The sequence below is a fragment of the Ruditapes philippinarum genome, unplaced genomic scaffold, assembly GCF_026571515.1.
Source record: "Ruditapes philippinarum isolate M1 unplaced genomic scaffold, ASM2657151v2 ctg2381_1_1_1_1, whole genome shotgun sequence".
Lineage (NCBI taxonomy): Eukaryota > Metazoa > Mollusca > Bivalvia > Venerida > Veneridae > Ruditapes > Ruditapes philippinarum.
In genome coordinates, this window is record NW_026858840.1 from 1 (window position 1) to 115372 (window position 115372).

The 115372-nt window shown below is 33.2% G+C and overlaps 4 protein-coding genes across 4 annotated transcripts; 1 reads left to right on the forward strand and 3 right to left on the reverse strand.

Annotated features, from left to right (window-relative positions):
• Positions 1-1214: 1214 nt before the first annotated feature.
• LOC132754461 (uncharacterized) lies at positions 1215-7713 on the reverse strand. Its single transcript, XM_060745089.1, has 6 exons — positions 7470-7713; positions 4934-5027; positions 4079-4168; positions 2405-2513; positions 1731-1865; positions 1215-1309 (listed from the first exon to the last, which is right to left on the reverse strand). Exons 2-5 carry the CDS (start codon positions 4955-4957, stop codon positions 1780-1782), a joined length of 309 nt encoding a protein of 102 aa, XP_060601072.1. The 5' UTR covers positions 4958-5027; positions 7470-7713; the 3' UTR covers positions 1215-1309; positions 1731-1779.
• Positions 7714-14663: 6950 nt separating this feature from the next.
• On the reverse strand, positions 14664-44878 carry LOC132754458 (uncharacterized). Its single transcript, XM_060745086.1, has 21 exons — positions 44634-44878; positions 41548-41835; positions 38323-38450; positions 37879-37987; positions 34497-34613; positions 33932-33993; positions 33080-33229; positions 32345-32458; positions 31162-31345; positions 28675-28751; positions 27398-27462; positions 26545-26696; positions 25692-25723; positions 25106-25205; positions 23480-23613; positions 21519-21696; positions 20951-21084; positions 20457-20551; positions 16911-16989; positions 15803-15911; positions 14664-15076 (listed from the first exon to the last, which is right to left on the reverse strand). The coding sequence occupies exons 2-21, from the start codon at positions 41684-41686 to the stop codon at positions 14997-14999; spliced, it is 2238 nt and encodes a 745-aa protein (XP_060601069.1). The 5' UTR covers positions 41687-41835; positions 44634-44878; the 3' UTR covers positions 14664-14996.
• Positions 44879-51664: 6786 nt separating this feature from the next.
• On the reverse strand, positions 51665-60054 carry LOC132754459 (steroid receptor RNA activator 1-like). The gene is made up of 6 exons (XM_060745087.1): positions 59982-60054; positions 58152-58298; positions 57331-57719; positions 53843-53951; positions 52626-52696; positions 51665-52228 (listed from the first exon to the last, which is right to left on the reverse strand). Exons 1-6 carry the CDS (start codon positions 60004-60006, stop codon positions 52025-52027), a joined length of 945 nt encoding a protein of 314 aa, XP_060601070.1. The 5' UTR covers positions 60007-60054; the 3' UTR covers positions 51665-52024.
• A 3589-nt stretch (positions 60055-63643) lies between these two features.
• LOC132754460 (stromal interaction molecule 1-like) lies at positions 63644-100243 on the forward strand (the record flags this gene model as incomplete). Its single annotated transcript, XM_060745088.1, has 4 exons — positions 63644-64014; positions 93326-93447; positions 99186-99300; positions 100132-100243. Coding segments are annotated over exons 1-4 (509 nt in total), but the record flags the coding sequence as incomplete, so codon positions are not given.
• Positions 100244-115372: the final 15129 nt, after the last annotated feature.

Below are 115372 nucleotides of genomic sequence, written 5' to 3' on the forward strand. Positions count from 1 at the left end.
AAAACCCCAACAGGTGTTCCTTAATCCTGGCTGGATAGCTCCCTCAGAGGGAAGAAGCCCATCCTGGCCTTCAGGAGTCAAAAATACAATGTTTGTAAGGCCAAAGTAGTTTTGAAGTTTTGGGATCCTGACCCACATGGAGAGGGAAGCGCCCGAATGGAGAGGGAAGCGCCCAGTGTGATTTTATATAATTGTTTTTCTAACTTCTTTCAATGGCTGTACTTTATTAAATATTTTACTTTATTTATTTCAGGAATTGTATCCTGGAGCATTTTCCACATGTACCCTGTGGATGGTGAGGGAAAAACTAAGGGACATTTAAAAATCATGAAGACGTGAACAGGAATTTCAAAAGATAGATATTTGAATACATTAAAAATTTAACCGGATACCAAAAAATTATAACTGAACATTGAGTGTAATATTTACCATTAAAGACTTCTAACTTAACTTTTCATTTGTAGTGCATTACTATTTACTTCACACTGACATTAAAATGTTTAAGTGAGTCATGTGATCATTTTTTGCTCTGTATTATTACAAAGAAGTTTCTTAATTCCTTAAAAAGGACAATATAATTGCTCTCTTTTCAGAATATTTTCATTGGATGTTATATTTTTTTCTGATTTTTCCATGGATATTCTTTGAAATTTCCAAGGTTTTTGCTCAAATAAACCTTGGAAAATTCCTCTGATGCCCTTAAGTAAGAATCCTTGAAAATATAACAGTATTCCCAGTTGGTGAGAAACTTTCTGAGGTTTTCATTTAAAAAAACCTTGGAAAACAAACCACGGAAATACTTTAAAAATCCTTGAAACGTTCCAATACTCCGAGGTCACTCATTTTCCAAGGTTTTTCTAAACAAAATCCTCGGAAAATTATTTTACGAGGTTTTTATTCTGAAATCCTTGGAAATCGTTCCAATACTCCGAAGGTCACTCATTTTACAAGGTTTTCTAAAAAAATCCTCGGAAATTATTTTACGAGGTTTTTATTCTGAAATCCTTGGAAATCGTTCCAATACTCCGAGGTCTTACTTTTTACGAGGTTTTTTTTTTAAAAAACTCGGAAATTTTTTTACAAGGTTTTTCACTCTCTCCCTATTTTTCCAAGGTTTTTTTAATAGCAAAGTTTTGCATTTTCTTGTTCCAATACTCCGAGGTTTTTTTCCAAGGATTTTGAGCCAAAAACCTTGGAAAATCTACACCCGGGTGTTACAATACTGGGTAAACCCAAAAGCCCCCATCGTCACTCCGTACAATTTAGTCTTTCCTTTGCTCTTGCACAGCAAAGGTGTGCCACCGTCATACTAAAAATAGAACATACAAATATTAAGTGTTGACTTTAGGCGTATTTTTGCATCATACCAACACTCCAGAATGACAAATTAGGCTGTGCAAAGTAAGCCAAAACTATTATTTCATTCAATGCCTGTGACGTTATTCAGTGCCTTAGCTTTGATACTCTTGTTTGCTCTATATATTATGTTCTGTTAATATATTGGCATTTGTCTGATACTAACCGCTGTTACCTGTTACTGAGTTTCGTCACCGGTTTTGAACTATTAACTGACCCTACCTGTTTAAACGGATAAACATGACAACCCTACTTTTCAGATGAAATGAGATTCTAAATTTCTTTAAAAAAAAGTTACTATCCAAATTTAACACATTTGAAAATACATGTATACCATTGTTACTTTTTAAAGGATTGTTGGAGCTACTATTTACCTTGCATGTGTTTGTCAAGTCTTGGTTAAAAGCACATAAAAACAGTTTCTTAAAGTATTTCACCACCAGTGCAAATCGATGGTTTTAGCATGGCTGGACTGTACTTCCTCATAGTTGTGGGTAGTAGAGTCTGAACTAAAATAGATAATGAAAACAACCGGATATTAGCGATTTACAACCCAAATATAGCGATGTTTTTTTAACTTCTAGACGTGCAAAGCTTTTATTAAATCTCCGTTCTATGAAGGACAGTAGGGGTCACTCTTAGTTAAGTTCTTTACAGCACCATCAGGTATATTTAAATCATTTAAAAGACCATTTTGTATATTTGAATTCACAAATTAAGTCGACACCAGCAAAATATATAGATTGCAAGAAGATTTTACTAGATATAAAATTGGGAGAACAGTGAAAGACCAGGGTTTTTATTGTTGCAATCTTAAACATGAAAGAAAGTATAAATTTGTTTACATTAATGAATATCCCTAGCACTGGAAGAGAATATTTAGCGCATGCGCAATCTTGTTGGGCAGTAAGTGAGATCTATGCAACAATGAAGAAATATATATCAAACATGTCTGAAAAATAATGTGTAATTTAAGTTGATAAAGATAGTGAGGTATCAACCCAGCATCTAATCTATTGCATAAATTATTTAAGAATTGACAAATTACATTTATCCCATTTAATGAAGCCATATCCCGGAACTATGCACGCGCCTTTTTTCTTATGAATGTTCTTGTCTTCCTTTGAAGATTTAGCTAAATTTTGTAGACCGAACGTCTGAAATGAAAGACAAGAATGATGATCAGAATAATATTAACAGGTAATCATACATTGTATTTAACTCATTTATTCTCGGTCATTTCTTTTTAGCTCGACTATACGAAGTATATGGAGAGCTGTCCTACTCGCCCCGGCGTCGGCGTCTGCGTCCGCGTCCAGATTTTAGATTAAAGTTTTGGTGCAGTAAAATATTTTTCACTATAACTTTGTCATTTCTTAAGGTATCAACTTCAAACTTCAAATATATCTTCCTTATCATCAACCACATCATATGTGACAAGGTTCATAACTCTAGCACCAATATTTTCAGATTGATCTCCCCTTGAACTTAGAATTTTCCTTAAAAAATACTATTTTTTACTGTTACTTCCTTATTTCTTAATGGATCAACCTCATACTTCAAATATATGTACCTTATCATCATCCCCATCTTATGTGACAAGGTTCATAACTCTAGCACCAATAGTTTCAGATTTATCTCCCCTTGAACTTAGAATTTTCCTCAAAAAGTACTATTTCTTACTGTTTCTTCTTTATTTCTTAAGGGATCAACCTCATACTTCAAATGTATTTACGTTATCATCATCCCCATCTTATGTGACAAGGTTCATAACTCTAGCACCAATATTTTCAGATTTATCTCCCTTTGAACTTAGAATTTTCCATAAAAAATATTTTTTTTACTGTTATTTATTTATTTCTAAAGGGATCAACTTCATACTTCAAATATGTTTACGTTATCATCATCCACATCTTATGTGACAAGGTTCATAACTCTAGCACCAATATTACAAGAATTATCTCCCCATAAACTTAGATTTTTTTACTAGAAAAATGTTATTTTTTATTATAACTTTTTTATTTTTAAAGGTATCTACCTCAAATTCCAAATTCCAAATACTTATTCCTTATCAACAATTACATTTTATGTGACATTGTTCATAACTCTTGATGCAACATTTACAGATTTATCTCTCTTTGAACTTAGGATTTTCTTTAAGAAATATAATAGCTTCTTTTCTTTTTAAGGTATCTGCTTCAAACTTCAAATATATGTTTCTTATCATTACACAAATGTTGTGTGACAAGGTCCATAACTCTAGCATGACTATTTCTAGCATTATTCCCCTTGATCTTGGAATTTATGTTAACAAATATTATTTTTTTACTATAACTTAATACATAATTATACATAATTTTTTCATAGTTTTGTCCTCCTTACTGCGTCCAGTATTTCATTAGTCGAGCTTCGCTGTCTCCTGTGACAGCTCTTGTTTGTTATATTCTAAGTTTTTTTGGAAAAAAAAAAGGTTTAGAACAAGGTGTGCAATTTAACGTTCAAGTACAAAAAAAATGTAATAATAAATGTTTCTCATTTTCTTGAAATAAAAACACAAATTTCAGTTCGGTGTAGCTTTTAAGCATTCCGACCTTCCATTTACACAACTCTCTCTTCACTTATTTTGACTTTTTTTATTTCAAGTCCCGCGCACTACCATCTCCACCGACCTACAATTATAATTCAAATAAGAACATAATATAAGAACAGCTCTGTTAATTACCTTGACCCTTTCTCCTAGTTCCGGCTCATTTTCAAGCTGTAATAAAGCAACATCCCCTTCAATTCCATTGGTAGGATCTAGTTTTGGGTGCTGCAAAAAAAGTTTCATTGCTTGAACACGTTTGTAGCAGAAACTATCAAAGAAAACATAGACTGAGATTCCCTAAAGATACACTTTTCACAATTTAAGATAATTTGAAATACAGTCAAACAATTTAATCACATGTTTTCAACATTTTTTGAGTTAGTGATTTAGTCTTAAGTTTTAATGCTGTGACTATTTCATGAATCGATACTGAAAAACTTAAATATTAACTAAAAATTTACAACATATATTAAACCAAAACCAGTTATTTAATCACTTATTTGGCTAATTATGTCCAATAAAAGAAGAAATTCAGTCTGTATTTAGTACATTCTACAGAAAACATGAGTAATGAAAGCAAACAAAAGAAATGAAACTGCAGACCCAGTTTGGTGGAGTCTGTTCACTTGAGATGATGCAAGGTGCAACATTACACCCGCTAGCATTGGCTTAAAGCAGCATGTCTCCAGATTCACACTAATTTTCATGAATTTTTTTTCAAAATGTATTCAAGAACTGTATATTTTTAGCTCCATGTTGAGAGTAAAATATCAAAAAGAGGTCAAAATATGCAAAAATAGCACTTACTATGTTAATCGTGCAGTAGAAATATGGTGATCACTACTGTCAAATAAGTCATTAATCACACATAAAATGTAAATTACTATTTCAATCTTGAATCTTTTTACTTTGCATAAAATCTTAGTTTTTTTATTTTTTTGAAATATTTTGGCTCATCTTAAGGGAGGAAGCTAAAAGTATGAAACTTACAAGTAGAACTTTCGACACTTCCATGGCTTGTTTAGATTCTTCAGTTTCATTAGCTCTGTCGTATTCACCGAGAATCACTTCAAGGAAGAATGCTCTGTAAGATATGATTTACCAGTATTTAATGTTTTAGTACCAGACGTTTTGAATGATTTTAAATTTCTAGCACTACTATAATATGAATGATTTTAAATTTCTAGCACTGTAAATTATGAATGATCTGATATTTTAGCACTGTAAAATATGAATGATTTGATATTTCTGGCACTGTAAAATATGAATGATTTGATATTTCTGGCACTGTAAAATATGAATGATTTGATATTTCTGGCACTGTAAAATATGAATTATTTGATATTTCTAGCATTAAAAATATGAAGGATCTGATATTTCTAGCACTTTAAAATATGAATTATTTGATATTTCTGGCACTGTAAAATATGAATGATTTGATATTTCTAGCACTATAAAATATAAATGATTTGATATTTCTAGGACTGTAAAATATGAAGGATTTGATGTTACTGGCACTGTAAAACATGAATGATTAATTTAATATTACTTGCACTGTAAAATATGAATAATTTGCATATTTCTAGAGCTGTAAAATATTAATGAATTGATATTACTTGCACTGTAAAATATGAATAATTTGCATATTTCTAGCACTGTAAAAAATGAAGGATCTGATATTTCTTGCACTGTAAAATATGAATGATTTTACATTTATGGCACCATAAGCTATTTTTCTATGAATTATTACAAACATGTATTTCTAGCATTGTAAAATTTGAATAATTTTATATATTTAGCTCTGTAAACTTTGACAAATGTTATATTTCTAGTACTGTAAAACTGCAAATGTAACTAGAACTATCACTAAATGTGATTAATACCCCCACAAGACTGCTTCGGAAATGAGGATGTTACTAGTAACAGAATACCTTGTAAAAGAATTGAAATATAGAGTTATGGTTGTGGGCAATTAAAGATAGTTGTGGTTCTTATATGTTGCATTTCCTTTCAATGTGGTTGGCCATTGATGAAGTTTAATTGAATTACTCTGTAATTAGTCCAGAAAGACAAAGGAAAGGATCAAAGGGCAATAACTCTATAAAAACTGAAGATAGAGTTATAGTTCTTGTGCACTGCACTTCCTCTTATTGTGCTTGACCATTGTATGAAGTTGTTTTGAATTCCAACCTGTATGTTTTAAGTTATGCTCCTGACAAGGAAAAGTATCAAAGGGCAGTAACTCTGTATTTTGTCAAAATGGAGTTATGGCTCATGTGCACTGCACTTCCTTTTAATGTCCTTGACAACTGTATGAAGTTGTATTGAATTCCAAACAGTAGTTTTCAAGTTATGCTCTGGACAAGGAAAAGTAACAAAGGGCAATAACTCTGTAATTAGTCAAGATGGAGTTATGGTTCTTGTGCACTGCACTTTCTCTCAATGTGCTTGACCATTGTATGAAGTTATATTGAATTCCAACCATTAGTCTTCAAGTTATGGTCCGGACAAAAAAGGCAATGGAAAAGTAACAAAAGGCAATAGCTCTGTAATTACTTTAGATAGAGTTATGGTTCTTGTGCACTGCACTTCCCCTTATTGTGTTTGACAATTGTATGAAGTTGTTTTGAATTCCAACCAGTAGTTTTCAAGTTATGCCCGGGACAAAGGAAAAGTAACAAAGGGCAATAACTCTGTAATTAGTCAAGATAGAGTTATGGTTCTTATGCACTGCACTTCCTCTCAATGTGCTTGACCATTGTATGTAGTTATATTGAATTCCAATCATTAGTCTTCAAGTTATGGTCCGGACAAAAAAATCAATGGAAAAGTAACAAAGGGCAATAACTCTGTAATTACTTTAGATAGAGTTATGGTTCTTGTGCACTGCACTTCCCCTTATTGTGTTTAACAATTGTATGAAGTTGTTTTGAATTCCAACCAGTAGTTTTCAAGTTATGCCCCGGACAAGGAAAAGTAACAAAGGGCAATAACTCTGTAACTCTATAACTCCGACCGAACGACCACCGGGTGACTCCTATATACCCCCCCAAACTTTGTTTTTGGGGGTATAAAAAGCATAAACTGTTTTATATTCCTTTTTTGGGCCCCCCAAAATAAGAATGATCCCTTTTTATTCTTCCTGTCCAAATATTTGGAATTTATAAACCTTACAAAACCACTTTTGCATAATTAAACATTTACACATTGACAAATCATTATACGTGTAGAGTGATATCTTAGAGTGAATGTTGATCTTTAAGCATGAAAACGTAAATGTTAGTCTTTGAGGAAGAACACAGTAACATTGAGCATGAAGACACGATTGTTAGTTTTTGAGCATTAAAATGTAAATATTTGATTTTGAGCATGAAAACGCTGTTAGATATATGTATTCATCATAAATATTACATTAGCAAAAAAATAGTTGAAGTACTTTGTTTGAATGTTTGAGACAAAACATGATTGTACAAACATTATATTTAGTGTGAGCATTGTGAAAAAAAAATGTTAAAATTTCATCAACCTTTTATCAATGTAATGGTAACCACATGTAAGAACGACCCGGGATTGTAGAAGTATACCGGATCCAATCAGCTCTTTCGACCACTTGTCAACGATATTCACAAAATATGGAAATTCCCCGGGCTCTGTTTCAAGAGTTCCAGGACCCTTTATTCGATCAGCGACCCGTCCGCTACTTACAACACCTATGAAACCTGTAAAATGAAAGTTAAGTTTTGACGAATAAAATTAAGGACTTTGTACTTTTTAATCCAGAAATGTAGGCCTGTTTAAAAAATATTCACCCTGCCTCCTCAGCAAAGAAAGTCTAAATAGGCATTAGCTCTAAACAGATGTAATAAAATTTACATGCAATTTCTTAGAATTACCAATCCTCTATATTTCTTGGGCTGCAAATAATAAAATAATAAGAACCACTAACATTACACATTACTTTTCAAAACATTATTTCAAAAGATATGTTGTAGTTGGCATACTTTGAATTTGGGACAGTCCATTCAGAGTTGAAGGGTTTTCAATAATAAGATATTAGAATATAGCTATGAACATAATAGAACAGGGATAAGCAGCCTGGCCTGACTGTATACTGATGGCAAAGGCTAATCACTTCCGGTTCCAGCAGGTTAAGGCTTAATTATTAGTATACATGTACATGTATAATGAGATAAAAGATTAAATTAAAATAATTGAAATTTTCAAAAGATTGTGATATAAAAGCTTACAGGCAGTTATTTTCTATATATCAAATAAGTGTAATAAGTTTTGACAAAGTTTATGCAGAGCTAAAGTTGTCTACTTCTTAACTTAGAGATCAAACCCAATAGTGGTCACAGCCATTTTTCTTCACTTAATAGTTCTGGTAAAAAGATTCAAGAGGGCTTGAAATGAGCTTCATGTTTTCATCATAATCAGCCTTGAACTTAAAACAAGTGTAAAACAAACCTGAGAGAAGCAAAATCGGGAAAATGTAATCCATATTTGTAAAAAAGTACACTTCAAAAGTAAAAGTACACTTCAAAAGTAAAAGTACACTTCAAAGGTAAGCTACATGTGTATATGACCCGCATACAATTACATGTCTATATACATTTGATATTATTTAAATAAAATAATAGAAAGTACAAAACTTACATTAAAACATTAAATTGCCCAAGGAGATATACGATAGTGTTTTTCTATATAATTATAATTACATATATAACCATTTCAAAACAAGATTACATCAGAATCAGTTTTATGCTTTATATTAAGTACCGATTTTATTAGCATCATTGTTATTTTTTTAATGCTTTTTTTCCCTTTCTTGTTATTCATTATTATAATCAATTATCATCCCCATAAAATGGACGCCTACAATTATTATCAATTGGTGTATTAACAACTAATTATCATCATGACCTATAAATGACCATGACAAATTGTTATGGTTAAAAAAATACTTTACATTTAAAACCTGGCCTCGTCTGTATTTTCATTGGTTGATGCACGTTCTGTGCCGGTTTCTGACCAATTAAATACCTTACATCTGAGTAAATGTCCTTAAAACCTTGGACCCTGAACTCACAAAGTCAAGGTTATAATTGAGCCGTGTCACGACAAAACCAACATAATGGCTTTGCGACCAGCATGGATCCAGACCAGCCTGCGCATCCGTGCAGTCTGATCAGGATCCATGCTGTTCGCTATCAGTTTCTCTACTTGTTATAGAGTTTGTAAGGGAACAGCATGGATCCTGATCAGACTGCGCGGATGCGCAGGCTGGTCTGGATCCATGCTGGTCGCAAAGCCATTATGTTGGTTTTGTCGTGACACGGCTCATATAATGTATTTCAGAACTATAATATTATTTCAAGCATGTATACAATATATGATATCATAAACAAAACAGAACACAATTCCTCTCACTTTTTTTATTCAAGAAATAATCACAGTCACTTCTCATAAAACAATCACAGTTATAAATATAATCTGTAAGTTATGCTTTCTTCATACATCATGCATACATGTATATATATACCAAGTGATCAACTAAAAATATGAAGAGGTATAAGAAAATATATCACATAAGATAAATGGAGTCCATTTCTTAAACGTCAGTTTAACTCTATAAATTTAACTCTTTAAACGCTAAAGATGACAACAATAGCTATTGACGGTAACAATAGCTTTAGATTATAACAATAGCTAAAGATGGTAACAATAGCTAAAGATGATAACAATAGCTAAAGATGATAACAATAGCTAAAGATGATAACAATAGCTAAAGATGATAACAATAGCTAAAGATGGTAACAATAGCTAAAGATGATAACAATAGCTAAAGATGATAACAATAGGTAAAGATGATAACAATAGGTAAAGATGGTAACAATAGCTAAAGGAGATAACAATAGCTAAAGGAGATAACAATAGCTAAATATGATAACAATAGCTTTAGATGGCAAAATAGCTAAAGATGGTAACAATAGCTAAAGACGATAACAATAGACCTTGGCCACCAGTATAAAGCTAGATCAGTAGCATTTCCCAGACTTACTAGCCAGGCTCTTCTATTAGGACATACATTTTATTTTAATACCAAAATTCCTCATATTAACAATGAACTTATCCAAATTCAAAGCTGGACAATTCCATTCTACAAATATAATTGGACATGGGCTAAAAAACGAATGTAAATTACAACAATGTTTCATTATACCCTTGACAATAATCGAGGTACTTTTGATGATAAATTGGGAAGACAATTTACATGTGTAACAAAACAACAAACCTGGTACATATATATAGAAACACCTATATGATACTTAATGTATTTTCAGAGAAAATAATGATTTATTCAAATTTTGCTTAACAGTAAGTAACAAGAAGTTTCCAGGGACAGTACAATCAATTTTTACCATAGCATGATGATGTATGAACTTTTCAAAAAGGGGAATTACTAAGTAAAAATCTATGTTAGAGCTATGAGTCTTGATAAGTGACTTGGTATCCCTTGGCTGTAGACATTTTAAAAGTTTCAAATGGATATCTTCATCTTTTATGAAAATACAATTTGTGTGCATAACTTAAATTGCCTTAAATATAAAATTATTCACTCCTTTTTTCATGCAGGCTTGAGTTATGGGAATTGTTTTAAGGTTTGATCATTGGAAAGCATATATGAAATTTGAATGACCATGAGAGATATAGCCTTGACAGAACTTTGCATGCTAAATTTTAACTAAATATTAATATGGAAGCCAAGTGAAAACTAGAAATGTGTCCATAGGACACGGATGCCCCAACACGCCACTGTTCTGTCAATCTTTTTTGGACTACATGTGCCACAAGTTGAAAACTAAAAATCAACAAAGGGCCATAATTCTGTTAAATTTGGTCGCAGCAAAAATTCCTTCCTTTACTACCATCTACACATTAAGGTTGTTCATCCCTGGAAGTTTAAGCAAAAGCTGCCATCCGGTTTAAGAGGAGTTGCGTTCACAAAATTTCTACATAGTATATAGTGAAAAAATCAACAAAGGGCCATAATTCTGTTAAATTTGGTCGCAGCAAAAATTCCTTCCTTTACTACCATTTACACATTAAGGTTGTTCATCCCTGGAAGTTTAAGCAAAATCTGCCATCCGGTTTAAGAGGAGTTGCGTTCACAAAATTTCTACATAGTATATAGTGAAAAAATCAACAAAGGGCCATAATTCTCTTAAATTTGGTCGCAGCAAAAATTCCTTCCTTTACTACCATCTACACATTAAGGTTGTTCATCCCTGGAAGTTTAAGCAAAATCTGCCATCCATTTTAAGAGGAGTTGCGTTCACAAAATTTCTACATAGTATATAGTGAAAAAATCAACAAAGGGCCATAATTCTCTTAAATTTGGTCGCAGCAAAAATTCCTTCCTTTACTACCATCTACACATTAAGGTTGTTCATCCCTGGAAGTTTAAGCAAAATCTGCCATCCGGTTTAAGAGGAGTTGCGTTCACAAAATTTCTACATAGTATATAGTGAAAAAATCAACAAAGGGCCATAATTCTCTTAAATTTGGTCGCAGCAAAAATTCCTTCCTTTACTACCATCTACACATTAAGGTTGTTCATCCCTGGAAGTTTAAGCAAAATCTGCCATCCGGTTTAAGAGGAGTTGCGTTCACAAAATTTCTACGTAGTATATAGTGAAAAAATCAACAAAGGGCCATAATTCTCTTAAATTTGGTCGCAGCAAAAATTCCTTCCTTTACTACCATCTACACATTAAGGTTGTTCATCCCTGGAAGTTTAAGCAAAATCTGCCATCCGGTTTAAGAGGAGTTGCGTTCACAAAATTTCTACATAGTATATAGTGAAAAAATCAACAAAGGGCCATAATTCTCTTAAATTTGGTCGCAGCAAAAATTCCTTCCTTTACTACCATCTACACATTAAGGTTGTTCATCCCTGGAAGTTTAAGCAAAATCTGCCATCCGGTTTAAGAGAAGTTGCGTTCACAAAATTTCTACATAGTATATAGTGAAAAAATCAACAAAGGGCCATAATTCTGTTAAATTTGGTCGCAGCAAAAATTCCTTCCTTTACTACCATCTACACATTAAGGTTGTTCATCCCTGGAAGTTTAAGCAAAATCTGCCATCCGGTTTAAGAGGAGTTGCGTTCACAAAATTTCTACATAGTATATAGTGAAAAAATCAACAAAGGGCCATAATTTCTCTTAAATTTGGTCGCAGCAAAAATTCCTTCCTTTACTACCATCTACACATTAAGGTTGTTCATCCCTGGAAGTTTAAGCAAAATCTGCCATCCTGTTTAAGAGGAGTTGAGTTCACAAAATTTCTACATAGTATATAGTGAAAAAATCAACAAAGGGCCATAATTCTCTTAAATTTGGTCGCAGCAAAAATTCCTTTTATTACTACCATCTACACATTAAGGTTGTTCATCCCTGGAAGTTTAAGCAAAATCTGCCATCCGGTTTAAGAGGAGGTGCGTTCACAAAATTTCTACAAAGTATATAGTGAAAAAATCAACAAAGGGCCATAATTCTGTTAAATTTGGTCGCAGCAAAAATTCCTTCCTTTACTACTATCTACACATTAAGGTTGTTCATCCCTGGAAGTTTAAGCAAAAGCTGCCATCCGGTTTAAGAGGAGTTGCGTTCACAAAATTTCTACATAGTATATAGTGAAAAAATCAACAAAGGGCCATAATTCTCTTAAATTTGGTCGCAGCAAAAATTCCTTTCTTTACTACCATCTACACATTAAGGTTGTTCATCCCTGGAAGTTTAAGCAAAATCTGCCATCCGGTTTAAGAGGAGTTGCGTTCACAAAATTTCTACATAGTACAGTCGACATTGTATTAAGAGACCACTCAAGGGACTGCCAAAAAGTGGTCTCTTAATAAAGTGGTCTCTCAATAGAATTCTGGAAAATTCGATACTTTTTTATTTTACAAGTCATAGATATAATAGCATCTTTTTATAAAAACAAAAACTATACAATATTATATATGTATTACAGTTTCATAATTACATTTATGCCTTTCATTTAAAAAAGTCATCAATATGTGTTTGTTTTTTTAGTAGAAATTTGTGTACAAATGTGATCTACGCTCATAATACTATCAACAGGTCATTTTGACCTTGAAACAAAGCATGTTGTCATATATTGTTAATATGTTCATACACATCTGCTGAACATACTTTCAAATCATCAGCCAGAGCTCAAGATAATTTTTCATGGAATGAGTTTTAAACTTCTTGATTTTTTCAGCAATTTATCAAAACATTTAGGTTTTAGAGATCTTAGTTTTTTTTTGTCGAAGGGTCATATTTAATGGGGTACTACATGTATTTTATAAAGCATCAGATCGATGAGCACCTACACCTTCAGCAATCTCGGTTCTGTAATGTTTAGTCCACTATACGTTTCACGATTTTATTTCGACTACAAACGATGACATTTGCTATTTACTCAGATTCAATTCGATTCACGATTTCCTCATTCAATTTATCCTGTATTATTAGTTGTCTGTCATTTTTTCGCTCGTTCCGACGTCATTCTCGATTTGATTTTCTGGAAGGGAGGTCACTCTGAGCACATGACAAAACTGTACCAATGCCGTGTTGTGATACGTTATTGCTCTGACAAAATATGTCACCATAAATATTACGATCGGAAAACTGTTTTTGAAACGATTGCAATTGTTATTCAATTCGTTTTTAAACGGCAATTACTTGTGACGGTCTAATTGACGGCCGTTTAATAGATACTTTAAGACCAATGACCATGAAAAATATTTGTTTGTTTGCTTGTACACATCAAACCTTCACGCTAATTACACCGGTGAGAATGCCCGTAGGGACGATTGTTTGTCACGGCCGTTTAATAGGTTCTTTAACACTGAATTTTGTACATTTGGACCGACATTTACTGGCCGCTGGCCGCGATATAAAATCGTCGTTTAATGGAACTAACTTATATAGTAAAAATCATCGGGAGGGATTTTATGCGGCCGCTTAATAAAAAAGTCGCTAAATAAAGGTGGACGCAAGTACGATGCCGACTGTATATAGTGAAAAAATCAACAAAGGGCCATAATTCTCTTAAATTTGGTCGCAGCAAAAATTCCTTCCTTTACTACCATCTACACATTAAGGTTGTTCATCCCTGGAAGTTTAAGCAAAATCTGCCATCCGGTTTAAGAGGAGTTGCGTTCACAAATTTCTACATAGTATATAGTGAAAAAACCAACAAAGGGCCATAATTCTGTTAAATTTAGTCGCAGCAAAAATTCCTTCCTTTACTACCATCTACACATTAAGGTTGTTCATTCCTGGAAGTTTAAGCAAAATCTGCCATCTGGTTTAAGAGGAGTTGCGTTCACAAGATTTCGGGACGTACGGACAGACGGTCGGACAGACGTACGGACACTCGGACGGACAAGTGCAACGCTATATGCTCCCACTCTGTGGGGGCATAAAAAAATGTATCATATTGTATGTTAGTCAACAAAACAAAAATATAAGATCAACAGATGTTTAAAACAATGTGTTATAATAACAATGAGTTAAACAATGTATTCACAACTGCACAGCAGCATGAATATGATTTTAAATGTTAAACATAATTTCAAAATCTATATGAGATATTTATAATGCCATGAAATCTGAATCTATGCATCCATCCAACTGTTTTTTGTTGTTGTTTTTTAAATAATGTAATTCAAGCCATTTAGAGTTTCTTATTTGTAGATTGTAATACGAAAAGTTTCAAGTAACTGATCTGTACTTGAATCATTTTGATGTTTGGCTGACAAAAAACAACACACATATAAACTATATGTTGTTTATCAGAGGCAGCATCGTTTTTTTTCTTCTTTGATTAATGAAGAACAACGGTGGACTCCTTTTAAATCATTGGCTGATAAAGAAGGCCGGAATTGTACAAACTGCATGGGTTTTTTTTCCTGTAGAATTCTATAGTTGATTGTTGCCCAGATGCAGAATTTTTTTAAGAAGTTTTCCACTCAAACCTGTCAACATTTGGCACTTTCTGGAGTTGGCACAAAGAAATACATACATAACAGGATCACATATATTGACACCAATGCTGAACCTGAAATATATAAGACAAAAATAACTATAGTGTCTGCTCATTTAAATGTTTCTAACGCAAACACACATAATATATATTAAAGTGATTTGCTTGTTTTTTATTTTGAATGAAAACCTCTCATCATAAGAGAAATTTTCAAAATATGGACTGAATGAATAGTTAATCTGGGGAACAAATGTCTGATCTTGGTCTGTACTGGTCACATGGGTTAATTCAATTGCCACCTTTGTTCAGTTAGTAAGGGCTTTAATGTCTACCTAGATCTAATAAAATGTTAATCTCAAACCAGATACAAGAAAATTAATTTCAGTATTGTATTTGAATCACGTGATTATTCATTTTTGCCAATTTTTTTCATCAACAAATTTTTGTGTTGTGTTTTTTGCCAAAAGACAATAAAATAAAAAGCATTAATACTTGACAAGTATTGTTGTTTATTTCTGAAACCTTTCCTTTTTTTAAGTCTTATCTATTGAAGTACTTCAGTTATACCTCAGATTAAGTTTCTTCTTATTTCGTTGGGTTTTAAATCATGTAACATGACATTTTGTCACATGCTAGCATGGCATTTTGTCAAACTTCAAAAGCAAGAGGAAGTCCTTGGATGCCCCTTTCTGCATAATTTACTAAATGGGCTACTAAGCAGACCCATATCCCTTCAGTAAGCTTGCTAAAATGAGGATTTGGTATTAAATATCAACCTGAGTTATAGTTTAAAGATCATACCTTGGAAGTAATCACTTTTCCCATCTTGGAAGATATAGTTGATAACAATCACAGAGAAAATCACAGCCCATAGATGAACATCATTAAATACGAGGACGAAATTCATTGGCTGAAATATACAACATATACATTTACATTAAATCAATATTTATTGTAAATTTATATCATTGTAACCTTACCATAGCAACCATTATACATATTAAACATATTTACCATAGCAACCATTATTTATATTTAAGGTATGAACCATAGCCATCATTATTCATATTAAACATATATACCATAGCAACCATTATACATATTAAACATATTTACCATAGCAACCATTATTTATATTAAACATATATACCATAGCAACCATTATTTATATTAAACGTATATACCATAGCGACCATAATTCATATTAAATGTATTTACCATAGCAACCATTATTTATATTAAACGTATATACCATAGCGACCATTATTCATATTAAATGTATTTTTCATAGCAACCATTATTCATATTAAAAGTATTTACCATAGCAACCATTATTCATATTAAAGGCATTTACCATAGCAACCATTATTCATATTAAAGGTATTTACCATAGCAACCATTATCCATATTAAAGGTATTTACCATAGCAACCATTATTCATATTAAAGGTATTTACCATAGCAAGCATTATTTACATTAAAGGTATTTTACTTTAGCAACCATTATTCTTATTAAAGATAATCTTTTTTTAAACACTTTGACTAAGAAACTATTTCAAGTCAGCATGGATCTAAGTAATAAAAGGACTGACATAGTACACACAGCACAATTAATTACCTTGTCCTCACCTTCTAATCGTTGTATTTTGAGTAATTTGAAAAAAACATGTCTAAGTTAAAAGAACATAAATTACATAAGGGAGCAGAAATACATATTGTCTAACAAAGTACTTGTCTAACAAATTACTTTACTGCTAAATTAGTAGATTTGGAGATAATTTTGCATAAACATAATCAATTTCATCTGAAACTGACAAACATTATTCTTTCAATTTAACTCCCTTTGGCATTGCTGATTAGATACATCCCAATATAGTTTTATACACTTAAAGAAAAATCAGAAAACTTACATATATTAGGTTGATGAGAATCAAAGCTGGAACTTGAATCAAGCACACCTGAATTGCTGTATTTGTTCCTATTTCAATTCTGAAAAATCCATTTATATTATTAACATTTCTTTTTTAAAAACTACTAAAGATGATAATAACATTACATAAATGTTATACTTTCATATTGTAAATTAGAAAAAAAAAAAAAAAAAAAAAAAAAAAACAAGAGCACCGCTAGGCGGAGCATTATATGCCCGAAAGTGTTTTTTTATATATTAAGGATGAAGCATTTGTAAGACATTACATAAATTAAATAAAGTATTACCTCCTTCCAATAGCAATCCTCCTATAAAGTTTGAATATTGTGGGCCAAATAGAAATTAAGTTATGCTCCGGAAACTGTTTTCAGTTTTAAAGTAATAATGACCTTGACCTTTGACCTTGTGACCCCAAAATCAATAGGGGAATTCTACCCAATATGGACAATCATCCTATGAAGTTTGAATCTTGTGGGCCAAATAGATATTAAATTATGCTCCAGAAACTGTTTTCAGTTTTAAAGTAATAATGACCTTGACCTTTGACCTTGTGACCCAAAAGTCAATAGGGGTCTCCTACCCAATATGGACATTCATCCTGTGAAGTTTGAACACTGTGGGTCACATGGTACTTAAATTATGCTCCGGAAACTGTTTTCAGTTTGGAGGTTATAGTGACCTTGACCTTTGACCTTGTGACCCCAAAATCAATAGGGGTCTTCTACCCAATATGGACAATCATCCTATGAAGTTTGAACACTGTGGGCCAAATGGAACTTAAATTATGCTCCGGAAACTGTTTTCAGTTTTAAGGTGATAGTGACCTTGACCTTTGACCTTGTGACCCCAAAATCAATAGGGGTCTTCTACCCAATATGGACAATCATCCTATGAAGTTTTAATGTTGTGGGCCAAATGAAACTTAAGTTATGCTCCGGAAACTGTTTTCAGTTTTAAGGTGATAGTGACCTTGACCTTTGACCTTGTGACCCCAAAATCAATAGGGGTCTTCTACCCAATATGGGCAATCATCCTATGAAGTTTGAATGTTGTGGGCCAAATGGAACTTAAGTTATGCTCCGGAAACCAAATTGCTAACGGACGGACGGACAGACGGACGGATAGACAGACGGACGGACGGACGGACGCCAGGGGGTATAACATAATATGCCCGAAATTCTTTCGGGCATATAAAAAAAACGGAATACCCCACAGTCAGGCTAAGCGTTACAGGAGAATTATATCCGACGACGACGTGTTCTCTACTTCACTGAGCAAACTACGAGAATTCTTCATAAGTAGAAATTTCCCTGAGACGGTTATAGATTCAGCGTTTCTTCACGTGTCACAGATGTCACAAGAGGATGCCTTACGGCCACAAGATAAAGAAAAGAAAAACGTTCTTCCATTTATTGTGACATATAATCCGTCCTTACCTAATATTGGAAATACTATTCATAAATATTGGGACCTACTAAATCTGTCAAAAAACGAAGGTGTTAAAAATATTCACAATAACTACACACCCATAATTGCCTATAAACGTCCAAGAAACTTACAAGACTTTTTATTTAGATCTAGATTTGATACTGATAGTGACTTTACATCACATTCTGGAGGTTGTTGTAGAAAACGCTGTTCTCATTGTGTTCGTATTAATAGTGGTACGTCATTTTACAGTTCAAATACAGGAGAGATATTTGACTTACGTCAACATACTAACTGTCAAACCAAGAATTGTATATATTTGATAACATGTAATAAATGTAGCATGCAGTATGTTGGTCAAACCAAACAACCTGTGTCTAAACGAATGAATAGCCATAAATTTGATATATGCAATTTTGTAGATCCTGCATTCTCCACTAATGTTGCAAATCATTTTAATAAGGACGATCATAATTTTACCGACTTTTCATTTATGCCCATAGATGTTGTTTACAATACTTTAGATCGTTTGTGCAAAGAAACATTTTGGATTCATAAGCTAAAAACTCATTTTCCAGAAGGAATGAACACAAAGTTGTTATACTCAATTAAATAATTCATAAAATATCAATCCACGCTACAAATGCTAGAATTACGCCACATAGATATTCGTTTTTTCCTATTATCATTTTTTATAATTAAACCCTATAGGAAATATTCGTATTTATTAATCTGATATCTATTGTGTCGTTTTTATATTTTTATATTTTGATGCTTTGTTTGGTGCACTTATCTCTTTTATCATGAATTGGAATTGTTCGTATTTGTTCGTTTTTCCGCTAAAGTGGGCGTGACGTTAATTGTAAAATTACGACGTCACGTCCGTTGATATTATTATTATTTATTTACCTTGAAAAAGGCATACATTTGCCGAAACGTTGGAAAAATAAAAAATGATATTATACGTGTTATTGCTGTGACTTTATTATTTTAATATTGTAAATTAGAACATATTCACTCATCCTGAATTCATTTGATCAGAAAAAAAGTGATATAGTTCCTTCCTATCAGTAAGTGAAACTGCTTGTTTTTTTTGTTTGGTTTTTTGGTGCACCAACACAATTTAGGTCATATGGCGCCAAAACAGGAAAGACAAAATGGCTAACATGGGGTGTTACAAACTTCAAGCAACACTAGAGGGTCAAAACCACCTCACCTGCTTGAGCTAAGAGATGCAAAGGCTCCAGTAAGTCGAACCAATTTAGACGCCTCTTACGATGAGGCAGGGATAAACAGTAGCTGCAATTCTGATGCCTCAACCCTTAAAGGCAACCCCTCAGCCACAAAAGGGGTGAAAACTGTGCATTTCAACATTGCTTATATTTTATGATATACATGTACTAATTATTTTTTTAGTTGGGTTTAATATCGCACCAACACAGTAAAGTTCATATGGAGATTTTCGATCTTTAATGATTGAGGAAAACCTCAGGTGCCCCCGTGTGCATTATTTCAGGCACAAATGGGCACCTGAGTAGAACCACTGCCTGTAAGCTAGCTGGATAGCTATTTTGAAATGAAAGCTGTTAACTTACTCTAAATTAACATATTTATTTTGTAAGGAAAACTGTAAACTCACCCTAAATTTACATTATTTAGTAACGAAAATTGTCAACTTACCCTAAATTTTCATTTAATTTTGTTAACAAAAACTGTCAAATCACCCTTACTTTACAAATTAATTTTGTTAACAGAAACTGTCAACTTACCCAATATTTACATTATTTTGAAATGAAAACTGTCAAGTTGTCAACTCACCCTAAATTTACATTATTTTGTAACGAAAACTGTCAACTCACCCTAAATTTACATTATTTTGTAATGAAAACTGTCACCTTACCCTAAATTTAAATTATTTTGTAAGGAAAACTGTCAACTCACCCTAAATTAACATTATTTTGTAACGAAAACTGTCAACTCACCCTAAATTTACATTATTTTGTAATGAAAACTGTCACCTTACCCTAAATTTACATTATTTTGTAATGAAAACTGTCACCTTACCCTAAATTTACATTATTTTGTAATGTCACCTTACCCTAAATTTACATTATTTTGTAATGAAAACTGTATTCCGTTGATAATTTCTGGTAATTCAGGAATCATTGCAATCATTGTCACACCAATAAAATACTGAAAGAATATAATTAAAAACATTAATATTTGACAGTAAATATCTGAAAAAAATATTTCTATATAGTTATTTTATAATGATAAAAAGCAACAATAACTAACCACATCTCTTTGCAATAGTTTGTGTTTAAAAGTCTGAATGGAAGCTAAAAAATTTACAAGCTCAGGATTCTGATACAACAAAAATAACCACAATGGAAATAAGAGTATCTTTTTTTTCATGCTATCCCTGGTGCTGGTGTGATGTCATGGCTTATTTATTCCCATGTATGTTAAATATTTGTACAGTACATAATGTTTTAAATGTCCATGTATATGAATTCTATACTGAAATAAATCTATCTATCTTTACATTTATATTATGATAAAAACAAAGCAAATATTAATAAAGAAATATACCTCTGACACACCGGAAGTTTCAAGAAGATCTTGTATATTTTCTGCTATAAGATCAGCACAGAGAGCTATCAATGTGGCACAACACAACAATATAAAACAACTCTTTATCCTTGACCACTGGGCAGCACCTTCATCTAATAACATACAAACAGGATAATATAACACTAGTTTATCCTTGACCACTTGGCAACCCCTTTGTCTGATAACATAAAACAAAATTTCTTACATATCTTAACATTTATAATATATTCTGATTAAAAAAATCAGTTAAAAGAGGGTCAAATCAGTGAAGTAACAGCTTAAGAAAGCAGTTAAACTTGTGGATAATGGAGGACAACAGAAACCACCTGAGGATGAATGTCATGCAATCACAAATGCAAACCTTTGTGTTAAAAAGGTACCCTTTAATTATGTTTTTGTACATCTAAATTTTAAAACCAACGGTTGAATTATGGATCAGGTTTGCAATCTAAGTTTCATATTCTGCTTTCAAATCATACATAATACATATCACAGCAAAATAAGTAATATAAATGTGTAAGACATGATTATTAATAATAATACTCACGCCCATGGCCGCCATCTTTGGCTACCTCATCATAAAATTCGTCATAAACATACGATGTATGAGTTCTCAATGTAAACACTACACCAATGATGTATGATATAGGTAGAAGTATGGCTATAGCATAAACCAGTGGTTGAATATGCTTGTCATATAGTGATTTGTCACCATCCAACCCAATCTGTTAACAAATACAAAATAAAAATTGTTTCAAGGTAAAGTTTGTTTGTGTGTTTGACTATTACATTGAATTTAATACATTTTTGGCATTCTCTCGGAAATTTGTTCAAGTAATCGTCTTTCCATGGTAATACTTCATGAATACTAAATGTATATATATCATAGAAGTACAATTACAATGATACTAACTTTTTGCTCTCCTATATGGTAATTTTGCTGGTGGCGCGGGTAAACAGACCCAAACAAACACACCAAACTTAACAGTAATGTTCTAAATCTCTTAATGGACTTGCTCTGCTTTGAATTTGAAACTGTCCATTATAATATAAAGGGGTTTCAATATTGAAAATCACAAAAATATGCAGTGAGAAGCAAACCAGCAGTATATATACTGTCTGGTCACGACTACATGGCTGTGCAGGAGCACCATGCACACACTATACTGATGGTATATACATGTCTTTATACATGTATCCACTAGCTATTCAAACAGTTAATTTTCATGCGATCATTAATAATTAATGTTGAAGTTGAATGAAAGTCCAGATTTTTCCCCTATATCTTCCTTATAAAAACCTATGTATGAGTCGAAATTTTATGTGTCGAATTTTTCGATGTGTCAAAGTGTACTTCATATTACATTTATATTACTGTTATGTCACACCCTATTCGATAACATAGAAATTATACATTCCATGAAAAACTAGAAATGTGTCCATAGGACACGGATGCCCCCACACGCAACTGTTCTGTCAATCTTATGACTCTAGGTCAAATATTTTTTGGACTACATGTGCCACAAGTTGAAAACTAAAAATCAACAAAGGGCCATAATTCTGTTAAATTTGGTCGCAGCAAAAATTCCTTCCTTTCCAACCATCTACACATTAAGGTTGTTAATCCCTGGAAGTTAAAGCAAAATCTGCCATCGGGTTTAAGTGTAGTTGCGTTCACAAAATTTCTACATAGTATATAATGAAAAAATCAAAAAAGGGCCATAATTCTGTTAAATTTGGTTGCAGCAAAAATTCCTTTCTTTACTACCATCTACACATTAAGGTTGTTCATCCCTGGAAGTTTAAGCAAAATCTGCCATACGTTTTAAGAGGAGCTGCATTCACAAAATTTCTACATAGTATATAGTGAAAAAAATCAACAAAGGGCCATAATTCGGTAAAATTTGGTCGAAGGGAAAATTCCTTCCTTTACTACCATCTACACCTGAAGGTTGTTCATCCCTGTTAGTTTAAGCAAAATCTGCCATCCAGTTTAAGAGGAGTTGCGTTCACAAAATTTCTACATAGTATATAGTGAAAAAATCAACAAAGGGCCATAATTCTGTTAAAATTGATCGCAGCAAAAATTCCTTCCTTTACTACCTTCTACACCTGAAGGTTGTTCATCCCTGTAAGTTTAAGCAAAATCTGCCATCCGGTTTAAGAGGAGTTGCGTTCACAAAATTTCTACATAGTATCTCGTGAAAAATCAACAAAGGGCCATAATTCTGTTAAATTTGGTCGCAGCGAAAATTCCTTCCTTTACTACCATCTACACATTAAGGTTGTTCATCCCTGTAAGTTTAAGCAAAATCTGCCATCCGGTTTAAGAGGAGTTGCGTTCACAAGATTTCGGGACGTACGGACGGACGGACGGACAAGTGCAACGCTATATGCTCCCACATTGTGGGGGCATAAAAATTCAAATTTCAAAAGCAATGAAAAATGCCTAAAACTTGATTTCTAATTTTTTAGTTTTTTTCAGCCATTAAAGAAGATATAATTTACCACAGACTGTGTACATCCAGTACACTGCAAGCCTGATGTATGGTTCTGTACTGCCACCACTGTACTGTTGATCTCACATCTCTGACACTGTAAATCCCCAAATATCTTTGAAAACAATGTTGGAGCAAAAACACCTGCAAGAAATGTGCATTACAATTTATCAAATGCAAACAAAATGCTACAAATTGCTGTTATATATTAACTTAATTTAGAAAGTTATTGTTATTTTTGATATTTTGACACTGATATGAAATATTACCTAATTGATGTGTAAAGAAAGCAAGCATTTTTTACCAAAAGTCCCATTTTGAGAATTAAGTAAAGGACACCTAACAACCAAATAACTATACACTAAATATAAATTTTGTAACCAAACTAGAAATGTGTCCATAGGACACGGATGCCCCCACACGCCACTGTTCTGTCAATCTTATGACTCTAGGTCAAATATTTTTTGGACTACATGTGCCACAAGTTGTGCCACAAGTTGAAAACTAAAAATCAACAAAGGGCCATAATTCTGTTAAATTTGGTCGCAGCAAAAATTCCTTCCTTTACTACCATCTACACATTAAGGTTGTAATCCCTGGAACTTTAAGCAAAATCTGCCATCCGGTTTAAGAGGAGTTGCGTTCACAAAATTTCTACATAGTATATAGTGAAAAATCAACAAAGGGCCATAATTCTGTAAAATTTGCTCGCAGCAAAAATTCCTTCCTTTACTACCATCTACACCTTAAGGTTGTTCATCCCTGTAAGTTTAAGCAAAATCTGCCATCCAGTTTAAGAGGAGTTGCGTTCACAATATGTCTACATAGTATATAGTGAAAAAATCAACAAAGGGCCATAATTCTGTTAAATTTGGTCGCAGCAAAAATTCCTTCCTTTACTACCATCTACACATTAAGGTTGTTCATCCCTGTAAGTTTAAGCAAAATCTGCCATCCGGTTTAAGAGGAGTTGCGTTCACAAGATTTCGGGACGTACGGACGGACTGACGGACGGACGCGTTCACAAGATTTAGGGACGGACGGACGGACAAGTGCAACGCTATATGCTCCCACATTGTGGGGGCATAAAAAGAAAGTAAAGGAATTAATTAAAACTGTTAAAAATGTTAACTAAAGATGAAGACCTACTTTCACAACAAAGACTTTTACAAAACATTACGAATCTTGGCAATGATTGGTGTAAGATCTTAGTACATGTATACAGCCAGGCCATTTTGCACATCAATGCAGTCTAGCTGGACTCTATACTGTTACCTGCTCTAATTAACTTAGTAAAAACTCAAAATAATTTCTTTTTATGTCTATTTTGATACATTTTTGATGGTCAGTGTACCTAACTGATTTTCCTGGATAACTAACCTGTAATTACAATTTCTCTGCAAGCGACCCACTACTTATCCTTTACGATTTTTAAATAAGGTGTGAGAGACAAATTAGCATTAGTCTGAATATTCAAGATCCATTTTCACGGAAAAATTTGGCCTCACCAGGGGATCAAGCCAGCAACCCTTGGATTACAAATCTAATGCTCTCCCTGCTGAACGGGCATGACAATTACATTGATAAAAATTTGTATGGGGAAAAATTAAAGACAATATAAATCAAGATTATTTACCTCCAATAGATACAAACAATAACAGTGCGGTAATTGAGGCTGATTTGGGGTTGAATTTCTGTGACCTGTACTTGATACCACCTACTATCATACATATACCCTGTCAAAATACAATTATTATATTAGTTATAAAGATTATGGACTCGGCTTGGGTACTATTGCAAGCAATCGTTTACATAGGGCCATATAACCTTTCAGAAATAATAAGTACAAATTTAATATACAGCAAACTTCATTTTTAGAGAAAAAAAAGTGTGACTTCTTCATAAATTGACAGTAATCGTGTGTATAAAACTCCATAAACGTCATGATTATCCAATGAAAAGCGACGTAACAAATTCGCAGTATTATAAAAGATGCTTTAATAAAATATATACTGTAGCAATCAAATAAAGCAATGAGCATAACCACATGTATACTTACATTTGCGTAATTTACGAAAATACTATTTCCCTTGTACTATTAGTGAAGAAATATGGCAAATTTATTAATCATATTTACTTAATTTCATTGGTATTAAATTGTTCAACCAATCAGGTCTTTGGAAATGCAATGTAAATTAGATAATAAAATTCATATAACTTACGGGAATAAATAATACACATCCAATTAATGTTCCTGAAAGAAGAAGAAAAAAAATTCCAATCAAAATTTCTTCTTTTATCCCCTCAATATTATTCATATGTCATAAACTAAAGTACACTCTGTATTCATAAAATCATAAATAATTATATCAACACATTCCTTTTCAAAGGTTAATATATAAGTTTTATGCCAAAAATAGAAAAACTTAAAATTGTCATATGAAACCAATGCTTCCTATGTTTTTGTTGGATTCTACTATGAATTAATTTAATTTGTGGGCATGAAATTTTAAGATTATGTCAAAAAAGAAAGTTTGTGGTTTTGTCACAAAGAACATTTTCCTGGATTCTTAAATTTGTAGACAGTTTTTTTTTTCAAAAGGTAAAATGTATATAATGTGATGCAAAATAACCTTGAAATGATATTTTGTTTTGATTGACCTATCCATGAAAACCACGAGTACTAGTTCCCCACGAATAATAATTTTGCAGTAAGTTACCTCAAGCCCTCAAGCATTAAGGTCACATGGTGACTTTCCAAGTTTTACTGGTGCAGGAAGACATAAGGGGGCACCTAAGTAGAACTACTGACCTTCTGTAAGCCAGCTGAATAGTTTCCTCTCATTAAAGTGAGTGATATAAGGCCCCAGTCCAGTGCTTTTAGTTTAGTAGGTAAACTCATACAGTTGCCCTTCTTTGTGTTATTACAGGTTTAAGCTATTTCCGTTTTCATAAAAATCAAGCTAATATAATTACATTATAAAAAAATTATACAATATAGTTACGTCACGTTCAAGCTCAAACAGATATTTTTTATCTTAAAATAAATGTAGACTTTTCCTAATATAAACCTACCAGCTAGGGCTGCCCGTACAAGCTCAGCGTAACATGTAGACTGGGTATCTACACCTTTTAACAGGGATACAATATATAATATCAACTCCACTACTGAACCAAACGTAGCATTCATAACTGCCCCAATAGCAAAACTACTCTGTGCTGATATGCTGAAAATTTAGAAAAATAAAATTATACATGTATTATCTAAGGTTATATGTATCAAGAATTTATCAGTTAAATTATCTGCAGCAAAAACATCATTGGGGAAGAATACATTAAACTTACAGCAATTTAATCCTTAACTTGCTGAAACAGAAACTAATTAGCCTTTGCCACCAGTATTGAGCCTGTTCACATTTTCAGTTTCTATTCTGTTGGAACCCTATTTTTTGTATATTTCATTTTTGGCAATTTTTATATTGAAAATCCTTTTAACATTGAATAGTCTGTTCCAGATACTAAACAGGGCAAATTCATTACAAAAATTTAGCAAATAAAGGATTAAATGGGCTGTTATCTTACCATAGGGTTACAGACAAAGGATTAATTCCATATGGATTATTCTGTTCACACATACATTAAAACTTAATAAATGCTATGGCCATGACATTCCTAGATAATTCTCAAAGATTTTAATTTACAAGGTTGGTTCTTTGTATATAAGTGTATAAGAATAAAGATAGTGACCCAAATATGTATTTTGTTTATAAACCTGCATTCTACAACAAACATAGTGTTCTACGCTGCTTAATCTAAGGTCCTGTAAAACTTTCAAAATATACAAATAAAATTGTGGGTCTGGATGGGAAAATGTTCTATTTTTAAAGCTTTTTTTCCCTCTGTATTATAAGTCTCTGTTAATACTAACCTAATAATGGCCATTCCAATATAGTATGTTAATGGAACAATGGCTAAAACAGCTAAAATACATTTCTGAAAAACAAGAAATAAAATGTTTCTACTGTCATATTTACCACTTTCAACAATAATATGTGGAATTTTTGCTCTGAACATTTTTTTTCATAATAACGGCATGCAGTAAATTGACAAAGAGACAAATTATACTTATAAATATTTAACGTGAGAATTTTCACTTAACATCTACAGTCGACTCTCGTTATCTTGAAGTCATCGGGACCGTCCAAAAAATATCGAGATAACGAAATGTCGAGATAAACGTATAAGGTTTGAACAAGGCAGTAGCTGAGTTTTACAAAGGCATGTGCATACCTTAAGTCAAAAAAAATTAAAGTATGATATCTCTATGTCTTGTTTTCTTTAGCCTAATATCCCAAAGTCAATATTTAACAAAGTTAAATTAGCAGATGTTTACCAGCGGAAATACGGGAGTCTGTGATAAAAACACATAGTGAGGTTAACTCAGTAATACACCACTATACTGAAAACATTTTCAGCGTGGTCGCTCCCGGGTTTGTTATCAGACCATTCTCGAGATAGTTCTACGGCTGTTTGATATTTTTTTCGATGGCATAAAACAATATTGCAACGATAATGTTTCTATACTGAACACTTTTTCATTTACATCTAAAGTCACAATGAATTTAATACAGCGTTCGAATATTTTATAATTAGTGGACGATTCACTCATTTTGGACAAAAGTCAATCAATACGTTAATTAGGTAAACTTTTATAAACAAAGCTCGACTTGTTACAAACATAGTCATCATAATGACACGTGCTATTAAGCGATTCTCATCTGGTTTGTGTTTTTCACACCTTTTCACACGAGAGACGAAAAATTATTAGTCGAGATAAAGAAAGGATAATAGTGTGAAAATTACTGTCGGGCTGAAATGTTACCTCGAGATACGGAAAATATCGAAATAAAAATATCGAGATAAACAGATATTTCCAATATAGATAAAGAAGGAAGAAAGTCGGGACTTTCAAAATTTCATCGAAATAACGAAATATTGAGAAAAGCGATGTCGAGATAACAATAGTTGACTGTAGTTACATTCAAAAGCTTTTTCAAAACTTAATAAATTATTTTAAAAAGTTGTAAGCTGAATGTGCAACCTCTTGTGTTAACCATTTTTAATAATATAAACATGCCACACATAACAGACAGGGCTATGTCTAATTTAGAGCATTAAGCTACTAACATAACAGTCAATACTTACAGTTACACCATCTGTTATCTTATTGTCTGGGTCAGAATACCCTAACACCAGTGATAAAAGTACAAACACAAGCAAATCTGAATATATGTTAAAGTTCAATACTAAAGTTTTATATTAAAGTCCAACAGTATGATTTTTATGTTCAAGTTCAATAATATCATGTTTATAATGTTAAAATCCTATGATAGGTTTATCATAGTCCAGTTAATAATTTGATTTTTGAGAAAAAATGGCCGAAAAAAATACTTTATTTACTTATAATCATAAATTTATAAAAAGAGATAAATAAATCAAAGTTCAATAATCATCTCGGGAAAAAAACAGGTATTTTACATACATATATATTTTTGTAACGGGAGAGCTTTTGTCTGCTGTGTTATTTTCATGGGAGGGCTTTTGTCCGCCCTGTCAGTTTTGGACGGGAGGGCTTTTGTCACTTTCCAATGCCATTACAAGATTCAATACAAGAGCGATCAGTGATCACATGTGTTGCCTCATGATGGCCAATTTCATGTTGGGACAAGTTTTGTGACAGACGGAGAAGTGATCGGAGTAGTGGCGACATAAATTCCTGTAAAGTTAGGATGAAATTGCCCCAGTAGTTTATGAGTAGTTGGGACAAGTTTTGTGACAGCTGGACAGACAGACAGACAGACAGTGCACAACTAGACTTGGTACTGATCATTCCTGTAAAGTTTGGATAAAATTGCACCAGTAGTTTATGAGGAGTAGTCTGGACAAGCTTTTGTGTATCTGGCAACACACAGAAACAAGAGCTGTCCGTAAGACAGCGCGCTCGACTTTTTTAGTGCTTGCCTATAATACAAAACATTGACAGTTAAGGGCCATAATTCAAATAAAATCTTTGACAGAATTACCTTCTCCTGGACATGTTTGGGAATCATGATTGTAAACAAGTATTCCAACTTTCAAATTAATATCTCAAACAGTTCAGTCAAAAAGTGGACTGGTACTAAAAACTTAACCAAGATTCTAAGTCGATAAAAGGCCTTAATTTTTAAAACAAATCCTTGACAGAGTTACCTTCTCTTGCGTACAGATGGGGGTAATGATGTGAAATAGCATTAAAAGTTTCAAAGCAATATCTCAAAGGGTTAAGGCAATAAGTGGATTTTACCCATATTCAATGTATTTTCTAAGTCAAAAAGGGGCATAATTCTGTCAAAAACCTTGACAGAGTTATGTCTCTTGTCTGTTGATGAAGGTCGTGATGGTAAACAAGTATGGTCAGTTTCAAAAGCAATACCTCCAATGGTTTTGAAATAAAGTGAGGTGGTACAAAAAACTTAACCAAGATTCTAAGTCGATAAAAGGCCTTAATTTTTAAAAACAAATCCTTGACAGAGTTACCTTCTCTTGCGTACAGATGGGGGTAATGATGTGAAATAGCATTAAAAGTTTCAAAGGCAATATCTCAAAGGGTTAAGGCAATAAGTGGATTTTACCCATATTCAATGTATTTTCTAAGTCAAAAAGGGGCATAATTCTGTCAAAAACCTTGACAGAGTTATGTCCTCTTGTCTGTTGATGAAGGTCGTGATGGTAAACAAGTATGGTCAGTTTCAAAGCAATACCTCCAATGGTTTTGAAATAAAGTGAGGTGGTACAAAAAACTTAACCAAGCTCAATACACTTTCTAAGTCAAAAAAGGGCCATAATTCTGTCAAAAACCTTGACAGAGTTATGTACTCTTGTCTGTAGATGGAGGTTATGATGGTGAACAAGTATGGTAAGTTTCAAAGCCATACTTGTAATACTTCTGAAATAAAGTGGGGTGGTACGAAAAACTTAACCAAGGTGTGACGCCAACGCTAACGCTAACGCCAACGCCGACGCCGACGCCGACGCCGGGGCGAGTAGGATAGCTCCCCTTTTCATAGAAAAGTCGAGCTAAAAAACACCTTTTTATCAAAGGGCCATAACTCGGCCAAAAATCATTCAACCGGAAAACCCGTGCAATATGCGCAAGGACTTGAGCTACAGATCAATCCTGTAAAGTTTCATTGAAATTGCATTAGTGGTATAAGAGAAGTAGTCCGGACAAACTTTAAAAATAAAAATTATTAAAGGGCCATAAATCTTACAAAAATCATTGAACCGGAAAATGCTGACAATATGCACAACTAGACTTGGTGCTGATCATTCCTGTAAAGTTTGGATGAAATTGCACCAGTAGTTTATGAGGAGTAGTCCGGACAAGTTTTGTGACGGGCGGACAGACGGACGGACGTTCCAACATTTTGGGGTTAGGGGCTATTTTCTTTGTTTTCTTAAGGGCTACTAGCCCATAAACCCTTTGATCGCGGAATGAACCTATTGTTCTCTTTTGTTCTCTTTACTGTTACATAGCCCCTGAACCCAAAATGTTTGCTCGGACAGACGAACGGACGGACAAACGGACGGACAGACGGCCAAAATCAATATAAAAGTGAGAGTATGTTTTCACATTTTTATACAAAAGGATACTGACTAAAATAATGTTCATCCCATCAACAGTGTATTTGTAGTAATAAATATTGACAGACTGATGTGTATACATGATGATTTCACTACGAATTTTCTTCGGATCCAGGGACATAGTTCCCGAGTCGCCCACACTGACTCTGTCCGGGGGAAGCCACAATACATATGTTATAGCTTTACTGTTCACCTAAAAAACATAGACAACATTTACAAAATATATTGTTTTGGTTTTGTTATACATTGTTCTGATAGAATAAAAATAATTTATGATTTACCAATGTTTTCTCTACAGAATTAATCATGAATTAATGGAAAAATAAAACACCTACCGGTATGCTATAAGAATATAGCCAGGCCAGCCTAAAAGTGTGTGAAATCTGATTAGACTGTTGGCTGCTCAACTTAAATATTCTAATATTCAAATCCCTAAATTCACTAAAGCAATGATCAAGATTCAAAGGACATGTACACTACTTCAGGCAGATGAATTTTGTAAATGAATTTGTCTAGCTTCCATTTTGGAAATGTTCATTATCAATTTCATGGATATTAAGATGAAAATTTAAAGATACATGTTATCATTCAACAGGATCAGGCCAGTTCAGACTGTACAGTTGTGCAGACTGGTCTGGTTCTATACTGCTTTAAACAGGCTGACAAAATTTGCAGGGTAAAATTAATTAAGCAGGGCAAGGAAAAATTCAGCAGGGTAGGCATGGGATTATTCAGCAGGGTAAGGGTTATTTAATTAGGGTCATGGGCAATACAGCAGGGTAAGTGTATATTCAACATGGAAAGGGTGATTCAAGCATGGTAAGGGTCAATATATCAGGTTTAAGGTCAATGCTGCAGGTTAAAGGTCAATATAGCAGAGTATGTGCTAATTCAGCAAGGTAAGGGTTATTTCAGAAGGGTAAGGGTCAGTTCAGCAGGGCAGGCCAAGGGGAAATTCATCAGGGTATGGGTTATTCCAGCAGGGTCAAGGTCAATAAAACAGGGTACAGGTCAATTTGTTAGGGTAAGGGTCAATTCAGCATGGTAAGAGTTAATTAAGCAAGGCAAGGGATAAGTCAGCAGGGTTATGGTAAAATCCTGTTATGTCATTGCTCTTCACAATAAAGATTTTTTTCTTTAGATTTTAGATACTGTATAACATGTAGTAATTCAATCAAAATTGCTATGTTACCTTGGCAATGGGAATAGTGACAACAAAGAACCATGACAAAAATGCTACTATTCCATGAACAATCAGCAAAAATGGTGCTCCAAGTATCAACCATGGGTATGTTCTTACTGACATCTGTAAACAAAACATTTCCTAGTTCAAAATAACAATTTCAAAATGCTTCAAAAATTAAGATGGGAAGATTAACTTCTAAATTACATCTTTACACCATACATGTATTTTATATTGACACACTGCAAAGCTCAGTCCAAATAAAATAGGAAAATAGTGTGAAACTATAGGATTTTCATTGGTAGACACAGATATTGTTTAATACCTTCCAAGTGGCATTGAGGCCGAGTGGCTTAATGATTCAGACAAGTAATCTTTGGATTGCTGAGCTGTTTGCCTGAGTTTAAAATCTGTCATGGGCAAGCCTTTGTTTCCTTGAGCAAGAAACATTATACTAATAGCTTTATACTTCAGATGTATCTAGGAATAGGTTCAAGAGTGTGTCTATAGACCTATAGCTTTCTTCATAATCAAATTGAAATAAATTATGTGCCAGTTCAAACTCTGTCAGGGGCAAGATTTTGTTTCCTTGAACAAGAAACTTAGCACTTGCTTTGTACTGGTTGGTTCCAGGAACTGGTTGGAGATTGTGTCTATAGACCTATATAGCTTCTTACACAATGGAATTGAAATAACCTAAATCACTGTTCAGACTGGTTCACAAAAATTTGACAAATATTTTACCCAGAATGACCTCTTGCAGACTGGTGTATGGTAATTCCTCTCATCAAATGTTTCAGATCTAAGTAAACTGGTCTCTTCTTCCAATCCTCCGTCCGTCTGTCTCTGATGATAGTGAGATTCTAAATCGGTTATATTTGGTGACACATGTGTCTGCAACAATAGATAAATCCCATTATATATTAACATTTAATAAGTCTATGTAATTATTGTACAGTGACTTCAGGCAAACATTATTATTACTTCTGGTACAAGTTCAAAGTGTATAAAGCTATATCACATGGATTCAAATGAAATACTATAATGCAATTTGTAAATGGTAAAATTATTATTATTTCCATGATTTTATGGTCAATTCACAAAGACTTGTAACATAGAATGTCTCTGTTATTTAACAAACATAAATATTGTACATAAACAAAATAAAATGTGTCAGAACACATTATTATGCTGCTATTTTACGTAGATTTTAACTGTTCAGCAAAATTTTGTGCATTTGCCATGATTTACTTAAACACATATTATTATCACTTCAAAATATATTTTGCAGATTTATAAATATAAGGCCCCATATTCTTGGCATTGACGCAAGACATTATCACTGCTGAAATTCTGAACTTGACAGGTCTTATTCATTAACAGCTCATTTCATTTAGTGCATTTGCTAAGCTTCAAATTCTGAAGGGATGATTCAGAAATACCAAAATACAAAAATGGGGCTGCCAACAGTATAGAGCCTGGTCAGACTACAAATATATGCAGGCTAACCTGGCTCTATACTGGTGGCAAAGGCTAATTTTGATTTCAACAGATCAATGGTCAAATGAATGCATACATACATACATATACACTTACCAAGTATACAAACTTCCCAAATGGCCATAAGAAATATCTTGCCATCCGCAAACAAAAAGGTGCTGAAATATAGAAACACTCTTAACAAACCATTTCTGAAAACCTGAATAAAGCATTATTCAATTTATAACAATAGCTGTCCTATCGAAATGACAGTGCACTCCATTATTCTCACGTCTGACCAATGACTCTCTGGTGGACTGCCAATGAAGGCTATGAAGATACATAGTACAGTGGTCAGTTGTCAATAAATACAAATGTACTTCAAATATGCTTGAGTAGAGCTGACATAAGAACAATATTTAAAAATTGCTGAAAACGAAAATACACATGTAGTCAGTTTTTGCCAGCAGAAAAGAGCAAGGCCAGGGTGCACAACTATGAAGTCTGACCAGGCTCTATACTGTTGGCTGTCTAACTCTTTCATATCTGTAAAGTGATAAAAGACAGCTCCAAAGACAAACACTGGACAAGATCATCTAACAAATTTGGCAGGTATAAAAAGATAAATACTGGTACTCAGGACTATCAAAGACCCTGGTACCCTGCATGTGATTCTACCTACCATAAGATCTCCCAATGATGGTGATTGCCATAAGAAAAGCAACAATAACATAAACAACAGCCAGCCACCATCCAACCAACAGGAAATACAGAATATTTGTCGGTCGTATAGTTGATACTGAAAATACATCAAAACATAACATACAAAGTTACTACTGAAAATACATCAAAATATGACATATATAGTTAATACTGTTATAAATTGATTCACAACATAAAAAGTTGATACTGAAAAAAGCATCAAAACATATATAGTTGATCTAAATCGATACACACCATAACTAGAAATGTGTCCATAGGACACGGCTGCCCCCGCATGCCACTGTTCTGTCAATCTTATGACTCTAGGTCAAATATTTTTTGGACTACATGTGCCACAAGTTGAAAAACTAAAAATCATTAAAGGGCCATAATTCTGTTAAATTTGGTCGCAGCAAAAATTCCTTCCTTCACTACCATCTACACATTAAGGTTGTTCATCCCTGGAGGTTTAAGCAAAATCTGCCATCCGGTTTAAGAGGAGTTGCGTTCACAAAATTTCTACATAGTATATAGTGAAAAAATCAACAAAGGGCCATAATTCTGTTAAATTTGGTCGCAGCAAAAATTCCTTCCTTTACTACCATCTACACATTAAGGTTGTTCATCCCTGGAAGTTTAAGCAAAATCTGCCATCCGGTTTAAGAGGAGTTGCGTTCACAAGATTTCGGGACGTACGGACGGACGGACGGAAGTTCTCACAGGACAGTAATTATGTTGCTACTCTATTGTTCTCTCTATTGTTCTTTTTAGCCACACAAAAGAAAATAGCCACATAAAAGCATTACGGAATGAATGGCATCAAAGAGAAAGAACAGTTACCTATTGTCCCTCTAGCCACATAATTACTCTCCTGTGAGTGCGGACGGACGTACGGACGGACACTCGGACGGACAAGTGCAACGCTATATGCTCCCACTCTGTGGGGGCATAAAAATGTAGTACTGAAAGTAAATCGAATCACAACATATATAGCTGATACTGTTAATAGCATTAAAACAAATAGATGATTCTGAAAATAAGTTGAAACATGATATAAAACAGGATTCAGAAGAATCACTTTCTTGCATACATATCAAGAAAACCCCCTTTTAGTTTTCTTTGACAAACTAGAAATGTGTCCATAGGACACGGATGCCCCCACAGCCACTGTTCTGTCAATCTTATGACTCTAGGTCAAATATTTTTTGGACTACATGTGCCACAAGTTGAAAACTAAAAATCAACAAAGGGCCATAATTCTGTTAAATTTGGTCGCAGCAAAAATTCCTTCCTTTACTACCATCTACACATTAAGGTTGTTAATCCCTGGAAGTTTAAGCAAAATCTGCCATCCGGTTTAAGAGGAGTTGCGTTCACAAAATTTCTACATAGTATCTAGTGAAAAAATCAACAAAGGGCCATAATTCTGTTAAATTTGGTCGCAGCGAAAATTCCTTCCTTTACTACCATCTACACATTAAGGTTGTTCATCCCTGTAAGTTTAAGCAAAATCTGCCATCCGGTTTAAGAGGAGTTGCGTTCACAAGATTTCGGGACGTACGGACTGACGGACAGACGGACGGACAAGTGCAACGCTATATGCTCCCACATTGTGGGGGCATAAAAAGCATATCAATGTGGTTTTCTTCATAAAATGAGTCACTCGGCTACTTTTGGTTATGTTCTGTTTTATTCATTTCTGGCGGGTACATGTATATTATTAACTTTTGTATATTAGTAACTTTTAGGAACTGGCCCAGCTTCATTCAAATAATAATAATGAAACCACTGACATAAACTTCCAACCCCATTCTCTTCCATTTTCTTTTGATCATAGAAATCTTCACTTCATTAAATCTTAACTTATCAGTTGCTGAAAACCTTTCAAATAAATCTACATTTTTGTCAAAATAAAACTAATTTTTAGGGTAAATTGTGCAAGGGTATTTAAACACGGAATACACTCTTACATGGAGTGTGCTTCTTCCTTCTCTATAAAACATGGGATAAGGATAAATATATAAAAAAGGAATGTTTATAAAATTCATAAGTATTCATGTGCATTATTTGATATAAAAAGACAAAAATGCCACAAAAGTACTCAGTTCAGAGTACAGGCTGTTCAAATGAAGTATTTTACAAACTGATTGTACCATTTAATTTAACCCATAACCTATGGAACTTCTGTATTGGATTTAAGTTACCAGTACTACGGTAATAGTATAAAATCAAGGTCAGACTGCACAAATGTGCATGCTGGCCTGGCTCTTTATTGGTGCCAAAGGTTAATTTCTTTCAGTTCTAGGGGGTGAGGGTTAACATTGTACAAGGAATGTATGCTCAACATTGATTTGCTTTATCATTTACTTCTGATATGGGTATGAAATCGATAAAGGAAAAGGATAATTGAAGTATACTCACAAAAAAAGATTCGAGAGAAAGGTTTTCCTTTAAACTCTGTTGAGGATATAAACATTATAAAACTTGACATAAGAAAAGAAAATACTATCCTGATGGCCCTTTTTTATCACTCACCTGAGTTACTGCTGTTACAAGCTACATATTTTTCTTAAACTAATATTTCATGTCAAATTTATTTAGCAACATTTGCTTTTCCATTTGTTTATACTAAGTCATACTTCTGCAGTCCTTCAAAACTGGCAATTATTTAACACAGAATATTCTACTACAATATTACATGTTTCAGTAAGCCTGAGCCCACCTTCTTATATTTTTTCTTAAGTGGGACACAAAACATAACTTGTGTGTTGCCTATTATAATCTAAATCACAAAGCTAAGATATCAATTTCAGACTTCAATTCAGATCAGCTTAAAACATATCTTTACTTTGTATCGCCTGTTTTTGATACTGTAACTATCCAGTATTGTATTATGGTAGTTTTCATGCTGAAGTTGTATACTGTACTTGTCACACTATTTAATATGAGACTGTCCATATATAGGCATACTGGTGTTCATATAGAAATTCTTAATTAAAAGCAGCAAAATTTTCAACAATGGTAAAACTGTAAGAAGTTTCTGGCAAGCCTGTCTTAACAATAGCAAGGCATATAATATAGTACCTCTAGCATTTACCCATTGAAACTAGGGATTACCCTATTCTTGCTGAATTTTTGTTATGGATTTTTCCCCAGCTTTTCACTTGCAACAGTCCATTAGAAAATTCAGATATTTCAGTATTAAAGAAACCAAAGCTGAACCATCAACAGTATAGAGCCTGGCTAGACTACACAAACGAGCAGGCTGGCCTGGCTCTATACTGATGACAAATGGTTATCAATTTCCGTTCAACCATGTTAAGGGTTGATAATACATGTCAGAATTTAATACATTACCGTACCAACAACTGGTTTGGCCTCAGAGATATCTGCATATAGGTCCTGTACAATGTCTGACCTCTCAGACAGAGGTCGTGCGGTCACATGACTTTTCCACTTCTTGAAACCAAACTGGAACAAAACAATCTCTGATGAACTACTTTTAACAACCATAAACCTTATTTTTACAAGCACGGTCATGATGAAATCAGACAAATGTTATGACATTAGCCAAGAAAATATAGAATTATGTATATACAGAATTTATCAATGGTTTGGTGTGAAACAGCTGTAACTCATAATACATAATGAAGGAGTAATGTCCATTTTGCACCGGTCCATCGATGTATCCAAAATTGTTCTTATTAGTGGAAATACTGTTTCGTCTGTACCATCATGAAATCATTAAACACATCTTTTTCAAATTTAAGCATTATTTGAATAAATAAGATGTAAGTTAAGATTACTTTAAAGTTATTGTCCATTCTGTGGGCCTCAATAGCATTTTCTGGATGTATGACAACACAGTTATGTTCAAACCCTGTTTCGTCTTCCAATGACTCCCCTCTAAGACTGTGTGCCCCAGATCTCTCCACTGTAACAGAAAATGATAGGAAAATCATGCCTAATGAAAAATTATAAGCATTTGAAAAATAGTAAGTTAATCCACACACAGCAATTTGCAAAATGTGTATAATATATCTGCCCTCCTTGAAATAAGGAACTATTATCTATTTTTTATACAAGGCATTATGATAGTGAATCATTAGAATAATTGAAAGCTTAGCCATTGGACATATTGCCCTAATGGTTTATCATTGGAAATCCTTATTAAAGATTAATCATTGGTATATTGCACTAAAGCACACTGCAATAATGGTTAATCATTGGAAATACTGCAATAAAATTAAGCCATTGGACATATTGCAATAATGGTTGATCACTAAAGGAAATCATTGGAAAATCTGTATCAAACTAAGCCATTGGATATATTGTCCCAGTGTTTAATTATTGGAAATTCTCATTAAAAGTTAATCATTGGAAATCCTGCTTTAAATGTTAATCATTGGCCATTGGAAATATGATACTAAGGGTTAATCATTGGAAATAATGCACTAAGGATTAATCATTGGAAATCCTGCATTGAGGATTAATCATTGGAAATCCTGCATTAAGGATTAATCATTGGAAATCCTACACTAAGGATTAATCATTGGAAATGCTACACTATGTATTAATTATTTGGAAATCCTACACTAAGGGTTAATTATTGGAAATCCTGCACTAAGGATTAATCATTGGAAATCCTGTATCATAGGTTTGTCACTAGAAATACTACAAGGGTTTTTTGCTGATAGAACTGCACTCAGTACTGAGTTTATCTTTTGTAATACTGCATTATAGGAAGGAAAGTTATTTAAAATACTTCATTAAGGGTATAACACATAATGCACAACAGGTTAAACACTGGAAATACTGAACTAATGAGTAATCATTGGAAATAGTACACTTAAGGTCAATCTTTAGAGAAAATTCATTAAAGAGCAATCACTAAACATTTTTGCAATAAACTTAACTCGTCGAAATACCGCAGTGAGCCTTTAATCATTTGAAATGTTTCAACTAGGGTAAATTATTGTTCATAATACATTCTGTGCTGCACTAGGAGCTCATTAGAGTATTAAATGGTTATTATATTGCACTTTAAAGGGTAAATTATTGGTTGCGCTAAGTGTTAATACTGCACTTAGGGTTTATCACAGGAAACACTGCAATTTGGATTAATCAGCTGAAATATATATTGTCTTAATTATCACATGAAGATGACATAAACAGACACAATAAGAAATGAAAGTTCAGTAAAAAAATATTTCATTTCACTCTTAAATGTTTATTCAGCATCATTAACATAAATTATATAGAACAGTCAGCTGATGGCAACAATGACATCATCAACAAATGAATTAGATTATTTCATAAGTGTTTTAATTATGCAATAGTTGCTTATTACTCTCTTGCACAGTGGTCGAATGTTTCACTGTCATTCATTTTCTTGCATTGGAAGTAACAGTTACATATCCTATTAGGTGCTAAAGGAGTATGGATGCAAATAAGAAAAGATTAAATGACACCCAAAAGAGGGTAGAGGCACCATCGACTGTACATGTTTAAAACATTTATATTTTTCTTAATAGCATTACTAACTTAGTTGTGAGTCTACTTTTCAATGAGTGCATGTTGTTTTTTGCAAACAGACACAATGTTTAAATGAATAAGTAAATAGTTAAATAAATACTGTTGAAGACAAAACATGTGAAATAAACAGACAGAAATTTTCAAATTGAGGTATTCTTATTGAACAAACAAAGATTGCCAATTTGTACCAAAAATTTGCCCGTCATAAATGATACCTCACTCAATGGTACCTGAATTCAAAAGAATAAAAACAAGATTTTTTGAAGTTAAAATATTGTTCTAAAAATAGTTTACCTTACAATTTTTTTAAATATATCAATATCTCATTCTTATTTTAGGAACCTTCACATACATTTATGTATACATATATTATATGATATGCACAGATCTAGCAGAGTATGCAAGTTTGGTCAATGAGGAATCATAAGTTACTGTACTTATTCATAATTTGATATTGCTGATCATAATGTTATAGGTACTAGATACATGCTTATGAATATATCATGGTGATACATATATAATTTATAAGTCTGTTGTAGATTCTAGAACATTGTTAAAGTAACCGTCCCATAATTTGACCTTATTTTGATCTTGAACTTAAAACCAAACCTTGTCTCAGAACATAACCCTTTGGTGATTTTTTTGGTATTGCATATAGAGACAGTATAATGGAAAGTTCCCAATTTAAACTTGAAAATTCCCAAAATTATGCCAAAAATAAAATATTATTTGTCTTCCCCACCCAACACCAAGCTACCATTACCAAACAAAAATTTTATTTTTAATAAAAATAAAAGCAGGGTCTGACAATGCAATACATATTTTTATATCAGTTTCAATCTTTAATTTTGAAAAATACTTAAACTGAAACTATGATTCTATATAATTTAGACTAAGCAGATGTTAAGCATTCATAATTTCTGAAATTCCTATAAATCATAAATAAGTTTTCAGTAAAAAAAATATTTTGGATAAAAAATATTTTTTTAAACCTGCAGTACATATTACCTACCCCATGCTAACAGGCATGAGTTCCAACTGGGAACACATAAAACGGGTCACAGGGAGGAAAACAAAGATAATTTTAAGGCCTTCCTTGTGAAGATTCTAAGATTTAATCTTAAATTTAGTTCTTTTAAACATTTTCTAGAAATTGAACTTGATATTTTAATAATAATAATATTCATTCATCCATGTTCTTGATGATCTTTTATTATGCCCCTGTTCATTTTATTTACTAAAGATCTTCATTTGCAGGGCTCACACTGGCTTTGTTAAAATAATAGCCAATATTTTAACCTTGAAAAAGATAATAGCCAAAACTTCAGCAGATATTTTTCTTATCACATGTACGTTAATAATGATAAATAATGAATAATTGTTCTTATAAGAAGTTATGTAAGACCGACAGCAATGTAAAACCTTAACTGTCTACCAATCAAATATATGTACAATGTAACAAAAATAAAAACATTTACACAATATAAATATCTTACATTTATGTTCACTGACCAATCGCTTCCTTAAATGACCTTGAGCAAGAAGATCTGGTCCTTGTGAGGTCATAGTTCCCTCGTCTTGTCTTTGATACGAGTCCGGAGTCCTGGTTGTTTCTGTTTGGATACCTTCATCCATATTTAGCACTTTGGCGATATAATTTTATATAAATATAATCTAAGATAGGTAATTCTACAGCATCCAAATTTATTTTCGTCAATCTTGTAATTTTAAAGAATTACTACATTCCATTCACTCACTGCATACATTGTAACTTTAAAACCACTCTGAAAATGGAAAAAAAGAATTACCACTAAAAATATCTACATTTGATGATACAATACTGAAAAACACTGATAAAATTCTTACTTTTTTTAATCCTTTATATAATTTTATATGTACAACTTTAAGTTTACTTGATAATTTTTTTTTCAAATAATTATTTCAACCAACTTCACATATAATATATAGCGTACACCTTTAATTACAATATTTTTAAACCTTTCATGAACATAATTTCAACACATGATTAATGATAACAATATTGAAAGTTTATCAAATTTAAAGTTTATCATATATATCTTATCACGTGAGTAAATGGTGATAAAACTTTTGTCAAATATGTGTGCATCATTTGTTCACTTACATAACAGAAGTGACTGTTTCATTCTTTACCATGTTTTTATACTCTCAAATTACATAATGTTTAACCTTCACACGGTAAAGTGTGTTACATTCATACTGATGAATCCTATCGATTTCTACAAATGTTATCTCCCTTGATCATCAAGCCATGCACTTTAAATAAGTTGCCGCGCTTTACAACATATGGTATAATTATCAGTCAATAATGTAAATCAATTATCTGCTTAACACACATTAGGATCAATGTTGATCAGCACTTTCCTATGATCATGCAGGACAGTTAAGAGCATTAAGTTCAGAACTACAAAATGTCTTATATCTGGGACAAAAATAACTTTTTCTTTGTACCAGTCTATTTTGAAAGTCACATTTTAATGCATTAGGGAAACCATGGTTCAGATTAAGCTGGAGAAATTTATAAATTATGCAGTCTGTTACTGTTGGTGACAGTCATACTATGTCTTTTAAATCTTCATCTTCTTTTGTCATAAATGTAAAGGAAACTTCGAGTATTTTAATCTTGATTATCTTATTAACTATTAAAACAAGTGTTATTATGATGCATGAAAAGGAAATATTGTTCCCATGAATTTTTTTTGTATATATCACAATTTTTAGTACTTAGTTAAATTACCATTTTTTTTTATGTCAGATTACCTTAATGACAGTTATATCTTGGAATAGTGCTTGGTTGGTATGTCCCAGTATCCTGCCTTAAATTATTTTACAGAGAATGTAAATGCCTTATTTTGGCTTTATTTCAGACATAATGTTGTTTTTATTAATTCTTTCCTTTACAAATGTGATAAAGCATGGTAATTTTAAGACAGAGCATATTATAATAATAATTAAAATTAAAATTAGGTATAAGCTTAATAGCTTTCTGCCCAATCCAAAATGTATTCATGTTAAATGTTATGTTGAATAAAATATATGTTTCAACTTAAATTAAGCATTATCAATAGTTTATATTTACATCTAGTCTATTCTCGCCTTTACCAGGTGTTCCCTCACACCCTCTTTGCCCCCCCCCCCCCTCCAACCATATCTCTCCAAAACTCAAAACAGTTTCCTCCCCTGACAATTCTCCCCAAAATTTGTAATATTCAGAATTTCATGTTATTATATTTTTATTATTTTAATAGTAATTATTGAAAATATTGTTGGTATCGATTTCAAATCAACTTACCCATTTATTAAACAAATGCATATTAAAAATAGGTAGAGAACCTAATGCCGCATCTGATGAAAAACAAAAATGTTAAAAAGCGGCTTATAAAGTTTTGGAAGCCAGAACTAAGCTCTACTGTAACGCTGAATATAAAAGATTGTATTCTTCACAAGAAAATTTAACAAGTTTAATAGCCTATAATAAAGTGTGAACGGTTTATGAACTTGATCTATGACTCCTTGCTAACAGTTTAAACCATTTAATACATGTTTTTTTCCTACTATCAAACCGTTCAAAACATCTCTGTCTTATTTAAGTTATTAGTTGAACCATTGCAATTTTAACACTGTTAAAATGCTCTATCTGGTAGATATGCATTATGTATTCGCACATCTTGTGACGTTTTAATTTAATTAATTCAATTTTCAATTCAACCAACCTAACTTTTATTCTTTCTGTACTTACCACAACTGGAGGTCAAAAGCTAGATCATCTCACAACATACATGTACAAATAATTGAACATTATAACTTGGTTTGACATTTTTAAATTGTGCAGAGCTCTACTGGTCGGAGACCATCAACCGAACACTTTTGGAACATTTTTCCGTACAGATTTCATAATTTTTAACCTAGAGACCAAAAAATTTGACACAGTTCAGCTAGGTTCTTCTCCTAACTAATAAACTAGTTTGTTTATTTCTGATTGTATTTACACTTATATCTGAGGCTCGACAAGGAGGGTATCAAAATTACCTAAATTGTCTACACTACAGTACCATGTGTCCGGACAGATATGTACATGATGTGATTTAATTCAGATAAAAGCCTGGGTGTTTTGATTTTTGATTTGTAACATGATATACAATATGTCAGCAACAAATGCTGAAGTTTTGGATTTTCTATTATTCATTATGCAAATGATTATAGCTGGTATATGAGGTCAGGCATTGCTTTCTTGACCCCCGAATTTCAACGTTAACATTCTTGAAATAGACATTAAAATATTACCTTTACGGAGGTTGAAATAAATTCATTTACTTAATTTTAAAAGAAACATGCACTTATTGTTGATAAAAAAGTGACTGACAACCACTGAACAAAGAAAATACTAAATTAAGCATTTTTGGGGCCGTCCGGGTTTGGTGGTTGTCCGGTTTTGGTGGTCCCCAACCAGTACCCAGAATTTAAAAACAACTTAAACATGTCATTTATAAGTTGTTTAATCATGTTTCAGTTTTGAAATGTATTTAAAAGTCGCATAACATACCTGTCACAGGTGCTGTCAGTGCTTGTGAAAATATCGTGAATCCAGTGCTAAGCCGATAGGCGATACTTATTTTACTGTAATTTTATTCCGGCAATTCTTACTTTTAAATAAAGTTAACACAGCAGTTACTTATAAAGGAAAATAACTTGATCTATGACTCCTCGTCATATTTCCTAAGTGAAGAACCTACTCGTCAACCTGAATTATCGTTCAATCTGGTCTTGTGACATGCAGTCGCGAATATGAATGATAATACAGAAGTAAACAAACACGTTGGGCAGTCGATCACGTCGCGCAATTTTTTTTTTTTTTAATTTTTTTATTTAATCGAATCGATTTTTGTCGGCTGCACAGAACATGTTCGATAGACATTATTGATGAACTTAACCCTTTTTACACCAGCATCATTTAGTGCTTGCTCCTTGAATACAGGCTAGCACACAGATGATACTGGTAAATTTAGGGTCATATATACAGTCATATTCCATGTCCATTTTCCTTTCATAGATGGGGTTCCTTAGGTCTTCCAGTTCAAAACATGATGTGCAAGACCGTCATTACTTCCCAGCATGCACTAGTGCTTGTGTTAGAATATGAAACATGCACATAGCAGATACCAGGCAGCAACAACAACCTTTCAAATAATCCATTCTGAAGTTCACAAATCTTATAGAATCCCACAGGTGCATTTAATGTATCATGACTTTATTGTATTAATCATTTTTCTGTAACAAAATTTAAATTTTAATTATGATTCAACTTTTTTCGAAGATCTAAAAATTTAACCTTTTAGTTATGTTACTTAAAGATGAATTAATACATTTCACAAGAATCATAATTTTTAATACTATCCAACTAATGTCCAGAGCACATGTGATGACCTTTGACATACTGTTGTTGGTTTTTATACAGGTTGTGACATTTTGACACCACAGACTTACCAAAATGCCCCAAGCTGTCACAGGAAATGACAAAGATCTGCAATGAACCATTTATAACAATTAAAACATATTTTCTTTTCAATTATGGTTCAATGTGGCAATAGGCATGATATTTTATCTTTTATTCAATGATAAGAATCAAGTGTGGACAATTGAGATGTCAATCAAGCACATTAATTAAGGGATAAAAACTGTCAGACAGGATGTCTCTTGCATTCTGGGCTGTGAAAAATGTCATTCTTTTATCTGATCAATTTTTTATTAATTTATCAAAAAGAGCTTTAAGATCTAGGTGATTATTTGAAAAGATATTGCATTATTAAAAATTAAAATGAAAATTCTAGGAATTTTAAAAATGTTTATACAGCAACTATTTCATAACTTTTATTGATCTTTGGTAATATTTATTTTTAATAGTACCTACATATTGAAAAACTATTTATTTATTTAAAATATCTCCAAAAAAAAAGAAAATATATTATTAGGTGTTTCTATAGTAATGCTGCAAAAAAAAACAACACCAATATATTTAATCGATAAAATACATTTTGTAAGTTTGGAAATTTAATGCTTATTCTTTGTTTTATTGAAGTCAAACATATAGGCCTAACTGTCTTTTATTGTTTTAACCATATTTTGCAAGTATCAACCTGTTTAAATCATTTTATTTTTCAAAAATTATAGTAACCAGTCTCAACTAGTTATCTTACAGAAAATTTGATAGACTTTCATTAGTATTTTTGTGATCTTTACAAAACAACAACAACAAAAAAATCAAACCAAATTGGTTTTTTATTTTCTTGGAAATGTTCACTTATGATACAATTTTTTTTCGCAGCATTGTTTGCCTTGCAAAGAACTGATCAACAGTTCTAGTAGAAAATAGCCATTAAATGGGGGTAATAATAATACTTTTGGAGCTAGTGTCACATGGTCCTGGGAGTTATTACGAGTATAGAAATTTTGTTCTTACAAAAGGTTAAGTTTCTTCTAAAACCTGCAAGTTTCCCTAAATGTTATAGAGTGTTCATGCCTCGAAATATTGCAATTTTCATTTTACATTAATTGGAATAAAACAATACAAAGAGGTAAATTTATTCTTGAGCCTTAAGTTCAAGAACACCTGTTATCCTAAGAATTTCTTTCTGACGATTTTTACTATTGCTAGCGATATTATTCTAGTGCATGTATGTTTAACAGTGTATTACTGGTATGTGTGTGTTTAAGCCTAAATAAACATTAATTCCAGAAATGCCTTGGAAACTGGCTCTTTCTACACAAACTTCAATCATATTAATTTATATACCATGGCAATGTTCAATTTCTTCAATAATTCGTATACAGGCCTTTAAACCATTGTTTAAAATAATATACAATTACAATATAAATTTTATATATTTCTTTATTAAGTAACATAAAATCAGTCGATAACATGTACATGGCAACCAATCTGTGCTATTACAGATATAGAAAAAATAACATAACTAAGTTACAAATATCATGAACAAATTAAGCTACCATTCTTGTTAATACCTATAATGACAGTAAACATTTAGTACTTGACATTTGTTAACGAAGAACTTCGAAAAAAAAAATACAGAAGCAATTTTGTGAAACACTGAGCATTATCAAGCATAAAAAGCATAAAGCATTGCTGCGATCAACACTAAATTTCTAAACTAAATGCCATCCATTTTACATCTGAACTTTGCTTTTTTAATCAACATCTGCTATAAATATAAAATAATCTAGCACGCCTAAAAGCATTTCTGTTAATATCAGATATTGACAGTCCATTACAGCACTGTAAAGATTTCAATGTCAGATTTGTATGGATGTTCATGCTAGCCTGGCTCTAGGTGGTATAGACAAATGTAGGACAAAACACCACATGTCAAAACCCCACACAAAATCACTTTTACAATATACATTTTGATATTGATAATTTAAATGCATTTTTTTTATTCTACACATATTGTTATAATATGTTACAACAAGAGCTGTCCGTAAGACAGCGCGCTCGACTTTTTTATTGCTTGCCAATAAAAAAAGTTTTTGCAGTAAAAGGCAATACAAGAATCTCTGTATTTTTAAAGTGAACAATGGCCATGAGCATTAAGATATTTAGTGAAGAATTATTTTACTGAATTGTGTGATACCCTTGAACACTGCAGCAAAGTTTGAAATGTTTAAGGGCCATAATTCAAATAAAATCTTTGACAGAATTACCTTCTCCTGGACATGTTTGGGAATCATGATTGTAAACAAGTATTCCAACTTTCAAATTAATATCTCAAACAGTTCAGTCAAAAAGTGGACTGGTACTAAAAACTTAACCAAGATTCTAAGTCGATAAAAGGCCTTAATTTTTAAAACAAATCCTTGACAGAGTTACCTTCTCTTGCGTACAGATGGGGGTAATGATGTGAAATAGCATTAAAAGTTTCAAAGCAATATCTCAAAGGGTTAAGGCAATAAGTGGATTTTACCCATATTCAATGTATTTTCTAAGTCAAAAAGGGGCATAATTCTGTCAAAAACCTTGACAGAGTTATGTCCTCTTGTCTGTTGATGAAGGTCGTGATGGTAAACAAGTATGGTCAGTTTCAAAGCAATACCTCCAATGGTTTTGAAATAAAGTGAGGTGGTACAAAAAACTTAACCAAGCTCAATACACTTTCTAAGTCAAAAAAGGGCCATAATTCTGTCAAAAACCTTGACAGAGTTATGTACTCTTGTCTGTAGATGGAGGTTATGATGGTGAACAAGTATGGTAAGTTTCAAAGCCATACTTGTAATACTTCTGAAATAAAGTGGGGTGGTACGAAAAACTTAACCAAGGTGTGACGCCAACGCCGACGCCAACGCCGACGCCGGGGCGAGTAGGATAGCTCCCCTTTTCATAGAAAAGTCGAGCTAAAAATGCACAACATATAACAAAGAAAGCTAGACACTGTGCAGCTTATTATAACAAATATTCTGTTCTGTTCTAAATTCTGTACAATCATGTACATGTATATACATGTTTATACAGTACACATGTACACGTAAATACATGTAATATCTCAACATAAATTTTGTGTCACTGGACACAAATATGATATAACTCCGTATAATCAATCATATTAAAATGCCCTCTAGCAATAACTTATATATTTTGCATCAATAATTGCAACTATCCCATATATACATAGCTTACCAAAGTAGAAAATATATTTATAATAACAAATCATTTTAGTGCAAAATATAACAACAAACTTTGTTAATAGTATCCACTATTCAATCTTAAACAAATTAAAATACTATAATTCAAACAATATTACATTAAAATCAGAGAGAAGTAACTTTTCCCCAAAAAAGATATTTTCTATGCGCACCTTTTTTTGTATATATATAATGGAAATAAATTTGATCTGAAAATATTGAATATGTAAAAAAATCTTGTTTAGTGATAAAATAGGTATATCCACACTTAGTCTTGAATTTTTTTTATAGCTACATGTATATGTACATGACTGTATCTATTGTTAAATCAACTCTGACTTTACTGAGTGTGTTAAAGAATTTCTTTAAATGAGGAAATGTCCCATTAGTATTTCAGGGATTCCATTATAAAGGTACATAACGGCAGACGCTGCACTGCAATAAAATGGTATATCTTTACACTACTATTTTCAAAGAGACTTTACTGAGTTTTTTTTTACATGACAGGACTAGAAATATTTTTTGTTGAGATTTTTAATTAATTTGATGCAGGTCTATGCCAATAACTTGTGATCTTCAGATGATTCTTCTCTCCTCGTTTTTCCAGAATAACATTTCTTTGTACAATGACCCAAAAGAAAAGCGTTAACTAAGCTATTAACTCAAATCGAGCTATTAAGAACCACACTAAATATTGATTTTCAATTTATTTTCTTAGTTTATTTCTTTATCATCTTTTCTTTCATATTTTTTTCATTTTAATTGCCTTAATTGATATATGTAAGATTTTCACATTTTACACTTTTAGGCTTTTTGACCTCTATGAAGCCCCTTGCCCCTTTAAATTGTCTAGCTTGAAAATATAATGGTTTCAAAGTCCTTCAGTAAAGGCCTCTACCACACTAAAATATAGATATATTTATTTCCTTTTTGTATCAGTCTGTATAAAATTAAACATATTTTACTTAGACCTTTATGACTGGTAATGAACACTATAAATAATATATATACATTAGTGACATGTGTGGTCCTGGAAACAGCTTGAGGCATATAAAATCATCCCTTACCACAAATATTCAATGAACAAGTTTCAGTTACATGATATGTCAATGAAAAACATATCAATACATATCTGAGAAAAAAATTAACTTTTATTGTAATAAGAACAGAATACAGAATAATGATATCCGGTCTTCTGACAATTCATGTTTTTATGTGCAGGTAATAGTTAAACTAAGGCAACTTACTTGAAATTCTCTATACAAGTAAATATCTTCTTGACTCAAAGAGTTAGAGATCATCTCTGCATCATACTAACACAAAACACCACTAAATTTACATAATGGACTTGTCTGGCTTTGAATTTGGAATGATTCATTGCTATATAATGGGGGAATCACTATCAAAAAGCTTAAATTTAGCAGCAGGCAGGAATTATGTGTTCTGAGCGAAGCTCTAAACTAGAAGCATAGATCTTACGCCATCAAAGTAATAATGCTTTTAAGTTTATCAACTATATCTTCTTTAATCTCAATGGGAATGCACCAGTTATTTAAGGACAGTTTATAAACAATTGAGTACCATTCAATAGTCATTCACTATTCATAAGACAATTATAGTGCCCTCCTTACAGTGACCTCACAAGCAGGGGTCATGACTTATTACTTATGATCACATGGCAAAAACACTTGTATCTACTTAGGATCTTTTAACAATTATCAAGTGGTATACAGTTGTATTATCATACGAGTTGTGTCCCGACAAAACCAACATAATGCATTTGCGACCAGTATGAATCCAGACCAACCTGCACATCCGTGCAGTCTGATCAGGATCCATGCTGTTCGCTTACAAACTCTATAACAAGTAGAGAAAGTAATAGCGAACAGCATAGATCCTGATCAGAATGCGCGGATGTGCAGGCTGGTCTGGATCCATGCTGGTCGCAAACCCATTATGTTGGTTTTGTCGTGACGCGGCTCATAGAATCTAATTGAATCATGAGTAAATTAGTCTACATCTTACCAATGTCAAGGTTGCAGAATCAGTATGGTATTTAAATATGCCAAACTCTTAATCATTAAAAATGTGAAACTTATTCATTGAAGATCATTTGTTTACTATTTCCTGCTAATATATCAAAGTTTTCTATTGAGGAACTGAACGGTTTAGATTCCTTTTGCTCATTTTATAACTACATGTAATTGATTGTAATGGTTTGTACGAGCATTGTCTTAATTGTTTCAAGATTTTTTAAGTCTCATAGGCCAGGTAATGTGACAGTTCGTGACAGAAATAATCTCACATGTCTCTCTGCATTTCTACTGAAATTCAGAAATACTAATATATAAAGTATTGTTTTATTCTGCATTATTACTTTTCAACGATTTCAATGTTGTTGTTTAGGAGTTGGTTAAGTAACATTTTCAGTAATCAGTTTTCAATTTCTTTGCCTTCAGTATATTACTAATTATTACTAATAGAGTTATGGCCCTTTAAATGCACTTTTCTTGTAAAATTATTGTTGGCATTAGTTACTGCAGGATTACAGGCTATAAAAGCACCATTTTTCATGAGACCACCATTGCAAAAGTCACACACATTTTCAAATTACCATTTCAATGCATACACTAATCACAGTCATTGAATTTAAAATTTTGAATTGACTGGCCCAAATTCCAGTTCTGAATTTATTTACTATATGTTTAACTAAAATTTCTTAAAATTTACACTGGCCCAAACTTATTTTCACTGGCCATGGGCCACCGGGCCAGTGCTAAATTTGATAACTGAAATCATACTTTCATATAAAACCATACTCAATATTTGTCATGTCCTTTCTCAATCTTAAAATAAAAGAAAGAAATTTATTTACTATGCTACAAATGTTTTGGATTTCAACCTATGTCATGTAAAAGCAAAATGTATAACTAAATTAACAAACCATTAAACTATAACAAATAAATGGATATCTTAAGACTAGCTTATCATAGAACAACAAATGAATTTGTACACATAATATAACATATACACACCATCAATAAATTTAAATTCACAAAAACTTGCACCAAAATTTTTTATCACTTTTTTTTCATACCAAAATCCGTCAAGCCAACAATGCAGTATTCTCTCTAGGCAATATTTGCTGCCTTCTAAATCTCTAAATTTATCACAAAAAGCTGACAAGAGGTACCTCCCATCACATCATTTACAGTAATCTCGCCTTCTAGATGGCAACAATTTTTTTTAAGAATCTTTATTCTGATCAGATTCAGTAGAAAGGACACTTTCTGACTGATCATCAGCTAAATTGTTTTCATCTGAGTTTTTATCACTTGAAGACAATTGCGTATTGCTCATTTCTTTATTTTCCGAAATAATTTCTTTCTCCTTGTTGGCAAGTTGTTGCTGCTGGAGGAGACGTTTCACACCCATCATCCACTGGTTAACCTGTAATATGTCATGACATTGTTATATCAGCTTTAAAGTGAATTGGTCTATAATGCAAGGTCTTTAATACCATAAATAATTACATATGTAGTTTGATAGTATTTTATATCATAGATGAAAGCAAACCACAATCAAATTAAAAATAGACGTTGTTGGTGTTACTTACTCTTTTTACCAACTCTTTTTATAAATTGAACAATACAGGTAAATTCCTATGGATATTTACAGAAATTTTCTTGGGCCACATGAGTTATTTATCGTTCATGTGGAGTAAGATATAAAATTGAAAGGAATTATGGCAAAATGTAAACTTATTTTAACCTTCACCTGTTCACTCACTATATACCCTTGGAAGGGCATAATGTCACTTTAATATAATAAGATTACATAAACCTACCTCTGTTATATGATCAACCATTAGTGCCAGATGAAGATGATTTGCTTTATCTGTCTCACCATTCAACAGTGCTACAGAAAAATAAACAAGACATTAATGTAGGAAAGGAAATATAGTTATTTTTATTTTTTTAAGAATATGTTCAGCTTGAAGAAAGAGAGTTGTTTTTTAATTTCTTGCTTGTTTACTGATCAAGATTGCAAATTTAAACATCATTGTGCCCTTAAAATGAACAAATAAATCCTCTTTTCAGAGATTCCAGATAGCATTATGGCAGCAGGGACAAATTTCTCAGAACATTAAACCTTATTTGACTTCTTATGAATATGTTTCTGTTACAGAACTTAAATGCCTTAATCAGGCAATGTCAATAAGCAAAAATTTACTGCTAATTTTAATAATTACAGAAAAAACACTAAAACCTTTGTAGGTTAATGCTTACTCTTTGACTTGGAGAAATATTCCTTGGCAATTAAAAGTTGTGTCATTCTAAGTTTTACAGAGCCTCACCCATTAAAAGTTGTGTCATTCTAAGTTTTACAGAGCCTCACCCATTAAAAGTTGTGTCATTCTAAGTTTTACAGAGCCTCACCCATTAAAAGTTGTGTCATTCTAAGTTTTACAGAGCCTCACCCATTAAAAGTTGTGTCATTCTAAGTTTTACAAAACCCCACCCATTGAAAGTTGTGTCATTCTAAGTTTTACAGAACCCCACCCATTGAAAGTTGGGTAGTTCTAAGTTTTACAGAACCCCACCTTTTGAATATTGGTAAATTCTTACTTTTACAAAGCCTGTCTTTTGAAAGTTAGGTAATTCTAACTTTTAAAGTACCTCACCTTTTGAAAGTTGGGTAATTCTAACTTTTACAGAGCTCCACCTATTGAAAGTTGAGTATTGAAAGTTGGGTAATTATAAGTTTTACAGAGCCTCACCTATTGAAAGTTGGGTAATTCTAAGTTTTACATAACCTCACCTATTGGAAGTTGGATAATCTAAGTTTTACATAACCTCACCTATTGGAAGTTGGGTAAACTAATTCTAAGTTTTACAGAATTTCACCCATTGAAAGTTGGGTAATGCTAACTTTTAAAGAACCTCACCTATTGAAAGTTGGGTAATTCTAAGTTTTACAGAACCTCACATATTGGAAGTTGATTAATTCTAAGTTTTACAGAATTTCACCTATTGGGTAATTCTAAATTTTAAAAAACCTCACCTATTGAAAGTTGGGTCAATCTAACTTTAACAGTATCACTAAGACAGCCTTTCCTCCATTTCTCCTCCAAAACTTCTAGTTTCTTCTTTATTTCATCACAGACTTTAATCTGTAACAGAAAGCATGTTTTCATTATAATCAAGAGTTAAAAGAATATTCGGACTTTGTAAGTTTTTTTTGCTAAATAACACATAATGCCATATACTGAACATTTTCCTCTTTGTTTCTTTCTTTTGGCACCTTTCAACTCATTTTTGGTCATATCTCACCAGTCAGTCCAGTAAACCTGCTTTCATGGTAACTTACCAGTCACCGTAATTGACCCATTACTAATCCAACATGATATCTAAATCAGCAGTGAGAGACAAATTACCATTAGACTCAATGTCCAACATCAACTGTCACAGAGAAAGTTTGCCTCACCACAGGATCAAACCTTTCCTGCTAATAAACCTAAATAATCAGTTTATCTACAACCGCCTATACTCAGTGATTTAAACAAAAAATGCCTTTTTCAAAGTTCATCAAGGGAAATAATTCAGTGAAAAAGTGATTGTCAGCGATACGAGATACAGGTTCAGGACAATTACAGTAAATACAAACACTGTATGATCCCAAACACATGTTTCATATGAATAATATCCAGTTGGGCTAAATCTTTTTCGCATAACATTAACCTTGACACTGAATTTCGGTTAATCCAAATAATATTTGGCAAATATTATTGAACAAGAGGGCAATGATGGCCCTGAGGTCGCTCACCTGTATATAGGCCCCCCCCACCCCTGGGCCAATTTTTACCCAAGGGCTTTTCTTTGTTTATTTGAACAGACTTGGTAGACACCCATAAGAAGATGTTTCATGCTAAACTCTAATTTCTAGCTCATTGGGTTTTTTAAAAGAAGATTTTGAAAGTTTTTACTATACACATATAGTTAAAAACAATGACACCCCTGTGGCAGGGCCAGTTTTGACCCCCGGGCTTTTATTTGAACAAACTTTGTAGATATTTACTTAAAGAGGTTTCATGCTTAATATCTAAACTCTAGCTATTTGGGTTTTTTCAAAGAAGATTTTTTAAGTTTTTGCTATACACATATAAGGAAAATCAATGACCCATCCCCCCACCCGGGCGGGGCCAGTTTTGACCCCAGGGCTTTTATTTGAACATACTTGGTAGACACCAATTAGAACATGTCTCATGCTAAATATCTTAGCTCTAGCTCTTTGAGTTCTTTAAAAGAAGATTTTTTAAGTTTTTACTATATGCATATAGGGAAAATCAATGACCCCCTGGGACGGGGCCAATTTTGACCCCAGGGCTTTTATTTGAACAAACTTGGTAGACACTTATTAGAAGATGTTTCATGCTAAATATCTTAGCTCTAGCTCTTTGGGTTCTTTAAAAGAAGATTTTTTAAGTTTTTACTATATGCATATAGGGAAAATCTATGACCCCCTGGGGCGGGGTCAATTTTGACCCCAGGGCTTTTATTTGGACAAACTTGGTAGACATTCTCTAGAAGATGTTTCATGCCAAATATCTAAGCTCTAGCTCTTATGGTTCTTTAAAAGAAGATTTTTTAAGTTTTTACTATATGCATATAGGGAAAATCAATGACCCCCCGGGGTGGGGCCAATTTTGACCACAGGGCTTTAATTTGAACAAACTTGGTAGACACTCACTAGAAGATGTTTCATGCTTAATATCTTAGCTCTAGCTCTTTGGGTTCTTTAAAAGAAGATTTTTTAAGTTTTTACTATATGCATATAAGGAAAATCAATGACCCCCTTGGGTGGGGCCAATTTTGACCCCAGGGCTTTTATTTGAACAAACTTGGTAGACACTTATTAGAAGATGTTTCATGCTAAATATCTTAGCTCTAGCTCTTTGGGTTCTTTAAAAGAAGATTTTTTAAGTTTTTACTATATGCATATAGGGAAAATCTATGACCCCCTGGGGCGGGGTCAATTTTGACCCAAGGGCTTTTATTTGAACAAACTTGGTAGACATTCACTAGAAGATGTTTCATGCCAAATATCTAAGCTCTAGCTCTTTGGGTTCTTTAAAAGAAGATTTTTTAAGTTTTTACTATATGCATATAGGGAAAATCAATGACCCCCCGGGGTGGGGCCAATTTTCACCACAGGGCTTTAATTTGAACAAACTTGGTAGACACTCACTAGAAGATGTTTATGCTTAATATCTTAGCTCTAGCTCTTTGGGTTCTTTAAAAGAAGATTTTTTAAGTTTTTACTATATGCATATAGGGAATATCAATGACCCCCTGGGGCGGGGCCAATTTTGACCCCAGGGCTTTTATTTTAACAAACTTGGTAGACGCTTACTAGAAGATGTTTCATGCCAAATATCTAAGCTCTAGCTCTTGGGGTTGTTTAAAAGAAGATATTTAAAGATTTTTCTTTCGGTTGCCATGGCAACCAGAGTTTTGCATGGAATTAAATTCTTTGAACAATTTTTAAAGGTGACCACCAAAGGAACATTCCTGTGAAGTTTGGATGAAATTGGCTCAGTGGTTTATGAGGAGATGTCATTTAAAGCAAAAGTTTACGGACGGACGACGGACGGACGCCGGACGAAAAGCGATCACAAAAGCTCACCCTGTCTAAAAAGAGCTAAAAAGTCAAGTTAATAACATTTTTTTTTTTGGTTGGGTTTAACGTCACACCAACACAGTATAGGTCATCTGGCGATTTTCCAGCTTTACTGGTGGATAAAGACCTTCTCAGATGCCCTTCCATGCATTATTTCAGGCACTAACGGGCACCAGAGTAGAACCATCGATGTTCTGTAAGCTAGCTGGATAGCATCCTAAATGAAAGAATCCAAAGTCCCTGTTGGGATCCAAACCCACAGCAGTGATGGGCAAGTGATTCGAAGTCAACAACCTTAACCACTCACGGACTCCCCTTAATAACAAAATTACAGATAAAACACAAATAATCTTTTAAAATTATAAACGCATTTCTATATAGTTAAATTTTGCCAGTAATACACAATATACTAATATGAATGAAAGAAACATACATTTGTAAGTATTTTCAATACCATTTTTTATATCATATACATGTGTGCTTGGTTTTGGAAACTTACAAATAGTTTTTTAATAATGACAGTTTACAAGCAAGATGTATGTTTTGCTGGGTTTCAAGTCACATAAACATTGCAATAGTCACATGTTGACATCAAAATTATAGTGGAGTAAGACCTTGTCATTTCGGGCACAAGCTGGCGCCCTGAGTAGTTCCAACAATATTTCATAAGCAAGTTGAATGTACAAATGTAAAACTATATATATTAATATATATGGACTAATAATATATGATTATAATATAGTGCTGTTTCACTGAAATATTCAACACTTGAAATGTTATTCCATACAAGTACTGTGCTCAAAAGATAGAATCTATACCACTTCTTTTTTTTCTTTTTTGGTATGACCCTGCCTAGAAATAATAATTCTTACCGTTAAAATATTCCTGTACAGGTCAAGAACACTGTCAAAATTATTTAGATTCAGCTGCAACAGTTCAGAATCATCATTAAATGAAAGCCGCGACATAAGTTCTTCCAGTCTTTCATTCTCTAACTGAATAGCTTCTGGTACCTGCTCTTCTGTTTTTGGAGGTGAGGAAGGTATCAGCAAGGGAACGAGGATTGGAACCGTCTGAGGTGTAGATGTATCAGCAGTTGGTGGTAGCAGCTGTATTGGACTCTGAGGTGCTGCCTGGTTACCAAGGGGCGTGTCTCTGAGTCCAATAGGTATTGGTGGCTGTGTTGGAAGAAGAGGCGGTCCTTGAAGATCGGCTGGTAAGACTGCATTCAAAATGGGAGGACCTTGGCTCGGATTCAAAACTGAAACATTTAAAAGAATGCCTAATTTATAACAAACATTTACAGTGTAGTAAACAAAGATGATATAAAATATTTGAAGTGCACAACATTAACTATAACTACTCTTAAAATATTTTTTAATAAATTACTTATTGTCAAGCCAAAAAAATCCAAAAGGTAAAAAGTATATATGTTGAACTAACAAAATATATTTATAACAAATAACATTTAACAGCTAAAAGCATAATAAAGACAGGCAACTATCACTAGTTAGTGCATGTACATACATATAAGCAATTCTTTCCCTATAATTATATGTAGTACTTCTTTACAACTTAAATTATTAATTATTCCATATACTATAGTTAATTCAAGTATAGTTTTATTTTTAGTCAAAACTAAAATCATACCATCTTATATCCTACATCGTTTTTTTATAAAAAAAATTTATACCTGCATGACCTGGAGTTGGGCTATCAGTGTTCCCCGACACAGGAAAGGCTACCCTCTTGTTTAATGTTCTCTTTGGGGGTGCTGCTCCCTCCTGTTCAGTATTATAGTTAAACATGGGTGGGTCATTCCAGCCTCTCTCAGGATTACCTGTTAATACAAATGAAATGCAGAATAGATTTTTAAGATCACTCATTAAATGAAATAACCTAATCATCACCAATTATTTTGAGTAACCATTCCATAATAAAGATTACAGTTCTTTACCCTCAGCCTGCTGATTTATGCAATGGTTTGCCCAAACAGCCCATTCAAAATAGCCCTAATTCAAAGTTTAATAGATTTCGGTTTTGTTTGTTTGTTTCATTTTACGCCTTTTCCCAACAGTATTTCAGTCATAGAGGCGGGTAGTTTCCTAACCATCGTTTCTGGAGAGTTACACCAATACTAGACTACCTTCCTCTGTGCTAAACTACCAAAGCATCTCCCGAGGATCGAACCCATGCCAGAGAGGTAACAGGATTAGAAGTCATCAACTCTAACCCCTCGACCACGGACGTGGTACATGGATTTCGGTATCTAACAGTATAGAGCCTGGTCAGACTACAAGAATGTGCAGAGTGGCCTGGCTCTATACTGACTGCAAAGGGGTTATCACTTTTGGTTTCAGCAAGTTTAAGATTAATGTGATTTCATCTTTCTGTTTACAAATACAGGTGTATTAAATGATCATGTACCAAATGCCACTACTTGGAACTTAGGATAATATAATGGATATAAATTTCATTTGTAAAATAAAAAGTGAAGTAAAAAAAAATCCCTGTGATGGTGAAAATATTCAATTAGAATAAAAACAGCACCAAAGTGCAGACTTGCCTTGCTCTATACTAGTGGCAATGGCTATTCCCTTGGTTTCAGCAGGGCAAGGGTAAGAGTGAGACTCAACGCTATTACATTGAAGTTACTTGTTGTCATTAATGCAATCATTAGTAATTCAAAGCTAACTAATCTGGAACTTGTTTAATAAATTTGTTATTAAATCTACATAAATATTATATTTTATTAATCACATATCCAAAATTAGAATGATTCACAGTTAAAAAAAGTCTTTTTTCATTGAAGGCCTGTAGTGAAACGCTAACATAAGCGCGCTTCAATGTTATGTATATAAATAACGCATATGATGTCACATCAAAGTGTTATTACACTAGTGTAATATCGTTTTAATTAAATGGCTTTATTACAATGTACACTTCTACGGCATGGTTTATATACCGTAGTAATATACTACAATTAACATTATTAGCTATAAGTAATCAAGCCTTCTGGATAATATTCTCCTGGTTTTGAGTCTGGGTATATTAAACCCAGGATATTGCCATAAATGGGGTTATTATCAAGTATGGATCACGATATGTCATCAGTCATGCCCTGAAAGATTTGATGTGCATAAAAACCAAGGACAGTCTCCTAACAAATTAATCTGGAATTGTCCAGTTTGTGCATTGTGTAGGTTTTATAAACAGATAAACTGTATTGAGATGTGCAAATTAGAAGATAAGAATTGCTTCCTTAAAAAGTATTCGATTAATTTGACAATGGCGAGATTTTATAAATAAAACATTTCAAATTGACAGATGTCATGAATGTTGATATTTTGAGTAATTTGACAGTCGAGTTATCTCCCTTCTGCAAATGTTTTGTATCAAGTCATCTGGTGTTTGAGATGGAAATGGTTGTCTTGATAAACAGAAACGCTAAATATTTATTTGAAGCATATCATATGCTTTCTGATAAAATGATATCTGAAAAATATTTCTTTCCTTAATTTACCTGGCCTAGTTTTGGAAGCTGCCATTATAAACAAAAACACGTGTCAAGTATTTAACCAATCAAATCAAGTTATGAGCACGTTTGATTTATAGCCATGAAAATATAGTAATCAAATGTAATCGAGTATTATTTCAATTCAATATATTTTATCGCATAAAGATTGCACATAACAAACATGTATCAATATGGTAACATTTAATTTTATAACATTTTATATTTGTTATTAAACATTTACATTTTCTGATGTTTGTAAGTTACTACAGCCACAGTGTCAAAACTTAGCATCACTTTGTTTCCAGATTTTTATACTTCACAACAGCAGGTGTCAAGTGCTGTGTGGCAGCTGTAAAAAGTTGCCACGTACTCTTCACTTCAGTGTTGTTATATTTTTCTGGTCCTTCGAGATCATTGATGCCAGCACTATTGAGTGTTGAGAATTAAGAACCGCTCAAGCCGGTGTTAGGGGGTGTGAGGGATGTTGCACATATTCATTATCCCCAATGTACAGACTCAATCAAACCGAGACTGCAATTCTCTTGTAATTTTGTTGTGATTAATGCTTCCAAGGGATCACTTTGTTTCCAGATTTTCATGGCTGCAGCCCCTAGTTCAGTCCCAAACCAAAATAAGTTTGTTTTTGTGTTTTGTTTTTTTTTTTTTTTTTTTTTTTTTTTTTTTTTTTTTTTTTGGGGGGGGGGGGGCTTATCTTGAATATTTTTGTGTAATTTACTGCCTGTAGTGTTCTCCCTCCCTAATCAAAACATTTTATTGCAGTTATCCAGTTGTTGATATCCTGCTTAGATACTTACAAGAATGACTTGAACATTGAAATGGCGTATTGATTAGTTTATTACTTTCCAATCTTCTAGAATAAAAAGAACAGTCACAAAAAAGTAAATGTTTGAAATTTTCATAATTTTCCGATAGTATTATCTATTCAGGACAAGAATACATGCATCCCTTGCTTTACTTAGAAATACTCAAACATATCAGAGTATGTAAATATGTATATTATAAATTTCTGAATAAACATATGTATGTACCGGGAAAATGGATAAATCCTCTAATATATATAAACATTTAAACATTACAATTTTACAAAATGAAAATAATACATATTGGACTTGTTTCTTGAAAAATTGTAAAATAGAATATAAAAAAAAAATGTTGTTTTTTTTTCTTATGTTTATCATGTCTTGCTTTTCACTAACCACTTAGGCTATCACAAAGTTTTCATATATATGTAATTTTAATATGTAAGTTAAGATGATTTAAAAAAAGAACATTCTTGCAACTTTTAGGCTTTCAGTTTGATCGGCTATCAGTTTAGTGCAGGGATTCAATGATGAATGGACCTGTCACATAGTGTCATAACGTAATGTGTACGTTGATTGGACATATTCATTTGAGTAATGGTTGAGATCAATCAAGATAATCCAATCAGTGACCAATCAAGTTATAACAACAATATTTGTCATGTAAATACAATTCAATACATTATCTTTATTTCTCTCAAGACATGCACAATTTATATAAAAAAGATATGTGTAATTCGAATATGTAGGTTAAGATAATTTTAAAAAAGAACATTCTTGCAACTTTTAGGCTTTCGGTTTGATCAGCTATCAGTTTAGTGCAGGGATTCAATGATGCATGGACCTGTCACATAGTGTCATAACGTAATGTGTACGTTGATTGGACATATGCATTTTTACTCAAATGGTTGAGATCAATCAAGATAATCCAATCAGTGACCAATCAAGTTATAACAACAATATTTGTCATGTAAATACAATTCAATACATTATCTTTATTTCTCTCAAGACATGCACAATTTATATAAAAAAGATATGTGTATCAGGATATTTCTCACCAATTATAACAACGTGAGAATAACCAAAATTGTTTTACCCAATATGTTCAGATATTAAATAAACAAATTATTTCTTTGACAAATTCAAAAAAATTCCTATATTCCACTTTTTTTAAAACATTTGTTTTCCATTAATTTTTTATAACTAATGATATTCAGTCTGTTGCAATATTTTGCTTTTAACAAGCTGTTACGAGTGCCTAACAAAAAAGAACATTAGAACAGATATTCATCGCCAATACCATTTTTGCATTTCGTACAAATTCTAAGATTTAATGGGATTCTATGCCAACATCCAGTTTCTACATGTCATGTCAAACCTTGAGGTCAAAGAAACCTTTTATCCCACCACAGAAACATATTTAGGTGGTATTCTGGAACATCAAATAGATGAAAAGACAAGAGCCAAAACACACAGTAAGTGTTCCGGAAAATTTCCGAGAAAATGTCTTAAATTGTTCTAAGTGTAAGTGGATGTTCACTGTTTCTTTAGACAATTAACTAAATTACAGTGGTAAAAACTTGATTTGGTGGGAACTATACATGTAGAAGTTTATGACAGAGAGCATGTTTTAAACAAATATTTGATATTATATTATAATTATGATATAAAGGAGAGAAATTGGGACCTTATTGAAATGTTCCTTATAACGAAGTGTACGCTAAATCAGAGATAAATGAAGACCATTGAAACATTATTTGCATACTAAATGAATTATTATAGTGAATGACTTTAAATATTTCTGGTTCTATTTATTTTATTATCTTCAATTTCGTCAAAACACTGCTGGTGACCTAGACATTGCGCGTCACTAGTAAGAAGAATAAAAAATGAAAAATGGCCCATGGGAAAAGTGAGTATTTATAATAGTTGGTAGTTGTTTGAATTTGTTTGAAAGATGTGGAATGGGAATTTAGAGTTGCTCTAGTTGCTGGTTTTAGGTAACCTGGGAGGAAATGGCAACCTTATTTTGCTTGATAGCTTTAGTACCGGTATATCTCTATACATGTATCTGTCATATCATTGACTTTTATATTAGCCTATGATTTCATAGAAGGAGAAGACTTTGATGTGAAGACTGATTTGAAGTTGTTGGTTAGAATTTTTGCTATGTCTTGCCCTCTGTGTGTGATTTGTATCGGTGCTTTAGTGTTTATAAGACAGTAGTGTCTTCTTGTATGTTTTATTTCTTGTTATTTGACAGGTTTATGTTGAGATTGTTCTGTTGTGGAGATATTTTTGAGTTAATTTTAGTAGGTAAGTCCTGTTTTCCTCTTACATACATTTTTTTTAAACCCAAGATTCTTTAGATAGTGTTTTTTTGCCTTTATATAATTACTTATATACTGTCTCCCGTCTCTACACATACAGCAAATGAAATAAAAGAATAAGTGCTTCAAAGATTATTATGTCATATTAAGAACATTAAATTTATCTTTTATTCAACTATTTTATATATTTAATTTTTTTTATCCAACATTAATAAAAATGAAACAAATTTCATCGTTATTATTAGAATTGCATGTTTAATGTATGTTTAATAATAAATAATATTGAGAATTCGATCTGTGTTAGCTAATTATTGCAACCAAACGAATTTCTGGAAAAATAACATTACTACAGTATCAAAAAATATTTATGATGAAATCAAATTAGTTATCTACACCAAAACCGGGAGAGACCGGCAGTGAGCTTGTGGTACTATTTGCCGGTCAAAATAAACCGGGAGAGACCGGGAAATACCGAGAGGAGACCGGCGAATAATCCATCCCGAATATTGTTCTGACAGTTTACGTTTTCAATCAAGAAAGAAATTGACAGGAAGTTTTCGTGGATAAATTGTGTATTCTTGAGTGGAAATGTTCTACATTTATTTAAATTCATATCAAAGTGGAGTATCTAAAGTTATTTGTGAATAATGAAAGAAAATTATGTATTTAACCAAATTTATGGATGGGTTTCTTTCTAATCGTTTCCTGTGAATTATGTTCGGGTTAAAATGTCAAAAATGTATAGGAATTTTTACCAGGTGATTCTCCTAGTGTTCTTTGCATGTTCCACTTTTACTGAAAAGAGTATCATTACTGCACAAGCAGTCTCTTCATCAACAGTTGAATCTTCCTCGCAAGAACTTGAAAGAATTCCTTTGCCTGATGAAAGTAAGTATTTCTGTATGATTTGATATATTAAAATTAGAGGGGGTGGGGGCTGTAATCAACTAATATTATAGTGAGGTAGTACTAAACAATGAGTGCAAAATGTTTTGGGCACAGAAAGCCCTGACAGGGTTTAAATCGTAACTGCCCCAATTCTTTGATTTATTTGCAGATTTAAAGAATAGCATACCCAAAATTTCAGCATATTCCGAGGTGTAAATGAGAAAAAAAATGACATACCCAAGACATCATCTGGATTAAATAAATTTTATGTCATATTTTTATGTCTGGACACAGTACTGTAGTTAGGAAAATTTTGATACCCCCTCCAGGTGCTTAAAGTGTCAACATAAACAAAAATAAATAAACTAGCTTTTCAGTTGGGGAGAAGAACCTACATGCACTTTGAGGTACTTTGTCAAATATTCAAGAATTTAGCTTTAAAATGGAAAAATTTGTATGGAAAAAATGTGCATAATGTGTCTGGTTGATGGTCCCCTACCAGTATAAAGGTTATCTGTATGGTATATTATAAATGTAAAAACAATACTTTGGTTTACAGTGAAAACACTTGTCCATTTAAAGACCATTTACTCATTAAAATTGTCCATAACTAACATTAATTTTTTGTATTACAGTCTGTTTTGCACTTAAGTGCAGTATCAATTGCAGTTGTTGGCTAGACATTAGAATCTATCAACAGCTATTTTTAACATTATGATTTTTCCCAATATCATTTCTGCAAGGTTCTCGGGGACGCTTATTTTGGCGTCCCGGTACGCATGTTTATTACAGCTGGACGCAAATATTTCAGAGCAAGGATTCCACGTACGCTTAATTTTGCCTGGGGACGCATAAACATTACCGATTGTTTACAACCACAAATACACAAATGCGTCAGCGCGTGTCAGTCTATGGTAGGCGGTCCTATGCACATCGACCCGTGAAGCGATTAGCCAATCAGCGCTTACGCTTCCGATCATTATCACGCAATAGTGATTAGACTAATGTATACACGCGCTGTATATGTAATTACCAGATATAACACGAGGTGATAATTTTATATCTTTGATCAACAGTTGATTGGAAATTAGCAAATTTTACCGACAAAAGGATAAATTATCGATTACACCGCAAGTTTAAAGACTGTTTTCTCAAATTACAAACGAGTGTAATTTTGAATGATTGTCCAATAGTTTCGGCATTTTCTAGGCACAATTTTGCTTTAGTTTCATTCTTGCAAAATCTTTCTATAAGAGTATTAAGAATTTAAGATATTTTGCCGAAATGCCAGGACAACAAACCAAAATACACATACACTTTTCTTTGATATTTAGATTCTATCCGAAAATTGATCCCGAACATCGGCGATTTCACGTTCGCCAGAAACCCTAAAATTTTGCAAAAATTCTCGGTTTCCAAGCCAAACATACGAATGAATTGTTCTTTTATTATTTAATCAACTTTAAATCTTTAAATATCGATCTTCAATTTGCCCCCTTTTGAAGATATTTGCTAAAATAATTGTCGACGGATGAAACTCTTACACACTGTGTGAAGCTGTACACGATTTTCCTATTCATTCCGCTAAACGCTTTACGTTTTTTTTTACAAATCTTTAGAGTGGACTTATTTAACCAGAATAAAATTAAATTTGGTATAAAAGTGAAAAAACAAAAACAACGATTTCCATGTGTTGATGCATTATAATGAAATAATTTCATAATGAATATTAACAACAAAACAATAATTATACTATGTAGTTCAGAGTTTCTTTTGAATAACTATAAACTTTGGAAGTCTCTTGAAGATTCAAAATATCAGCAATACTATTGTGAGCATTGAATGACTAATCTGTAAACATATTAATTGCGACACGCTTTTGGACTCCAACTTTTTCAGGGTTGGGAGTCCATGGACTCCATGTTTTAAAGTCCTAGTGAGAACCCTGAAATTTCTTCTAATTTATGTTTTTCTAGGGGTTAGTGTTATTGGTAAGGGTAAGGGTTAGAGAGTTATGGAATATGGTTAGGATGTTAAAACATGGATTTTGCTGCAGACAGATTTTAAAAGTGTTCCCAGTTGTCAAATTAGAAAATATTTCTAATTTTCCACATCAACATCTTAATCATATGGAAAAAACAAACAGGTTTACACGGTTTACATGTACAAATCTGATGTGTAGTAATTTTGATAATTGTCATTTTGCTACGTGTTTTTGAGAAATTTTATGTCATTAAGACTTTGCAGTATTATGTTAACTGCACAAATTTGTTTGATGCATGCTTCAAAGTTTCTATAATTGATGACTCAACATATTTGAATGGGACCAAAACATTTCATGGCATTGTGTCTCAGTGTACTCTGAGAAATTTAAGAAAATGGCAAACTCTGAAATAACAAAGACAAATATTTGATATGCAAACATTTGTTTCTAGATGATGATTTTGCTTAATATAATGAAAACTTAATTTAATTAGTAGCCATGTTTTATCAGTGATGATCATGTACTTCATTTTGTATTGTACTAAAGAGATGTTTAATTTACAACACTTTTCACTTTATAAATTAACAAGCTAATCAGCCTAATAATATCTATATAAACAATATTTTAAACATGTTATGTTTACTTCTTATGAGGAAGACATTGGGCAAAAATAACAATAATAAAAATAAGAAGCAACGCCTTCTAATGAGGCCTAGAACATATATATATAGTATATACATATTATGTGATAATGTAATTAAGAGAAAGATTTTTAAAAGCATTGTTGAATTTGTCATTTCTGATTAACAATTTGATGTTAAACTCCTAAATCTCTGTTCCTTGTATGTTATGTATATGATCATTGTAGTACATGTACCAGTATACAGTGTACATGTTGGATCATCATCTAATTAAATATATAAGTTATATATGATGGTACTGGAATCTGTATCTACTTGGTCAACAGGTCAAATGTAATGTTCACATAACTAAGAGTACATGATAGCTAGATTTCTGCAATGTATCAGGTAATTGTAACAGCATGTTAACAGATGCTAAATAGCAAGCGAACATGCCAGTTGAACACTTAATTTGTGTTTAATTACAGATACAACAAACTTTATGGCCTTTAATTAAGGGTCTGCATTATAGTGCTCAATTTGTAGATAATTTACTTAATGTAATTCTTGGACGTTATTCTAAACCTTTTTTTTTTCAGGTTGTTCAACTTTCTTCCCTATGGGCCAAACTGTTTATTTATTCATGGGTTAAATGCATTGTGCTGAGTTGATACATTTGGCGCACCTTCAGTGCATTTTTTTGTTTGGTTGTAAATATGTCCAATCTTTTTTAGCTTCTTTATTTGTGAAGAATAGCCTGTTTTATTGTTAAAGAAACTTTAGTGAAACCATGTTCGTGACATAAACACAGCAACATTAATTTAATATATAATTATATTCAAATTGTACATTAGCATGTGTATTTTACTTATACAAAAAAAAACTGTCCATTGTTACTCCAATATTTACTACACAGTGAAGCTATTTTAAAAATGAAAACATAGCACAAGTAAACGGTCTGATATTTTTTTTGTAAAAAAGGACAGTTTTCAGCCTCTGTTATAATATAAAGTTATTATACTATTTAATACGATAATTTGCAGAAATTATGTTATTACGATAATTTGCAGAAATAATACTATTATGATAATTTGTAGAAATAACAATACAACATGGTTTTACATGTAATATTTTGTGAGGGAATGGTGCAGATTGATTGATTAGTAGACTTTAGTTTAGATCCAGTTCTTTGTGCAGTGACATAATTATAATATATACAAGTACACATTTGAATATTTTGGTTGACATTATGCATAACTGTTTAATCATTATTATAAGATGAAGTGCAGGAAGTTAAAGCTCCACATACATTGTATATATATGATCTCTCATATCAATATTAGGGTGACCGTTTCAAGGTCAAGTCTTCATGTTTCAATGTATATGTATATGCTGCATTATGCATGTACAATTGCGCATGTACATAAAATGTACTTGAAACATAATGAGATATTTGATATAAGCCTACATGTAGAACAACTTGGAATGATCAGCCTGAGGTTGTAGGGTGACTTAAACTCAACACAGGCATTAGGGTTCAAGCTGTGGGTCAGACTAAATATATATATACACATTGGGTCAGTTTACATACATTGGGTCGGACTACATATATTAGGTCGGACTACATACATTTGGTCAGACTACATACATTGGGTCAGACTACATACATTTGGTCAGACTACATACATTGGATCAGACTATATACATTGGGTCAGACTACATACATTGGGTCAGACTACATACATTGGGTCAGACTACATACATTGGGTCAGACTACATACATTGGGTCAGACTACATACATTGAGTCAGACTACACATACATTGGGTCGGACTACAAACATTGGGCCGGACTACATACATTTGGTCAGACTACATACATTGGGTCAGACTACATACATTGGGTCAGACTACATACATTGGGCCGGACTACATACATTTGGTCAGACTACATACATTGAGTCAGACTACACATACATTGGGTCAGACTACATACATTGGGTCAGACTACATACATTTGGTCAGACTACATACATTGGGTCAGACTACATACATTTGGTCAGACTACATACATTGGGTCAGACTAAATACATTGTAATCTATATGGATCACATCACGGCTGGCCTTGATCGATACTGGTAGCATAGGGGTTGGACGACTCACGGTTATCAGACCTGCCTTATTCATAATGCATCTTGCATTCAGCCTACCTTATAGAGATAAACCGAAACACGGCATATATGGGTTTCTCCCATTCAATCCCTAGGTTACAGTTACAGTTTGGTAAATTTATCCGGAATATCGAGGTGGTCATTCTAGTGGTGCACCCACCATAAAGTTAAAAGGTCAGTTTGTTTGCACTAGGGTATAAGATCTGAAAGCCCCACAATTGCAGAATTTCAGAAAACAGTTATTACATTTTGTACTCAAGACTGAAAGAGTTAATAACTACATGTAGATGTCCCGCAGCAGTTTTTAATGGCTGTTTTTTTTTTCAATAAAAATGACTGCATTTAAAACCCACCCTTTAAAATCTCCCTTAGTCAGCCCTTTAAAGTGTGGTTAAATTTTGTCAATTCGATTTAGTTTGTATTTCATGGTTTTCCCCCACATTTAAATTTTCCCTTGAGTAAAATTGTAAGTTCTAGATTTAGGGTAAATTTTAAATTTGGGATATTTAAAGGGTTTTAAAATTATTAAAAAAACCAAAAAATTTGAAAAAAATTATAGAAAATGTATAGAAACCCTAAAAAGAAAACATGGGATTTTATAAAATAAACATTTATATATTTCCCCAAAACCCTTTTTGTCCCGAAAAAAAGTTTTACTGTTATAAAGGGGATAAATTGTTTTTTAAAAACCCTTGGTTAACTAACCCTTTTTTTCCCCTGGGTCTCTTTTGAAATTCTAAGTACTGCCTGTCACAAAGAAAAAAAGGAAAGTGGCACTTTTTCATTTAAACAGACCGTTTTTTAAATAATTGCTTTTTAAGTGGGGCTTTAATGTCATTCCAGGATATCAATAAACGAATACTTGCAACCCCCCCCCCCCCCCTCCCACACACACACACACACACCAACCAAAAAAATAACAACAACAAAAAGCAAAAAATAAAAAAATTTAAAAATGTTATAATATTCAAAGTAAGGGATAAAGTTACGCAGCATCCAATGGGATAGGTTGAGTATAAACATCAGAAATCTGAAAAAATAACCATGTTAACAAAACAAAAGTTAAGTTAAATGATATATTATCATGTGCATGTAAGCTCAATAAATAAGTTAGCCATCCTGCCAAAGGCATACATGCCATAATTTTTGGACAGCTTTCCGGGACACTTTTCACCGCGGCAATAATGGATGTGTAGGCAGTTGTGGAAAAGGGGGGGGGGGTGTCAATCGTATAACTTTATTATATTAGGAACACTTTCTCCTGAATTTTAATGATAAACAGTTAACTTACTAGTTTTAGAAGTAGTCTTTTAGGTCGACATATTTATCATTTCATAGTATTTCATTATTTCATTTATTATTCCCTAAAAGCTGAATGGGCGCAGCCATGTTGTTCACCCGTTATATCTTAAAGTCGTGATAATTACTACATGTCACGTAATGCAATTCTTCCAGTCATAAAAACAAACACTGCAAGGTGATTTATTTGACACCTTTAATTTTTTATTTGATAGATATATTTACATTGTTTGTAATAATTAGACTTTCGGCAAGTTAGCAATTGATCTAAAAATTAATGATTATCGGGGATTAACGATAATAGTTAAGGGGCCGTAAACCATTAATTAACCCGGCCATTAAACGCTGCCGAATTCAACAGAGAAGGTTAATTGCCGATGCATGAAGAAAGCTATTGCCGAGGGGAATCGACAGTCCATAATTGGAGGGCTGTATATTGTAAACTTGTAAGTGTCAACGTTCCTGTGTATTATGTGTGTACCAGGTCAGAATATGTTTTACGATCGAGAGGTGAAATGTGCGAGATTTGATTTAAGAAAATTTATGAACATTTTGCAAAATATCCTGATTTTTTTTTCCGGGATCAAATCGATGCCCGGGACATCTCCGGGACAGACATCCGATTTCCGGGACAATCCCGGGCATCCAGGACGTTTTGGCATGTATGCCAAAGGCTATGTATCTTGGTCATAACATTTAACAAGGCTCAATATAAATAGTAACAATGTAGATAGACAGATAATCATATACAATCCAACTACCAGTATATACACGTATATACATGTATGATCCTGAAGATGTTGTTAAATGCCTTCTAAGAAAACTGAAAATTTTAATTTAGAGTAATTTTCATTTAGCTTAGAGTTACATTTTCACCCTTTGGGAGCATATCCTGATCTGTCATTTTGGATTTTCTTCAGTTTGTCATCATGTCATGAATTTTTTTTATAGGGAATACAATGTACATCTGTCAGCCTGTCTTAAGAAGGTAGAAATGGTTTTTGACTGTATCAAACCCCCTCATTTTGAATTTGGCAATGTTATATTGTATGTTTCCCTTTTACTCTTATAGTAATATTAGATAATTCAAGAAAACCATTTATTTGAAAACAGTGAAGAGAATGGCATAGTCAAGTGATTATTCTTTATTATCCACTGCACAATAACCATAATTTTCTTCTTGACTAATTAGATAACTGCAAACTGATCATGAAAAGAATAGAACTGTTTGGTTAGCGAGATAGGTAGATGTTGGGACTGTGAATTGGGCGAAATGGACAGTGCAGGTCACCTTTGTTCTGATTGATCATGAAATGCTTTCTACAGTCATTCACACTGTACCTCTGCTTAAGCTTGTACAAAAGTTGTCAGTTCCTTGTGAAAGTGGAGGCACTAGGACTAGTTAACTGCTTGACGGCGTGCCTTGGAACAATGCGTTGGCTGGACTGTGCTCTGGCGAATTCAAAGTGGCTTAGTGCCATGATCCCAAGGGTAGACTACCAACAACATCACCTGAAAGCAGTGATTTTTCTCACTTAATTGGGAAGAGGCCTTAGCCACTTGATTTTGGGGAAAATTATCGCTAAAATTGCTAATTTGGGAAGTAAAAAAACAGGTTTACATGTAAGTTCAGATATTTGGGAAAACTGCATGTTTTTAAAAAAAATTCAATTGGGAAGAGGCTCTTTATCAAAGTCTGTTATATAAGCAGGAAAAACACGGGAAAAGAATGATCCGATTATGAAGAATGGGTTATGGTTATCAGAAAGTCAATGTACACTGCTGCATTCATCATGTAGACATAAATGATTTCCGTTGACTACTGTACATATTATATAGACTCCGGCAAGTGCTGTAAAGTGTTTCACAAGTCATAACACTTGAAATATTTCATATTTGGACAGACCTTGCTTGAAATATATACATTAATTAATGCTTCGTTTATGGCTGTTAAATTTGTATTTAATGAAACTTTAATGGTAATGAGATGAGGCTCTGACTAATAAGAGTTACTTATTCAGAATTTCTGACAATCATTCTTAAATATTCTTGCAATAGGTATTTTGTCATATATGTCACAGAAGATTAAAAATTTGAAAATGTAAAATTGTAAAGAAAATAATTATGAGTCATCAGGATAAATGTTTTACATTAACATGTAGTTTGCTGACTGCATGCAACTGAATCAACTGGTAAACCATGTAGCCAGTGCAGTCCAAGACCATCTGGTTCATCTGTACTGTGTTATCATTGACTGCACTGTTCGCTCTCAGTCAGTGCCAAAACTATCTTTTGTCCATGAATATATACAACATGAAAACTGTATATTGATACATTTTGAGGAATTATTATGATTTTTAACAAAGCTTAAAATTTATACTGTCATCCTTTGTGGCATTTTAGTATCCAATCTAAAGTATTTGAGATTTTAAGGTATGAGAAATTTATTTTCATGGAATCAAATGTGCAGTGTTTTTTCTTTCTTTAGTAACATATTCTAAACTGCTTTCATATACATTTTATTGACAGATATTTACATTTATTTATAATCGAGTCTTCAGGCACCTTTAACCTTTGATTGTTAGAGGTTTGAAGTCCTTGGTGTTTGTTATTGTAGCTGAAATAAGATTTTATACATTTCCTAAAAGAGCTTTCATTTATTGAATTAATTTCATTATTATATATTTAATATTATTAAAATATATTTAGAAAGTTTTTAACCTTGTATCGGATAGATATTGAAGTTAGTGTGATTAAAAGGTCACAGAGGCTAAAAAATTTCCTTTTTTTTATTGGTGCCAAAAGTGCTAAAGGGGGCTTAAAATTTTGATGCTTTTATAAGTCAACACAACTAATTAAGCAGAAATTATTGTTATGCTTCTTTGAAATTACCTATCCAAAATCTATTCAGATATATTTTTAGATGTTTCACGATTTGATTACAGCTTCATCTTTCTTAAGATATACAAATATACTTAATATGTACTAATTATAATCAAGCCAGAACTGATAAGATTTAAGTTTAATTCATTGTCACTGCAACTTAAACATTTCAAAACCACCATATTTTTTATAATAATAGAATATAAAAGCCAATAGTACATGTTGTAAATAAGCATGGATACTTTATAATTCCAACCATAAATAATAAATTCACCCACGCATTATAGAAATCCTGCAATTCCTGATTAAATTCTGTCTTTGATGGAAATTCAAAATCAATATTAGACGTCTAATGAAAATGGTTAAACCAGACTTTGTATTTGCATATAGTATTAAAAGAGCAGTAAAACATAAGTAAAAGCGAATCAATAAGTTCTGTCAACAAGTTCTGTCATCTGTAGACAAGGATTTCATGTTCAAGAGCCAACTTCTTTCATCTCATCTGTTTACATCATGACCTCCGGGTCAAAATTGGGTCAAACTTGTAAATTTTTTCACTGATATAGACACAATTAAAGGATGACTTTACAACCCTTGATCTTGAAAATCAAATCAGCTGTGTTTATATGCGATGGGGGTACATTTTTATGGTTGTATTATTACAACCCTTGCAGAAATTTTTAAAACTTTGCATCAAATTTATTACTGCACAGAAGTTTTTTTGTGCTTAGTTTAAATTGCAGCCATATTAAGTTATTTAAGTTTGATTTGTGAATTCCAAATAAGTTCTTAGTTCAACTAAGATTATGAATAATATTCTTTTGACAGCTTCCTGAATTAATCAATTCTAGTCTGAATGTACATGTAGCTGGTGCAGTATAAAAGAAAAAATAGTTTTAGTTGGACTTCAAAGGATGCAATTCCATGAACCCTGTGTTGAAAGCCTCAGACTCCTTAACAGCTATAAGCCATGTTGTGCTCCTTATGAACTGAAAAAAATATAACTATGTGAGCCGCGTCACGACAAAACCAACATAATTGGTTTGCGACCAGCATGGATCCAGACCAGCCTGAGCTGTGCAGTCTGATCAGGATCCATGCTGTTTGCTATCAGTTTCTCTACTTGTTATAGGGTTTGTAAGCGAACAGCATGGATCCTGATCAGACTGCGCGGATGCGCAGGCTGGTCTTGATCCATGCTGGTCGCAAACCTGTTATGTTGGTTTTGTCATGACGCGGCTCATATATATATATACACATTGTGTGGAAATAGATTCATTGGTCTGACCCATAGAGATATTTCTTCATGTTACAATGCATTATGAATATATTTACATAGGGGAAACTGTATATTTCACCTGTTGGGTGTTAACAAATGTTTAGATACATTACAGGTGCAAAATTGAAATTTCTGTCATTAAATCCATTTAAATATGTAACAGTATACAGACTGGATAGATTTGAATGAAATTCATGAAACGATTCTCGTCTCATTTTAAAATTTCGAATAAGTTTCTTCAATTTTATGAAAAACAATCACTTTATGCATGTATGCTACAATCATAACAGTGTCATAATTATCCTGTTTGCTGCATTAGAAAAGCTACTTCTTATGTACTTAATGCATCATGTACTTATAGCTTGCTAAATTTTCCTAACATTTATTTTGCTGAATTTATATGTAATTGCGACTTGCTGTGCCTTAAATTTCTGAATTAGATACTGTTAAAATATGAATTCAAATCAGGATGGTAAAAAATAGTTATTATCCGGAACTTGGCAAATCCGGGTTTTTTCAGAGCTATTTCCGCGGTACAAACAAACTTACTGCTACAGCTTTACCATGCACTACTGTTTACAGTTGGCTTGTACTACTTGTAAAACTGTGACTGTAAAAGTTTGTTTGTACCCTGGGATAAGCTGGGAAAACCCAAAACATTTTTAATACCGGATCAAGTCTTAATTCAGTGGCCACTTGTTATAATAGACCCAGCTTGGCTGAACACAGGGCAAGCACTTCAGCGCGTGAACATAGAATATACCTGGCAGGTACATTGAATTATGATACTGTAAAAGCATTTAATGATAGATCATATAGATATTTTGTAATTATTGTTAGATACTGGGAGAAAAAGTTTCTTTGTATTCAGTTTCTTCAATATAATTATATTTCAAAAGCATCTTGACTATTTTGTTTATCATGACACTTATGAAAATCAGTTATCATGCAGCACTGTGATATACCATCGGCTATTTCTCATTACCTCATGATACAAATCATAACAAAATTTTGGTCTTCCTTACATCTTTGCAATTTGCGATGGTGTCACTATTAGATCTGAAAAGAATTTTATCCACATGACAGGTTGAATTTAATGAAAAGTATTTGAATTGGATCTAATATTATGATGCTTGAGATTAAATATCTGCATATTTTGTGAGCAGGATGTGTATTCTTTAGTTGCACTATTATTAAATTATTTGTGGCGATTTTCAGTTGAACGATTTTCAAATGCATTGGAATTAAAAAGAACATAAATTTTGAAACTGGAGTCTGATTGAATCAGCAATAAATTGATTTATTTTTAAAGTACTGTACGGGAACAGGGCAGGAAATGATGATCCAGTTCGGTGATAGAAATTACGTCACTGTCATAGGGAAAATTTAATAAAATTGATTATAATGGAGAGTATTTTTGAATACATTTAGCTTGTAATCTTATATATACAGAATATTATGTTGTAGTAGCCTTTGAGGCTTTGTATTTTGCTATGGTGGAGAATTAATATCTTGCGAGACGGAAGGTCGAGCGTGATATCAATTTTTCAATGTTGCCAGTAGAAAAATACATAGCCTCAGAAAGCTACTACAATATAATTTTCCTTTTAATATATACCTTTTCGTTTTATTTAGAAAATGAAATGTAGTTGTCAAGAAATAAACTGACGGATGAACAAAACCGGCCATGCCTTTAATAATTTTGGTTCCCGTTTCCAAATGTAACATTATCGGAACCAACGTCAAAATAGTCTGACACTTCCATATATGCCACCTTATTTTTCACTTACATAATACGGAAATTTTTAACCGTTGAAGCGTATTTGCGCTTCAAGATTTGCGTGTATTTTAGGGAGAAAATTTATAGGTATATAATAACTTATATTACAAGGCCATTTATTTTGAAGATCGTTATTTTTTGAAAATTTTTGTAATTTGTCTTCAAGATCTGTTTAAAAGTATCAATATACAGGTCTGAGTAATAAAGCAACTCATATTGGCTGATATCTCATCTGCCAAAAAATTATAATATATAGATATTTTCGAACTCAAGTTGTTGGGATCTAACTTAAGTTTCTTGAATATAGTTTATGCAGAATTTATTTTAGTTTAATTGTGTAGGAAGCAAACATTAGATTATAGACACTTTCTCTAATCTGTCTTGGAACCAGTACCAGTACTGAGTAATGAGTGTAAAGGTTGCTCATAGTAACAAGTGCTTGGCCCTAACGGGAATCGAACTACGTGGCTAGCTATCTTTAGATTACTAGTCATAGGTGTATTGCTCCGTAATGCTGCTGCTTGCTTGAATTTGTAGTCCATGACCATTGTCTATAAGTTTGTACGATTGTAACACCCGAGGTGAGCCAAAATCTGATCTTTCCTGTTTCAGCACCATATGACCGTTGGTGCAATGTAAAACCAACCAAACAATCAGATATATAACTATTATAATTGTACTCTGTGCCTGTTAGAGATATTAATAGATATATTTTGGAAAATTGACATTAAACTTAAAAACAGAACATTTATTATTAGAATGATTGAAGAATGATTTCAGTGTTATTGCCTTCAAGCATAAGACTTACAGATGGTAAAACTTAAAACAATAGAAAATACATATTAGTAGAAATACATGTAAGTGCCTATGCATTTACTATAGAAGAAGTGGCATGATAAGCTGTCTCTACAGATGTTTTTCATTGAGAGACCACTTGCAGCAAGTGGCCATCCATTCCATTCAGGAACTAACATATGTAATATACTGAGATCAATCATATCAAAAGACTATTTTATGTTGGGTGGTCTTTATTTGATAATGCAGTTACATGTACCTTTACAATTGTCTATATTTAAATGATTTATATGAGATTAAAATATAGATCTTGAATCATAACTTCACTGAAATTTTTAAAGTAATTTTTATGGCTTTGTTCAAAAGCTACCACAGTGACACAAAGTATTTTAGTGCATGCAGTTACATTTGTATGTTCTGATTTAAAGGATCATGTATTTACATGTATTAATTCTAGTTCAGAATTAAGGTTTGATAAAGTGTCAATTAGCATTTTAATTACATTTAATGATAAGCTAGACAAATGCTTCGTTGTACGTTCCATTAATAGCATGCAGAATTTCTTAATGACCCGTAGGATTAATTGTATATGTAATGAATATATACAAAATGTATATTTGAGATTTGGTTCTTGTTAACACAATCATTGTAACATGTCACATACAAAGCCATTATGATATAACAGGATACAATATACTTGTATTTACCTGCAGTACATTTTCTGTATATGATTAATTATTGAACTTAATGTTCATAATTATGCCCCCATTTTGAAAAAAAGGGGGTATATTGCTTTGCACTTGTCGGTCCGTCGGTCCGTCGGTCCGTCGGTCCGTAGACCAAATGGTTTCCGAGTGATAACTAAAGAACCCTTAGGCCTAGGAACTTCAAACTTGGTATGGTGATTGGTCATGACCAGTAGATGACCCCTATTGATTTTGGGGTCAAGGGGTCAAAGGTCAAGGTCACATTGACCTTGTAAGCAAAAACGGTTTCCGATCAATAACTAAAGAACCTTAAGGCCTAGGAACTTCAAACTTGGTATGGTGATTGGTCATGATCAGTAGATGACCCCTATTGATTTTGGGGTCAAGGGGTCAAAGGTCAAGGTCACATTGACCTTGTAAGCAAAATCGGTTTCCGATCAATAACTAAAGAACTTTAAGGCCTAGGAACTTCAAACTTGGTATGGTGATTGGTCATGATCAGTAGATGACCCCTATTGATTTTGGGGTCAAGGGGTCAAAGGTCAAGGTCACATTGACCTTGTAAGCAAAAACGGTTTCCGATCAATAACTACAGAACCTTAAGGCCTAGGAACTTCAAACTTGGTATGGTGATTGGTCATGATCAGTAGATGACCCCTATTGATTTTGGGGTCAAGGGGTCAAAGGTCATGTCACATTGACCTTGTAAGCAAAAACGGTTTCCGATCAATAACTAAAGAACCTTAAGGCCTAGGAACTTCAAACTTGGTATGGTGATTGGTCATGATCAGTAGATGACCCCTATTGATTTTGGGGTCAAGGGGTCAAAGGTCAAGGTCACATTGACCTCTTGGGTAAAAACGGTTTCGGATCAATAACAAAAGAACCCTTAGGTCTAGGAACTTCAAACTTGGTATGGTGATTGGTTATGACCAGGAGATGACCCCTATTGATTTTGGGGTTAAGGGGTCAAAGGTCAAGGTCACATTGACCTTGTAGGTAAAAACGGTTTCTGATCAATAACTAAAGAACCCTTAGGCCTAGGAACTTCAAACTTGGTATGGTGATTGGTCATGACCAGCAGAGGACCTATTAATTTTGGGGTCAAGGGGTCAAAGGTCAAGGTCACATTGACCTTGTATGTAAAAACGATTTCCGATCAATAACAAAAGAACCCTTAGGCCTAGGAACTTCAAACTTGGTATGGTGATTGGTTATATCCAGCAGATGACCTATTGATTTTGGGGTTAAGGGGTCAAAGGTCAAGGTCACATTGACCTTGTAGGTAAAAACGGTTTCTGATCAATAACGAAAGAACCCTTAGGCCTAGGGACTTCAAACTTGATATGGTGATTGGTCATGATCAGTAGATGACCCGTATTGATTTTGGGGTCAAGGGGTCAAAGGTCAAGGTCACATTGACCTCTTAGGTAAAAACGGTTTCCGATCAATAACTAAAGAACCCTTAGGCCTAGGAACTTCAAACTTGGTATGGTGATTGGTCATGACCAGCAGATGACCCCTATTTATATTGGGGTTAAGGGGTCAAAGGGCAAGGTCACATTGACCTTGTAGGTAAAAACGCTTTCCAATCAATAACTTAAAAACCCTTTGGCCTAGGAACTTCAAACTTGGTATGGTAATTGGTCATGACCAGCAGATGACCTATTGATTTTGGGGTCAAGGGGTCAAAGGTCAAGGTCACATTGACCTTGTAGGTAAAAATGATTTCCGATCAATAAACTAAAAACGCTTAGGCCTAGGAACTTCAAACTTTGTATGATGATTAGTCGTGACCAGCAGATGACCCCTATTGAGTTTTGGGTCAAGGGGTCAAAGGTCAAGGTCACATTGACCTTGTAAGTAAAAACGGTTTCTGATCAATAACTAAAGAACTTTAAGGCCTAGGAATTTCAAACTTGGTATGGTGATTTGTCATGACCAGCAGATGACCCTCTATTGATTTTGGGGTCAAAGGTCAAGGTCACATTGACCTTGTATGTTAAAACGGTTTCCGATCAATAACTTAAGAACCCTTAGGCCTAGGAACTTCAAACTTGGTATGGTGATTGGTCATGACCGGCAGATGACCCTCTATTGATTTTGGGGTCAAAGGTCAAGGTCACATTGACCTTGTATGTTAAAACGGTTTCCGATCAATAACTTAAGAACCCTTAGGCCTAGGAACTTCAAACTTGGTATGGTGATTGGTCATGACCAGCAGATGACCTATTGATTTTGGGGTCAAAGGTCAAGGTCACATTGACCTTGTAGGTAAAAACGGTTTCCGATCAATAAACTAAAAACGCTTAGGCCTAGGAACTTCAAACTTTGTATGATGATTGGTCGTGACCAGCAGATGACCCCTATTGAGTTTTGGGTCAAGGGGTCAAAGGTTAAGGTCATGACCAGTAGATACTTGATAACCCTTATTAATTGTTTGATCACTGGGTCAGAAGTCATGCATAATAACCTTATCACATGACTAATTGGCTGCTGATAGGGGGCATACATGTTTTACAAACATATCTTGTTCCATTCTGTTTTGATCATTTAAAAGAACTAAATTAACACACCCATTAAATTCTTTAAAAGTTTTTTTAAGGAAAAAAATGGAAGTTATTTAAATTTCTCACATTGCTAAATGTTTTAGAATGTCATTTAAACGGAAATTAATCTGTTTAGGAGTTCCCAATAAACGATATTGATTTGATCATAGAACAGTTTTTATGTAGCCAAAAAATTGTTTCCATTTATTTACGGAGTTTGTAACAGACTGTATTTATACGTTTCTCGAGATTAAAACTTTCACATTCAGTTATTTGAGAGAAGTTGTCACAAACGTAAAGTAATATATTATAAGCCTGGATAATGTGAAATATAATAAGGATTCAATATGCTTTATTGGGATTAGTAAACAACAGTGAAATTCTTATGTGGACAGCATGCATATTTCTCTTCTTTTGTTTTCAATGTGTTAATTGACATTTAGGAAAAGAATATTAATTTCAGATAGTTATACTGGCAGTGTTTCTCAGTTCATCACTATAAGAATTTGATATTTTGAGATGCTTTTTACTTTGAGATGTACTCTTACGATTGTCTTGTTAACGATCGTCTTGAATATATTTTCTTAACTCTTCATTTCCTTTATAATAGAAAACAAATATATTGAAGAAATATATCTTTATATAGAAAGTTGTTGTCAAAATAGAAATTAAACTTTTTAATTGTAAATATTTCTAAAAGACCACCTGAGTGAAATTAGTGATTTAATCAGTATTGGATATACTGTGATCATTTTATTTGAGGATATTTTAGTATTGGACGGGGAAACTCTGCTAGTATAACTATCTGTATATATATTGATGAAAGTTTGTGATGATGAAGATTCTCAGAGTTACAAAGGTTTCTATTGATAAACATGTAATAAGCAGATGATGTGATTGGGCTTTAGTTAAAGTCGTGTTTTCTTGTTAAACAATCTGCATGGATTTACATAATAGTGATGAATATATATAAATAATTAATTGTGATTGAAGTGCTCATAAATTGTGATTTAAACAATTTTAACATTTTTTTTCAAGGACTTCATTTTTTTTATTTTTTTTTAATTTGTGGATATAAGTCACCAAAGAGGGAGAAATTATAGTGCATTCTATAATTAATATTTTTTATGTATTGTGTGTGTATAATTGTGCAATACAGATTAATGTAAAAGTTGTGAACAGAATTATTGCCCTTTCTAGAAAAGTGAATTACTTTTACAGGTTATAGAGGCATTATGAATTTGTTGTTATTCAACATATTCAGTTAATCATTATCATGAGGTGTCTATGGAGGTTGTATTACTGAAAGGGATATGCAAAATGTACCAGTATTAAATGGGTTTGTAAGTTAAGAGAGAGAGTAAGAGTTAATCAAAGGGCTGCATGCTCTGTGGTATTTTCTGATCTTTCCTGTATAAGTTTATTTTTATATACTATAATTCATCTTACGCAGCGACTGCATTTAGATTTTTTTCTATAACAGTTTGAGATTGATACATATGGAATTTTGCATGCCTAGAGTTCATCAAAACATCATTTTTCATTTTTTTATGACAGCCACACTTTATCCTTGCATATCGTGGCTACTTCCTTAAAAAAGAAACTTAAAAAAAATGTTGCCTCGACTAGGATTTGAACCTTTGGCCTCTCACATCCTAAACGAGCGCGCTACCTCTGCACCACTGTGAAGTAATACGTATGTAAGCTTGAATAAAAACAAATACATTGTAATTCTAAAATTGAGAATTTCCATTTCGTGTTTGTAATCCTTATAAATTTCGAGGTATTTTTTTCACGATAAACCTGTTGTTAAACACTGATGAAAATAATTTAGCGAAAATCTTCTCGCCAAAACAGTCCGACATGTATATATTCCACTACTCGACAGTCAGATTTATTTGTGTACTACGCTCTGGAGTATTCGGTAATCGACATAGCTAAAAATAGCATTTTCATTGATTAAGCTTTACGGAAATAGTCGAACATTATTCATTGGGTAAAAAAGATATTCATCCGCGAAATTTGTGATTGTAACCTCATATTTCTATTGACTAATCTTTTAATGCACTGTAATCCGTTAAATGTCTCCATTAAAAATTATTCTTTATTTTAAATTGCTGGTTTCTAAGCAGTTTTGAGTGAGAACTACTTTGCGTTGTTAGGTCTGTGAGGAAATTTTGTGTTAGACCGTGGATGTTAGCTATGTATTTACTGATCTTGCGATCAGAAAATACAAAAAGCTTGTTGTGTTTCAACCTTAGGGGATCAATGTAAGTGGGGGCGGCATGGTTCTGATATAATGTCTTATGAGTTCAGCCAATGAATGTAAATAGTTATCATTCATGTATCCAAATATCTTATTTACAAAACAAGTCCGTACATCGTTCTGCACATAAAAACAATGTTCAAATGATTATCCTATTTTATTTAATTTTGATTTATTTATTTAATGAACAAAAATACACTTGTTTTTCATTATTGTTGTTTTTGTCTGCTCAGATAAAGTACTTTCCTGCTAGTCACTTGCTATAATGTTTCTGTGTGAAAATAAAGACTGGAATTACATACCAGAAAGTGTTTAATTAATCAAGATAAGGGTGGGAGGGGAAGCACTAAGGTATCAATAAGATAAAATGTATTTAATCATTTTTATACCTAGTTTAGAATGCATCTATATTTGATGGAGAAATTAATTTACTCTATAATGCTATTAAATGACTCAAAAAGGATGTGTAAGATTTCTATTATAAAGGGGTATCATGTTGCATGTATTACTGATAGGCTGGCAGACAGACAGGGAAGTATAATGTAAAATTAATTGATGATTTTAAGTTGACATTTTGTTAGATTATTTGTCTGAAGTTATAGTTCCTGTATTTTATTAATTGTCTGTAAAAGTAGCCTTCGTCTGTCTGTGTGAGTAACAAAATTTGACATTACTACAAATTAGCTTTTCTGTTATTCAGGAAATTCCTGTTGAAAATTTGTTTAGCCAGAACTTTAGGGGCCATCATGATAGGTAAAAGGATATTAAAGAAAATAAAAGAAAAAAAGGAAAAAAGCATCATTTATCATTGTTAAGATGAAATAGATTCTACATATCATTATGCTTTGAATATCTTCTGGGTGAAATTGTTTGTCAATATTGACCTGAGGCATGTGAATATTCAATGACTTTTTTTGGTAATTATGGAATTCTGAAGTAAACCATACAGATTTTAATGTATAGTACAACAGTATATGTTAACTTAAAATAACCAGCATGCATATCACCTGCCTTACTAGCCATGGTGACACAGTGTTAACTTTCAGTTAGTTTAAAATTGAAGATTGCAGGTTCAATTAAATAAAATGAAATTTTGTGTATTTTCTTGTATGAATTCTATTAATTTTTTTTTGCAAAAATTTTACCATAATGTGTTATGTATACAAATCTCTATGTTAAGTTTAATGAAATGAAAAAAAAAATGTATTTTAAAATTATGGAAGTATAAGAAAAATGCTAGACAAGAAAAACACTATTACTCATGTTTCAAATAATTTAAAGAAATAAAGAAATCAGTTTAAAAGGTTTAACTAATTCACCCAGCAATATTTATTGATTTATTATCGAGATCTATACTATAACTAAAATCATTAGGGTAAATCTTAAAATCAAATCACAGATGGCACTGAATTTGTTTGGGTCTCAGAATGTCAGAAAGGTGAAGGTTGTGAGATTATAAATAAATTTGTTTTTGTATAGTGCCACCAATGCTGTTTCCAGTGTTGTAACTGTAGTAAATTGGCTATAAGATTAATTTGCAATGTTTATTTGGCTTAAACAATTTGCAAAAAAACCCCAAAAAACGTGAGTTGCCTTAACTGGGATTTGAACTCCAGACCTCTTGCTTCCTAAGCGGGTTAACCCCTCGATCGCGGGGAAGTTATAAGATAACAGCCTGAAAAAAAAACACATTATTCTAAATTAGGGTGTGTAACCCTTACTAATTTCGAGATATTTTGTTCATGGTAAACCTGTTGTTTAACACTCAGTCAGAGCCTAATATAAGCATGTATATCTGTAAAGAATTGCACAATATTAGAAATCTTCGACCAATTGGGAACTATTTTTTCTTTCCCGTGATTTAGGCTTGAAAATTAATGCGCCTGTCATTTGACAATCTTTACGCATTGATCTCCCCTTAATTTTTTGGCGTCAGTGTAGATATAAAGGGAAGTAACCGCTTCGAGGAGTTCAGACTACTTTTGGTATATGCAAATAAGCGTATCAGGGTCTGAAATTTCGCTACCATTATTTGTTTGGTCTGCCGACAAAAAACGCAAATTAATGAAAACTCTCCCGAAAATTAACGAGTCTCGGGTCAATATTGCTAAACAATACTTTATTGCCCTTTCCTACATTTTCACCCTCTGTTTAACAATTTAAGATAGTTCAAAGTTACATTGGTGTTGCAAGATAAAATTGATCACAGTTAACTGATTATAGCTGTACAATTATGAGAAATAAATTTCAAATGCTGTATAATTATGGGTGATTATATATGATGGTATTGGTTATTTCTATTGCATTCTAGGCAATCCTCTCTTTGCGTTTCTATTTATTTATCTCGGAGGTGTCATTTACGTCATAACAGTAATATGGAGACATTAGAGTTTATTTCAGAGAAAATTTTCACCCCATTTGTTGTTAGTAGAGCAGTTTTTGTTTAAGTAAACTTTGGTATTGATTTTTTATAATGACTAATTGTAGATTTTTATATTTTCTTTAAAGAATTTGAAAGTATGCTTGTTTGTCCAAACAGTTAACCTTTTTTTAGCAAGTTAGATGTATTTTATATCTAATCAATGTCTCCATATTATAATGCACTTTTTTATTAGACTACAAAGTTCCACAGTTACCTCCCTTAATGTACTTTGAAAATTGATATGGTTTGATTTTACTTAATTTCCATTTTATGGAGACCATGACTTTATCACAGGAAATGTACCCTTTCTTGAATACAAAATTTTATCACAGTCACTATAAAACCTGTTCATGACTTACTAATGTGATTCAAAATCACTGCAACTATATAGTAATATAATGCCAGTTAATATTTAATCATGGCAAATATGCCTGTTCTTAAAACACTAATTATGCCCCCATTTTGAAAAAAAGGGGGTATATTGCTTTGCACTTGTCGGTCCGTCGGTCCGTAGACCAAATGGTTTCCGAGTGATAACTAAAGAACCCTTAGGCCTAGGAACTTCAAACTTGGTATGGTGATTGGTCATGACCAGTAGATGACCCCTATTGATTTTGGGGTCAAGGGGTCAAAGGTCAAGGTCACATTGACCTTGAAAGCAAAAACGGTTTCCGATCAATAACTAAAGAACCTTAAGGCCTAGGAACTTCAAACTTGGTATGGTGATTGGTCATGACCAGTAGATGACCCCTATTGATTTTGGGGTCAAGGGGTCAAAGGTCAAGGTCACATTGACCTTGTAAGCAAAAACAGTTTCCGATCAATAACTAAAGAACCCTTAGGCCTAGGAACTTCAAACTTGGTATGGTGATTGGTCATGATCAGTAGATGACCCCTATTGATTTTGGGGTCAAGGGGTCAAAGGTCAAGGTCACATTGACCTTGTAAGCAAAAACAGTTTCCGATCAATAACTAAAGAACCCTTAGGCCTAGGAACTTCAAACTTGGTATGGTGATTGGTCATGATCAGTAGATGACCCCTATTGATTTTGGGGTCAAGGGGTCAAAGGTCAAGGTCACATTGACCTTGTAGGTAAAAACGGTTTCCGATCAATAACTAAAGAACCCTTAGGCCTAGGAACTTCAAACTTGGTATGGTGATTGGTCATGACCAGTAGATGACCCCTATTGATTTTGGGGTCAAGGGGTCAAAGGTCAAGGTCACATTGACCTTGAAAGCAAAAAAACGGTTTCCGATCAATAACTAAAGAACCTTAAGGCCTAGGAACTTCAAACTTGGTATGGTGATTGGTCATGACCAGTAGATGACCCCTATTGATTTTGGGGTCAAGGGGTCAAAGGTCAAGGTCACATTGACCTTGAAAGCAAAACGGTTTCCGATCAATAACTAAAGAACCTTAAGGCCTAGGAACTTCAAACTTGGTATGGTGATTGGTCATGACCAGTAGATGACCCTTATTGATTTTGGGGTCAAGGGGTCAAAGGTCAAGGTCACATTGACCTTAAAAGCAAAAACGGTTTCCGATCAATAACTAAAGAACCTTAAGGCCTAGGAACTTCAAACTTGGTATGGTGATTGGTCATGATCAGTAGATGACCCCTATTGATTTTTGGGGTCAAGGGATCAAAGGTCAAGGTCACATTGACCTTGTAGGTAAAAACGGTTTCCGATCAATACCTAAAGAACCTTAAGGTTTAGGAACATTAGACTTGGTATGGTGATTGGTCATGATCAGTAGATGACCCCTATTGATTTTGGGGTCAAGTGGTCAAAGGTCAAGGTCACATTGACCTTGTAGGTAAAAACGGTTTCCGATCAATTAACTTAAAACGCTTAGGCCTAGGAACTTCAAACTTTGTGTGATGATTGGTCATGACCAGCAGATGACCCCTATTGAGTTTTAGGTGAAGGGGTCAAAGGTCAAGGTCACATTGACCTTTTGAGTAAAAACGGTTTCTGATCAATAACTCAAGAATGCTTAGGCCTAGGAACTTCAAACTTGGTATGGTGATTTGTCATGACCAGCAGATTACTCCTATTGATTTTGAGATCAAGGGGTCAAAGATCAAGGTCACAATGACCTTGTATGTAAAAACGGTTTCTGATCAATAACTAAAGAACGCTTCGGCCTAGAAACTTCAAACTTGGCATGGTGATTGGTCATGACCAGCAGATGACCCCTATTGATTTTGGGGTCAAAGGTCAAGGTCACATTGACCTTTTAAGTAAAAACGGTTTCTGATCAATAACTCAAGAACGCTTAGGCCTAGGAACTTCAAACTTGGTATGGTGATTTGTCATGACCAGCAGATTACTCCTATTGATTTTGGGATCAAGGGGTCAAAGGTCAAGGTCACAATGACCTTGTAAGTAAAAACGGTTTCTGATCAATAACTAAAGAACGCTTCGGCCTAGAAACTTGGCATGGTGATTGGTCATGACCAGCAGATGACCCCTATTGATTTTGGGGTCAAAGGTCAAGGTCACATTGACCTTGTATGTTAAAACGGTTTCCGATCAATAATAAGAGAACCCTTAGGCCTAAGAACTTCAAACTTGGCATGGTGATTGGTCATGACCAGCAGATGACCCCTATTGATTTTGGGGTCAAGGGGTCAAAGGTCAAGGTCACATTGACCTTGTAGGTAAAAACGGTTTCTGATCAATTTACTAAAAACGCCTAGGCCTAGGAACTTCAAACTTTGTATGATGATTGGTCGTGACCAGCAGATTACCCCTATTGAGTTTTGGGGCAAGGGGTCAAAGGTCAAGGTCATGACCAGTAGATACTTTATAACCCTTATTAATTGTTTGATCACTGGGTCAGACGTCATGCATAATAACCTTATCACATGACTAATTGGCTGCTGATAGGGGGCATACATGTTTTACAAACATATCTTGTTTTAGGTTACATTGATTATATAAATGCTGGCTGGCTTGCTCTGTTTACAGCCTGCAACATTCCATTTATAGTTTAAAGGAATTCAATTTGATAATGATTAAAATAACCCTTAGCCTTAGGGTTTAATTACTGGTTGTGTCCGATAGGTTAAATTAGCTATTATGATCAGTGAATGACTGGTAAAATTACAACCTGTGACCAGTGTATGGCCTGGTCAAATAACCACCTGTGACCAGTGTATGACTGGTTAAATTACCACCTGTGACCAGTGTATGACTGGTTAAATTACCACCTGTGACCAGTGGCCAGTTAAATTACCACCTGTGACCAGTGGCCAGTTAAATTACCACCTGTGACCAGTGTATGGCCGGTTTAATTACCACCTGTGACCAGTGGCCAGTTAAATTACCACCTATGATCAGTGTATGGCCTGGTTTAATTACCACCTGTGACCAGTGTATGGCCTGGTTTAATTACCACCTGTGACCAGTGTATGGCCTGGTTTAATTACCACCTGTGACCAGTGTATGGCCAGTTAAATTACCACCTGTGACCAGTGGCCAGTTAAATTACCACCTGTGACCAGTGGCCAGTTAAATTACCATCTGTTACCAGTGGCCAGTTAAATTAACAACCTGTGACCAGTGTATGGCCCGTTTAAATTACCGCCTGTGAGCAGTGAATGGCCTGGTTAAATTACCACCAGTCCTGTGACTAGTGTCCAGTTAAATTACCACCTGTGGCTAGTGGCCAGTTAAATTACCACCTATGACCAGTGAATGGCCTGGTTAAATTACCACCTGAGACCAGTGTATGATCCGGTTTAATTACCACCTGTGACTAGTTGCCAGTTAAATTACCACCTATGACCAGTGTATGGCCTTGTTAAATTACCATCTGAGACCAGTGAATGGCCTGGTTAAATTACCACCTGTGACCAATGTATGGCCCGGTTTTATTACCACCTGTGACCAGTGTATGGCCCGGTTTAATAACCACCTGTGACCAGTGTATGACCCAGTTAAATAACCACCTGTGACCAGTGTATGGCCCGGTTAAATAACCACCTGTGACCAGTGTATGGCCCGGTTAAATAACCACCTGTGACCAGTGTATTGCCCGGTTAAATAACCACCTGTGACCAGTGTATGGCCTGGTTTAATTACCACCTGTGACAAGTGTATGTTCTGGTTATATCATCACCTATGACCAGTGTATGGCCTGGTTTAATTACCACCTGTGACAAGTGTATGTTCTGGTTATATCATCACCTGTGACCAGTGTATGGCCCGGTTAAATAACCACCTGTGACCAGTGTATGGCCTGGTTTAAATACCACCTGTGACAAGTGTATGTTCTGGTTATATCATCACCTGTGACCAGTGTATGGCCTGGTTTAATTACCATCTGTGACCAGTGTATGGCCTGGTTGAATCATCACCTGTGACCAGTGTATGTTATGGTTGAATTACCACCTGTGACCAGTGTATGGCCAGTTAAATTACCACCTGTGACCAGTGTATGGCCTGGTTTAATTACCACCTGTGACCAGTGTATGGCCGGGTTAAATTACCGCCTGTGAGCAGTGAATGGCCTGGTTAAATTACCGCCTGTGAGCAGTGAATGGCCTGGTTAAATAACCACCTGTGACCAGTGTATGGCCCGGTTAAATTACCGCCTGTGAGCAGTGAATGGCCTGGTTAAATTACCACCTGTGACCAGTGGCCAGTTAAATTACCAGCTGTGACCGGTGGCCAGTTAAATTACCACCTATGACCAGTGTATGGCCTGGTTAAATTACCACCTGAGACCAGTGGCCAGTTAAATTACCACCTGTGACCAGTGGCCAGTTAAATTACCACCTGTGACCAGTGGCCAGTTGAATTACCATCTGTGACCAGTGGCCAGTTAAATTAACAACCTGTGACCAGTGTATGGCCCGGTTAAATTACCGCCTGTGAGCAGTGAATGGCCTGGTTAAATTACCACCAGTCCTGTGACTAGTGTCCAGTTAAATTACCACCTGTGGCTTAAGTGGCCAGTTAAATAACCACCTATGACCAGTGAATGGCCTGGTAAAATTACCACCTGAGACCAGTGTATGATCCGGTTTAATTACCACCTGTGACTAGTTGCCAGTTAAATTACCAACTATGACCAGTGTATGGCCTTGTTAAATTACCATCTGAGACCAGTGAATGGCCTGGTTAAATTACCACCTGTGACCAGTGTATGACCCAGTTAAATAACCACCTGTGACCAGTGTATGGCCCGGTTAAATAACCACCTGTGACCAGTGTATGGCCCGGTTAAATAACCACCTGTGACCAGTGTATGGCCTGGTTTAATTACCACCTGTGACAAGTGTATGTTCTGGTTATATCATCACCTGTGACCAGTGTATGGCCTTGTTTAATTACCACCTGTGACAAGTGTATGTTCTGGTTATATCATCACCTGTGACCAGTGTATGGCCTGGTTTAATTACCATCTGTGACCAGTGTATGGCCTGGTTGAATTATCACCTGTGACCAGTGTATGTTATGGTTGAATTACCACCTGTGACCAGTGTATGGCCAGTTAAATTATCACCTGTGACCAGTGTATGGCCTGGTTTAATTACCACCTGTGACCAGTGTATGTTCTGGTTTAATTACCACCTGTGACCATTGTATGTTCTGGTTATATCATCACCTGTGACCAGTGTATGGCCCGGTTAAATAACCACCTGTGACCAGTGTATGGCCTGGTTTAATTACCACCTGTGACAAGTGTATGTTCTGGTTATATCATCACATGTGACCAGTGTATGGCCCGGTTAAATAACCACCTGTGACCAGTGTATGACCTGGTTTAATTACCACCTGTGACAAGTGTATGTTCTGGTTATATCATCACCTGTGACCAGTGTATGTTCTGGTTTAATTACCATCTGTGACCAGTGTATGGCCCGGTTAAATTACCACCTGTGACCAGTGTATGGCCAGTTAAATTACCACCTGTGACCAGTGTATGGCCTGGTTTAATTACCACCTGTGACCAGTGTATGGCCTGGTTTAATTACCACCTGTGACAAGTGTATGTTCTGGTTATATCATCACCTGTGACCAGTGTATGGCCTGGTTTAATTACCATCTGTGACCAGTGTATGGCCTGGTTGAATCATCACCTGTGACCAGTGTATGTTATGGTTGAATTACCACCTGTGACCAGTGTATGGCCCGGTTAAATTACCACCTGTGACCAGTGTATGGCCTGGTTAAATTACCGCCTGTGACCAGTGTATGGCCCGGTTAAATTACCGCCTGTGACCAGTGTATGGCCCGGTTTAATTACCACCTGTGACCATTGTATGTCATGGTGTATGTCCTGGTTGAATTACCACCTGTGACCTGTGTATGGCTCTACAAATGACATGTGTATAGCCCAGTTAAGTTACACCCTGTGACCAATGTATGGTTGGTTAAAGTACCATCTATGGGCTCAATACCTGGTTTTATACTAACTGTTTGCATAAATAAATAAATATTGCTAGTACTAGCACTCAAAAAAGGTAGTCTGTTCCTAATTGTATGAATAACCTCTATAATTCTTATGTAATATACATTGTACAATTTACCATGAAAGTTTAATAAAATGAATAACATTTAAATTCAGAACAGACTTCCTTAAATTTTGTTTTGAAACTTAAAAGTCAACAAAATAAAAATAGAAAAAAAGTTGTCATCTAGATATTTTTACACATATATTGAGAAACGATATCTATTGACAAAATTTCTTTTTTTTTGAAACAATTTTAGCAACAAACATCCACAAAGTTTAAAAATATACATAGTATATAATTACATGGGAAAAAAATCACATGAATAGTTTTATTGTGTATCAAATGTATGTATTAAATGTTATGTTTGCCTGATTTCAGGTAGTTTTTATTTTACATTTAAATATACCAGTAGCATGTATTGGATTATGTCAAGTAAATTTGAGGTATTTTATATTATACTTATATACTAATTGAAACAAGTGTTTGGTTTCTGTTAATCCAACCGTTCATTCATTTTTACTTCTGTCATATTTTTTACTCAAGCCCTGCATCAGTACATGTAGATTGGGTAATGGGTAGGGATGGGATTATGTTGTTTTTATGGCCCCACACAGGGGATGGGGCATATAGATTTAACCTTATCCAAATGTCCGTTTCAAAATAGTGTGTCATGTGTAGCTCTAAAAATGCTTAAGCTGGTCAAGAAATTTTAAAGGAATTTAGTTGTGCATCTAGGGGTAACAGCTTGTGGATTGATTAAGATTTATTTTGTAAAGTTACTTGACAAATTAGTAAAAATTTGTGACAGCCTCCGTGGTCGAGGGGTTAGAGTCAATGACTTCTAATCCAGTTACCTCTCTGGTGTTAGTTCGATCTCCGGGAGATGCTTTGGTAGTTTAGCGCAGAGGAAGGTCGTCTAGTACTGGTGTAACTCTCCAGGAACGATGGTTAGGAAACTACCCGCCTATATGACTGACATACTGTTGGAAAAAGGCGTAAAATGAAACAAACAAGTAAAAATTTTCAATTTATGTCCCATATTTGATTTGGGTTCAATTTGCCTCTGACATGTGAAGAGGCTATTCAGTTAACTTGTACCCATTTTCTGAATTTTATGCAATGATAGGGGCAATTTATGTCTTCTCCAACAGAAATTTCTAAGTTTGTGTGACTGAAATACATCCTTTCTCTACCATAGAAAATAGATGATTTAGAACAACAAAAAATATTATGATAATTTGATTAGGCATTAAAGTATGAAACGAAAAAATTAAAAGAAAATGATAGCAAATGAATAAGATTTGAAAGAAAAAGAAAACTGTCAGTCTGTGAGGGATAAAATCTTGGCACACAGGAAACAAATATTTCATTATTGATATTAATTACTATTGTTATATTGTATAGGAATTGAGTGGCGTTACAGCTAAGTATTGCCAATTATTTGTGTTATATGTTTATGGCATGTCAACGAAATGTCATAATATTTTCCCTCGTAATTACCTTGAATGTTTTGTTATGAATTTTTTGGAAAGAGGTTTATTATTTGTTTTCATGGTTATTTTAGAAATATGTGACATTTCTAAACTCTTACAATATTACTATATCACTTTGATATTGGCACTTATGCCAGCTGACACCAGTAAAAAGCCAGGCCAGTAGTCAGATACTGGTGCTTATTCTTTGTGGCTCTTGCAGAAAGCCAGTGCAGTATTACATACATGTATCAATGCAGTATGACCAGCCAATAAATTAAGAAATGTATAGGCCTTGGAAGTGCATTAAACTACAAATGATTTGATAATATAGTAGCTTCTGGAAGTAAAAAAGCCAGGGAAGCCTTCAAATAATTCATTTGTACTTACCAAACTATTTTGAACACTTCGGTTTTCTGATGTTTAATAAATTTCATTTTGTTTCATCCTTGATGAAACCCTATAAATGAAACATGAAAGTATCAATTTCGCAGCAGTGCTAGCTATCTAAGCTGAGCATGCTTAGAGTTAATGTTAATATATTGAAATAATTGTTGTTGTTGTTTTTTTCCCTTATAAAAATCAAAATACAATGTATACTATATATAATTTCAGACTGCCCTAAGGAGGATGTACCATGTCAAGAAGATATTGTTTCTCTTGATGCCATAAAAACACTTCATAAACAGATTGATGACGATGAGAGCGGAAATATTGACAAGAATGAAAGCAAAGAGGTTTGTTACACTTAATAAAGTCACTTTCAAACTTTTGGTGCCAGTAGTGTTTGGGTTTGTTTGCAATTTAAATATAAAATTAATATTGTGAAGGTTTTGTAATATTATTTAGAGACAATAGGGTGCCAGTGTCATAGTTTGTCACCAAATATTGGTCATGTTATAGAAAATAATGTGATAAAAGTATGAAGAGAGATTCTACATGAACATAATTATGTATACTTGGGTTAATTTGATGTGTTGGTTTCTGGCAGCTCAGCATTGTGTTTAATGGAAACTTGGAACCTATATCCTTGAACTATATTAATGATTTTCTAGAATTCAAATTGTTCTGTAAGGTGTGTTCACCATAATATTCTGTACCAGAGGTAATCTTGTCTAGGAATGACAGATGATGACAAAACAATACATTGTATTAATTATTCAATTTATTGTATAACAGTAGTAAAATTTTTGCTTTTCAGTTAGGTCCAAAAATGTAGATAAATAGGATAATTATTGCCCCTTGAGGCTGCCTTTAAGATAGCCTTTAATTAAGTATCGAGGCATAAAAATTGTAGTCACCATTTATCTGTGTATGTTTGTCCATGTGACATCCTTGTGGCTGAGGGGTTGCCTTTAAGTGTTGATGCATTAGAATTGAAGCCTCCATTTTACCCGACGTGATTGTAAAAGGAGACTAAGTTGGTTTGAATTACTGGAGTCTGTGCATCTCTTAGCTCCAGCAGGTGAGGTGGTGTTGCTTTAAGATTGGTTAGCCGAAATCATCTTTCCTGTTTCGGTGCCATATGACTTAAATTGTGTTTGGTGCGCCGTAAAAACCAGACAACGCAAACAAAAAAGGATTATTACTCATGAAACTTGCTTTCAGTTCTTATTATAGACGTTATTAAATAACTTAAAAGTGTTAAACTTGCAATGTAGCTGTTTTACAAGTGTAAATGAGTCACAGTGTAAGATGTTTAAACAGAATTTTAATTGATATTTTATTGACAAACACCTGAAGGAATTATTACAGGTATCAGATGAGAGAGTATTGACTTTATTTTAATGGTGTAGTATATATATTTATGTATAGAAATTTGTAATTAAATACTATATTTGGTGTTTTTATTACAAAGTTTTCTTTTCCTACTAACGCCCACAACTTGATTCTCATTGGTGAACAGTCGGTAATAAGAGCTATAAGTCAGTAAATTTTCTGTGGCCTTTAAATTTTTTATTATCAAGACTGAAATCAGATAATTATACATGATCATGATATGCATGGGAAATTGATTTATAAAATTTCCTAGTAAACAAATGCCACATTTAGTTGATTAACACTCTTCTAGTCACATTTTTGCCTCAATTGTCATCAAACTTGGTTAGGATGTGTGTCTAAGTAATTGCTCGGATGACTAAAATTGAACATGGGTCATCTCGGATGAAAAACTGGGTAGCAGGAGCTTTATGAAGAAAAATCTTATTAACACTCTAGTGGCCACTTTTTTGTTCCAAATATCCTTGAAATTAAACACAAAGGTTGTTTTGATGATTTCTAGCTCAAGTTTAAATACATGTTATCTAGGGTCAAAATCTAGGTCACACAGCTCAAATATTGAAAAACCTTCTTAACACTCTAGGGGCTACTGTTTCAGCCCATACATCCTTGAAATTGGTCAGAATGGTTGTTTTAATGATGGGTCACCAATGGTCAAAAACTAGGTCAGACAGGCATAATATGGAAAAACCTTTTTAACATTTTAGTGGCTACTGTTTTGGTCTAAATATACATGTGTCAGAATGGTTGTTTAGATAATTTCGAGTTAAAGTTGGAATATGGGTCATCTGGGGTTGAAAAACTAGGTCAAACAGCCCAAATATGGGAAACCTTTCCAAATGTCATAGAAATTGGTCAGAAAATTAAATCAACTTAATTCTTACAATGTACATAATTAGTTTTAAGATGCCTGATTTAAGGCAACAATTTCCCAATCTTGTCTGTATACACATACTGGCGGAAGGTTACATTCCACATGAAATTGTCTGAAATATAAAACTCTTTTATATAATTTCCCAGGGGACACTTTACAGTAAGGGAAAAAACTGTAGCAGGAAACAGTTAAATGGCAGCTGTTTCATTTATCTGGACACTGGCCATGATTTATCTTGGGGGAGGAACTATAATTGTTAAAATACAGGATACTTTTCTTGTTGGTCTGGTCAAATTAATTATAACAAAAGACTGGCTGCATTCATCATTGGTCAATCAGTGTGTTTGGCATGTGATTGAATAGGTTAATGTTCAATCGGCTGAAATTTTGTACTTTATGAATTGCAGGGTTTGAAACTTTGAGGGATTTCTCTGAATATATATCATATATCAGAGTGTTAAAAATTAGCAGTCCACAAAGTAAGCTTGATTATAAAATGCAGGGCTTCCATTAGTGGAAGTTTGGGAGATATTTACTGCTTGATTTTAGCTTGTGGCTTCAAAAATGTAATGCTTTACTTTCTTTACCTATATTATGTGACTTCCAATGTCAGAGATTTTGCAGTCTCTGACTTCCAAATTTTTTAACTTAATGGAAGCCCCAGGTGAAGTCTAACTTGATATTTATACTGATATACATGTATTGATGGATTGGTGTGAAATTGACGTAAATTCTTCATTATGTAATATGAGTTGCAGCTGTTTCACATTAAACCATCAATATATGCATGTATAATTATGCAGGTAGACTTTATGTAAAGTTTATATGAAGTTTTTAAAAAAAGCTGAAAGGTTATGACACAAGTTCAAAAATAGAAATTTATTCTTTATTATATGTAGAGGGATAAATAAGTTAATTTTTGTTAGTTTAATTTTTAGCATTTTTATCTCTTTTGACCATTTAAGCAGCTAGCTATCAGGTTTTACCAGTGACACATAAACTAAACAAAGAATGTAATTGTAGGCTGACTTGGGTACACAAATATCAGTCCTATTTGTACCTGCATTTAAAATAAAATCTTAATATGGGCCTCTGATGAATATCTGCAGGACCCTCACTTATTTTGAGATCATTGGGCTGTAAAATGATAACCAAATTAGCAGGAGCGAGTGTCCTAATTGCCAGACCAGTAGGAAAAGTGGTGCAGCTTATCATATTCTTTAGTCTTTACTTTTGTTAAACTTAAATTTGTATATTTAAACTAATGGCATTTTTAGATTGAAAGCAGGAGAAATTTGGCTGCAGGTATGCATTGAATTTGAAACATTTTAATGTAACGATTTCATGTGCTTATTTTATATTGAATTTGTTATGTACATGTATACACGGATATGTATGCAGTTACCTATATTAGATTCACACTAGATTATTCTGTTTTCATACTTAGGTTAGTATCTGGATGTAAATCTGATATTATTTGAATAGCTGGGGAGATAGATATTTTGTACCAGGTGTGAAAACTTCATTTACTATATTGTTGCAGTCCGTCATTTACCTTTTTCTATGTTTGTAGCTGACAGATTTTCTGGTCAATTATTACCAGCAGACGCAAAATACGTCGTTCTACCAGGTGAACAGGGAATGCTGGGAATGCTGTCCCCTCTCTGTCCTATCTTGTCCCTTATTTGTTCAAGATGATGTTTGTATTATAATATATTATCCCCCACCCCCTCTCTTCCTCTAATACTTTTATTTACTTGCTGAATTATATAACATATCAGTTAAGTGCAGGTCGTGTAGTGTGAACTGTTGAAAAGGAAGTTATATTTTCAAGTTGAAATTTTTTGCTTTGAATTTGATGTTTTCTTTATCTTTGTGATAAGTAAATCGGATCTTGACAAATTCTTACCATGTTTAATTTGGATTATTTCCTTCTTCCTGATATTCTGATGTTAACCTATGTTTTAAACTTGTCAAATTTGTCAAGTATTTTTTAAAGACTTTCAATAGTTTTGTCTATTAATACAAACCAATTGAATTGGCCAGTTTGTCGTTATAATGTCAGAACTAAATATACAACAAGATACGTAATAGATTAAGGACAAATCCGATGACAGTTTTTGATCTCTTATCTTCCAACAGTTTTTAGCTATTCTTAATGATGAACAATGTCTCCTATTGAACCTAGCTACCATTTGTTTCCTTCAGACTTGATTTGATTTGAGATTGATTAAATGCTGCAAGTTTTGTATTAAGGAAATGAAGCCCCAATTACTGAAATATATAAATCTCAGTGTTTGATATTTATGTTTTGTTCACTTTAAGAATTTGTCTTTTATTTTCTGTTGAATGATGCCCACCCGTTTTAGAAATAATAATTTTAAAATAATTCATTTGCTGCCCCCCCAACCACCAATGGTTGTTGGATCCTAACACTACTAAGAAAAAGCCAGTTTAAAGCCAGGGACCAGCATGCCAATACATGCTATCTGACCAGACTCTCTACTTTTGGCATACAAATTTCCCTAAAATCTTAAATGGACTCATCTAAATTCAAACTTAGGGCTAGTCCATTATGCAGATTCAGCTGGGGTTAGGAGTAATTTAGTATTTGCACGGGACCTGTGTTTCAGTTTTGCGTTCTTTCTTTCCCCTTTTTTCAACTCTATACTACATTACACTTCGACCATGAGTTATATTAATTTATGTTATATTGTTATTTTTTTATCGGGAATGCGAAATATCTAATTAATATCATAATAGTGCAATTGTTTATATTGGCAGTATGATTATTTAATAAACAATACTAACTGATTTCAAGCTGAGTGGTGAACAGTTGGTTAATGTGATATATTATATTTATGTAACAAAGTAAAAAAATGTTATAACTGTGAGTATTACAAATCTTAAAGCTGTTGAAAATATAAGTTTCTAATGTAACTGCCAAAATAAACAGCTGTATGAGATTTGTAAAGGAAAAAAGGATTTTTAAGGATTATATATTGTATATTTATATTATATATATTTGTAAAAGATATAGATATTTAAGAAAAAAAAGTTATTTTTTGAAGCCTGATTGTAAAGAAAGTTTGTAGCTTAAATTTGAACCACTCTTTAGTCTGCTTCCTATTGACATACTAGGAAACATGGTGTTGACCCAACTTGGGCTTGAACCCACATCCCTGTCACCTTATCCAATAGCCCACAGGTCCTCAGATATTTTTTCATAGTGTTATGAAAGCAGTAAGGTCAAATATTATTGAGAGGTATGGTCAAAGGTTATTTAAGGAAAGATTTGAGAGAAGTCTTACCAAGAGTGCCAGGGTTTGAGACTGGGGCATGTCACAAATATATGTGACAATTTAGCTGATATACAGCAGATTTTGTAACAGGCCATGTGTAAATGATAGCTGCGTTCTTCACATCATTTGGCTGTCCAGAATAAATTGTCTTTGACACAAGGAAGATTTTCGCAGTTAACATGTATGTTAATTATTCTCCACTCCAGTCTCATGAGGAGAAGTTGGCTTTCATAAACTGTGAACATGTTGCTTATAGAATCTAGAATTATAGGATCTAGAAACACTTGCAATATGAACAGTCTGTGACAAATATGCTGCCGATGTCAAGTTGTTGACCTTTTAAATAAGGTAAAAAACTTAATTGAACACATCCAGTATAAAGTCTGGGAAATGATTTTGCTTATATCGACTAGTTTTTTTGATATCTTGAATTATTGCGCTGCTACATAGAAAAATAGTTTTTATTTCAGAATTTCAATCTTGTACTGAATTGATTCCCATTTTGTGTTTTATTTTACAGTTTTTCCGAGATGAGTTGCAGAACACAGATGGGTTTGAAAGGCAGTCGATATTCCATGGACATGATGATAAAATAAGTGTAGCTGATCTCTGGAATGCATGGAAAAGATCTCATGGTTTGTTGGGTTTGTCTGTCTGTCTGTCTGTGCCCTAGTTAGAAGGGTCTAGACATTTATATGGTCCTGAAGAGGAAGTTATATCATATATTTTGCTATATGCCACTGTATTCACAGTTTTGTCAATTATGTAAATGTGAATTCAGTGCTACATGATATTATACCTGTTCATTTCTTTACTTCATTTGTTATATACATGTATATTTGAATGCAATTTGCTCATAATGTTTCATGCTCAACCAATTTCTATATGTTTGTTTTGTTCTTTAAACTTCTGTATTATTTTCAATATGATACAATGTACCATATATAAGAATGGGTCATTTCAAAGTTAAAGAAACTTGGATAGTTTAAGAAAAACTTGGGTATCGTTTGCAGTAATAGGAGAGTTTGCAGCTTACAGAATATAGACTCGTACCCGGACTCAGTTCTATGAATGGAATGCAGCTGCACATGGTCTCATGTTCCATAGAACAAACTTTAATTAAATTAAACATATTTAGCGCTTATAATTACAAGTATATTACTATAAAGGTTCAAAGGGTATATTCATGTGACAAAAATATAAAAAGCATAATACAGTATTATAATATTGTTACATAAATATGAATTGGAATAATTAAAAATTATTTATATGTTCATTTTCTTGCAATAATATTATTTTGTTGAAAGTGAAGTATGATTGAAAAAGAAAATAAATCTACTGGCCACTTTACATGTTTGAATGGTGAAACTATTTCACTGATAATTACAAATTGCAATGTAGTTGTTTTAGATGCCCGCGATAATTGTGCAAGATGATATTGTGAATATTTTGATATTATATTTCAGTATATAACTGGACAGTGGAGGATGTGGTAGAATGGTTGATATGGTCAGTGGATTTACCGCAGTATGCTCAATTGTTCAGGGATAAACACATCAATGGGTCATACTTACCCAGGTACGTGCAAAATGAAAACTAGTAAAAAAGTGTCCCTTCTAATGTAGCTACTTAATTTAGGTAGTACCAAAATACAAATGATTTAATTTTAATAAGATAACTTGTTAAAAAAATAAATATTATATGCTGTGTTATATCACTGGTTCTAGACTCGCTAAATGACATAAAAAAAACTTATCCATACCTCACTTAATAAATTATCCATACCATGTAAAATATCTTAAATAAACTTATCCATACCTTGCTAAATATCTTAAATAAACTTATCCATTCCTCGCTAAATATCATAAAAAACTTATCCATACCTTGTTAAATATCTTAAATAAACTTGTTCATACATCACTAAATATCATAAATGAATTATCTGTACCTCTCTTAATATCTTGAATAAAGTTATCCATACTTCACTAAATAAACTTATCCATACCTCACTAAACATTATAAGTAAACTTATCCATACATCACTAAACTTTATTAGTAAACTTATCCATACCTTGCTAAATATCTTAAATAATCTTACACATCTTTCATTTACTAAGAACTGATATAACTGAATAGTTAACAGTGCAGACAATTGTTTAGATGGCGTTGATGTGATGTTTTCACATCTGGTCTTGGTCAGCATTGGTCACATGGGTAGTTTTAGTTGCCACTTGCAGGATGAAAGTGAACTAAATAATAGGGGCCTTACTTAGAAAATTAATAAAAGTGGAACAAACAATCAACACAGGATAAAATTTTAAGTTTTATTAAATGATGATAACCAACGATAACCAACGTTTCGACTCTCAGGAGTTAAATGATACTAATAGGTATTCATGTGAAGAAGCTATCCGTCTACCTTACAGAAGGCAATTTGCTCTTTACATTATAAATGACTTTTATGCACGATCTTTTGATATAATGTAGAGAATTTCTTTGCATAAGGTTTCAGTAATGTTGGCCTGAATTAAAATTGGAGGAATGAAAGGCTGTATTAAATCAGGTTGAAGCAGCAAAGTGTCAGTATTTCACTTTTGATTATTTGTTTTTCTCCGCCAGTTCTGATTACCCAATTTAATTAAATGATTTAATTTGCCTCTTTTTAATAGAAGAAGTGATTTGTGACTTTTCTCAAATATTCGGTGAATGCCAATTGAATTTTCCAGTTTAGTGATGCAAAACCAAGATAAAATTCAACTCTTTTTTTTTCTTTTTTTTTTCTTCTTCTTATTTTGTTAAATTTAAGCAATTTGTAAGGGATTTCAATAAAAAAATATACTCAATCCATTGAACTGGAATGAATTGCACAAAGTTTAAGCCTTGGATAAAAATTAAATGTTAAAAACTGGCAAGGCATGTTTGAGTACAAAGTTCATGACCTTATTATGGTGAGAGATGGTTACAAAATGACTTAAGGTGTTATAGAATATTAGAATACCATATTTAAAGTATATAATCCATTAATACAGTGTAGTATGTAAAATTTGTTCAACTTGAGAGTGTGTTTCTATACTTTCATAATGATTTATTGGGAAGCTATGAGTTGCCGTGAATTTTTTAAGCTAGACTATATATAAAGAAAAGTGGCACTTTCCAATTGATTATATCAGGATTTATTCTTAGTTTAGGTCCCCAAATGCAATTTCATATTTCATAAACCAACGAAAGTATTCTCCTGAAATTTCACCTATTTGGGACAGTAATTTCAAGTATTTATTCCCGCAAAGTGATACATAAATTTTTATTAATGTATACATTTTCATTAAGTTTTTTTCTTGTTAATGATTGCATATTCATGTATTTCTTTCTCATCTACAATAAAAGATATTTACTGAAAACTCCACACATAAACAATGTATTTGTCATGGTAATTCAAGGTCGTTGACAAAGACCAATAACTCTAGTGTGGATGTCTACAGAGTTTTTCCCCTTTGTTACATTTTATAATTCTTTTAGTGCTCTTGTTTTACTATCAAGCACTGAGAACAGTCAAGCAAACTTTTTGTCGGGCAGCTCTTGTTTGTATTTATTTGACATGTATAAAAAGTGACAAAATCGTCGTTTAAAATTAATGAAATAATGTGTGTTTCACCTTGTAACATTTCATTTATTTTCATGCAAATTATTGCTTTTAAATTCATCTGCATTACCTGAGGATATATACATATATTTGTATATACATAACTGATTAGAGATAATAGTTTATACAGTTTCTTGGTAAATGAATATGAAGTATAGATTGTACTTTAGATAATATCAATTATACTTAATAGCCACTTAATTTTTATATGAATATTGCATCTCCCTCGCACACGAATAATGATGAAAATTTGATTTACATATACAGTGAAACCTTTGATCTAGGGTACCTCCTTATTAATAGTAAATACAGATGAACCTCCTGATTAGGACAGTATTAAGCAGAGATGTTGTAAGCCAAGAAAGGCTGTCATTTTGATTTCACATGATTTATATGGTTATCAGTGTTAAATTATGAAAATAAAAAATGAGTTCCTTGGGACTTGGACCTTTTGAAATTCATGCTGTCTGATCATAGTCTGCATTGTGCACTATTTAGTCAACATTTATTATTACCTTTTTACTAAAATTGAGGAATGGTTTTGTCCATTTTTAATGATTGGCAAGTCCATATAACATATTTAGGATTGGGTTAAGGTGAAACCACATTCAGTGCCCAAGAAATCAGATGCAAATGTACTTGTATTGTGAAGATTAAAAATTTGAAAAAATGTTTGTTAAATAAATAATGTGATTGGCGCTATTCAATGATGATAACTAAACTTATGCATTATGTACTGGCTGAATAGTAAACAGTACAGACCATGATCAGACAGTACCGATGTGACAGCAGATCTCGGTCTGCACTAGTCACCTAAATAGAATCAGTTGGCTGCCAGCAGGCAAACAAAGTTATACCCTATACCCCTGCAAAATTTTATTAAAAGTCTCATACCCAAAAAAAGCTTTATAAAGTATTGATACAGTTTGAATCTGCACTTTCAAAGTATAATATGACATGTATTCAGGATTTTGTTCAATGGACATTTATAGTTTCTTATCAGGTGTATTTAAAATCCAAACAATGGGAGAAAATCTCATTTTATTTTATCTTGAAATTCCTTTTCTATATCAAAGTATTTCATGTCTTAAACGATGTAAGATTTACGACTGATAAGTCAAATACGAGAGTGAAATTAAGAGGTTTGGGGGTAAACTGGAAAAACAATTATATTTTCATTGGTTTTGGAAATCTATGCAGAGTTGACAATTAAAACTCAGCATTTCCATTTCATTTCACTGATGGTTCAGTTAATATTTCAGTTAATATTTTCACGTTTTAAAGGTCAGTGGCTTGAATCTGCCACCAGTGCAGTCAGATGGATCCCAATACTGGTCATTACCTAATTTTCTTATTTTTTTCATATTGAAACACCATAAAATAACCATGGACAGGACAGGTTCATTAACCTTTTAATATTTGGGACCAAAAGTGATATGCCTTTAACACCAGTGTAGAGCTTGGCCAGCCTGACAAAGGTCAAAAACTCTGACAAAGGTCAAAAACAGTTGGTGGCTTAATATTTGTATTTTGATATTTGAATTCCCTTAAACATCAAATTGACTATTCCAAATTCATAGCAGAGCAAATCCATGATACAAATTTGGCAGGTTTAGGTTAAAGCAGTTTCAGAAGTGTAAAGATTTAAGTTCAGCGGTAGTGTCCAGGCCCAAAGGTTATTAAGAAATTCGCCTAGCTCAAACTCAAATTTCAGGCATTTCATTGGTCAGTAACTGTTACAGAATATACACTGACCAATGAAAACCCTGATATTTGAGACAGAACTCAGAAAAGAAGTTTTATAACCTCGAGGCCAGGAGTACAATTTTCCCTAAACTTGTTTTCCATTCAGTTCTTTTTTCTTGTGAGTGACACAGTTATGACAGGCATTTATAGCTTGTCTTGCTGGTCGCTAATTACTCGTTTCATAAATTATTGTGTCTCCTGTCATGACATACATTTATATATCTCTAACACTGTGTAAGTGATAGATTATGTGCATCTAATGATATACAGATCTTGTACATCAAACATTATAGTTTTGTAAATACCTTCCTTAGACTTCAAAGGATGGTTTTTACTTTTTCCTGAGAAGTTACATTAAATAATAAAGAGTGCAGATATGTTATCATTATGTAGTATATATGAACATCTGTAGGAAATCTGTATTGATCTTCAGTTACAGGTATTTCTATAGGAGAAAATTGTCATGATTTCGTGATTACCTGGAAATTTTCAACTTGATAAAAGTGCTTAAAACAAAATGGCAAGGCTGTGCCTCCGAAAGTTAGAGAGTTGTATGGAATGTAATGATATTTTACATGACCCAAGAGCTATTGGCTGATTGAAATATCCCTAAAATTTTAAATGGTTCCAAATTAAAAGCAGAATACAAGTTTATTTTATGAAAATCAATTTAATCAAATAGCAAAGGATTATAGGTACTACCTACAGGTAGATAAGATATTAGAATGAAAGAAAAAAGACAAAAAATGAATACTTTCATTCACAGGTGGCAGTATCAGTGTTTGGACACCCCACCCCTATCTGCCCCTGGACCCCTACTACAACCCTGAAAAAAATCATTCCATAGAACTATAACTATAATTTTGATAGTGGAAAATTTTTTTTACATATAATTTCATCGGTGGTTTTGTATTTGGTACCTTATAGTAAGCCTTAGAGTGTTGAATGATTCAAAAAGTCTTGGTGTCATATCAACTTTTTCACATCTGCCTGTAAAAGTCCGTCCCCCTCCCCCCTCCTCCCCGACACACACATCCCCAGCCCCCACAAAAAAATGAAATGTATATGTTTGTTTCATAAATTTTTGTAATAAAAAAAAATATAGATAACCAATGGTTTAAAGTGCAGGTCAAATAGGCCGAGCCAAGTAATATATACATGTATATATGTTACGATATTGAATGCCCTAATAGTAATAGGCGTTCATAGGTTGGAGTAACATGTTGGCAAGCTCAATTCAATACCTTGTTGCAAGTAATTATGTCTCCCCCACCTTGGGGGGAGACATATTGTTTTTGCCCTGTCCGTCCGTCAGTCCGTCAGTCCGTCCGTCCGTCCGTCAGTCCGTCAGTCCGTCCGTCCATTCTTCGTTTCCGGACGATAACTAGAGTTCCTTTTGACCTACAGCCCTCAAACTTCATAGGATGATTGGTCTTATAGAGCTGATGATCCCTATTGTTTTTGGGGTCAGTAGGTCAAAGGTCAAGGTCACACTGACCGTTGGTCAATTTCTCGTTTCCGGATGATAACTAGAGTTCCTTTAGACCTACAGACCTCAAACTTCATAGGATGATTGGTCTTATTGAGCAGATGATCCCTATTGTTTTTGGGGTCAGTAGTTCAAAGGTCAAGGTCACAGTGACCGTTGGTCAATTTCTCGTTTCCGGATGATAACTAGAGTTCCTTTTGACCTACAGCCCTCAAACTTCATAGGATGATTGGTCTTATAGAGCAGATGATCCCTATTGTTTTTGGGGTCAGTAGGTCAAAGGTCAAGGTCACAGTGACCGTTGGTCAATTTCTCATTTCCGGATGATAACTAGAGTTCCTTTTGACCTACAACCCTCAAACTTCATAGGATGATTGGTCTTATTAATCAAATGATCCCTATTGTTTTAATGGTCAGTAGGTCAAAGGTCAAGGTCACAGCGACCGTTGGTTAATTTCTCCTTTCCGGATGATAACTAGAGTTCCTTTAGACCTACAACCCTCAAACTTCACAGTTATTCTCAGCAGTGGGGGAGACATGCGCTTTTTTACAAAAGCATCCTCTAGTTTTTATAAAGGTTTCTTGGTATTTATTCAATAATTTGTTAAAAGTTCTATAAATTGGCAGTGTTTCCAGCAATTTCTGCCTGGCCTAGATGTAACTGGAGAGATCTGTAATGAATTTTCCATCCATTCCAGCTGATGGCTTTAATTGCACGACTACCCATGTTTAACTCATACAATAAAACCCACTTACTTAACATATTTATTTCTCATATATCTTTGTCTTTAGTTTTCTTACATGCTTCAGCATTTTGATTTACGCCGTACTTGTATGGTACAACCGGACTTTATACAGCTACAGTGATTATAAACAAACGCAAACAGTATCGGAATACTGTCATAACAAATCTCTCCCAAAAGACTGACTGTTCTTGAATAATACCTTTGTTTATTAATATTTTCTCGTTTATTAATATTTTCTCGTTTATTAATATTTTCTTGTAAATATAATTCTAGGTATTTTACGATCGAGAATAAAATATTATTACGTAATGAGATGTCTTGTAAACAATTATTACGAGGTTTCCTCTGTTGCATTTGTTATTGTTTGATATACAATCGTTTGTTTACGTGGGGTGTAAATCTTTCGTCTGCGTTCTGGTATTTGTATATAATGGATGTTGATATTTGAAATCAATAACTGCTCAGAAGTATATCTTTACAGAGGAAGAATTTAATCTTGCCTTGAAAAAAATTTTTTGCAAGGATTTTATGAGAACTAGATGAAATTTTGTCTGGGTGTAGTGTGACTGTTACACATATAGCATGATGTTTTATGATCCACTGGTTCTAGTTGAACATGCTCCTGAGAAATACTAAAAATGTAAAAACGTAAATTTGAAGTCAGCTTGCAAAATTTCCTGTATAGAACTTTCAGAAACATAATGTTATATATAAGGATGTAGGCAATGCAAAACAAAAAGCAGTACAGTACAATTCAAAAGTTATACATTTTACTTGATGTGTGATCAAGGGCTACGTAAGCTTGAGCCTGCTGCCAGCGACTGTTAATCTAAGCCATGCAACTAGTGATCAGTCGGCAAATCCAAACCATTTGATCATGATCTGCAATGTTATTCACTAAATATTTTTAAAAATTTCCCTGAAATTGGCAAATGGTCTTGTCCAGATTAAAAGATGGACAAGTCCATTTAAGATATTTAGCATGGTAAGGGTTCACTTATGTTTAAAGGTCTAAAGGTCTCTTAAAAAATTCAGCAACCTTTCATAAAGCCTGATATTAGTTATAACAGTTATTATTGTTATTATCATAATTAATGTACTTATTATTGTTGTTATAAATATTTATTATAAAAGAATGGTGTATATATCTTGCTTTGTATTAGCCTTTAAATTTTACCCTGCTGGAATTAAAAGTCAGATTAGCTGTTACCACCAGTATAGAGCCAACCCAGCCTGTCCCTCTGTGCAGTCTGACCAGGCTCTCTATACTTTAGACTGAGTAACTTTAAATTTTTATCTTGGTATACCAAAATTGATAATGGACAGTTTTCAGAAATGGAACCTGAAGGAAAGCTGGTCAGCTTGCCAGCAAACCGAAACTCCATATAAGAAATTCATCAGGTTATAGTATTATAGAGTTGTATACAAATATACTGGTGTTAGATACAGTGTAATTAATAATTGTTGGGTCAATGGGAGAGCGTGCATCTGTAAATGATTAATATCATGTATACATTAATGTAGTACAACACTGTAATATCCTGCACACCTTCCTGCCGGATAATTGTTGGTTTTGTGATAAGTAAATACTGCACAAACATTCGCACTAGCTCAAGGTTTTAAGTAGATATTACTTCTAGCAAACAATATTCATTAACAATTGGCCACTTGTTGATGCTAGTAATTATCATTAGGCACTACATAACAATGGTTTGTTTTTCTTTTCCAATGATATGAACCATTCTTACATAATTTATGATACTGTACCACATATTTAACTGAAAGCCTTTACCAGACATTTGATAATGATAAATAGTGTCTCTGCCTTTGCTAAGTCGTAACTTTTTCTTAAAAAGGAGATTACCTCTATGGTCCAAAAGCCTGAAAACATGAATTTGAGAAATCTTACAAAGATCAGCTGGGACACTTACAACACAAAATATGAAAAAAAAAAGAAGAAAAAATAAAAGACATACAGAGAATTAAATTGAGAATCGATATTTATTACAGTTCTTAGCCATATTAGACTATAATAGTGTTTCCAGCGTTAAAGGCTTTTCATTTTGTTAGGTCATGTTGCACAAAAAATGATTATTCTGGAAAAGTGAAAATTGAGGTAATGATCTGAAAGTTTCCTCACAAGTTATTGGTATAAACCCACATCAATAGGTATAAAATCTTGGAAAAATCTGAAAAAACCCTCAGTGGAGTCTCTTTCATTTAAGTTGTTTATAGAATTATGCTGTGTAGTTTTAAATATCCTAAACCTGTGCACTGAATAATTACTTGCACAATAAAAGCACTGGTCTAAAAAAATTTTTTAAATAAACACAGTTTTAACAATATATGTTTTGTTTTGTTCAGCTTCTTAAGTTGATTGGATAAATAACGAAAGAAATGACATAAACATGCCAAAAGACATCACCATGTTTGGCACAAAAAAACATAAAATAAAACACTGGTCATTTATAGATTTTCAGTATCAAAAAACTTAATTTCAGCAGCCAACAGTAAAGGGTCTGGTCAGAATCTAATGCCCCTTTCATAACCAAGGTTTATGCTTGTTGCAAAGCCTTTCATTGCCACTTAGCTAAACATTCTAAAAGTTAAATAATCAAATGAAAACCTGTTTTCTTGGCAGCGAAATCAAGCTGATAAATAGTAAATTTAAATCTATATTTTGTTATTAGCTGTCATATTATATAAGCGTTTTGTGAGAGAAAATGGTGATTATGATGCCTATCATTTGGCACCATTCTATACACATTTCTATAATTCAATGAAGACTATTTTAAAGATGAAGGGAAAAGTTATATTTGAATGTTAATATACTGTATATTTATTAAAATTGATGTAATACAGTCAAACTTGTGTTAAAGACCACCTCTGAATAAAGATAACTCTGCAAATAAAGGCCGTTTTTGATGACCTACATAAATAGAATAAAATAAGCACCTCCAAAAAAAGACCACTTAAGTCTTGTCTTTAAAGACAAGATTTTGTATCTCCCTTGGGTGGCCTATGTTCATTGGATTTACTGTATAGGTTAAATGATCCAAAAAGTTTCAATGTCATTTGTGTTCTGTGACTTTTGTTGAGATAATACTTTTGGTCTTCCTGCGATGGAATTGATGTTAATTTGTATTGCAGAAGCAAACATATAAATAATATTTTTTATTGGCCTTTGCATTTCCAAGTGGACATTGACAATTTAAATTATGTCTTCAACTAATGTGTGTAATAACTGTTATGTATAATACATAAAACTATTTGCAATGTAAGTAGGAAAATATGTACATACTATAAAACATTTTGTATTTAATAAGAATCTTTTCTCAAGTTTTCAGCCCTGTCAAATAGAATAGAAACAATATATAATAAATTACAAGTATAGTTTGCCCTTACCCAACAGAGTTTGTAGGTAAATTTGAACTTAATAATAACTGTCCAATAGTAATTTAAAGAATTTTTTCATCATAATATATGAAATTTCAGAAAATTGAGTAACCAGCAGTGCAAAGCCTAGTCAGGCCTTGACCTTATACAATCTCAAGCTATTATATCAAACCATAATGACAGAGTCTCAGTTGACAGTTTACAAACATTCCATGTACCAAGTACATCCTATCTGGTGACAAATATATTCCTTTAGAATACAAAGAAAAAAATGTTTGTCCAACACTTAACAATACATTATTTAATTGGGTTAAATTTTAGTACATTTGTTAACAATTTAAGACATGACTTTGCAATATCTTGTTGCAAAATTAAAAACCAGATACAATGAACTTATTGACACTGAATTTCTGTTTTATTTCCGTCTGATTTGTAAAAATTCAAAGAACTTGATTAGAAAATTTCAGAGCACTAGTAGAACATGTTCTTCATCTTCTTGACTTTTAATCGAATTGTTTTGGACACTTGTTGGTAGTAATGTTAAGTCATATTTCATTAGTGTAGGGTAGACACAAGCAGACACAATTGTCTGCTAATATTTAGATTATTTATTAGTGTCCTAAACTGAAACTTTTATGTCTAGAGAAATTATGTCTTTTTACCAATTTTCTGCAAATCTTCATCGTTTTCATATTATGGTGTTCTGTTTTGTTTATTTGATTTTCTATATTTTCATTACCCAAAGTCATCAGTTAAGCTAGTCTGCCTTGACAGAACAATCAGGGATGGCTTATTAACTTCAAATTTTAATTTTGATATCCCCAATGGGAGGGGGAAGGGAACTGGCACCTTTTGAATAAGACTACTTTTATGTATTACTTTTATGTTCAATGCTGTGTAAATATCACAATTTTATGTATCAAAAATTAATGTGCAATAAATGAAGGTATTTATTAATGTATAGGGTGTATATATTAAGGATAATAATAAGATGTCAATGACCTGATATTCTTGTTGAACATGTGAAAGGATTAGCAAATGTCCTGATATTAAATTTGTATTGTGATCTTGCTTAATTTTGAACTGTCTACTGTTACATATAGAAATGGTAAAATTTTCCTTCAGTGAAGTCACACTTACTGGATATGCGCATTCTTGCAATTTTAAATCCTTGCAACCAGTTCTCAAAATAAGGTGGCACATCTGTGCTGTCTGATCATGGTCTGCACTTGTTGCTATTCAGTCAGTACTTTATTTTAAAAGTTTTCCCTAAAAAGATGAATGATTTAGTCCAGATTGAAAGATGGGCAAGTCCATTTAAAATGTGTTAGGGTTTAAAATATTGCTTTCAGGGGATAGGAAAAAAATAGTTTGTAAGAAATTGACTGTAAGTTACTTGAACATTGGATTATACATGTATAATATCAATATAGTGAAATGAACATGAATGCTTTACAGTTCTTCCCAGCAGGATATCTTGTAATTAACTGGAAATCTATGTATTTGCTAATGCAACTGTTATCATTTAGTGCAGGTATTTTGTAGGTATTTAAGATTAGGATAAGAAATTGTAAGCCAGCCAAATAGTGCATAATCAAAGATTCCTATGCTCCCATTTTTTTATGTAGCACAAATAATGTCAACCTGTAATGTTGACATTGGAAAAGAATAGAACTTCAAGCGTTTTACAAAGGTTTAGGAAAGATATATTTATTTTTACAGGAGCTGTCCTAGATAAGTCTAGGTTACGGTGTACCACTTTGTGAAACTACATGTGTATTTCTCAGTAGCTATGAACAATTACTATGCTAGATATCTTAAATTGACTTGTCTTAAATTGAATTGGCATCTTTCATTCTCGACAAAAACATTCATCATCTTTTTGGGGGAAATTTTCAAAATATGTACTGACTGAATGGCAGTACAATACAGTACAGACCATGTTCATAATACAGAAAAAAATGTTCTGGTTAATTTTTGGTCTGCACTGGTGGCATGGGTAGAATCAGTAGCCGCTGTTTTAAAAGCTTATTGTATTTTACTTGAAACTTTACACATGCCTCTTGGGTGGTACAAATTTAGTTTGTAGGTCTCTGAACAAGAACTAAAAGTTCAGCATCCATTTCAATGAATTATTCTACCTTGATGATAGACTGTGCTCTGTCCATTTGACAGCTCTATGAATTTGTGTATGACGATTTTTAGGACTTTCTGTGAATTTATTTATTAAGTCTAATTGATTAGTTTAAAATTTAAACTGTACAAGGCATTTAATTTTACATTTTTAACACAAAATGTTATTGCCTGTAAAGAAAATAAGGAAATTCTTGTTGCATAAGGTTTTTTTCTTTTTATCACTTTAAAGGTTAACGGCAGTGCAAATTTTCAGCTGAGAAATAGACTTAATAAATATATTACTGGCGTAAAGGTTAAGTTGTAAGGAAAATATAATGTTTAAAGAAAGCTAAACTGGTTAAGTAAACATAATAAATGTAGGTTTATGTTTGTTTAGAAGATAGTAAAAGTGATTTTGATTAATGTACATGTGGTTGCAGTGTGTAGCTATTGTTCGTGGCGACCTCATTGACCCCAGTATAGCAAGATGGGCTCATCAATTACTGCAATGTTATGGTGTGAAAATTACTCATTATAGCTGCAATAAAGTCACAACTGGTGACTAGAGCTATTATTTTGTCTATGTTGACTTTCCAAAGTGGTGATTTAAACCTTACATTACTAATTATATAAAATAGACTGGTCCATCCTTCAATCTGGACAAAACCAGTGATAATGTTTTGGTGAAGAAAAAAATTAAAATAATGTAGTGATCGAAAAGTGAACAGTGCAGACCATGATCAGATGGCTCAGTAGGATCTGGGTCTGCACTGGCTGTATGGTTTGAAACTGTTGTAGACGGCATAGTTAAAGTTAAAGTGAAAAGTCATTATTGAGATTACATGTATGAAAGGGTGTTAAGCTATTACTGGTGAAATGTAATAAGTTTTTTTTATTAAAACCTATTCAATTACTTTGTTTTCATATTTTTCTTGACATATTTTGTATCAAAGGGGAGTTTTAGCAAAATATAGTCTTTTATCAAAGGGTGATAAGCTATCGTTGGTGAAATGTACTAGAAATTCAAAAAGATGTTCAATTACTTTGTTTTCATATTTTTCTTGACATGAATTGTATTTTAGGAGAGTTTTGATAAAATGTGTCTCTGTTATCAAAGGGTGTCAAGCTATTTCTTGTGAAATGTCTTTTTTTATGCTCCCCGAAAAATTTCTTGGGAGCATATAGTCGGCGCCTTGTCCGTCTGTCCGTCCATCTGTCGTCCGTTGTCTTGTCCGAAGCATTACTTGAAAACCATTGGAGATAATTTGTGTAAACTTCATACAGTGGTAGAGGGCATTGAGGGGTGTGCAGTGTCAAAGAACCATAACTCTATTTTGCCTAGTTTTTGAATAATCTCCCCTTATAGAAAAAAATCTTGTCCGGGACATAACTTTAAAACTATAAGAGATATCAACATGAAACTTTGTAGGTGAATAGATCTCAATGAGTAGATGTGCAGTGCGCAAGAAATATAACTCTGCCTTGCCTAATTCTGGACTTATTGCCCTTTGTTTATTTTAACTTTTTGAAGTTGTCCAGGACATAACTGGAAAACCATAAGAGATATCAACAAGAAAATTTGCAGGTTGATAGATCACATTGATTAGAAGTGCAGTGCAAAGAACAGTAACTCTGCCTTGCTTAATTTTGGAATTATTGCACTTTGAACTTTTTCCAGGGACATACCTCTCAAAACTACAAGAGGTGTACTTTCCTGTGTCCAAACCTATTCGGGGAGCATCACCTGGCTCAAACCGGGCTCTTGTTTACTATTCAATTACTTTGTTTCCATATATTTCTTGACAATTACATTGTATTTTAGGAGATTTTTTAGTGAAATGTGTCTCTGTTATTGAACACATATAAACAATATAGGAGATGAGAATAAAAATGTTCCCTATTGCACACTATTTACTACTGATATTAAAGGAACTCCACTGAGGTCCAATAGCCTAAAGTCAAACAAAATTTGCACTTAAAATGGTAAATAATAAATAAATAAAATCAGTTGATTTCAGAAATGATGTGGGATTAGTAGTTGGTCACTTGTGGTGAAATTCGTAATTACTTGTTAGTAATTGGGAAATTGACTGCAGAGATAGGACCAAAAAAAATGTGTTAAAATTAGCATAAAACCAGAAAAACAATAAAAACAAACAGTTAGCAATATAGAGTGCAAGACTTATTCAGATATCTACATTGTACTTCAATACAATTTCTTTGCTTATCTTTATGGCAAGCATTGATGATAACATCAAGTACATTTTACTGATGAGAAAACATTTATCTGTTTAGATTTGCTATGGAAGTCTGATTAATTATTTTTTTCAAGAATTATGGTGCTGCTAAAGGAAAAGTTAGAAAAAATCATTGTCAAATAAATAAAGAAATTGATATATATGAAGTTGTTTGTGATAGTGTTTGTGAACAATTTTGGTATTTATGTCTTAACTTTCATATTGGAACAAATTTTACCCATGTAACCAGTGCAGACCAAGATCAGACCATGTTCACTTGTCAGTCAATACATATTTGAAATTTCCCCTAAAAATGATGAAAAGTCTTCTTCAATTGAAAGATGGACAGGTACATTTAATATATTTATAAGGTTTGAAGAAAATGGTTATAGCCAGATCAATATTGCCTGATTTCTATATGAAATTATGTATTTTATAGAGAATTGCTATGAACAAGCAAAAAAAAAGGTTTTCCTCGAGATTTTTCCGAAAGAAGTAATACTATAAATTTTAGTACATTTTAGCATAGGTCACATAAAATGTGGGCTAAATATGTTTCCTCAGTCTGATATAAGTACTGGATCAATGTAAAATAATAGCATGGTGAAAAGATCGTGCTTAGTGCTACCATTTTATAATACACTATCTATATATAGGTGATTGTGACATATATAGCATACTGGCATTATTACTGCTCGTTTTTTTCCTGTCATAAACATATAAATAGTTACGTCAGGTTAGTGCCGGTTATCACATAGTCATTACTGACATTTACAAAGCAATTTATAGGACATACTTTAAAATCATTGTAAAAGCTCTTATATTGGTGTACTATAGACCATTTGGTTACGTATCTGAACCATTTGATTTTTGAACCAACATAATTATGTTTGCAATTGTCATTATACCCCCGCACAACAAAGTTGTAAGGGGGGTATACTGGAATCAGGTTGTCCGTCCGGCCGTCCGTCCGTCCGGCCGTCCGTCGTTTTTTTCTTGTCCGCCCAATAACTTAAGATTCCTTTGACCCTTAGTCTTCATATTTGGCATGGAGGTTAGTCATGATTAGTAGATGACCCCTATTGATTTTGAGGTCACCAGGTCAAAGGTCAAGGTCACAGGGGCCTGACTTCAAAAAGCTTGTCCGCCCAATAACTTAAGATTCCTTTGACCTACAGTCTTTCATATTTGGCATGGAGGTTAGTCATGATTAGTAGATGACCCCTATTGATTTTGAGGTCACCAGGTCAAAGGTCAAGGTCACAGGGGCCGTTACTTCAAAAAGCTTGTCCGCTCAATAACTTAAGATTCCTTTGACCCACAGTCTTCATATTTGGC

Coding starts and splice junctions, on each gene's coding strand:
- LOC132754458 (XM_060745086.1), bottom strand. CDS start 41,686: ATGGATGAAGGTATCCAAACAGAAACAACCAGGACTCCGGACTCGTAT. Junction 32,459..33,079: donor TCTGCAAGAGGTCATTCTGG/GTAAAATATTTG, acceptor TTTTGTTTACAG/ATGTCAGTAAGAACATACCC. Junction 21,085..21,518: donor CAAAGATGGCGGCCATGGGC/GTGAGTATTATT, acceptor GTATGTTATTAG/ATGAAGGTGCTGCCCAGTGG.
- LOC132754459 (XM_060745087.1), bottom strand. CDS start 60,006: ATGGCAGCTTCCAAAACTAGGCCAG. Junction 57,720..58,151: donor CCCAACTCCAGGTCATGCAG/GTATAAATTTTT, acceptor TAAATGTTTCAG/TTTTGAATCCGAGCCAAGGT. Junction 53,952..57,330: donor TGTACAGGAATATTTTAACG/GTAAGAATTATT, acceptor TTTCTGTTACAG/ATTAAAGTCTGTGATGAAAT.
- LOC132754461 (XM_060745089.1), bottom strand. CDS start 4,957: ATGGAAGTGTCGAAAGTTCTACTT. Junction 4,169..4,933: donor AAGTGTCGAAAGTTCTACTT/GTAAGTTTCATA, acceptor CTTTTTTTGCAG/CACCCAAAACTAGATCCTAC. Junction 1,866..2,404: donor CTTCATTAAATGGGATAAAT/GTAATTTGTCAA, acceptor TATCTATTTTAG/TTCAGACTCTACTACCCACA.